The sequence below is a fragment of the Ornithodoros turicata genome, unplaced genomic scaffold, assembly GCF_037126465.1.
Source record: "Ornithodoros turicata isolate Travis unplaced genomic scaffold, ASM3712646v1 ctg00001224.1, whole genome shotgun sequence".
In the NCBI taxonomy this organism is placed as follows: domain Eukaryota; kingdom Metazoa; phylum Arthropoda; class Arachnida; order Ixodida; family Argasidae; genus Ornithodoros; species Ornithodoros turicata.
The window spans coordinates 1-108,999 of NW_026999510.1; the positions used below are offsets into that span (position 1 = coordinate 1).

General features: G+C 47.3%; 1 long non-coding RNA gene across 2 annotated transcripts; it reads left to right on the plus strand.

Annotated features, from left to right (window-relative positions):
* The first annotated feature begins 12,552 nt into the window (after window positions 1-12,552).
* Window positions 12,553-69,587, plus strand: LOC135376695 (uncharacterized). Of its 2 annotated transcripts, XR_010417809.1 has the most exons (6): window positions 12,553-12,597; window positions 20,147-20,197; window positions 60,346-60,379; window positions 60,737-60,766; window positions 68,115-68,150; window positions 69,552-69,587. It is a non-coding gene; the product is annotated as an uncharacterized LOC135376695 (long non-coding RNA). The 2 variants fall into 2 exon arrangements; XR_010417808.1 differs by lacking the exons at window positions 12,553-12,597; window positions 20,147-20,197 and having other exon boundaries at window positions 60,315-60,379.
* The last annotated feature ends 39,412 nt before the right edge of the window (window positions 69,588-108,999 follow it).

The window sequence follows — 108,999 nt, forward strand, 5'->3', positions numbered from 1 at the left end:
GTCGCCACCGGTATATCAGTATTTGTTGCTCTGTAAATGTCTATCTCGCGATACATCGTGATTCACACTTGATGACTGCGCAGAGCGATCTTGCTCCTTGAAAATTTTTCTTTAGTTTTTAACTCCATATTTTCTTTTTTGTTACATGGGGAGTAATGTGCACGAGCTTTTCTTTCTACTTCACAACCATATGCGTTTGCGTGTGTTTGTAGTCGTGTGTGTGTGCATGTCAAAAACTTCTTGCCTCCAAAGGTGATTTTTCTAGTTGCCTCCTCTAAGAATGTTCATGCATAGGTGTGATTTAATACCATGATGGTACTCTTGCAGACTCTCACAGGGGTATAGAACTGTACCCCTAAAGGTATGGCATATAGCCCTTAGTAGCCTTTATAGCCCTGTAAGCGGGGTATAAAATAATACCTAAGGGCTAAGTTATTGAGCAGGCGATCTATACCTCTAAAGGTATAGATTTTTCTCTGTGTGGCAGTGAACTAGAATCACTTAGTGGTGCAAATCGTTGAAGCAGTTTGCTTCTTCCAATATAATTTTCCCATCTCTTTCAATTCCTTGCGGAGCAGGCCTTTCTATATAGCTGACAATTACATTGCCCCGCCCCTGCCGTAACACATCCGGCTTATTCATGCAAGTCTCGTTGAAAATCATGTCATAGCATGCTTCCTTGGAGCGCGTCAGTTCTGCGGTCAACTGGTTACGAAATCATCTGAATACTTTTAGAGGATCTTCGTCCCTACATTTAAGGAATTTTAGTATAAAAGGTTCTTTTTTCGAATCACCTTGTATTAATCTGAGTAAGCCATTGCTTCCGTGCTCTCTTAGGAATGCATACGGAACGACAAGGAAAATATTCACGATACGTTTGTTTAATTAAGGTGATACTCGTACATGCCTCATATGCTGACTCAGGGCGTTGTGACAGTATACCTGTTAGAGCGCTTCGTGTTACTCGGCAACAAGACACACACTTAAGACACACACTAGCGCCCGTGCGTGTCTTATGTTTCCTCCTGTGGTTGTTGTTTTCGCGCTGTGTGTTTTCCTGTCTAGCAGTTTTACTCGAGTTTAAGTAATGTGTAAGCACTTAAGTGATAACCTATATATCAAATGCTATCGTGCCGTTGATAATGGGCAAGCAGCCAGTTTGTAATCAACGCCTGGGTGTGTTGCAGGGGAGGCAGTTATACAGGGTGTCCCAGAAAACGTGTCATTGAATTATAATAAAAAAAATACGCCACCTAGAATCATGCGGGCAACGGCATTTGTTTCTACTAGGTTTTTGCCACCTACTGATGTGAAGGTCGTGTTACGTAAGTTTAATTATGTAAATTTTCGCGAACAGAAGTCCGAAATTTGCCAAGTAAAGGTCACTTTTTTACCCCACCAATGTGAAGAGCGTGTCTAATGTATTCAAACTAATGATAATTGACAGGGATATTCAGGGGTTATCCCATGATAAAAAATAGCCGAACATCATGCTCTACGAAGCAAGCGCGCCACAAATTTTTCAGCGCAATCCTTGTCAGTTCGACGAAAGGAGGTTGGAAACCCCGCCCGCACCTGCAACGCAGAAAGAGATAGCACAGGTTATCGCATCCGACTTTCGCTGGGATCGCACTTACCCTCTCCCAATTTCAGGAACTGTCACTTTTTCTACTATCGCTCTGTGGGCTGGGTTTGGAACCTCCTTTCGTCGGACAGCAAGCGATTGCGCTCAAAAAGTCGTCGCGCGTTATGGTTCTGTGCTACGAAAAGCGTGATGTTCGGCTATTTTTTCCGATGGCATAGCTCGCGAATATCACTGTCAATTATCATGAACTTGAGTGAATTCGACACGCTCTTCATATTGGTGGGGTAAAAAAGTGACCTTTACTTGGCAAATTTCAGAGTTCAGTTCGCAAATATTTACAAAATTAAACTTACGATACATGACATTCACATGAGGAGTTGGCAAAAACCTAGTAAGAACAAATGCCGTTGACCGCATGATTCTAGGTGGCGTAGTTTTTTTATTATAATTCGATGACACGTTTTCTGGGACACCCTGTACACGCGTAATATTAGAAATACAATTCTGGAATCCCTAACAAAAAACTGTGTTGCTTAATAGACGTGCATCACTTGATTCTTCTAAAAGATTAACGTTGAAATCACCACTCATGATCGTAACATGATTATTTTCAGATACATAGGCGAAAACCTTCTCGAATTACATGACTAGAAGAGATAGGTGTCAATTTTGCGGACGGTACGACATTCTAAAAACATATTTGCCACTTTGCTTCTAATCTCATCAGCACTTTGAAGGGACACGCCCCTTCTCTTAACTGATTGGGACAGACAGAAGTGCCGACAACGAGGAAGTACAAAATTTTACAAGATTCTTTGTGACACGTTCAGTGACCATTATTGAGGTGAATGAGAAATTCAATTCATCGAAAAAAAGAATGCAATTCATCAAGTTTATTTAATACTGATTGAACGGTCAAATGAACTGCGCCAAGACCACTTTTAAAGGACCGTGCTGTAACTAAGCCAAAATCAGAAGGCAAGATGGATTCCTCATTAGTTCGAAACAGGTGGAGCGGATGTTTGTGGTGTAAGTTCACATTAGCCAAACTTTGGAGGATCGTCTCGCAATTCAGTTACTACGACAGGACAGCCACCGGTTTGCCGAGCACACACCACCGTTTGCGACACTCAGATATACTTCCACCCGACCTTCTTTTTCCGATCACTAGTAGCGCCGAACAATCTATTTAGCGGCAAAAGGGCAAAAGGCGAGCTTGGGAACTCTTTAAGCTCCGACATTGAAAAGGTCAGCGTATCATATTTTGATGTTCATTTAACTGACACAGACAACGACGATGTTAAGCATAAACATTTATGTTGAACCTCAGTTTTATAGTACCGTTTTTCGAGGTCAGCAGGAGCAAGAAGCTGGTGACTGCGCTGCGAAGCCTTCGTCGCAAGTACGCCACCGATTTTTTTTTTTAATTCAACAAAAAGTACTACTTCTAAAGTACTAATCACCAAAGTTCTAAAAGGTTCTAATTATTCTCCCCACATATATGTGATGCTCTCTACAGTTCCATCCGAAGCAAGTCTTTCTGTCCTCGTATCGCTTTTGAAAATTCGCACTGGAATATGCACGTGACAAGGGATCTATATCACTAGGAAAAGGGCTCACAAATGTATATTAGAAGTCAGTCCTGATTGGCTTTACACTTTGAAAACTTGGTTCTAGACGCTGTAGTTATTTTGTGTTTTTGAAATTTGAGTGCTTCGCAGAATTCCCCAAGCCGTGTTCAGTAGACCGAGTAGACCATGCGTTTTGTTCAGTAGGTCGCAATGTTCCTTCTAGAAAGCGTCCTTAAATTTTCAGCTTGCTGCTCCGGTAAACACCACTCCCGAAGCGCTTCCGTAGAGGGTACGGTTTTCATGGGCTCGGAACACGCCGGTGTTTGAGGTTAATATTTGGAATTTCTTACATCATCTCGATGGTTGCCATTTTGTAGTTACGATTTTACCATTTACGATTACCATGTCTATGATTTTGGATTATGTTAATAGGAAACAATTTCTGCGCGTGCGGTATTTCAGCCGTGCATCAGCTCTACATCAGTTGGGCTCTACTGCCCTTCAATACATTCGTAATTCCCAATTTCTGTTTCGCGGACGCATGGCTTTCTAATACGCTATGAATATGGGTGATCTTTTCGCGCTATCTCTCAGCTCTTCTCTTTCCCTTCGTGCTAGTAGAAGAGCCTTACACTCGTCAGGAACACGTTGCTTCATCTTTTTCACTATAGCGTCGTGGGCCGTCTGCGAGTATCCCTTATTGCTGCTTTCTCATTGGACAAACGCACGTGCATTCTGCAACATTTTCTTTCTCTCATGCGCGGAGACGTACCGTCGCAGTGTATTTACGTCCGAACTTTTGGGACGCTGCGTTACGAGGAACAGCTTCCAGCCAAATACGCGAAGTGAAGTGAAGTAAAAGAAGACCAAGAAGAAAAAGAGCCCAGACGCACGGTTACAGGGGCAACGACCAGCATTTCTCGCGTCGCTCCGTCCAAAAATTGAACCCTGCGAACCAATGCGTCCTTTCGAAGGGGCCAGCGTCGGTTCGCAGACGGACGCACAGAAGTGAATAGCGCGGACCAGGCTTAAGAGACGAACTTGTAAATAACGGTCTTCGGACATAGCAATCCCTTGCTATAAAACAATTGCAGTAACAGAGCATACGTAAATGTAAATCATATGTGAAACACAACAAATAAGGGCCCATCCGTTCAACGACATTCTGGACGTAGACTTACCTTTGCCTTGGCCAGAGCATAGTGTCGCTGGATCATGGTCTGTGGACGTTTCTGTAACCTCCGTGGGAGCGCTCTCGTAGAATATGCGGGAGCGCTCGCACAAATTGAGTCGCCGATGGCTACGGAATATGTAAAGTATATTTAACAACTTCTCCAGCTAACACGACAGATTCTGAGTGTCAAAATAGTACTGGTGGGGTACCAAAATTCCAATTCCCAGTATCCTGCTTTCCACAATAGAGTTGACTCTATCGTATCGGGACCACTCGTTTTTAAAAATTAGTCAAAGGGTTAGGAAGGTAAATATTGCATAGAAGAGGAAAAAGGTCATACTGCATCTCCAAATATAAGAATTCTGTGGACTAGAAGTTTTTTTATACGCATTTCAACAACCCCATCTGATTCACTTTTAGCGCAGGAGAAACACGGGAATGCTAAGCCTAACGGATTGGAAACTTGGCATCTTACAAGAGGTAGGGTCGTAGAAGTGGGCTAAATCACCTCACCTTAGCGAGGTTAGTCTGGGTTAGGTTCTACAGATTGGGGGGCAGGGAGTCCCCCCAGGCACGCACTGGGCGGTGCGGGCGTCGAGACTGGTGGCTCTTAAAAGTTGGTGAGTGTGTTTAAAAGTGACATAAAGCATGGAAGTGAGAGGAGACCATATACCGATTCTAAAAATATAAGTATTATAAAATGATGTGGTCTGAAACCTTTTTCATATGCATTTCATTAACACCATCTGAAGCACAGAAACACACGGCCACGCTAAGCATAACGGCTTCGGATAGGTAATGTTGCGAAAGGTATGAGCCTTGGGTTAGGTCAGGCTAGGTTACACAGATTGGGGGTCTGGGGGGCGCCCCGCCCCCAGGCACGCACTAGGGGGTGCGGGCATCAGACTGTGCCTGACTAAAGATGGCGGAAATCAGTCTCATTGCTATAGTACAGGGTGTATGCTATAAAAGGTCAGTCACGTTTTCGCGCGTGGCGCGATACCTACTTGACAGACAGACTTCCGCTGCCGCAGAGTGAAGAAGTTACGGCAGGAAACCCTACAAAAAATCGTCGATATCAGGCACTGCGTAACAAAATAGATACGGCCACGCAAACTTTCGTCTTCATGCATTTCCTATGCGCGATACCGACGTAAACACGCCAGTCTGTCGATAGTTGTTTGTAGCTTCCGCATAAAGCTTCCGTCTTAAAACCGTGGAGCAGGGTCGTACTGGACCAATATGGGTGCCTCGGACATCAATTTCTTGATTTTCTGGGACGCTAACGAACAAGACTCATCCCACTTCCATCGCACATCCTTACGAAGCAAACTGTCGCCAGAATCGGGTTGGTGATAGGGGAGCCAAGTTCGTAGATGATAAAACCTTCGGCGTTAGTGACATTTAGTATCCGCATGGATCCTCCCTTGTTTCCGTAGTATCGCCTGCTTTTATCGCTACGACATGCTCGCTGAATGTGTCCCTTCTTGTGGCAGGTAGCATTCGCATGCCTACAATTGCGGCTGGTGAGACTCGCTGACCCGCAGCGTGAGCATGTTGTGACGCTGTTGGACTTTCGGCTTGAACTTGTCAAGTGAACTGCCGTCGGTTCCTTTCCTGTACATGTTTCTGACAGCCATTACAGCTCCTTTCGGGTTGTCCGAGTATCTGCGTATGTCTTTTGGATTACGAAATGCCACTCAGATATTCCAGCGCTTCATAGCCGAAGTTGTACGAGGTCTCCCATTTTTCTTTGCATACTTGGACGCCCTGTTGATAGCCAGAGCGAGTATAGAGGGGCACAAGGCACCAGAGCACTGCACGGGCCCGGGCCCCCGACCCGGCCCGGGCCCGACCCGGCCCGCGGGCCGGGCTGGGCTTGTTATTGGCTGTGTGCACCCGGCCGGGCCGAGCCCGGGCCAACAAAATACGCCAGCACCACGGGCCGGGCCAGGCCCGGGCCGTTAAAATACGCCACCACCGCGGGCCGGGCCGGGCCCGGGCCGACAAATATGTTCCCGAGAGTCAGGCCCGGCCGTGACACGCAGCTAATTCCACACATTGGAGATGCATTAGTTCATATCATCATGCGCTTGCGTCATTCCTGTGCATATTTTGCAAAGACAAGCAAAGGGTACTGCATTATGCATATGATTCGACCCTCTAGAACATTCTCAAGCCACTTTACATTGCTCCTCACTCCTCACATATTTCACAATCACTTTGGCAAAGCTTGGTGAGAGGGATAGGGACTGGGAGAAGCAGTTTGTCGACAGCATGCTCTATCTCCGCAAAATCTTGACAGTGTAACGATAACGCCCCGTGCGTTCTGGATTTAATTTGGTCTCGTGCGGTTACGGTGTTAAACCGCCATCACTTGTATGTTTGTCTTCTCTCCTTATAAATTTACTTATAAATTTGTTTGATAATCGCCAGAAACGCGTACGTCGCGGCTGGAAATACTAGGCCGGGATCTACTCGCCGGGTCACCGGGCCGGGCCGGGCCGGGCCGGGCTCTATTTGCTTAGACGCCGGGCCGGGCCGGGCTCTAGTCACTGGGTCACCGGGCCGGGCCGGGCCGCATAAAAATATGAAGGTCCGGGCTCGGGTCGGGCCGGGCCATTTTTCGATGCGCCCGGGCCGGGTCGGGCCCGGAAAAGTCGGCCCGTGCAGTGCTCTACAAGGCACATCTACGTGAGCTGTTCCAACGACCCGACCACTTCGGTATTCTACTCAACCCAGCCAAGTGTTAGTCTGGTGTTCCCGAACTCAATTTTCTTGGACATCGCGTAACACCTGAAGGCATTCGAACCCTAGACACGAAGGTGGACGTTATCCGCAAATTTCCTCAGCCCGCTACGAAACGAAAGCTCCGTGAGTTTCTCGGACTGATCAACTTCTACAGGGGATTCCTTCCGCACTGTGAATCCATCATTCACAGTTTGGAAGCTCTGCTCTCCTGTTCTACACCGTGTATTGCTCTCCACTGGATCCCTTCAGCATCCAAAGCTTTCGCAGACATCAAGGACGCCTATAGGCTCACACTTCGCTCCTCGTGCACCCCGTTCCTGACGACTCCACGTGCTTGATGGTGGGCACATATCACATGGGTGCTGTCCTACAGCAACAACCGAACTGCGTCAGGCAGCCCATTTTCTTCTTTTCTCAAAAACTGAAACCTGTACAAACACGGTACAGTACTTTCGAAAGAGAGCCTTTCGCCATCTAAGCGTTGTGCGACATTTCCAGCACTTTTTGGAGTACCGGAATTTTTTTCATATGCACGGACAACAAGCCACTAACTTTCGCCACTGCTTCCAGCTCTGCCAATCATTTACCACTTGAAATACGCCATTTGTCATTCTTTCTCGGAGTTTACGTCCGCCATGCGTCATGCCAGCGCTAAAGATGAGCCTGCTGCAGACGCGCGCTCTCGCATTTGCATCGAAGCCCTCACGCTCTCGAACCCTGCCATCCCAATCTTGGACGACATAGCATCAGCACAAGGTCATGACGAAGACTTATTGGCACTAAGGTCGTCATCTTCCACTTCTTTTCGTTTCGAAGATGCTTGGCTTCCGGAAGCTTATCACTGCGAGGTGCGTCTGGCCGCGTCCCAGAGGGAGCAATGCTCGCCTACGGATGTCCCGTGGAAAACCTTTTTTTTTTTTCAATTCAATTCAATTTCAATTTTATTTCCTTGCGGTTGGGAGCAGCAAAAAGCAACCTGAGGTGGAGATCCGGACGTCCACAGGATATGACCATTTTGGGGAGTTGACGTGTATAGGATGTCCTCTGGAGCTCCGCGTGGTCGCAGTTTTGGTATGCTGTGGAAGTCCTGCTATGATCCTCAGAGGTCATAGCAGGGACATGTATGGGACTGTTAGAGCACAAGCACCCAGAGCTGTTTTAGCAGGATTATCAACCTTAACAAAGACGTATTAAAGCTTTTATCGCAATTTAATGTAACAGCATGCAGCATATGGAAAAACACCGTAGGAACTAAGAACAACGTATTTTTAAACGCTACAAATGCGGATACGCATGCAGTGAAATGCAGTGTTCATTTTCAACGTTTTTCCAGGCTCACAAATTCTTCAAAGTACAAAAGTCGCTACTTACTTTATACAATATTAAATATCTGCACAGCATACTTGTGCAATTAAAAGGCGAATCCCCGCAAAAAAATACAGGCACTCGTCATGTATGACAGTCAAGATCAGTGCACATTTGTGCATTACAAAATAAATAAAAGCTCACTATATCACAGTCAAGATAGTGAACCGCACACTTTGCAGCTTCTGGAGTTTTGAGCAAAATTCTTAACAATACAAAAACGGCCACTCATAACATCACAGTCAAGATATGTGCAGGGCATTTGTGCACTGAAAAAAACGAAAACAAAAAGTACAACTTATGAGTTTAGGACTTCCAAAAATGTTTCGCAGTACAAAACCATGTGCACATTATATCACAGTCAAGAGGTATGCACGTCATTCTCGTGCCATTAAAAAAGTAAAATGACAGTACAGTCTAAACACTTGGCAGTTCTAAATTTCTTTGCACTACAAGAGTCACAGAAAGTTAAGCAAAAGGTATAAGTAATAGGCACAGAAATGAGTATCACAAATATAGCCATATTTATACAAAACTTAAAACTTTTACATGTGTTACCTGCTATAAAAGTGAGATCTAATGACCACGTAGCCCGTTGCTACTGCAAACAATTTATATTTGGCTAACGTGTTCATTTAGCAAAGTTAAACTGCTCTTACAAGCAGACTATTAACGTAGACAGGAAAAACGCATATTCACCCTTTTTAGAGAAAGACACACGAACGGTTTGTCTTTTAAAAATAAGCATTCAAGCTACACAGGCACTATGGATGTCGGTTTTGTACTTGATATACAGGGCAGTCCTCAACCGTGATAAATATTCACAATAAAAATAAAGGCAATGAAAAGATATGCGGTCAAAAGTATTTTTCTCCCAAGAACTCTTCCTATGTGTTGAAAGATGGTGAAATATGCACATGAAATAGGCACTTGAGGCTTTGAGGCTTGTTCCAGCCTCCGAACATCAATTGTCTCATCTTCCCATGTGCTTGTAAGTTTGATTTAATTTTAATGAATGCAAATTGAATTTCTTAAACTGAACTTCAAAATTTACCAAGCCAAATTATCTTTCTTTTTATATGGAAATAGAGTTGACTCTGAATTCTGTCCCGTAATGCAACAGCAATAGCTGAAATAAATTCGCCTGAAACTGGTAGAAATAAGCCTTCAGCACCACCCACTTTTTAGCATGACGAAGTCAAGACTTGACAACCTTTTCGATGTTTGCTAGGTGTGGTAGTTCATTTCACCTTAGTTTAAGTACATCACATGGGCTCGGTAAGCCGTAACGCGCGGTCGTCATCACACCTTTGCAAGTTGTCAACAGTACGAGGCTTTACGTGTAAAACTGCGCTTTTGCCTGCGAGATTCTCGGATACAAATAATTACCGTGATCGAAAAACATCCAAAACGTCGTCCAGAAACAACAACCGCATTGTTTACAAACGGTTTGACCGCCGGTCACCGGTTGCTGCCATCTTTAGGGTCACGTGTGCCTTGACACCGAAAAAACACGGATTGCTCTCGATCCAGAGTACCGGTCGCCCCGGAAAGCACGCAAATCTCTCACTTGAAATGCACAGCTACTGCACAGATTCGCATGCCTGCTGGGGCCACGAGTGCTCGAATTGAGTGGCTGTCCAGACACACACTACGATTACATGTTGCAGATATATGAGTATTTACTCCAGCCTTTTTAACTTTCCAGAAACGTTAATTATCGTGTGCTATTAGGAACATCTCAAATACTCTGCTGGTCACACGATTCCAGACGTCCACAAGGCAATCAAACAAGCGACCAACCAAACAGCAGGTGTGATGCATTTTATGTAACATTGTAATTCCTCAGCTGCGATCATTTAGTTCCGTTATATTGTTGCTCAACATGTACATCAGAATATGTGTAATATTTGACTACAAACGAAGTGCACTTTTGTGGTGCATTTTTGACTTGGACCTGCCTTTGTTGGGAACAGCGATCCTGCATAGAGCCACCGGTTACATGCCAGTTGGGCTGGTATCAGCTATGCTGTGTTATCGTACAGAGACCACTTCAACCGGTTCCTACTCAGCAGTCAGGTTTGCAGCTGGTCCCAGTTTCAACTGGTACCACTTGTGACTGGGACTGGTTACAGAACCAGTTGGGCCAACTTGTACGACTTGATGGAACTTGTCCCTGTTCGATAACCGTTCAACTAGTGCCAGTTGGAAAAAAAAAGTTCGCCTGGGATACAAGGCACCGTATGGGATGAGTGATGCTAGCGAAAGTGGACATCCAATTAAACGCAAAGGGGTGCTGATATACGGAATTGTCCTCGTGAGGCCGGATCCCTTGTAATACAGGCTTCCACCACTAGGTGAGAGTTTTATGAACTGTTTTGCATCAGTGCACAAGATGGCGTTGTTGTGCAACGCTGCGTTCGGCTTCAGTGAATTCTATTGTTAGGCCCCTTCAATACGTTTGCCTATTTCGCGATGGCTGATTTGCACAAACAACGTGCGGCAGTGAAATTTTGTTTCCTGTTGGGCAAAAACGCATCAGAAACGGCAGTTATGCGACAGACGGTTTACAAGGAGGCTGCTTTGAGCAAAACACAAGTGTAGGAATTGATTTCTCGATTTAAACGAAGCGAAATGTCGATTGACGATCAACCTCGTTCCAGACGGACTTCGACCAGCCACACTGAATTAAATGTCGACAGAATTCGTCGAGCCCTCTTGCAAGACCGCAGTCGGACCATTGATGAGCTTGTGGAGTTGGCAGGGATGTTGTAGAGCTCATGTCAGCGAATTTTATCGAACGATTTGCACGTGAAACGAGCTGCAGCGAAATTTGGCCTCGACTGCTCACGTCCGAACAGAGAGAGCTGAACATGGTTGCGTGCCGTGCGTTAAAGGACCAGTTGGAGACGGACTACGACTTTCTTTCTAAAATTATAACAGGAGACGAATCTTGGTGCTACAGTTACGAACCCGAAACGAAACAGCATTCTAGTCAATGAAAAACAGCCAGTTCACCACGTCCCAAGAATGCACGACCAGTGAAGTCGCACGTCAGGACAATGGCAATCTGTTTCTTTGATGTGAGGGGCTTCTGGGTCTTCTTGGAATTTGTTCCGCCGAGTGAAACAGTCAACCAAAGCTCTTATTTGGAAGTTTTAAGAAGGTTGCGCCAAGATCTACGGAAGAAGCATCCCCAGCTGTGGCATTCAGGTGACTGGTTCTTTCACCCTGACAACGCACCTGCCCACACCACGCTGAGTGTTCAGCAGTTTTTTACCAAAAATGGAATGACCCCTGTGCACGACCCTGCCTACTCATCTGATCTCGCCCCCTGTGACCTTTTTCAGTTCCTCTGGATGAAGAAAGTCTTCAAAGGGAAACATTTTGCCGATGTCGAAGAAGTAAAACAGAAAACGGCACAAGCACTAAAAAGCATCAACGTCGACGAGTTCCAAAACTGTTTTGAGCAGTGGAAAAAACGTCTGGACAGGTGCATTGCATCAAAGGGTGGCATCAATCACTTTGAAGGTGTTTGAAGTTAGAGCATGCAACAATAAAAACACAATTTTTTAGGAAATAATTCCGGTTTCTTTTGGGTCCCCCCTCGTACATGTGCCTGGAGGCACAGTAGGCCAAAATGAGAGCAGATGAGCAAAAAGTGTTCGGTTGCTTCATTCTGGCCGCAGTGGGAGAAAACAGGTGATAAAAAGCGTTCAGCGCGGTGAAGATAAAAATTTACGGGCAGCGCCAGCTATCAGGCGCTACCCGTGGCATGGAGCTCGCGTCACCTAGACTTATTCCCGGTGCAGTTCTCAAAATTCGACGGAATGGTACTTTTTCCCCTTCTTGCTGTTCTTTTTTTTTTTTTTTTTCATAATGTTACCAAGAGAAGGCATTGTTTACTATGGCAATTTACAATTTCACACACAAAAGGGCGTAGACCTCTCATTGTTGAATGCAGAAAGTATGAGGCATTATGCATGAAGAATTATTCAGAATTACATATACGGTGTAATTACGGACCGTGAATGGTGGCCGTGAACCGTTGGGGGAGACACCGGCACACCGTTGAAATTGACAAGGAAGAAAAAAAGGCTCGTTCCCTTCTTTTGCTGCGGACTCTTGGCTGCGACACACCAAGCATTACTGTGAGTACTCTTCTGTGAATTTCGTAGTTTGCAAGAGCGAACCGTCACTCCGAACGATGTCAATTTCGTACGAGATTTGTTTTGATGCCTTACCAATGTGGATATTATGTAAGCGTTCAAACGTGAGGAGATTAGAACGAATGGTCTCGTGTGCAGATTGATTCTGAGCGTGTTAAGATGTTCTCCTCTTCCAACGTATCGTAGTCACGATACGATACCGTACGGTTGCTTGCAAGCACTTTATACGGGCTTAAACTTTTTAATCGGTGATGCTGTGGAATAAATCGGGACAGCAGGTTTCAATGCCAGTCGTGCGTATCTTTGTCACTTTAGTGTTCATTGGTACAAGAACCTGTGGGCTAAGCCCCGGATATCGGGTCAACTTGTGTGTTCCGCTCGTTTGCGGTTCGTTAAGCGGCAAAATCGCAACGCAGCCTTTGGAATCTGCAGACTGTGGCGTTTCACGACGTTCAGAACGCGCCAACGATAACAATTTATACGTGGTAGCTCAGCCCTATTTTTCTGGGGCTTGCTCTATTTCCTTCTGTTTGGAGCACAGCCGTTCTTTGCCATTACTTGTTGTAAAGGAGAAGTGTACCTGGTCTTGTGGCACTTGTATGGTCACGTTAATTGTCACAAAAACGCTTATGCCCAGGGCGTTCCATAGATTAGTGGCATGTTTCAATGCAATGGGGAACGTCCTGCGCAATGGTTGTTATTCAGCGTTATGCATTTTTAGCGTATTTTTGTTTTCGATTATGTTGTTGGCAACATAACTGCATAGCTGCCACACGCACGGGAATGCGCCCAGTTTCCAGCTGTTACATGCTCACATGTGTCATGCTGTGTCATGTTGCGGAATCTCAGTAACAAGAATTGGCTCACTCTTAGCAACGGACTTCGCCACATGACACGCCCTTACGTAAGCGCCGTCTCAACTGGCATCACTCTTCACCTTATTTGCTGAAAACGGGAGATGTACGTCATATTTGTAGCATTATGCAGTTCATAATTCCCACAAAAATGGCGTACGATCCCCTATTCATCAAATCAAGGGACAGAACGTTCTCATTCGGGATGACGGTTGGCTAAGAGCGTGCTATGTGGTGAAGTTTATTTTGGTGGTGGTGTAATTCCCCATCCATGATCATAAAATACAGTTCTTGTTGCTGTTGTTGAACCAGAGGGGTAACTGTGCGCTACCTGAGCAGGAGTTTACCTCATAGCAAATTCTCATCACCACTGAACTCACCGCACCATCCACCTCACAGTACTGTAGGGTTACTGCTTCCGATTCGAAGAGCGAAGTGGGCGTACGCCTTTTGTAGCAATGTGAATATACCCTGATTGCTAGAAGGCATACGCCCTTCTCTCCCTTCAAATCAGAAGCGATCACCCTATCATTCGTGGTAGTGATCGGCGCACACCGTGCAATGAGGTGAAGCTCAGTTTTGGAAGTGTAGGAATGATTGACTCTGAGCATGCATTGCGGTTCTGTTTTATACCTGGTTCGCACTTTCAATACGCCATGAAGTAGGTCAGTAGGTAGCCTTTTGCGCGCCCTCGCAGCTTTTCCCCTGTGAATGTTGAATGGTCTCATTGGACTGTTCTCAAATAAACATACAAATCGTAATAGAAAGGCTAGAAAAAAAAGCTGAGAGAGAGGGAGAAAAGGAGTTGTACGGACGCAAGACCCTCTCTCAACGTCCAAGTCCGGGAGACGCCATGGTCGATATTCTGCCGGATTCGGCCACAGCCTTTCCCACGACCTCCTAAATTGTAACGACCATGTCATATGTACCCCTTCCCAGCGCCGCATTTGGAAGCTAGCGGTGGCGGTACTCCTCGAGTCGGCCTCAATTTCAGCAATGCTTCGCACTTCTAGCGGTAGGTGTCCCATGGAAGAGCCTATTTCAGAAGTTGATTATCATCGTTCATTCTAGGTGTTTTCATAGGAGACTATCGTCTGCTGCGCTTGCTGCACGTTCAAAATTCAAATTCCCATTGTGCAATCATGATGTAGATCTCGCGGGCCGACAAGTAGAGCCCCTAGCGGATCGTGCGGACGGGCTTCTCATAGGGGTTGCCGATTATGGCACGGTCGTTATAAAATCCAGTAGGTCGTGGTCTTTCCACGTGTGAAGGCAAGTGGCGGTAGGCTCAATGATATTCAAATCAAAGGAACTCTCTGCGGCTTCCACTGGGCTCCGTGCGTCATGCCGTGTGCGAAGTGTGTTTGTTTTGTCTGCCAACATCTGTGCGCTTGGATTCTGTAGGAAACGGGTATCGTAGGGGTTTAAATCTTATGCTGCGGCATGAAAAAACGGCGCACGGAACTCATAGGAGACACTGTTCGTAACACGCTAGGCCTGCCATGAAGAGTTTATCTATTCTTTCTGCCTCGATAATCTCACGAGCGGTCTTGTTGACAGATCTTGCTAGCACTTTGCTTCCTCGCAGTGCAGCGGATGGAAAGGAGCTTCGGTACCTTCCGAAGAGAATTTCTCACTCTAATTTGTTTTCCTTTTTTTTTCTTTTTGCTGTTGTTGATCTTTTATATTTTTCCTCTTCCTTTTTATTGAGCCCTGTTCATTGTCCGTTGGGGAAAAACGAACCGCTAGACATCATAGCGGCAGCTTATCAAGACAAATGGACAGTAATCAGTGAAACAGAATGTACCGTATTTTCACGCGTATTAGCCGCACCGCAGATAAGCCGCGGGTAATACGACGCGACTGCTTTGTGCGCTAAACCAGTGATGCACATATAAAATCAATAGAGACGCTCAACGTTCGTCGACGCCGTACTCCCTGCCAGCCGCCATGTTCCCGTACTGGTCCGCGAAGTCGACGACTTTTAGTTTGAAGCCGCTGTCGTAGCTGTGCCTTCGCGTTAGAGCCATGCCGCACCTCTAACTGCCGTGCCCACGAATGCTGCTGCTCTGGTCAAATGATAACTGATGCTTAGCTGACCACGTTTTATCCCGATGTCAGGTGTATTGAACCCTTCCCGTGGGTCTGCCGACAGAGGCGACCGTAGGGAAGGCCATAAACCCTGTCCACATTCCGGTGTCGGCATGATGTATAACATTTGAGGTCAGTTCTATAGTGTTCTACTAAGATCGGATTGTGCCCTTGTTGCGTGTTTTTCGTCGATTGACGGGTTAGTGGTGTTCCAGGAGACATGAATCACTGTCAACCCTTCTGTTAAAGCTGCGTGGGGGATTGTATTCGGAAGGTCAGTCCACTCGAATGTGGACCCGCCGCTGTTCGGTATTGTTCGTGCACTGGCAGGGCGGTCCTGTTCCGAAAAACATGAGGCACTGTCGGCCCTTTCGTTTAATCCGGGGTATGGGGAAAGAACCAGGGAAAACTAGTCACCAGATAAGCCGCACCCGCGGATAAGCCGCAGAGCGTCCGTGACAAAAAAATCGCTAATAAGCCGCGGGTAATACGCGTGAAAATACGGTACTCGTCTCTGACAAAAACAAATGGGGTACAGTAAAAAGGAATCTAGAGGTTGTCGCTTATGTGCTATCACACTGTTCTAAAATTGTCCTTAAAGATGGCCTGTGGACATTCTGATTATACTATGGGGACGCGGTATAGTGCTAAACTGACACATTGAGGACAATTTGAGAATCAGATTTGACCCTCCTGAGCCCAAGGATGACAATGTGTTCTTGGGGTGGTAGCGATAAAATATACCGACGAACCCGTGCCCAGGCGTTCTTAGTCAAGGTTAAGGACTGGATGCCGATCGCTCGCGTTAGAAATAAAAAATGGCTCCATATGTGTCTCATTTCCTGCGTGATCTAGGGTGCCTACATCAGCGTGTTCCGTCTTAGGGTGGTGTCAATCTTTGACACACCACATGATGCCGCCGGCCACCTTGGTCCTCATTCCCTAGACGGCGTGGTATTGCGAGCATACTCTCTTACTCTTAGAAACCAACTAACTTCACCGTATACCACGCTCTCAGTCAACCACAATCTCGTTATCTGCCCTGATTTGTTAAAACGAGAGGTGTACGCCTTTTTTTGGTGACACTTATGCCGCACATAATCAAAAACAAAACGACATACACGCTTCCCATTTTCGACAAATAGGAGGAGGCAATGATGGTTGGCTAGCAGCGTGCCATGCGGTGAATTTCATCTCGGCAATACCCTTGACGATTCTGACAAAGCAGGGGACGAACATGGCGGCCGCCTGAGGGACATCGGCTGGAGGTATCACCGCGCTGAAGTCGGATGTATGTAGGCTCCCTTGCCGTTATCGCGTTGTTATCACCGTTCCTCCAAATTCCGTTTGGTGCGTTCTCTAGGATCACATTCTACACTCTTAAAAATGAACTCCACTGCATAGCACATTCCTAGCCAACTATCATCCTGATTTGTTGAGAACGGGAGGCGTGCGCATTTTCGTGACACTTATTCAGAATTGTCCAAAACTGCGTACGCCCCGAGCTTTCCACGGATCAAAAATGATGAGGTATCGGTCTGTACAACAGTGGGCCTTAAAGGAACTATGAAATTTCCCGAACCCTCATGGTTTTTTTTTTCTTTTTTGCTGGAAACTATTCTTGCAGTCGAGAAACTAATATGCCAGAATTTTTCCGGGTGAAATCGCTCCATTCTGTGAGAAGCGCGCGCTTGAAGTGTCTCTTCTGCGTTCCTCCTCTCCCGCGCTAATTCTCCTGCTGATCGAATAGTTGTACAGACTCTTTTTTTGGCCCCCGTTACGTCACCGGCATCGCGTAATGCCAAGTTAGCGGCGTTGCGTTGGCGCCTGCTCGTCCCCAAGAACACACGCGGTCCTCAGGATGTCTCCAACATGTCATCGTGTCTTCGGCCTTCGCGGTTATCCAACGTCCTGAGGATAACACTCTCGGACTGTCCGTGAAGAGTCATTCAGGTACGTCCTGTACCCGTCCCTGTGGGTAGCCTGCCAAGTTAGCGGCGTTGCGTTGGCGCCTGCTCGTCCCCAAGAACACACGCGGTCCTCAGGATGTCTCCACAGTGTCATCGTGTCTTCGTCCTTCGCGGTTATCCCCATAACGTCCTGAGGATAACACTCTCGGACTGTCCGTGAAGAGTCATTCAGGTACGTCATGTGCCCGTCCCTGTGGGTAGCCTGCGGGACGAGAAATATTACTTTTAGTTTAACTGCTCAGACTCCATAAACACATTTGTTTTTTGGGCCGATCCTGGGACCTGACTGACTTCTTTCTGAAATAAAGGGTGGTCCACCGTAAAATTCTCTGCCTCCAAAAAGGATGACTGTCTATGATACCTGGAGCATTTCTCGTGGAATGGAGGAGCCGCGATTCTGTCGCACAGCTCTTGATTTTCTGGGAGGACCAGTTGATGACTTCCTGAGGATGTCATTCAGTCATTCAGGATGTCAGTCTCGGGGTTTTACATTATGCATCATATTCACCAGCTCGCTTGCTTCCTAGCCATTTTTTCATTATCTTAACTTATTCAGGTATAAACAAGAAAATGGCCCCGTCAATATATGATAGGATAACCTGATATGATTGTGCATATGATAAGGTAAACTGAAATCAAATCACAAAATTAAAGAGACTTGTGAACAGCCCGAATGTGAGGCAAGATAATGCTTTCCATTCCGGCGATCCGATTGCTTCCTGGCATCAAAAGCTGTCCGTCTCGTCACTGAGAAACATATGACACTAGATGCTCCGCGGATATTGACGTGAATTAGGGCAACCAACCATCCAACATTGTCTCGGTATGTCGGCGAAACCCACAGGATGCTACTGCGACAGACTGCGACCACCGCGCGGAAGCTGGCGTCATGGACCAGATGACCGCAACGCATATGCATGATCCTACGGCGCATGCTCCTGGCGGGACCACGACACGTCACGATGACGTGTCGCGCGCCCGATCGTAGTTCGCGTCAAGTTAGGGCCGGGTCCCATAGCTTTATGCGAGCAGCAGCAGCAAAGCAGCAGCGGTGCGGCAGCAGCAACACGGCAACATGGCAGCAGAGCAGCTTTCTGCTGCCGCTGCTCTGCTGCTGGAGGCGTCCCATAGCTTCGTTTTGAATTAGCGGCAGCAGCGGCTTAGGAAACACAAAGCGTGTTGGCAACTGTGGCATTGTTTACATTTCGCACATTCCGAAGGCGTACGCAGCGGCTAAGCCTTTTAGTGCACACACCTAGGAACGCAATCCTAGGTGAAAGGCGTTTGTGTGAGAGATATATTGTGGATTTGGAGCTCATAAGTGAACTTCGAGATGAGTGTGGTGGTGGTCTGAGCCTCGTATTACCTGATTGACTCTTCGTTGATGTGTAGTCAGTTTCATGACATTCAACGTAGGTTCGTCCTCCTGCTGTGCAGAACCGTCCTTGCTGTGTTGTGTGGAGATTCTTCTACGGGATTTTGTCGTATAAATATTGCCTCGTTACTATAGTATTCGATATTTTGACTTACGGTGACTGTCAAATGCGTACGTTGCTATTAGTGAAATAAAATTGTCTAACGAAAACAAAGGCCCCTTCTGCTAGTATTCGCTGCTTTCTGCCTGTTTTCACAAGGAATGGGTTCATTATCTATCTCTGTCGAACCTTTTTTTGTTGTCTGAACGTTGTCTATCTCCATCTAACCCTTTCCAAGGGTCAGTTTCATTTACAACCACCTAGCAAGGTCTTAGAATACCGACCACAAGAAATTTGTTCGGTTTGGTTTTCACACGGCATGGACGTGAAAGTAATTTGCTTGTACGTTATCAGGTCACGAGCTTTGAAGTACTTTCCAGAAAACAAGCGAACATGTAGCTACAACTGGTATACAACATATGTATCACGTAGGTTCGGTCGAACACTTTATTGAACTTATGAACTGAATTATGTCCTGAATGCGCACTTCACGCAGTCCCGATGATTGAACACTCGCTCCAAACTACTGGCAATCACAAGCGTATCCAGATCTTCAGAATCAAATTACGGAACAAAAGGAAACAAACCTTCTGCCGTCACTCACCGCCCTGCTAACCCTAAACACCGTCGAACGAAAACAATACCAACCAGCCTCCTGATTGGCTTTCGAGACCGGCTGCTCAGGCTGCAGAGCAACAGGGCAGCACAGCAACCAAAAATTCGGATACGAGAGCAGCAGGGAATTTCTGCTGCTCTCGCCCAGTGCTATGGGACCCCTCGTGTCGCTGCAGCTCTGCTGCTCCGCTGCTGTTGCTCTGCTGCTGCTCAAATCGAGGCTATGGGACCCCGCCTTTACTCACGGCGCACGGTGTCTTCGCGCGGCAGCTCGACACGGCGTGGCGCCAGCTGTACTCCCTTCGCGGCTCCGTTTAAATTCGCTCCCGAGAAAACTCCTCGCATGACGAAGGTAAAAGTTTGGTTCTAGACTCGGAAAAGTGTTTTCTTTCTGATGAAAACGAGAAAAATATCATTTTATAATCGTGCTGTGTGGTTTGGTTTTGTGTTCGTTGATCCGGGTGTCAAATGCACCTCCGGATTGTGCCACATCGGATCAAATGATAAGGTTACTTGTATTTTACAGACGCTCGTGACAACTCCACGTTCTTGAATCATGACCGCAAATCCCGACCAGGTGAGTTGCCTCACAACAATATTGCCGACGGAAGACTTATACGAGTAGTTCCACGATACTGTTGTGAAGTATCGATTTATCCAAAATCGCAAGCATCGGACGGTTCCAAGGTCTTTTATGTACCACATGTATCCAAAGCTGTCGTAGGTTATCCAGGTGGGAAAGGGAGACGTGTACACGCGCGCTTTGGAGAAAATCAACCCTACAGTGCCAACAAGATGGGGTGTCGAAGCACCCTGCTGTTGGGCAAAGTTTGATGGTCTGGTATCGTCTAGGGGTTCCTATCACATCATTGCAATCTTCTTTCGACATTATCCCCACTCCACTCACCAACTACAGGTGTTAGATGAGGCGATAAGATATAATTAGAGTTGTGCTTCCGAGTGTAGTCCTACGCGGGTCAGAATTATCTAACCTGCGCTTTGCCAATTCTACCTTTTCCTGAAGGAAAGCACTCGAAAATTCGCAGTGTAACCACATTGGTAAAGTAGTGCCGACGAAATTCTCACATTTTATTTTTATTTTCTGCGATGACAGTGCCACTCCTTTTCTATTGATGCGAAATTCAGTGTTGCGCGTGAAAAGAAGGCGAGTTCCGCAACACTTGAAGTCACAGGAAATATTACTTAATGATTTCTTTAAACTGTGTAACATTCCACTGCGTAACAGAAACAAAAAAGACGAATGAAAAAAAAAAACGAAACACTGAACACAGAGGCTGAGTGCTTGTCACATTGTACAATGTGCATTGTGCATTGTGCAATGGTACACACGACCTGAGAAAGCACAGAGCATCGAGGGTAGTGTCATTCACTTCGGAGTGAACTTTTGTGAAAGTACTGGCTGCCAAACTGAAGGTCCGTTCAGCTTCTGCGCTAGACGAAATGACACTCAGATATATCTGTACCTATCACGTAGGCGGCAGTCCTCTGCCTCCGCCAGTCATAAAAAGTGCTATTTCCTTACTAAGTGGTGAGTCTCTGCCTGATGGCCTGCAGGTGTTTTACTTTTCAGTCATATTCGCTGTCACGAAAATCCCGGGATTTTCCGGAAGAAATGTCGGGACGTAAAAAATTGTCCGGGATTCAGGGATATCCCGATTGGCAACCCTAGATATAATGCGACAGTGACATCAGGTAGAGAATTCAAGGAACCCGTAAAAGAATGTTTTGGATGATGGGTGATTCAGGACTAGAGTGGTTGATATTCCATCAGCGTGCTCTTCTGGGCTTCGTACCTATACAGGAGCAGGCCAGTTCGTCAACGAGTCATCCAACTTGTCATTACATACAACGATGGTATGACGAAAACGACACAGCCCGCATGCATCGGATTGTGCGCCCTTGACGAGAAGCCCCAGTTGGACAAACATACCGACAAAGCAGTAAGAAGAAACGAAGAGTTTCGTAAAGATCTTTATCCACTGGGAACATAGTAGCTTTTGTTTCAGGTTCCCGCCAGTCCCCCAGGCAGTATGAAACGTAAAATGTGCACATGCATGTGACATGGATGAGACTCCTGCAGATGATGGCTGCCACCATTGGATTAGCATCATCCGATAGCTTTACATGGTCTTTGACATGATGTAAAGTGGCTGGGTTCAAGCGCATATTTTGTCCGCCTAGTATCGCAAAACCACGAGTGGTACGCGAAAGTTTTGCACGTTCTTAATTATTTCTTAAACTGGGAGAGATCTGAATTATGCCCGTACTTTGCACTGGCTGGTAAGGTACCTGTAACGTTGCGAGCGCTACCGTGTAACGACGGACCCTCAAGCAAGACGCTCACACTTGGTGTTCGTTTCCAGGAAGGATGTGTAGAGTCCCCTTAACCTCCCCTTCTTCCGTTTATTTTTTCCCATGACACATCGTCTTCGTCACAATACGTTTTATTGAGACGCAGGGCTACCTTTCCGTGGAGCGATTTTTCCACACAAAGGCGCTCCTGGTATGTTTACGAGCGCGTTTTGCTTTGCGTAGTCTTTGCTTGGTAATTTATTGCCCAAATGTTGCATTGTGTACTTATTTTGCACTTATGGCACGTATGTTTATTTTTTCCTTTGGAGATGCAGGGCATGACTTTCGTGGGCGCCTTGAACTTGCTATTACGCACTTTCATGCAGAAAGTTACAATACCTGAGAATACAAATTTGTTACCGCGTGGTTGCAGCAGTCTCTTAGATTGGGCGCATTAAGTGATAGTTCCGAAGCTGTGCACGCTATCTTTAATGAGTTTTATGCCCCGTAGCGTTATTTTTGAACCACGAGGAGTACTACAAAGCCCGTAAGACCGCTGTGATGACAGTATGTTGCTGCTCCCAAGTATCCAGACAAAACGGTGATATCCAGTGGACATCCAGTGGATATCAATGGCATGCACTCCTAGAGTATTGTTGAAGAGCAGGCGTTCAGGAGTCTTTTGAACTGCGTTGTTCCCGAATATGTTGTGCCGGCACGTACGATCCATTGTGCCTGAAATGTTTGAGAAAGCTAAACAGAGCGTTGAGTGCGAACTGCGTTCTATCTTTGAAGAATCTCCATGCAGCTATGCCACTGGCTGGATAGATGGCTGGACCTCAAGAGCAGGAGACAGTTTCCCTAACGCTTCATGTACTACGAGAAGACATCACGCTACGGAATTTCGTGATAGCGTGCCGACACATGAAGGCTGAGCACTCGGCAAAGAACTTTACTCGAAACCGTCATCGAAGAATGGCACATTCCCGCGTCTCTTCCTGGCTACGTTGTCACGGACAAAGCGCGCAATTCCGTTGCCGCTGTCACCTGTACGAGGTGGACGAGCGTAGCACACTTTGCGCACATGTTACAATTTTGTGTGCATGATGCGAAGAACAGCACACCTGGGTTTCGGGACATTTGCTCAAAGGCAAGGGCAATTGTTGGGTACTATAAGTTCCTAAGTTCCCATCCATACTTCCTGCACTCTTTCACAGCTGCTGCAAGTGGATTTTCCGTTTCATTTCTGGGTACATCCGGGAATGCATATTTGAGGTGCATGCTCTGTTTAAGATTCCCAAAATATCCATTCGGGCCATACAACCCAAAATATGAAGTCGGTGCAAGAAAGGATTGCCTACATTTCTGCCATTTTGGTTTTTTGAGAAAAGTAATAATTAAACAGTGCAAATTACAAACAAATTATGCAAACTACACTCATGCAAATTTCATGGAAAAGTTCTCTATCAGGCCGTACCACCCATCTGCGAAAACCATGTGCATGATTCTCTGACACTAAGAAAGTAACAATACAATACAAAGTAAAAAGCAACGCCCAAGTCAAATTAACTGTGATTACACTGAGGATGGGTGGGAAAACTTTGTATTACAATTAAGATGAACAAGGCTTTTGTGAAGAGCCTACACTTCATCAGGTTAAAGAGTAGCCGTACAACAGGACGTATAAATATATACCAGTAGAAAGGGAGGGAGAAAGGGAAATAGCAAAGCAAAAACACAATCGAAGACACTTATCTAGCTGAGGGAGTTGAAAAAAACAATAAGTAAAATAAGTAAAAAGCGAAGCAGACTGGACAAGACCAAAAACCACATGGGTTAAACATATACGCTGACCCGTTACAGTTGTTCAACTTTTCATTAAGCTTCAAGTGGGTCGTCCTTCCGTTATCCAGGAAGTGTGGATGTTAGGGGTGGATGTGTTTGCAGACCGGGGGGGGTTGGCAGCGCGGCCGGCTGGGGACTGCGGAGCGACCTTGAGTCCTCCCCGAAACTCCCGGTTACAGGGAGCATCGGAAGGGTCGCCTTGCGTTTTGGGGCTGTCCGCGCTGTGAACTTTCCCCCTGTTGTGTGCCTGTGACACATGACCCTGGCTGTAGTTTTTGGTCTTGTCCGGTCTGCTTCGCTTTTTACCTATTTTACTTATTGTTTTTTCAACTCCCTCAGCTAGATAAGTGTCTTCGATTGTGTTTTTGCTTTGCTATTTCCCTTTCTCCCTCCCTTTCTACTGGTATATATACGTCCTGTTGTACGGTTACTCTTTAACCTGATGAAGTGCAGGCTCTGCACGAAAGCCTTGGTCATGTTAATTGTAATAAAGTGTTCCTATATGGGCTTCTATCTCACTGTCGGTGTCGTTCTTGAGGAGCCGACTTGACCTGATGCAACCTGAGAAGTAAATGTAGAAAAGAGTAAGCAATGCAGCAGTTACGAGAAATAAAAGAGATTACTCTTATGCCTAGCTCTCTCTCACACGGTTATGCCCAATGCAACGTCATGTTGCAAATACCTCGAGCAGCATTGAGGCAGGGTTGCCGCACATTATCTCTCACTCTTTTTTTACGTTCACAAAAAGAAGCGTAGATATACATGCCATTATTTGGAAAGAGACAAGGGTTAGATTGTATGAGTCAACATTATTCAGTAAGATTCACACTGACGACAAGGACAGCACAATTACATGCTCTTTCTAACAGTATGCTGTTAAAGATTGTGAATCATAAAGCTAAGGCGGTATGAGGGAGCAAACCGGGATCACCCTCGAGAAATTCACCGACTTCACGGATCGATTTCTCGAAAACCCCACACTTTATTTTCTCGATATACGTATACGTATATGCATACGCATTGCCATGCCATTACAGTAGGATCGGCAGCTGGACAAGCGTGGAGAAAGATGTTTAACCGAGTCAGAGGATTGCACACTTTTGTGAAACAAAGAACCAAATATGGTAATGAAGCTAATAGATCCCATGAATAGATAACAAGAATAAGGCCTAGACACACAACAAATGAGCGAACTGCCCACCACAGCAACAATCACGAAGAGCACAGTGGGACCCAAGCTAACCAGAGTTGCAATGAACCTGCAAATACCCGCAATGGACCCTGAAGCATGCATGGGGGCGATGCATTTTGTTACCGTTTGTTATCGTTGTTACCGTTTTGTTAAGATGTGCGTTTTTTGGGGATTGTCACGAACGCCAATCCCCAAAAAACGCACATCTTGGCCACACGAGTAACGTCTCTGCAAGTTCCTCACGTTTCACCTGAGTGATCAAGCTGGAATGATACTGCATGAGTGTTTTGAGATATTGCAGGGAAGCATGCATGCAGCCCAGAGAACGCGTATCCCCTCCTCCCACTGCCCACCAACTGCTGCGGCTCAGAATGGCAAAGAGCACTCAAACTACTGCTTTCCAATATCAGTGCAACATATTTATTTCCTGAACACAAATAGCCTTGTACACACCACGTACTACAAACGAGAGTACATAAACACTGTGGAAAAACTTGTGAAACACAGTTGAGGTGCAAGTTTCTACTAATTCTCATTTCACAACCTTCTATCATCTCTCTCGGAATATAAAATAGTAAAAGGGTGTGCTGAACACAAAGCAGAGAAATGTTTATATACAGGGTGTCACAGCTAATGTCGACGGCAGTTTTAAAACCGGCAAAGTGGTCTATGCGACCAGCAGCTGTTGAACCTTTTCAACAGCATGATCTGCCTACCCATTTTCCCTTGAATGCTGCTAATAGGCTAGGGATGAGAAAACAAACTTTCCCTAATTATAGGGTCGATGTGTCAACGAGAAGGCTTAGACTGCATTGAGAAACACTTGCCCCATGTCTTAGCCAAAGTACACATTTTCTTTTTCTTTCTTGAAGAAAAGTGCACCCCGTTACAACCTAGAAACCCACAGAAAAGGTGGACATCTTTTCAAACTACGCGTGAACACTATTCTATCCAAATGCACAAAGCTCAATTACATTACAATGCACAATTACATTAAATGTTAGTGTTTAATGTTTAATGTTAGTGTGAATCTTTAGTGGTTAATGGACGAATGTTACATACCATGATTTCTGTGCTGCAACGCTCCTCCAACTTCTTCACTGTAGCGTTCATGTGTAACTGTACAGCAATGTTCATATTTATCATTCACATATTTTTACTGTAAAAAATAAGGAATACCTTTTGGCATACTTAAATAGTTGCCGTAAATACTTTGTAACTTAAGCGTATCAATACAAACACAGTATTCAAGTACTCAGATACATTTTAAAATTAATGAATTAATATGAATGAATTAATGAATGAATTAATATACTGGACCAAAACCACACAAATAATCATTTTACTCTTACACACATACTTCAAAATTTTAGCAATAATGAAAAAGTCCTAAAGTGACCAGCATGAGCTTTTGCTAAACCAACATTTTTTGTCATGATTCGTGAGACTATTTGACAGAGCTGAGAAATTAGTTGTCAAAACTAGGGCACAATATAGAGGTTCCAGGTACCCGTATGGTACTGTAAACTTATTTTTATTCGCGATGTATTAATTTTCGCGAATGCATTATTCGCGAGTACTTAATTTAGCGATTTCAGGGCTGTTTTCTTTCGTGGGATAAACGTCAAGCTTTGTTCGCGAGTACAATTTTTCGCGAAAATTAATACATTGCGAATAAAAATACGTTTACAGTATCTCCCGCACTCTTGCTCTGTAGACATTTGCGCAGTAATCACTTGAAACAATGCCTCAAGCATATTTTGTTTCCAAGCGTTTAAGTATGACTGAACCAACTACGCCTGGCAAATGTTTTGTGTTCTACATTGTGTCCAGTGTGACCTTATAATAATTACAGTTCCTAACAGTCTTGCCACGTACACTTGACTGCTGTCTTTATTGTATTTACCAGCTTTTACATAGTATTTAGAAAAATGAACTCTATTTAAACATAGTTATAAATACAATTTCTCAAATATCTTATTTAAATACAGAAATAAAGTCAGGTATTTATAGTTTAAACAGCATTTTAAATGAATTATGTTTTGTTGTAGTTTAAATGCAATGTAGTTGAATATGCTCATCCCTGCACCAGACGTATGCCGGCTGATTCACCTGTTCTCATTTATTGATTCATTGATTTATATGCATTCACCTATTCATATATCTCATTTGTGAGATTGTCAAACAAGCACTGCTGAACTCAAATTCCACTTGATTGCAGCAACTGATTCCACTGAGATCTACTGGCAACAGAGATCCGTCGACATATCAGAAGGCACTCATGAATAAACTCCAGCCACACTCCAGATACTTAACCTCTTAAACATAAGCACATTTGCACCCACCGAGCTTTGCAAATAGAATGCTTCTAGTGTGCGACATGCTCAATCATTCAAAGAACGAATCTAGTTTCAGTAAGGTTATGGTTGGTATCTTTTCTTACTATTTGTAAGCATTATGTTATGTATATCCCCTCACGAAGGAGACTTTCTGTAGTGACAACAGAATGCATGATGATGCTGAGGGATTAAAAGTGCTTTGTTCAGCTCTGTGGCAGGTGCAAGTTTTCCAGCATGCTTTGAGTAAGCACATAATGTGCTAGCCAACATTTATCTTCCTCTCTTACCATAAGAAGCTGCATTAACACTAGGTAGGCACCGTGCGCTGTGTCCCTTGTTCTGCGTATGCCTTGCGAAGTTACCAATCACTTCAACAAACTAAACATTTTAACTCCTTAGACCACTATTTTGGCAGTATCGAAATTGACATAGACAATGGAACTCTGTAATACTGCAACGCCACACACAATGCAGAAAACATCATGAAATGCTGTACGTACATACAGCACAACACTGACATAATCTGAGAGATGTGAAAACATAGGTAAAAAATTTTTAACAACTTAATACGAAACCTGGTGGTGGTGGTAGCACTGTTTTATCGACCCTGTCAGAGTCACTGCTGCTAATTAGCCTACAAGGTTTCTTCCGGAGACGTCGTGAGTCTGCATCAGATTGCAGGTCTGATGTTTGTTCAGCAGTAGGCAGTTTTCTTCGTGCTTCGTTATCTGAACCTAACAGAAACAGAATGCGGCTATCACACAGAAACTTCTTTAGAAAGTGACAAAATGCGATATGCTACAGCTAAATGGCAACAAAGATTGGAACAGCTGCAGAATTTACAATAAAAGTTCATGTGGCTGCTGCCGGAGATGTTGTCTCACGTTCCATGAAATGAAATCCGTATAAGCTGGTGAACATGTGGTTGCAGTGAAAACTGCTTATTTCTAAGAAAAAGCCACACTCCAGCACAAAACGAACATTTTTGCCTGTGACGTAGTATATCCTTTGAGTATTTTTCCGGAGGAGGGAGAATTTAATCAATACTGCAGCTTCCATAAAAAGAGGCATACTGTATTGACATCCTATAGAGCATCAGAGCTCACACACGAGCCGCAGGACGATATGCTCTGACGAATTTTCCGATTTCACCATCCGCATGTCCTAAGCTTATTCCGTCGAAGCTCAGTGCATGCACGAAGTCGTGGACGATACCCTCCGCTTGCTTCTCCCGTTCTCTTTGACGAACGAGCGTGTCCATCATGGTGGGCTGCAGACGCTGCTCGCGTTCCGCTGTTTTTAGCTTGATGTGCCGTTTCGATGCAACATGTTCCCAAAAGCGATCATACGGCTTTTTGTCTGGGTCTGGCGACAACTCAACTGCGGAGTACTTGCAGCACAGTAGCGTTGCTGACTCCTGTGCAGACGAAGTTGGAGTTGCGTCGGTGACACCGTCGCCTTTCTGTCGCTTTATGACTTCAAAGTCCGGGTACTCCTTTGACAAATCTTTGGCGCTTTTTTTGCGGCGCCCCAAAAGGTTAGCTTTAACTAGTTTTAGGTTACCCGCAAAAACTAATGCACACCGAAAAGTTAAACCTTCGATTCCCGGCAGCCTCTAGTCCCAACAACATTCGTATTGCTCGCTGCTCACGAATGCGCATCGCGTGACATTCCAAGGGCGCAAGCAAGCTGATCCAATTGGCAGAGCTTTCGTTTTTCTTTTTTTCGTTTTATAACATTTGAAACACCAGCGTCATCTATTGACATTCCGTCGAAATATCTGCGCTGGAATGGGAGACACATTGAAGACCTCGTCTTCACCTTGTCGAAGTACGGTTTTCCAGGTATTTATCGGGTTTAACCCAAACTGCCCAAACTTCCATTCGGGGTGCAAATTCGGGGAAATATCGGGTCAAACCCGAAAACATCAGGCTCTATCTATAAGGCAAGGAGGTACTTACAGAAACCTTCTATTACAATGCATGGTACTTTCCTCCAGCTTTCCAGAGGTGCTTGACCCCTCACAATCATGGTGTGTAGCTTGTTGCAATTTTTCTCTGGCGGCCACCAACACAAGCCACGGCCACGTAATTTTCTTCATCCGGAAATTTAACAATGAGGAAGGCTTCTTCATCTGCATAAAATGTTTGCGTATAAACACAACAAAGATTTGACGCACACAAAACAAACCTTAAAAATGCCCAATGTTTATACAAACTTAGGCACAGACATCTTTCTCCATCAACGGTAGTAATGACGACGAGCTAAAGCTTACTGGCACATGAGTGACGACGGCCATCATGCGCCATCAATGGCACAGCGCATGTAGAAGTGGGAAGACTGCCCACTCTCCTTCAAATAGCAGCAACATGCATTTTGACTACGCGACCACCAGTGACCAGACACAAATGTCCGAGGGCTCTGATGCCAGGAATATTTTTAATGAAGATGAAGGACAGGGAAACGAGTACATGTCTCGCATCCGCAGGAACTTTCTTCCGATGATGCAGGGCTTCTTTGTTGTGAAAAAAAAAGCAATATTGTGTACTACGACCACCGTGCCATCTAGCAACGTGCAGCAGTTGTCATCGCAGCTAGTCCTCAAGATGCACTTTTCGCCTAGAGCAACCGTTTTGTATTCAGGTCCTCCACACCCCAGTGGCAAAGTTCCGGCAGTATGTTGAAGACTCGATGTTGTTTTGTCTCTTTCTGCTTTCACATGTGGGACGGGTGGTCTTTCTCTCTTTCAAAACACGCGTGAATAACTGTTCAAGCGGCCGCTCTGGCTCTCTGATACACTGCTTCACCTTCTGCATTAAATTTTCGAATGGGAAAGCGCTCCAACTGTCTACAGGGCCATGAGTGTCAACATCATCCGCTAATCAAAATGTAATGTTTTTTTTTTTAATTCCGTGTTAGCGCCTGTGTTAGCAACTGTGGCTATGAGCGGCATACAGCCGTGGACAGATGGAGAGAGGACAGCAGGAAGGAGTGGGGGACAGAGGGGTTAGTATGCGTCCTGGGCCGACTTCAGAGGGAACTGTGCCGACATTCGTCTGGAAAGTCTTCGGAAAACCCAGGGAAAACCTCAGACAGCACAGCCCCACTGACAGGATTCGAACCCGTATCATTCCCCAGTCTCGGCGTGGAAAGCCATCATCCTAACCACTATGCCACAGGAGCTGGTGATGATGAAAATGTAGACACAAAGTATCGCAGCAGTTCCTTGGCATGTCCCAAGTGCTCCTGTAATGTGTAGCACTTGCGAGTATCGTGAGTGCACAATATAGCACCGTGAAATTTTTTTGCGCTTGACGCTTGGAATCGACGAGTAGAGCACTACTGGTCCAGTATAAAGTAGCGCCATTCTAAATTCAGTCGCTTTCCACGCGTCGAGCTCCATAAAGCTCGTCGGCATCCTCGCAAATTCAGCACCAATATGTTGCCGAAGGGACACATGGTTTTTGGACACCTCCATGCATGTTTTTGAGCTTTGCCTACATGCTATTCTTGGACCAGTAAACCAGAGTTGGAGCAGCTTCCGTACAACGCCTAGGCAAACAAGATACATAAAATCAAGAGGAACTGCACTGATAATATCGATGGGAGGTTGAGTCAAAATAGTTTCTCCAGTGTGATGTTCTTTGCCTGTATTAGTCCTTCCATCAGATAGCACAACAGGGTAACAAACTCTTCCGTCCTTGTAGTCCCCTTTCACAGTACACTTAGTACAGCTGTAGAAGCGGCCGTGACTTTTAACGGACCAGATAAATGCTCTTGCTGGGGCATCAGACACAGTTGCTCAGACTTTAACCTGAACTAGCTTGTGCTGTATTTCGATGCCGGTTGTGAGAACATCTTTCCGTTCTGTTACAAACTGCTCAAGAAAAACATTTGCAGATTGTGGTTTTGACTTTCCACAAAATAATCCAACATGGATGGGTTCTCCAACACTACAGTTGACTACTCTGCAAAGTAGGGGCCAGAATTGGTCCCTTGTGCTTTTCGCAATTGGAAGGCCGTCAATATTGAAGTGAAGCACGAGAGTATCTGGAAGGCACGACACACCCTGCAGCGAATGTTGCAAGCCCGATGCGAGTCCAAGATGGCAGTACTTTCCGCAGCCCAGTTCGACAACTTTTGCACTGTTCCTAGGCGCCCGTAGTAGTGTTCTTGCAGAGCCCGGCAGGGATTCATGACAAGGGTGTGTTCGCAGAATTTTTAACAAATATGTTAAAACATCATGTGGAATGCGATGTGTGACACTCCACTTCCGCAGCCTGTTGCAGAAGCTCTGTGTGTCCCCTTGCTCGGCGTCTTCTGAAAGATGGTGAGGAACAGCTGTTGGAATACTCTGCGATGTTGCTTGCACTGTATGGATGTTTCTGCTGTCTGAAATAGGAGAGGCTTGTGCACACGTCTCAATCTGCTCATCTGTCAGGTACTCTTGCGTGCTGGTCTCTGCACACTCGTTCTTGATTAAATGCTGAGCTGAACCCTGTGAGGTCGAGGGCTGGTCCTCTATACTTGACCTGACGAAGCATGTTGGGGGTGCTCATATTTTCTGAATGCTTCTCGACACCTCTCCACGTGCCGAAGAAATGTCTTCCGTGTATCCTTCGGCATATTACCAGAAACAAAATTGCACCTTCCCATTCACTATGCCAAACCAAACTTTCCTAATTTGGTACTAATCCAGCCCAAAATGTATAATTACAACGTCAGCTCTGCTATAGATATGCAGAATATAATGCAAATGTATAAAAACTGGCAAGTTTCACGAAGAGGAATGAACCAGCAAAGGAGCAGTAAAAGTGATGTGAGTGCAGAATGCAGTGCTGAACACGCTTCCTTCACAAACACAGGTATTGTATTGGTCTATACTTGCCCATTCCCGATGTCACGACTCCAGGATATCAAACAAGTGACCACAACAACGCAGTGCACGAGGAAGATCATGTCCCCCAATTCCCCCATCACTCGAAAATGAATAACCGCTTGAGAACTAGACGTCCAGCTCGAGGCAAATCTTACAGTAAACCGGTTACCTTTTCAGCAAATATTTTGTGGCACCTTTCCTAAATTCCAAGTCACGGCGCAATGACAGTTGTCACCACCGATGTACCGTGCCGTGCATACCGCGAGGCAATCCCCCGTGCAAACTGGAAAACGAAACAAATGGCAACACAAACGAACCTCCACATCCGCATGACAACGAAAGCGAGAGAAGCGAATGCGAATAGCGTGTCATTGGTAACATGATCGGCAGCGAACATACGATTTGAGGCCCGCGCTTTGTTACAAAACATACGTAGACACTGTCACAGAAGCACCAAATGTTCACAAAAAACTTACACGAGAATAGGGTGTACAGCTTGGGACAAAAGTTTACGGAACACGCGACACCCTAGCGGCTGCCGGAATCGGGTGAGTCCACTGTTTCGAAGGGGTGGGCGGATGCGCTGTTAGCGACACACAGTGTCGCTTATGCGTGCCTGGGAAGTACAAGTTACCGCTGTGTGTCGCTAACAGCGCACCCTTCCACCCCTCCGAAACAGTGAACTCACTCGCTTCCGGCAGCCGCTAGGGTGTCGCACCGGAGAACGAGTACGTCGCTCGCGTGTTCCGTAAACTTTTGTCCCAATCTGTACATTGACTGAAACACAACGAGCACAACGCATTGAAAAACATCCAGAGGTCAGATAAATTCACATTCCGCAAAAAATGCACAACAACGCTCCTTGTACATACTAGGAAGGGAGTTGCCTCAGGACAGAAGCCGCCGATATTTCGAACAGGGACTGTTCTTCTTCTGAACGGAACAGAACAGTCTGTGTTCGAAATATCGGCGGCTTCTGTCCTGAGGCAACTCCCTTCCTACATCTCTACGGGTTCGCTGGACTTCTACCCATCCTTGTATACATACCAGTACGTAGTACCTACGTACACGCGCTATTTAGGCTTAGGGTTAGCTACTCCCAGTTTTCATTCAAGTTTTTTTCTCGCTCACCCATCACGGCACAAATGTCCGTAGACTCGTTGCACAACTCACAGGCTTCGCCTGCGCGTATGTTAATCCAATGTTTAAAGGACATCACGCGACACGACAAACAAAGCAGCAGCAAAGAGAACAGCGTGGACATTGTCGGATTGGATTGCCTTGGCTTCGAGATAAAATCCACCAGATGGAAGGGCACCCTGGTGGGCTTCTTGGGAACGAGAATCAAGCTTAAAATGTGTGGTAGACGAGAGCGAGTGGGTTCTGGTGAGGCATTTTCGTACGGCGCCCCCAAATTCAACAACAACACAGACCGCACTGATGGTGAACGCAAATTCGCCTGTTCGCCGTGTTTCACAAAGAAAACGAGAAAACCTACATCCGTGGCAGTCAAGGCTGTATTTCTCGTGTGTGTGTCTTTTTTTTTTCCTTATTATGGGGGAGTTGGGGGTATCCCGTTATCCAGCAGGGTCATTCCACGCCAAATGATCCAAAGGTCCTGCTCGACCCCCCCGCACTTCTGGACCAAAAAATTATCGTAGATACCCTATGGTATTAATAGACATTTCCCAAAGTTTTACCTGGGAATATTGAGCCCCTGTGATTTTACGCGGGGTCAAAGTTTTCGGTAATCACGGAAACCATAGTATCCGTGAAATAATCGGGCGGGTGCATCGCTCGCGTTACACGCATAATTATGGTGCTGAAACAGACGTCTGAGTTCGGAAAATTTGCTGAAGCAGAAATTTTTGGGAAATTTCAACTTTTAGTGCCCTAAAACTCCCCGGCTACCGGCGCTTTTTCTTGCGACTTTGCGTTTTTTTTTAAAATATACTTTACATGACAGCTGGAATTCTTGAAAACTTTGTGGTCGTTCACGAGGACCCATTCTACAAGCCTGCTGGTTTTCAAAGCCGTCACTGCAGTAGTTTTTGCCACAGTACACCTTAAACCTCGCAATTTTCGCAAAGTTTGACGTATTTACGGCCAATTTTGAAAATGAAGCGGTCGTCATAGAACAGTCATTTGGTATACATTTGGTAGAGGAAACCCTCAGGCAAAATATCTAAAAAAAACTAAGGAGGTACTTTTTGATAAGCGCTAGAATTTTTTTTTTTTAACTGAACGTTCTACGCAGAGGCGCACGCACTCTTTCCCTTCTCTTTTTTCTTACTTTGCATTAAACATATCCCCCCCCCCCCCCCGCACGCACTCTCCGGTGGAGGGAGAGCGTTGGTGAGCATCGCGGGCCAGGCGCGCTGCAACGCGACAGCTCAGATACGCCACTGCTTGTCGCACAATGCCAAAAACAATAATTTTGACTTGTGGGCACCGGTCTAGTGCATGCACAACCTACTGCCAATGTCGCGACAGGTAAGAAGCTGCCTCCACCAGTATAGCAACGCGAGTGGATACTTTGCATTACAAACCCGACCGAAACGTATAGCCACGTAAAAGCAGTTTTACTTACACCCTTCTTCTTATCGTTCTCATACGAGTTGTACAAAAACAAAACGTCTAACACAAAGAATCGTTGTGCTCAGCACACTAGCACAGTGAAGGAGCTCAAGATTATGTCCAGTAGTTGATGCAGTAGAAGGCGGCTCCGCGCTTCTAGCAGGTTTTTGAACACCCGGAATACCCGATGCTGTTGGGAATGGATGTTGTCTTCATGGTGATTTCAGTGCGGCTAACGGGTTCGAAGCAGAGATGCCTCCTTGTTTCAGGCACGGCCCTTGCGCTGTCGTAGCGGTTCTTCAACGCCCCTTGCTGCCGCATTACCTGCTCCTCCAGCACCCAGATCGATGTAATTGCGTCGAGATTTGCCTTTGCCCAGCTGTACAGATCCACGGATCTCAGTATGTGACCTTCAAAGGGCCTCTGAATGCTGGCTTTAGCAGCAAGCCTCTTCAGAGTCCCAGCTCCATCGCACGGCCCTTTCCCGCGTGAGGTCGCATAGAAGTGCCATGATGCACTTATGCTGAAATCCCAGTAGTGGTGACAGAAGTTGATGATACATTTTTTTGTTTTTGTATTGCGAACCTGCGCCGTCCGTGAAGTAGTGAAGTTTATTGACATGGGACACGAGACATGGGACATTAGACCACGGCATTATCGTACCGTCGTATCGGACCCGTATGCAATCTGATATCACAACGAATGTACGATGACGCAAGTTCATATCACCAGGGAACCGGTTGTAAAATACAGTCGAATGAATGGTGGCCTGTCCTTGATCCCAATAGAAAGATTGCGGAGTGTACTGTACGATAAAGCAGTAGTTTTCGGCAAAATCTATTAGGATGACACCTTCTCCAGGAGGGAGCGAATCTAGATTCCGAAGGAACTCTTGATTGTTGCTTTGCCGCGCAGTGATGGTATTTCAGTGACTTCAATTTATGCGTCTAGTGATCGACAAAGTCGTCCCCACAGGGACATTTCTGTCAGCCACAGAGCATTAAAGCGTATTACACGTATATGTTCACGTGTCGTTGGGATTTGCATCCCAAAGAGGAGATCTGTATCTCCTCTAGAACCTCTATCTCCAAAAGGCTCCCATCTCACTATATCTTTGCCTTTTACAAGCGCAATAAACTGGCGGCATATGCAAAGCTGACTAACGTGTACTGCCTGTGCCATGCTGCCACTTCCACCGCAGGCTACTGTCTCCAAAACCAGGCAACTGTCAGTGGAGGACCAGGATAACAACCCTTTTTCACTGATAAATTTTTAACTTTGTAGACTACGTATATGATGCGCGCAACTCTGGGACGTCATCTTGCGTTCCTTGCGCATACTGGAGTACTGAGCAGGACCATTTATTTTTGTTGCGGACGTTTTGCTCTTGTACAACACGTATGAAAATGATAAGAGGAAGGTGTAAGTAAAAGTGCTTTCATGAGGCGATATGTTTCGGCCGGGTTTGTAATGCAAAGTATCGACTCGCGTTGCTATACTGGTGAAGGCAGTTTCCTTACCTGTCGCACATTGGCAGTAGGTTTTGCATGCACTAGACCGGTGCCCACAAGTCAAAATTATCGTTTTGGGCATCGTGCGACAAGCAGCCGCGTATCTGAGCTGTCGCGTTGCAGCGCGCCAGGCCCGCCATGCTCACCAACGCTCTCCCTCCACCGGAGAGTGCGTGCGCCTCCGCGTAGTATGTTCAGGGAAAATAATATTTTCTCGCGCCTATCAAAAAGTACCTGTTTAGTTTTTTTACATGTTTTGGCTGAGGGTTTCCTTTACGTAATGCATACCAAATGACTGTTCTATGACGACCGCTTCCTTTTCAAAATTGGCCGTAAAAACGTCAAACTTTGCGAAAATCGCCAGGTTTAAGGTGTGCCATGGCAAAAACTACTGTATTGACGGCTTTGAAAACCAGCTGGCATGTAGAATGGGTCCTCGTGAACGGCCACAAGGTTTTCAAGGATTCCAGCTGTTACGTAAAGTATATTTAAAAACTCGCAAATTCGCAAGAAAAAGCGCCGATAGCCGGGGCGTTTTTATGGCACTCAGAGTTGATATTTCCCAAAAATTTCTCCTTCAACACATTTTTCGAACCCAGTCGTCTGTTTCAGCACCATAATTATGCGCATAATGCGAGCGATGCTCCCGCCCGATTATTTCAAGCATACTATGGTTTTCGTGCTTACCGAAAACTTTGACCCCGCGTAAAATGACAGGGACTCAATATTCACCAGAAAACTTGGGGAAATGTCTGTTAATAGCTTGGGGTATCCACGGTAATTTTTTGGTCGAGAAGTGCGGGGGTCGAGCAGGACCTTTGGATCATTTGGCGTGGAATGACCCAGCAGTGGCGTAGGCAGAAAATTAAATATTTCGCGGAGAAGGGGAGAGGGGGGGGGGGGTTCCGTGGGTGTTCACATGTTTGAGGAGGGTTTCTGAATCGTTTCCTTCTCCCGCACTCTGGTGGCACGACTTTGGAGACGCTTGAGCTCACCAAACTACTCCCTGGCTGTGCTAATATACCCTGAAAAAGAAACAAAAATTTGGTTAACGCGCTTGGAGCACGGTCGCCGACCTTAAGAGTACTTGCAGCTCAATTTTATTTCGGTAAGATATGTATCCAATACATCGTAATCTGCGGAGATTTCAAACTTGATGCAATCAAACCTTTAGGCGAAAGAAAACTTCTTTCCCAGAAACTGTACCGCAAGCGATACTGCCCCGACGACATTGTTATCGGCGGCGCCGTTCAAACCTTATTTTGAATATTTTGAAATCCAAATTCCATACTGAAGCACTGTAATCGAGGTGGCGAAATATGTATACCATTATTTTATTGTTATTTCTTTTTCATTTCTTTTATCATTTGTATAGAAAAGTTGCAGATGGGGTTTTCCAAAGAGAAACCCAATTTTGCAACACATTTACCCTACCACAAGCTAGCTACATGCATAATACGGCTCCGCTGGTTTGGCTGGGCACCAACCTGTTCAGATATTTCATGCCAGACAGTTTCTGTTCACAGGAGGTATATAGTCACAGTGGATCCCTTCTACTGCTGGACTGGATGCGGAAAGCTTGGATGTTATATTTAGTTTTCGACAGGATGTTACCTCACGAAGTAACTGTACATGATCTATAAAACGACTTTGTGACGTCACAGGGTGGATACACGTATTTCCGATACACACGTTTCCGCCAGGAATCAGGCACAGTGACAAATTTCCCATCTAAATCCTAAACGGGACATGCACTGGACGTTCTGAATGTCGTCCCTCTGAGATATCCATGGGACATCCTCACAAAGTTTCACCGGGATATTTCCTTCTCCCGGATGTTATGGGATCGTGGGGATATCCGGAGGATTTTGTGTGTTGTCTGGGACGTTCGCCCTCCATGAGCTGTGTCAGTGCCACCGTGGGAATCAAAATTTCCGACAGAACAACGCACAACTAAAATCTCTCGTTTCCGGTAGCCGTAGGTACCTCAAACCCTCGGAGTGGTCCTCAGTAATCCTTTTGGCATCCATGCGCTTCAACCCAGTCAGTTTATATCATGTGAAAGGTCATGTCTAAAGCTATCGGATGATGCTAATCCAATGGTGGCATCCATCACCTGCAGGGGTCTCGCAATGGGCACATTTTACGTTTTTCGAAACTTCCATAACGTTCTTTTACCAATGAAAAGGATATGATTTTCACGCTGCCTGGGGGACTGGCGGCAACCTGAAACAAAGGCGACGATGGTACCAGTGCCTAAAGATCTTTACGAAGCGCTTCGTTTCTTCTCACTGATTTGTCGGTATGTTCGTCGGACTGGGCTCTTCGTCAAGGGCGCACAGGCAACTCATGTATTCTCCCACGGTTTCAATGAGCCTGGCGGAAATGGGAGACCATTGGGTAAACGTAAAGTGATGCTCTGGGGACACTGTGGGTTCGAGTCCTACAGCTGGCTAACCTTTTCAGTGACTTTCATCATACATCGTTAACTACAACAAGCTCGCGCAGTGTGGTCATTGATTTCCCAGTCAGCGGGAGACCTGTAGCAAAGAAGAGGTTGAAGGTCGCGTGCTTGTGGATGGGGCGCGCAAGGCCACAGCCGCGTGGACCCTGCCTGACAAAAAAAAAAACAAAAAAAAATCGCTGCGCGTCTCTTAGGTAAAAATAAGATTGTCTCACTTCGCGTCCAAAGTAGGGACATCACGCCACCTTTTCAAAAATAATCAAGGAAATCGAAAATGGCATTTTTGAGAAAATTGAGATGCAACATTGGCAATTTTCGCCTACCATGTGCGATTCTGAAGCTAATAACACAAACCACTGGGCTGAGAAAAATAAACTCTCTACAGTACGAAAGTTCTTTCAAGGTCCTATCGAATGGCACTAAGCTCGATGTTCTCAGATGTTCTGTCATGACGCAAATTGGTAACAAAGTTTGGCCTTTTTGAACGTTCACGACAATTTTGGCATTTTTTAACCGAAAATCTGTGGCCCTCAGAGTTCTGTGGGTGGCTGTCGACAGTGTCTGTAGAGCAGCCTATAATCATAAAATTCCTCCAGTTCCTAGGCATAAAATCAGCGGTGGTAGACCCCGTCAAAGTCGGTTCAGAAGAACGCGCGCTCAAGCATCCTCAGAATTTCCTCCTCTCCCACGTGGAAACTACTCCACGCACGAGCGTCGCAAGTTGTGCGATTTGCTTCGTTTGAGCTATTTTTTCTGGCCGAATTAAAAAATACGACTTTCACCCGTTGTTCGATTTAAAATGAAACTACCCCCTCCCCATTATGGGTGACGTCGCCAGGTACTTACTTCGCCGGGAGCTGGTTATTGCGGGCCTCTCGAAGTTCAGCGACCGTTCGGAAGACTATAGGTCGTGGAAATCGGCATTTCGTAACACTACTAAAACCTTGGAATATCAGCCACAGAAGATGGATCTCCTGGTGAAGTGGCTGTGAAGCGAATCGTCCATGTACGCTAGAAGCTGTGCACATCGGAAACCCGGTCATGGGACTTCAGGCGATCTGGGAACGGTTAGAAGGGTAAACGGCAACCCAGAGGCAATCGAAAACGCGGTAATGGACAGGCTTGAAAGGTTTCCGAGGATACTAGGCAGTGGCCGAGAGAAACTGAGGGAGCTGGGAGCTTTACTCCAAAAACTCGAATCAGCAAAGGCAGATCCACGCTTGCCTGGGTTCTCTACCTAGACACGTCACGTGGGGTCAACCCTATTGCAGCGAAACTTCCTCTACATTTGCAAGAAAAATGGATCGCTCTAGGATCGAAATACAAGCGGGAACACCGTGCGTCTTTCCCACCGTTCTGTCTTCTCAGACTTCGTCCGAACCGCAGCGAAGACAAAGAATGATCCAAGTTTCATAATCGGGCCCTCAAGGGATAACACAGGCAAGAAGAAGACGTCCTCGTCGACAACGCCTCTAAGAAATCGTCTGTAACGGTGCACAGGATCACGATTACCGCTCAGGAAGACAGCTCAACAAGTCAAGTAGAAAGAACTCTGAAGAACCCGGAAGGAATGTGCCCCTTGCATAAGAAGCCACATAAGCTTAGCCGGTGTAGGGCGCTATGTCAGAAACCTCACGCCGAGCGAAAGCGCTTGCTGTCAGAGTTCGGTGCATGCTTTAAATGCTGTGCGATGACGCACAACGCGAAGAGCTGCGACTCAACGATACATTGCACAGAGTGCAACAGCGGCCACCACATTACGGCACTTCATCCTGAGAGCGTTACCTCGCAAGCTCGACGCAGCGCCGGAACCACATCGGCAGAGGAAGAGGGTTTCAACAGGGCATCCGCAGAGGTTACATCAAGCAGCACGGAAGTGTGTGGAGAAGCCAATTCGAGAGTATCCTGCTATTTTTAGCAGGACGACATATTTTAGGCGAGACATATTTATGAGCAGGATACTCAAAAATATGTCTCGTCAAAGTGTATCCAGAAGAGTACAGCCAGAACAAGCAGTTCGGATATATGCAGTCATTGACGACGAGAGCAATAAGTCATTGGCCAGGCCCGAATTCTTCGAATGCTTCAACATTCACGGGTGTGAGTATCCATACACGCTCAGGACGTGCGCTGGAGTGGTTGGGACGACGAGCTACCGGTTATGTTGTTGAGGGTATCGACAGCGGCACACCTCTGCGGCACACGTTACCAACCGTTACCACCACACGTTACCGCATGACCGTTTCGTGCCTTTACCAACGTTGACGGAGTGCGACCAAATTCCTAATGACAGGAATGAGATCCCAACACCGGACTTTGCTCGCAGACATCCACATGCCAAGGCAGTGGCAAATGTCATTCCGCCACTCGAACCCAATGCACAAATCCTACACTGCTCCTAGGAAGGGATCTCGTTCAAGAGCACAAAGTGCGTCAGCAGCGTAACAACCCTAACCACGCTCCTTTCGCCCAGAAGCTGGACTTCGGGTGTGTCATAGTAGGGGACGTCTGTATCGAACGATTACGCAATTCACAGGTCAGTAGCTTCGCCACAAGCGTGTTGCAAAACGGTCGTCCTTCCTCCAGTACACTGCAATCTCTCTCTCCGGCGCTCGTCGACGGGAAATCTGCGTCTTCTGCGATGCCTCAGAACAGACAATCGCCGCTGTGGCTTACATCAGAGTCACAGATGCTGATGGAATGCAACACGTGGGTTTTGTGTTCGGAAAAGCAAAGCTAGCACCACGCCCCTAACAGACCATTCCAAGACTTGAGCTATGTGCCGCACTGCTCGCCGTCGATACCGCCGAGTTTGTCGTCAGCGAAATCGATGCTCACATTACATTCTACACGGACAGCAAAGTTGTGCTCGGATACATCTTCAATCAATCGAGGCGTTTCTACGTCTGTGTCAGGCAGCCTTGTGAACCGCATACGAGGATCTACAGAGCCCGAACAATGGCATTTCGTTCCCACCGATCAGAACCCTGCAGATCACGCCCCTAGAGCTGTCGCTGCAGATGCTTTGGCTAGCACGACTTTGCTGACAGGACCGAAATTTCTTCGGCAAAGTACGGACGCGTAGAGGAAGGGCACAGCCTTCCTGCTTTTTGAACCAGACCAGCACAAGGAAATCCGTCCTCAAGTGGCTGTCTCGGCAACTCGCGTAGGAAATCAACAACTGGGGGTTCATCGCTTCGAGCGCTTTCCGACATGGGCATCTTTGCTGCTGGCCGTGGCATACCTGGTGCATACCGCTCGTTCCTTTCATAACCCTTTGGCTGATTGTCACGGGTGGCATTAGTGCAGGAAACCTCGAAGCGCGGATGAGCTGAACGAGGCGAAGGAAGTCATCCTTCGCTGCGTCCAACACGAACAATTTTCAGAAGCCGTCACAAGTCCCCGTGCGGACGCAGCTCAACAAAGTCTCATTTCGTCCAGCAACCCTTTGTGCGAACTCGACCCGTTCGTCCACAATCAGGGCCTGTTGAGAGTTCGTGGACGCCTACGAAACTCCGACCTCGACAATTCGGATCACTCGGATCAATCGGATCACACCCGGAGATCACTAAAGGGTAGTACACGCATGTCGGAATCGAACTCGTGCCAGAAGCACAATGAAGCAATGTAATCCGGAGTACTCTTTCCTACTCTGGTGCCACTGGTATCATCCGCATACTGCAGATTACTAAAGGGTAGCACACACTTCTAGGAATCGAACTCGTGCCAGAAGCACAACGGAGCAATGTAATCCGTATTACTCTGTCCTGCTTTGGTGCCACTGGTATCATCCGCGTACCGCAGATCAGTAAAGGGTAGTACACGCTTCTAGGAATCGAACTCGTGCCAGAAGCACAATGGAGCAATGTAATCCGTATTACTCTGTCCTGCTTTGGTGCCACTGGTACCATCCGCGTACCGCAGATCACTAAAGGGTAGTAGACGCTTCTAGGAATCGAACTCGTGCCAGAAGCACAATGAAGCAATGTAATCCGTATTACTCTGTCCTGCTTTGGTGCCACTGGTATCATTCGCGTACCGCAGACCACTAAGGGGTAGTACACGCTTCTAGGAATCGAACTCGTGCCAGAAAGACAATGGAGCAATGTAATCCGTATTACTCTGTCCTGCTTTGGTGCCACTGGTATCATCCGCGTACCGCAGATCACTAAAGGGTAGTACACGCTTCTAGGAATCGAACTCGTGCCAGAAGCACAATGGAGCAATGTAATCTGGATTACTCTTTCCTGCTTTGGTGCCAGTGGTATCATCCGCGTACCGCAGATCACTAAAGGGTAGTACACGCTTCTAGGAATCGAACTCGTGCCAGATGCACAATGAAGCAATGTAATCCGTATTACTCTGTCCTGCTTTGGTGCCACTGGTATCATCCGCGTACCGCAGATCACTAAAGGGTAGTACACGCTTCTAGGAATCGAACTCGTGCCAGAAGCACAATGGAGCAATGTAATCCGTATTACTCTGTCCTGCTTTGGTGCCACTGGTATCATCCGCGTACCGCAGATTACTAAAGGGTAGTACACTCTTCTAGGAATCGAACTCGTGCCAGAAGCACAATGGAGCAATGTAATCCGTATTACTCTGTCCTGCTTTGGTGCCACTGGTATCATCCGCGTACCGCAGATCACTAAAGGGTAGTACACTCTTTTAGGAATCGAACTCGTGCCAGAAGCACAATGGAGCAATGTAATCCGTATTACTCTGTCCTGCTTTGGCGCCACTGGTATCATCCGCGTACCGCAGATCACTAAAGGGCAGTACACTCTTCTAGGAATCGAACTCGTGCCAGAAGCACAATGGAGCAATGTAATCCGTATTACTCTGTCCTGCTTTGGCGCCACTGGTATCATCCGCGTACCGCAGATCACTAAAGGGTAGTACACTCTTCTAGGAATCGAACTCGTGCCAGAAGCACAATGGAGCAATGTAATCCGTATTACTCTGTCCTGCTTTGGTGCCACTGGTATCATCCGCGTACCGCAGATCACTAAAGGGTAGTACACGCTTCTAGGAATCGAACACGTGCCAGAAGCACAATGGAGCAATGTAATCCGTATTACTCTGTCCTGCTTTGGTGCCACTGGTATCATCCGCATACTGCAGATCACTAAAGGGTAGTATACACATGTTGGAATCGAACTCGTGCCAGAAGCACAATGAAGCAATGTAATCCGGACTACTCTTTCCTGCTTTGGTGCCACTGGTATCATCCGCGTACCGCAGATCACTAAAGGGTAGTACACGCTTCTAGGAATCGAACTCGTGTCAGAAGCACAATGGAGCAATGTAATCCGCATTACTCTGTCCTGCTTTGGTGCCACTGGTATGATCCGCATACTGCAGATCACTAAAGGGTAGTATACGCATGTTGGAATCGAACTCGTGCCAGAAGCACAATGAAGCAATGTAATCCGGGCTACTCTTTCCTGCTTTGGTGCCACTGGTATCATCCGCGTACCGCAGATCACTAAAGGGTAGTACACGCTTCTAGGAATCGAACACGTGCCAGAAGCACAATGGAGCAATGTAATCCGTATTACTCTGTCCTGCTTTGGTGCCACTGGTATCATCCGCATACTGCAGATCACTAAAGGGTAGTATACGCATGTTGGAATCGAACTCGTGCCAGAAGCACAATGAAGCAATGTAATCCGGACTACTCTTTCCTGCTCTGGTGCCACTGGTATCATCCGCGTACCGCAGATCACTAAAGGGTAGTACACGCTTCTAGGAATCGAACTCGTGCCAGAAGCACAATGGAGCAATGTAATCCGTATTACTCTGTCCTGCTTTGGTGCCACTGGTATCATCCGCATACTGCAGATCACTAAAGGGTAGTACACGCTTCTAGGAATCGAACTCGTGCCAGAAGCACAACGGAGCAATGTAATCCGTATTACTCTGTCCTGCTTTGGTGCCACTGGTATCATCCGCGTACCGCAGATCACTAAAGGGTAGTACACGCGTCTAGGAATCGAACTCGTGCCAGAAGCACAATGGAGCAATGTAATCCGTATTACTCTGTCCTGCTTTGGTGCCACTGGTATCATCCGCGTACCGCAGATCACTAAAGGGTAGCACACGCTTCTAGGAATCGAACTCGTGCCAGAAGCACAATGGAGCAATGTAATCCGTATTACTCTGTCCTGCTTTGGTGCCACTGGTATCATCCGCATACTGCAGATCACTAAAGGGTAGTACACGCTTCTAGGAATCGAACTCATGCCAGAAGCACAATGGAGCAATGTAATCCGGACTACTCTTTCCTGCTTTGGTGCCACTGGTATCATCCGCATACCGCAGATCACTAAAGGGTAGTACACGCTTCTAGGAATCGAACTCGTGCCAGAAGCACAATGGAGCAATGTAATCCGTATTACTCTGTCCTGCTTTGGTGCCACTGGTATCATCCGCATACTGCAGATCACTAAAGGGTAGTACACGCTTCTAGGAATCGAACTCGTGCCAGAAGCACAACGGAGCAATGTAATCCGTATTACTCTGTCCTGCTTTGGTGCCACTGGTATCATTCGCGTACCGCAGACCACTAAGGGGTAGTACACGCTTCTAGGAATCGAACTCGTGCCAGAAGCACAATGGAGCAATGTAATCCGTATTACTCCGTCCTGCTTTGGTGCCACTGGTATCATCCGCGTACCGCAGATCACTAAAGGGTAGTACACGCTTCTAGGAATCGAACTCGTGCCAGAAGCACAATGGAGCAATGTAATCCGTATTACTCTGTCCTGCTTTGGTGCCACTGGTATCATCCGCATACTGCAGATCACTAAAGGGTAGTACACTCTTCTAGGAATCGAACTCGTGCCAGAAGCACAATGGAGCAATGTAATCCGGACTACTCTTTCCTGCTTTGGTGCCACTGGTATCATCCGCATACTGCAGATCACTAAAGGGTAGTACACTCTTCTAGGAATCGAACTCGTGCCAGAAGCACAATGGAGCAATGTAATCCGGACTACTCTTTCCTGCTTTGGTGCCACTGGTATCATCCGCGTACCGCAGATCACTAAAGGGTAGTACACGCTTCTAGGAATCGAACTCGTGCCAGAAGCACAATGGAGCAATGTAATCCGTATTACTCTGTCCTGCTTTGTTGCCACTGGTATCATCCGCATACTGCAGATCACTAAAGGGTAGTACACGCTTCTAGGAATCGAACTCGTGCCAGAAGCACAACGGAGCAATGTAATCCGTATTACTCTGTCCTGCTTTGGTGCCACTGGTATCATCCGCATACTGCAGATCACTAAAGGGTAGTATACACATGTTGGAATCGAACTCATGCCAGAAGCACAATGAAGCAATGTAATCCGGACTACTCTTTCCTGCTTTGGTGCCACTGGTATCATCCGCGTACCGCAGATCACTAAAGGGTAGTACACGCTTCTAGGAATCGAACTCGTGCCAGAAGCACAATGGAGCAATGTAATCCGCATTACTCTGTCCTGCTTTGGTGCCACTGGTATCATCCGCATACTGCAGATCACTAAAGGGTAGTATACGCATGTTGGAATCGAACTCGTGCCAGAAGCACAATGAAGCAATGTAATCCGGGCTACTCTTTCCTGCTTTGGTGCCACTGGTATCATCCGCGTACCGCAGATCACTAAAGGGTAGTACACGCTTCTAGGAATCGAACTCGTGCCAGAAGCACAACGGAGCAATGTAATCCGTATTACTCTGTCCTGCTTTGGTGCCACTGGTATCATCCGCGTACCGCAGATCACTAAAGGGTAGTACACGCGTCTAGGAATCGAACTCGTGCCAGAAGCACAATGGAGCAATGTAATCCGTATTACTCTGTCCTGCTTTGGTGCCACTGGTATCATCCGCGTACCGCAGATCACTAAAGGGTAGCACACGCTTCTAGGAATCGAACTCGTGCCAGAAGCACAATGGAGCAATGTAATCCGCATTACTCTTTCCTGCTTTGGTGCCACTGGTATCATCCGCGTACCGCAGATCACTAAAGGGTAGTACACGCTTCTAGGAATCGAACTCGTGCCAGAAGCACAATGGAGCAATGTAATCCGTATTACTCTGTCCTGCTTTGGTGCCACTGGTATCATCCGCATACTGCAGATCACTAAAGGGTAGTACACGCTTCTAGGAATCGAACTCGTGCCAGAAGCACAACGGAGCAATGTAATCCGTATTACTCTGTCCTGCTTTGGTGCCACTGGTATCATCCGCGTACCGCAGATCACTAAAGGGTAGTACACGCGTCTAGGAATCGAACTCGTGCCAGAAGCACAATGGAGCAATGTAATCCGTATTACTCTGTCCTGCTTTGGTGCCACTGGTATCATCCGCGTACCGCAGATCACTAAAGGGTAGCACACGCTTCTAGGAATCGAACTCGTGCCAGAAGCACAATGGAGCAATGTAATCCGTATTACTCTTTCCTGCTTTGGTGCCACTGGTATCATCCGCGTACCGCAGATCACTAAAGGGTAGTACACGCTTCTAGGAATCGAACTCGTGCCAGAAGCACAATGGAGCAATGTAATCCGTATTACTCTGTCCTGCTTTGGTGCCACTGGTATCATCCGCATACTGCAGATCACTAAAGGGTAGTACACGCTTCCAGGAATCGAACTCGTGCCAGAAGCACAACGGAGCAATGTAATCCGTATTACTCTGTCCTGCTTTGGTGCCACTGGTGTCATCCGCGTACCGCAGATCACTAAAGGGTAGTACACGCGTCTAGGAATCGAACTCGTGCCAGAAGCACAATGGAGCAATGTAATCCGTATTACTCTGTCCTGCTTTGGTGCCACTGGTATCATCCGCGTACCGCAGATCACTAAAGGGTAGCACACGCTTCTAGGAATCGAACTCGTGCCAGAAGCACAATGGAGCAATGTAATCCGTATTACTCTGTCCTGCTTTGGTGCCACTGGTATCATCCGCATACCGCAGATCACTAAAGGGTAGTACACGCTTCTAGGAATCGAACTCGTGCCAGAAGCACAATGGAGCAATGTAATCCGTATTACTCTGTCCTGCTTTGGTGCCACTGGTATCATCCGCATACCGCAGATCACTAAAGGGTAGTACACGCTTCTAGGAATCGAACTCGTGCCAGAAGCACAATGGAGCAATGTAATCCGGACTACTCTTTCCTGCTTTGGTGCCACTGGTATCATCCGCATACTGCAGATCACTAAAGGGTAGTACACTCTTCTAGGAATCGAACTCGTGCCAGAAGCACAATGGAGCAATGTAATCCGGACTACTCTTTCCTGCTTTGGTGCCACTGGTATCATCCGCGTACCGCAGATCACTAAAGGGTAGTACACGCTTCTAGGAATCGAACTCGTGCCAGAAGCACAATGGAGCAATGTAATCCGTATTACTCTGTCCTGCTTTGTTGCCACTGGTATCATCCGCATACTGCAGATCACTAAAGGGCAGTACACGCTTCTAGGAATCGAACTCGTGCCAGAAGCACAACGGAGCAATGTAATCCGTATTACTCTGTCCTGCTTTGGTGCCACTGGTATCATCCGCATACTGCAGATCACTAAAGGGTAGTATACACATGTTGGAATCGAACTCATGCCAGAAGCACAATGAAGCAATGTAATCCGGACTACTCTTTCCTGCTTTGGTGCCACTGGTATCATCCGCGTACCGCAGATCACTAAAGGGTAGTACACGCTTCTAGGAATCGAACTCGTGCCAGAAGCACAATGGAGCAATGTAATCCGCATTACTCTGTCCTGCTTTGGTGCCACTGGTATCATCCGCATACTGCAGATCACTAAAGGGTAGTATACGCATGTTGGAATCGAACTCGTGCCAGAAGCACAATGAAGCAATGTAATCCGGGCTACTCTTTCCTGCTTTGGTGCCACTGGTATCATCCGCGTACCGCAGATCACTAAAGGGTAGTACACGCTTCTAGGAATCGAACTCGTGCCAGAAGCACAACGGAGCAATGTAATCCGTATTACTCTGTCCTGCTTTGGTGCCACTGGTATCATCCGCGTACCGCAGATCACTAAAGGGTAGTACACGCGTCTAGGAATCGAACTCGTGCCAGAAGCACAATGGAGCAATGTAATCCGTATTACTCTGTCCTGCTTTGGTGCCACTGGTATCATCCGCGTACCGCAGATCACTAAAGGGTAGCACACGCTTCTAGGAATCGAACTCGTGCCAGAAGCACAATGGAGCAATGTAATCCGCATTACTCTTTCCTGCTTTGGTGCCACTGGTATCATCCGCGTACCGCAGATCACTAAAGGGTAGTACACGCTTCTAGGAATCGAACTCGTGCCAGAAGCACAATGGAGCAATGTAATCCGTATTACTCTGTCCTGCTTTGGTGCCACTGGTATCATCCGCATACTGCAGATCACTAAAGGGTAGTACACGCTTCTAGGAATCGAACTCGTGCCAGAAGCACAACGGAGCAATGTAATCCGTATTACTCTGTCCTGCTTTGATGCCACTGGTATCATCCGCGTACCGCTGATCACTAAAGGGTAGTACACGCGTCTAGGAATCGAACTCGTGCCAGAAGCACAATGGAGCAATGTAATCCGTATTACTCTGTCCTGCTTTGGTGCCACTGGTATCATCCGCGTACCGCAGATCACTAAAGCGTAGCACACGCTTCTAGGAATCGAACTCGTGCCAGAAGCACAATGGAGCAATGTAATCCGTATTACTCTTTCCTGCTTTGGTGCCACTGGTATCATCCGCGTACCGCAGATCACTAAAGGGTAGTACACGCTTCTAGGAATCGAACTCGTGCCAGAAGCACAATGGAGCAATGTAATCCGTATTACTCTGTCCTGCTTTGGTGCCACTGGTATCATCCGCGTACCGCAGATCACTAAAGGGTAGTACACGCTTCCAGGAATCGAACTCGTGCCAGAAGCACAACGGAGCAATGTAATCCGTATTACTCTGTCCTGCTTTGGTGCCACTGGTATCATCCGCGTACCGCAGATCACTAAAGGGTAGTACACGCGTCTAGGAATCGAACTCGTGCCAGAAGCGCAATGGAGCAATGTAATCCGTATTACTCTGTCCTGCTTTGGTGCCACTGGTATCATCCGCATACTGCAGATCACTAAAGGGTAGTACACTCTTCTAGGAATCGAACTCGTGCCAGAAGCACAATGGAGCAATGTAATCCGCATTACTCTTTCCTGCTTTGGTGCCACTGGTATCATCCGCGTACCGCAGATCACTAAAGGGTAGTACACGCTTCTAGGAATCGAACTCGTGCCAGAAGCACAATGGAGCAATGTAATCCGTATTACTCTGTCCTGCTTTGGTGCCACTGGTATCATCCGCATACTGCAGATCACTAAAGGGTAGTACACGCTTCTAGGAATCGAACTCGTGCCAGAAGCACAACGGAGCAATGTAATCCGTATTACTCTGTCCTGCTTTGGTGCCACTGGTATCATCCGCGTACCGCAGATCACTAAAGGGTAGTACACGCGTCTAGGAATCGAACTCGTGCCAGAAGCACAATGGAGCAATGTAATCCGTATTACTCTGTCCTGCTTTGGTGCCACTGGTATCATCCGCGTACCGCAGATCACTAAAGGGTAGCACACGCTTCTAGGAATCGAACTCGTGCCAGAAGCACAATGGAGCAATGTAATCCGGACTACTCTGTCCTGCTTTGGTGCCACTGGTATCATCCGCATACTGCAGATCACTAAAGGGTAGTACACTCTTCTAGGAATCGAACTCATGCCAGAAGCACAATGGAGCAATGTAATCCGGACTACTCTTTCCTGCTTTGGTGCCACTGGTATCATCCGCATACCGCAGATCACTAAAGGGTAGTACACGCTTCTAGGAATCGAACTCGTGCCAGAAGCACAATGGAGCAATGTAATCCGTATTACTCTGTCCTGCTTTGGTGCCACTGGTATCATCCGCATACTGCAGATCACTAAAGGGTAGTACACGCTTCTAGGAATCGAACTCGTGCCAGAAGCACAACGGAGCAATGTAATCCGTATTACTCTGTCCTGCTTTGGTGCCACTGGTATCATTCGCGTACCGCAGACCACTAAGGGGTAGTACACGCTTCTAGGAATCGAACTCGTGCCAGAAGCACAATGGAGCAATGTAATCCGTATTACTCCGTCCTGCTTTGGTGCCACTGGTATCATCCGCGTACCGCAGATCACTAAAGGGTAGTACACGCTTCTAGGAATCGAACTCGTGCCAGAAGCACAATGGAGCAATGTAATCCGTATTACTCTGTCCTGCTTTGGTGCCACTGGTATCATCCGCATACTGCAGATCACTAAAGGGTAGTACACTCTTCTAGGAATCGAACTCGTGCCAGAAGCACAATGGAGCAATGTAATCCGGACTACTCTTTCCTGCTTTGGTGCCACTGGTATCATCCGCATACTGCAGATCACTAAAGGGTAGTACACTCTTCTAGGAATCGAACTCGTGCCAGAAGCACAATGGAGCAATGTAATCCGGACTACTCTTTCCTGCTTTGGTGCCACTGGTATCATCCGCATACTGCAGATCACTAAAGGGTAGTACACGCTTCTAGGAATCGAACTCGTGCCAGAAGCACAACGGAGCAATGTAATCCGTATTACTCTGTCCTGCTTTGGTGCCACTGGTATCATCCGCATACTGCAGATCACTAAAGGGTAGTATACACATGTTGGAATCGAACTCATGCCAGAAGCACAATGAAGCAATGTAATCCGGACTACTCTTTCCTGCTTTGGTGCCACTGGTATCATCCGCGTACCGCAGATCACTAAAGGGTAGTACACGCTTCTAGGAATCGAACTCGTGCCAGAAGCACAATGGAGCAATGTAATCCGCATTACTCTGTCCTGCTTTGGTGCCACTGGTATCATCCGCATACTGCAGATCACTAAAGGGTAGTATACGCATGTTGGAATCGAACTCGTGCCAGAAGCACAATGAAGCAATGTAATCCGGGCTACTCTTTCCTGCTTTGGTGCCACTGGTATCATCCGCGTACCGCAGATCACTAAAGGGTAGTACACGCTTCTAGGAATCGAACTCGTGCCAGAAGCACAACGGAGCAATGTAATCCGTATTACTCTGTCCTGCTTTGGTGCCACTGGTATCATCCGCGTACCGCAGATCACTAAAGGGTAGTACACGCGTCTAGGAATCGAACTCGTGCCAGAAGCACAATGGAGCAATGTAATCCGTATTACTCTGTCCTGCTTTGGTGCCACTGGTATCATCCGCGTACCGCAGATCACTAAAGGGTAGCACACGCTTCTAGGAATCGAACTCGTGCCAGAAGCACAATGGAGCAATGTAATCCGCATTACTTTTTCCTGCTTTGGTGCCACTGGTATCATCCGCGTACCGCAGATCACTAAAGGGTAGTACACGCTTCTAGGAATCGAACTCGTGCCAGAAGCACAATGGAGCAATGTAATCCGTATTACTCTGTCCTGCTTTGGTGCCACTGGTATCATCCGCATACTGCAGATCACTAAAGGGTAGTACACGCTTCTAGGAATCGAACTCGTGCCAGAAGCACAACGGAGCAATGTAATCCGTATTACTCTGTCCTGCTTTGGTGCCACTGGTATCATCCGCGTACCGCAGATCACTAAAGGGTAGTACACGCGTCTAGGAATCGAACTCGTGCCAGAAGCACAATGGAGCAATGTAATCCGTATTACTCTGTCCTGCTTTGGTGCCACTGGTATCATCCGCGTACCGCAGATCACTAAAGGGTAGCACACGCTTCTAGGAATCGAACTCGTGCCAGAAGCACAATGGAGCAATGTAATCCGTATTACTCTTTCCTGCTTTGGTGCCACTGGTATCATCCGCGTACCGCAGATCACTAAAGGGTAGTACACGCTTCTAGGAATCGAACTCGTGCCAGAAGCACAATGGAGCAATGTAATCCGTATTACTCTGTCCTGCTTTGGTGCCACTGGTATCATCCGCATACTGCAGATCACTAAAGGGTAGTACACGCTTCCAGGAATCGAACTCGTGCCAGAAGCACAACGGAGCAATGTAATCCGTATTACTCTGTCCTGCTTTGGTGCCACTGGTATCATCCGCGTACCGCAGATCACTAAAGGGTAGTACACGCGTCTAGGAATCGAACTCGTGCCAGAAGCACAATGGAGCAATGTAATCCGTATTACTCTGTCCTGCTTTGGTGCCACTGGTATCATCCGCGTACCGCAGATCACTAAAGGGTAGCACACGCTTCTAGGAATCGAACTCGTGCCAGAAGCACAATGGAGCAATGTAATCCGTATTACTCTGTCCTGCTTTGGTGCCACTGGTATCATCCGCATACCGCAGATCACTAAAGGGTAGTACACGCTTCTAGGAATCGAACTCGTGCCAGAAGCACAATGGAGCAATGTAATCCGTATTACTCTGTCCTGCTTTGGTGCCACTGGTATCATCCGCATACCGCAGATCACTAAAGGGTAGTACACGCTTCTAGGAATCGAACTCGTGCCAGAAGCACAATGGAGCAATGTAATCCGGACTACTCTTTCCTGCTTTGGTGCCACTGGTATCATCCGCATACTGCAGATCACTAAAGGGTAGTACACTCTTCTAGGAATCGAACTCGTGCCAGAAGCACAATGGAGCAATGTAATCCGGACTACTCTTTCCTGCTTTGGTGCCACTGGTATCATCCGCGTACCGCAGATCACTAAAGGGTAGTACACGCTTCTAGGAATCGAACTCGTGCCAGAAGCACAATGGAGCAATGTAATCCGTATTACTCTGTCCTGCTTTGTTGCCACTGGTATCATCCGCATACTGCAGATCACTAAAGGGCAGTACACGCTTCTAGGAATCGAACTCGTGCCAGAAGCACAACGGAGCAATGTAATCCGTATTACTCTGTCCTGCTTTGGTGCCACTGGTATCATCCGCATACTGCAGATCACTAAAGGGTAGTATACACATGTTGGAATCGAACTCATGCCAGAAGCACAATGAAGCAATGTAATCCGGACTACTCTTTCCTGCTTTGGTGCCACTGGTATCATCCGCGTACCGCAGATCACTAAAGGGTAGTACACGCTTCTAGGAATCGAACTCGTGCCAGAAGCACAATGGAGCAATGTAATCCGCATTACTCTGTCCTGCTTTGGTGCCACTGGTATCATCCGCATACTGCAGATCACTAAAGGGTAGTATACGCATGTTGGAATCGAACTCGTGCCAGAAGCACAATGAAGCAATGTAATCCGGGCTACTCTTTCCTGCTTTGGTGCCACTGGTATCATCCGCGTACCGCAGATCACTAAAGGGTAGTACACGCTTCTAGGAATCGAACTCGTGCCAGAAGCACAACGGAGCAATGTAATCCGTATTACTCTGTCCTGCTTTGGTGCCACTGGTATCATCCGCGTACCGCAGATCACTAAAGGGTAGTACACGCGTCTAGGAATCGAACTCGTGCCAGAAGCACAATGGAGCAATGTAATCCGTATTACTCTGTCCTGCTTTGGTGCCACTGGTATCATCCGCGTACCGCAGATCACTAAAGGGTAGCACACGCTTCTAGGAATCGAACTCGTGCCAGAAGCACAATGGAGCAATGTAATCCGCATTACTCTTTCCTGCTTTGGTGCCACTGGTATCATCCGCGTACCGCAGATCACTAAAGGGTAGTACACGCTTCTAGGAATCGAACTCGTGCCAGAAGCACAATGGAGCAATGTAATCCGTATTACTCTGTCCTGCTTTGGTGCCACTGGTATCATCCGCATACTGCAGATCACTAAAGGGTAGTACACGCTTCTAGGAATCGAACTCGTGCCAGAAGCACAACGGAGCAATGTAATCCGTATTACTCTGTCCTGCTTTGATGCCACTGGTATCATCCGCGTACCGCTGATCACTAAAGGGTAGTACACGCGTCTAGGAATCGAACTCGTGCCAGAAGCACAATGGAGCAATGTAATCCGTATTACTCTGTCCTGCTTTGGTGCCACTGGTATCATCCGCGTACCGCAGATCACTAAAGCGTAGCACACGCTTCTAGGAATCGAACTCGTGCCAGAAGCACAATGGAGCAATGTAATCCGTATTACTCTTTCCTGCTTTGGTGCCACTGGTATCATCCGCGTACCGCAGATCACTAAGGGTAGTACACGCTTCTAGGAATCGAACTCGTGCCAGAAGCACAATGGAGCAATGTAATCCGTATTACTCTGTCCTGCTTTGGTGCCACTGGTATCATCCGCGTACCGCAGATCACTAAAGGGTAGTACACGCTTCCAGGAATCGAACTCGTGCCAGAAGCACAACGGAGCAATGTAATCCGTATTACTCTGTCCTGCTTTGGTGCCACTGGTATCATCCGCGTACCGCAGATCACTAAAGGGTAGTACACGCGTCTAGGAATCGAACTCGTGCCAGAAGCACAATGGAGCAATGTAATCCGTATTACTCTGTCCTGCTTTGGTGCCACTGGTATCATCCGCGTACCGCAGATCACTAAAGGGTAGCACACGCTTCTAGGAATCGAACTCGTGCCAGAAGCACAATGGAGCAATGTAATCCGTATTACTCTGTCCTGCTTTGGTGCCACTGGTATCATCCGCATACCGCAGATCACTAAAGGGTAGTACACGCTTCTAGGAATCGAACTCGTGCCAGAAGCACAATGGAGCAATGTAATCCGTATTACTCTGTCCTGCTTTGGTGCCACTGGTATCATCCGCATACCGCAGATCACTAAAGGGTAGTACACGCTTCTAGGAATCGAACTCGTGCCAGAAGCACAATGGAGCAATGTAATCCGTATTACTCTGTCCTGCTTTGGTGCCACTGGTATCATCCGCGTACCGCAGATCACTAAAGGGTAGCACACGCTTCTAGGAATCGAACTCGTGCCAGAAGCACAATGGAGCAATGTAATCCGTATTACTCTTTCCTGCTTTGGTGCCACTGGTATCATCCGCGTACCGCAGATCACTAAAGGGTAGTACACGCTTCTAGGAATCGAACTCGTGCCAGAAGCACAATGGAGCAATGTAATCCGTATTACTCTGTCCTGCTTTGGTGCCACTGGTATCATCCGCGTACCGCAGATCACTAAAGGGTAGTACACGCGTCTAGGAATCGAACTCGTGCCAGAAGCACAATGGAGCAATGTAATCCGTATTACTCTGTCCTGCTTTGGTGCCACTGGTATCATCCGCGTACCGCAGATCACTAAAGGGTAGCACACGCTTCTAGGAATCGAACTCGTGCCAGAAGCACAATGGAGCAATGTAATCCGTATTACTCTGTCCTGCTTTGGTGCCACTGGTATCATCCGCATACCGCAGATCACTAAAGGGTAGTACACGCTTCTAGGAATCGAACTCGTGCCAGAAGCACAATGGAGCAATGTAATCCGTATTACTCTGTCCTGCTTTGGTGCCACTGGTATCATCCGCATACTGCAGATCACTAAAGGGTAGTACACGCTTCTAGGAATCGAACTCGTGCCAGAAGCACAACGGAGCAATGTAATCCGTATTACTCTGTCCTGCTTTGGTGCCACTGGTATCATCCGCGTACCGCAGATCACTAAAGGGTAGTACACGCTTCTAGGAATCAAACTCGTGCCAGAAGCACAATGGAGCAATGTAATCCATATTACTCCGTCCTGCTTTGGTGCCACTGGTATCATCCGCGTACCGCAGATCACTAAAGGGTAGTACACGCTTCTAGGAATCGAACTCGTGCCAGAAGCACAATGGAGCAATGTAATCCGTATTACTCTTTCCTGCTTTGGTGCCACTGGTATCATCCGCGTACCGCAGATCACTAAAGGGTAGTACACGCTTCTAGGAATCGAACTCGTGCCAGAAGCACAATGGAGCAATGTAATCCGTATTCCTCTGTCCTGCTTTGGTGCCACTGGTATCATCCGCATACTGCAGATCACTAAAGGGTAGTACACGCTTCTAGGAATCGAACTCATGCCAGAAGCACAACGGAGCAATGTAATCCGTATTACTCTGTCCTGCTTTGGTGCCACTGGTATCATCCGCGTACCGCAGATCACTAAAGGGTAGTACACGCGTGTAGGAATCGAACTCGTGCCAGAAGCACAATGGAGCAATGTAATCCGTATGGCTCTGTCCTGCTTTGGTGCCACTGGTATCATCCGCGTACCGCAGATCACTAAAGGGTAGCACACGCTTCTAGGAATCGAACTCGTGCCAGAAGCACAATGGAGCAATGTAATCCGTATTACTCTTTCCTGCTTTGGTGCCACTGGTATCATCCGCGTACCGCAGATCACTAAAGGGTAGTACACGCTTCTAGGAATCGAACACGTGCCAGAAGCACAATGGAGCAATGTAATCCGTATTACTCTGTCCTGCTTTGGTGCCACTGGTATCATCCGCGTACCGCAGATCACTAAAGGGTAGTACACTCTTCTAGGAATCGAACTCGTGCCAGAAGCACAATGGAGCAATGTAATCCGTATTACTCTGTCCTGCGTTGGTGCCACTGGTATCATCCGCATACTGCAGATCACTAAAGGGTAGTACACGCTTCTAGGAAGCGAACTCTTGCCAGAAGCACAATGGAGCAATGTAATCCGGACTACTCTTTCCTGCTTTGGTGCCACTGGTATCACCGCATGCCGCAGAACACTAAAGGGTAGCACACGCTTCTAGGAATCGAACTCGTGCCAGAAGCACAATGGAGCAATGTAATCCGTATTACTCTGTCCTGCGTTGGTGCCACTGGTATCATCCGCATACTGCAGATCACTAAAGGGTAGTACACGCTTCTAGGAAGCGAACTCTTGCCAGAAGCACAATGGAGCAATGTAATCCGGACTACTCTTTCCTGCTTTGGTGCCACTGGTATCACCGCATGCCGCAGAACACTAAAGGGTAGCACACGCTTCTAGGAATCGAACTCGTGCCAGAAGCACAATGGAGCAATGTAATCCGTATTACTCTGTCCTGCGTTGGTGCCACTGGTATCATCCGCATACTGCAGATCACTAAAGGGTAGCACACGCTTCTAGGAATCGAACTCGTGCCAGAAGCACAATGGAGCAATGTAATCCGTATTACTCTGTCCTGCGTTGGTGCCACTGGTATCATCCGCATACTGCAGATCACTAAAGGGTAGTACACGCTTCTAGGAAGCGAACTCTTGCCAGAAGCACAATGGAGCAATGTAATCCGGACTACTCTTTCCTGCTTTGGTGCCACTGGTATCACCGCATGCCGCAGAACACTAAAGGGTAGCACACGCTTCTAGGAATCGAACTCGTGCCAGAAGCACAATGGAGCAATGTAATCCGTATTACTCTGTCCTGCGTTGGTGCCACTGGTATCATCCGCATACTGCAGATCACTAAAGGGTAGTACACGCTTCTAGGAAGCGAACTCTTGCCAGAAGCACAATGGAGCAATGTAATCCGGACTACTCTTTCCTGCTTTGGTGCCACTGGTATCACCGCATGCCGCAGAACACTAAAGGGTAGCACACGCTTCTAGGAATCGAACTCGTGCCAGAAGCACAACGGAGCAATGTAATCCGTATTACTCTGTCCTGCTTTGGTGCCACTGGTATCATCCGCGTACCGCAGATCAGTAAAGGGTAGTACACGCTTCTAGGAATCGAACTCGTGCCAGAAGCACAATGGAGCAATGTAATCCGTATTACTCTGTCCTGCTTTGGTGCCACTGGTACCATCCGCGTACCGCAGATCACTAAAGGGTAGTAGACGCTTCTAGGAATCGAACTCGTGCCAGAAGCACAATGAAGCAATGTAATCCGTATTACTCTGTCCTGCTTTGGTGCCACTGGTATCATTCGCGTACCGCAGATCACTAAAGGGTAGTACACGCACCTAGGAATCGAACTCGTGCCAGAAGCACAATGGAGCAATGTAATCCGGACTACTCTTTCCTGCTTTGGTGCCACTGGTATCATCCGCATACCGCAGAACACTAATGGGTAGTACACGCTTCTAGGAATCGAAATCGTGCCAGAGGCACAATGTAGCAATATAATCCGGATTACTCTTTCCTGCTTTGGTGCCATTGGAACGACCAGCATATTGCAGATACGACAGGATTTCACGAATTCCGGACTATTCACACGATTTCAGGAATGCAATTAAATTTCTCCCAGAAGCACAATAGAGCAATTTAATATGGATTACTGTTTACTGATTTGGTGGCAGTGGTATCACCGGAATATATCCGATCAAAGGGGCGGTGCACACGCTTTTATGGTTGGTTCGGTTAAAGTTCTGGTTCGAGGTTGCTGGTTAGGTTCATGTTCGTATTCAGCGCAACCAAAATAACGGTTTGAACTCGTATTAATCGGATCGAACCGGATTACGTGTGCTATGCTAATCAGTGTACCATATGAAAGGTAACGCAAGGTTGTCCCTCGTTCTCTTACACGCTAGCCTCTACACTTCATAGGTACAAAGAATGATGCAGTTCATAGGAGATCATCCTTTACTGAACCGAAAAGTGCTGGGAAGTGGCGTACAGGATACAATTGAACTCCACTGCAAAAAGCTATCGCCAATTTCTAAAGAAAAAAAGAGAGAGAGAGAGAGCTCCCCTCTTCTGGTTCGGCGGTTGACGTTGAGCTGGTGTCAGAGCTCGACGTTCTGCTCCATGCTCTGGACCGCACGCCAACCTAGGGATTCGGTGTAGAAGACGGATTGTGCGTTGAACGGTTAGGATGAGGCTGCGCAAGGGGGTGAACACATCACCGCCATCTTCTGCCACGGAGTGCCTAACCTCTCGTTCCGCAAATATAACCCGGACGTCTTTCAGGTAGAGCAAGAGATTGTCAATCGAGTATTCTTACAGCATCAATCTTGCCCATATTTCTGGTGCACGATTGATGTATTGATGGTGAGATAGGGATTCCACCTAAACACTTAGCTGACCAAGGTTGCTGGCTGCCGCTTCCAACTAGACGGGGACGAAGAGATGACTATCTCGGTGAAAACCGGGTGGTGCATAACTTAACTTGAATGCGGACCGCGTATAGTTCCTCAACACTGCCCGCGAGCACGAATGAGATTGGCACCCCTGGCGTGTAGCCAACGTAAATACGTGCTACCTATATCTACATGGTAAAGTCGTCTCTTTTACGTTGACAATCGACCATTGACCAGGTACAGTTTCCACATTGATTAAGAGCTAGAATGCTGTATACGACGTTGTTCAACATCAGACAACATTCTCTGTTGACGGTAAGGGTAAGGGTAAGTTCACGGTATGGGTTCAGAAAGTAGTTTTGTAAGAGAATTCTCCATGTAACCTTGCACCTTAAAGAAATTAACGCAACCGGGGAAGCTTCGTGAAAAATCGGGTATGTCTGCTTCGCCTGAGGTGTCTAACAACGTCTTTAAGCTGTAAGCCTTATTGTTTGTGCAGGCAAGCCTGAACAAAAAGACACTTGTGCTGCGACTGCGAATGACGGTCACATGTGCTTGACACTAGATGAGGATGCTGGATGACCTGGGCAACCTCTTCAAGGGGACATGCCCACGGTTCTCTCTAATCATTGTGCTTCCGTTTCAGGTTATTCTGGTTTTAGTGGAAGATATACGTCTGGGTTAGTGCTTTATACAATATCTCATCCAGATGCGAAAGGCGTTCTTGCGTGGGAAATGCTATCCCGTTCCCCAATGTCCTGCGACTGGACTTGCTTCGTGCCTCAAGACACATTGGAAGTGCCAGGCAGTCATTATTACTGCGCGAATTGTACAACAGAAGATATCCCTGAAAGAAAACTAGTGAAGAAACGTGGCTACGCTTGCGATGTCCTCTGCCTTTTCTTCAAATGCGTCCTTCAAAAAAAAAACAAATCGCGCAATAACAGACGTTGGATTTGCATTATGCGCCACGGCTCTCGCATCACTATAGAACATAGCGCTAGAATCAGTTAGTTTACTTCTGTTTTTCATTCTAGCCACTCGGTCGACGTCTACATCGGCCCTACGTAAGTGACTGAGCTTGCACACAAAAAACCATGACTTATTTCATTACTCTGCATCTTTAACCCGGAATCTTGCATGAGAAAACCTCCATCAAGGCAGAATCACATGAAACGCTCCGTGAGAACGGCGCGCAGGATATGCGAAGCTTCAATACGCAGGGCGAACAGGGTTGCCAGATGCCAAGCTGGTCTCCTGACAAAACTGCTTCAGAAAATAGCCCAAATATAGCCAACTCACGCCAATGCATAAAGGAAAAAAAAAAGAAAGAAAAGCCAAAATATCCAAAAGTTAACAAACCGGGAGAATATACACCATAAGATTGGGGGAAGCATGCAACTTCTCCTGAATTATGGATACATAAGTTCGCTTTTAAACATGTTCAGGTAGGGTTCGGATGGCATAAAGTCTTTTCAGCAACGTCCCATGCCGCGGACTAACAGCGTCTATGTGCAATATATGTATTGAATCAGATATGATGCACCACGTATAGCTTATAACTTCATTGCTTATGTAAATAAAGGTCACTTTCAAAGACTCCAAGCCCGAGGCACCATGATATCAAGTACAGGTCCCATATACAAGCGGCAGCTTTGCGCAAAGGTGCTCCCATGCTCGCCACATTGTGGGTTGCTAACGTGAAGCTGGGAACCTGTCCTTGAAGTTAGCAACTCGCGTTGCCGCGGACCCAGCAAATTTTAAGTTGGAGCAACCGTTTATATGCGCGCCGTAGTTACTAAACTATGTTAGTAAACAGACCTGTACATGGTCAGTCTTTAATATTCCAGCAGCATTAGTTTTGGGGCGTTTAATAATCGAACATCAGCGGGCCCAAGGCACTACGTACTCTCTCCAGTTCGCACAACTTATTAAAGTCAGCAAGTTCAGAAGAAGAATAAAGTCGCACGGGAATTGGTTCCTTTGAACTTGGAAATTCTGATTGTACAGGAACAAAAGCTGCGTTGCAGTATCACCACCTGTGTCCGTCACAGAATTACCGAATTCTGAAAAAAGGATTCCGACTTGTGTGTCTTCGTATCTGCTCATATCTATTCTGTTGCCCATTAACGCGTCCGACCTGGAAGCGCAAAGGATCATTACTTTATTCAGTCTTGACAGACGGCAGTGCATTAATGTGTGCCGGGACACAATGCAGAAACGAGGGGTGACAGTCGTCGCGTGCTGTCATCCGAGCGCATGGCGTGAAACGCTGGTATAGCCCAAAAAAATAGCCAAATAGCCAACATGAAAAACACCCCGCCAACTGTCACAAAAAGTAACCCAACTTGGCGGTTTATAGCCCAATCTGGGAACCCTGAGAGCGAACCACATGGCGCTTCGGGTCGGTTTCGTACAGCCGGAGTGATTCCAAAATTTAGCCAAATTTATCTTCACGAGTACTGTACACGTATACAACCGTACGAGCTTTATTCTGAATAATCACCCCCCGCCTGCAGTTCCGCTGTTGTGTTGTTGTGTCTCCACCCTCTCTTTGGCTGCAAGTTTTTACTCATGAATAATCAAGTCGTTTTGTAGGAATTTGTCGAAACGTTCCGTAATGGCGGACGGCGAAACCTGCGCTTCGAATCTCATCCAATGTCACGCACGACTTCGGCCTGCGGGCATGGCAAAAGGACCGTGCGCTAAGCCATCTCCTTTGCTCTAGAAATAGGCCCACTCAGACATTTCCGCCGGCGGTAAATGTAGCTGCATTGACGATAATGTGGCGCATAATCCAACACGTGGAAGCTAAGTCACGTGTTTTCTTTCCGCGCGTATTTAAGGCGGTTTTTAAATTACGTCATCAGCGACTCCCAAGGAAGCATCCTGTTGTCCAAGGAGTCTCCTAAGCAGTGTTATATGTATCGTCGTTGCAAGTAACACCGTTACAGTAATCGATACTTTTTCTATATCGGAGTGCGTATCGCGATATTTTTTAAACCGGTATCGTAAAAGTATTTCCGTTACAAATTATGGTAACGCGATTGCTGTATCGTTACGATACGATACTTTCTAATGCCCCACTCCATAGGGCTGACCACATTTCTTATTCATTGTCAATAGTCCGTCTAGCCTTGGACAAGAAACCTGTGGATACGCCTGCGTACGCCGCAACTGGAATTATGGAATTGTACCAAACATATGTTCACTCTTTTCCTTTGTAACTGAAGGAAATAACCACGGCGTGTTCAACAAGAGTGTTGAGGTCAACGAACATAGGTCAGGTTTTTGACAGGGCGCTCTGGATTCCACTCCTAATCTGCAGTGTCGCACTGAGTCACGCTCACATATACTGTGGTATTGTTAAGGGAGCGCAACCCCCTCCTGCTCAATGGCATTCCTCAAGCATTTTTCAAACCACATAACTCCGCAAGGAATTGCTCAATTTGCATAAAATAGGTCTTGAATTGGAGATCTCAATGGGTTCTAGTACTTAATGGCGCCAGAAATTCATCTTTTGTGTTGGAAAGTTTCTCGCAGACGTCGGAAATTGCGTTTCGCGCTTCCTTCAAATTTGTTGGCTGGTCACAAAATAAATAGACCTAAGGTGAGAATTTTAATCCCATTAAGTACTAGAAAAATATCGCTAAAACCAATAAATACCGAAAGAATTTGTTTATGTCGAAGCATTGAGTTGCCTACACGGATTCTTGTGAGCAGTGGTCAGCGAATGCTGACTCGCTGGAATTTTGGCTGTGCGCGGTGGTGCCATCTATCTGCATGCTACAGTAGTCTGCACAAGTTCGAAAAACCGGATGAATTGTCACAATCTGCCTTTTCGCATGTGATAATAGATGGAGCAGCTGTCGCTCGTTATCTCGGAATCCTTCGTTCCGTGGTTGTGCTGTGCCTGCCAGTCACGGTTTCACGCATAGCAGGAACCTGTCTGCGGGAAAACGGAAGAGACGCAAAGAACAAGCCCTGAAAGTCCAGTAGTAGTACCAGACTCTCACGAAATCAAGCAATCTTTCATCCAGAGCTAGCAGAAGCGACAGAACGCAAGATGTGTCTGCAGGAACGTCAGGAAACGGACTCTGTGTTGTTGGAAGGCAAAGCATGTGGACAATATGCACTTGTTCAACTAATTTCAACCTCTGAGAATCCACAGCCCATTCAACTGCACACTTGTTGTCATGAAGATAACGTCAGGATAAACGTCAGGAACAGAAATGGATTGCGGAGCAAAATTAGACTGCAATGCAAATGTGCTTGCTGAAGGCCGTTACAGCTACTGAGGGCCAACCAGATAGCATGTCAGATCGTATGGACGTGAACAGAGTATAGCTGTATCCAATGTGCTATCTACTGGGCTGGGTATACTTTGAGCGGCTTTATAATGCTTAGCTCCAATCCAGAGCTTGTTGACCCACGCATACCACGCAGTATTTGCCGATCAGGGACCTGACCACAAGGAAGAAATACAACACGCAGGAAAGGTCTTCGTAGTGCAAACCATTTCAGACAGATTGTGCATAGTTCATACTGTTGTGCATGGTATATGCACTACAATTCCTTTCCGTCACAGCGCTCTGCATTGCTGTGCTTGCAGTTGACCCCAATGTGGCCTTCATCATGTAAACCAAGTTTTCGGACCCAGTGCGAAGCCTCTGCTCCGCCTGCGGTGTCATGACGAACATGAGCACATTCCCGTGGAGCGTGGACAGCGTCACACCTGGGGAAGACTGTACCCTAGCTGACTTATCATTATCACAGGAAACTTAATTCATGTATGTTTGTGTGTCCGTGGTGCTCCTGGTGTCAATGGGTACTGTTTATTTTGGAAGCTTATCTCTTGTATTCATCTTTAGACTGCCACCCGAACCCTTGTGCGAACAAACTCAGTTGAGCCACAGGTGTCTCGATTCTCATAATCAATCTTCGTTCGTTTTTTTATCTACACATATTTGAGCTCGGTATGCCGCTTTAACTGAAATATGCGCATCTGCACAAGCTGTAGTTGGTCAGCTTATTGCCCAATCCCCATTTGTGCGCGTCAGTCGCATCTGTTATAGACAAACACTCAAACGTTACATTGTCTTGAACTGTCCTTGTGGATTAGGACGTGCTGATTAGGATACGTGAGTTTCAGTGAAATAACAGAGCGTTCACATGCCTGCTTAGAAGCATGTGAACGCTGTGTTTAAACGCGTGTGTTGAACGTCTGTTGAAACGTTGTGTGTTGAAAAGAAAATTCTAGTTTTCTTATCATAGGGTAAAATACTACAGGGAACGGTTTACACTAATGTGCACAGGTGACAGTTCGGTACAACAGGTACAATTTCGATGTTCTGCATTCAGTGTACTAAAACATCTGGCAGCGAACAGTTTGGCTGACAGTTTAAAACATTGGTGTAGAACGTAGCCTAGAACTTGGTATAGAACTTCGTGTACGTCAGATCGCCCTTCTCAGGTGAGGGAACGGAGGGACTTGTTGCAAGCACGATGGCCGATGGTCAGCGTCCGCGTCTCATTGGTCACAATTTGTGCACTGAGCTCACCTTAGAATTCCAGTGCACAACTGTTAATTGCATGCTAACCTCGTTACAAAAGCATCTGGCTATCAAGTTATCGGTTGTTACAAGCTTACCCTTGATGCCACCAATGGCGACCAGCAACCTGTCCGACGCCACCGCACGCTGTACAATCCACCACAAGCACTGTACCGCTGGCACTGTGCTCGTGAAGATAACTGCCGCGCTGTCATATGCAGCTTCATTCCCTTCTTTTTAGGACTTTGTGTACATATGAGTGTCGAACTTGTTGCGTCGGTGTAAATGATTCGACAACGAGCACTGTCAACTTACTCAGACACCCAACACTGTTCAGGGATTAGATGCGTCGAAACTGAGAATGTAAGACCGCACTGCCGGACTACACAACTTGGCTCGTCTTACCTATCGCACTGAACCCAAAATACAGCATTATATGTGCCAGTGTCAAAGCACCCCCGTGATATCGCAGAACAGTCCACAATAATTTTTTAGGAACAGTGCCCTGATAATCTGGGGCTGACGTAGTGCAGTAATTTTGCTGTTTTGCTGACGATTCTATACATAGAAGCACATGTGAGCTTGCCCTTGAATTTACTTTTTTAGCAACTTTAGCAGTACTCCGTTACTTAAAAAAGAAGTGTCGATACCGGTATTTCGATAATTGTCACTAAAGCAACGAGTATCGGTATATCGCGGTACCATATTTCGCTAACGGGTACAACACAGCCCCCAAGGAAGTATTCAGAGTCTGACACACTTTCAGATGGTGATGGCCGGCCTACAATCGATTTGAAACATGATCACTGTGCAACGGGGAGTATAATGGAAGCCCGCGTAATATATTTTTCGTAATTTTTCGAAGCTGTAATGCGACCGCGCGCGTCGATGGCCAGTGACTGCACATTTACGATAGGGTTGGTGTGTTCTGCTAGTTTCAACTTGTCCCTGAGCATTAACATAGTTGTTCTAAACCACCTTGTGGGGCACCTCTTAGGCGTTTTGCTTGAGAACTGATAGAAAATATACGAGAGTGCGGCCCGTGGACCCCACTCACTCTGAAGGTCGTCTGCTCCCGCAGGTGCACTAGCTTGCGCAAAAGCAGACGATTCCTGTATGTTATCACGGACTTCCCCGCAGGGCGACGTTTGCCGATCTTATTGTTGCCAACACAAATCGCGTCATGCTTGTGCCAATCATTATCAATTTAATTCGGTTATTTAATAACCTTGACATGCTTTTGTCGGGCAAATTTGCAGTATTTCCTTTTTCAACAATGAGCAGTCGAATGGTACACTTCTTAAAAGGGGCAGGGGTACTAGACCGTCCCCTTTCACGGGACAATGTTCCCGCTGCAATGCGCGGTAATTGAACGAGCTTAGAACCGGCTGCTGCTTATGCGTCACTCTTTGACGGGCTGTGAAATTTCAGAACGGGTGTTTGACTTGCGTCTTGCCGTATTTGGTGTGGGCAAAACAGACACGTTGTCTTTCTACGTACTCTCCATGCCCATATTGTTCTGTATCATCAAGATGAAATTCAGAACCCTTTGACGGTCACTTCCACGTACAGAAGGACCGGTTCTGAGCGCGCAGTGTTGCTGATGTTTGTGTGTCTGTGTTCTCTTCCGTCCTGTTACATTATCCACAAGTCCGCTACATTAGGCAGCGGCGATTGCTAGGCTAACACAACCGTCCCCGGGGCTCTCTCGGAAGCAAATTAGTCGCCGCATCAGGACGCGTGGTCATGTCCGAAAGGTTGCAGGATATGCCTGTCATTCTCCAGCAATAACCAGAGCTACCTCTTCTCCGTAAATCGACTGGCTCACTGATATGGTGTCTGACGAAATTCGGATTCAGAGAGAGCGCCATCAGATCACTCGTATCATCGAGAGAAATTCCCGAGCTTTCGCAAGTGGCCGTACGGGCAACGGTAGCGGCAAATTTGGTTCTGTTAATGTCGCGCAGAGCAGAATAAATGTTCCCTCAAGCACGCTTGAATACCGTGTAAAGGTATAATATAATTTTTTAAAAAAGGTAAGAAAACCCATGAAAGTAGACGCAATCACTTTTCGAATTACTTTGTAATAAGACATCATTCGTGTTGCTATACATGAAAGTAGTTTTCGATTCCGCAACTGTCGTGTTATGAAGCAAGGGACGCCTGCACGAAACGTACACGGCAGATCACAATTTCATTTTTTATTGTCCTCATGGTAGCTATACCGGCTGTTAAATCCACGGGCTAAATAATTTCGCGGACGGATGCACCAATCTGACGAACTCTCTTCCTCACAATATCTTCCCATTCTGCGCACCGTTGTGAATAAGTAAGAGGAGCTCATTAGTTAAATAAAATACAAATCCACCCCCCTCAAAAAAAAAAAAGAAAAAAAAGAAAGAAACTAGCTTATAAAGCAGGGCCTTGTCGGCATTAAATAGGTGCTACGCCTTTCGGGACATTCAGTGCCGCTGAAGCAGGTCATGCTGTTTGCAGTAATTAATTTGTTTCGGTTCACATATTATTGTCGCGGAAGGTCGCAGTGAAGCGCAAAAGGAGGCTCTTCCACTTCGTACACCAATGAATTAGTCCTTATGAGCTTCACCGCGACGAGACGCGACAAAATAATGCGTCCGAGAACGTAACCGTAACAACCGAAACGTAAAGCGAAACAAATTAATTAGAGCAACAAATGACCTGCTTCGGTGGCCAGATTTTTTCTCTAAAAGTTGTGGGTGCCCCCTACTCATTCAGTACGGCGCACAGCCACGTAAAAAAATGTTTCGCGAAATATTTATCCCGGGATTTATCCCGGGGTTTTGTTACAATACCCTGAACAAACATTTCCGTCCTTGTCTTCTAGACCCGACGCGCGACGCGTCCTGTGAGACGATACAGGGTACGTATGCTCGTTTGGGTACTTCATGTCTACCACCAAACCATGGAACTATGTGTGACAAACTGTTCGAGATAATCTGCTTCAAAACATACGACACGGAAGAACCGCCGTTCTCCATGCTCGTTCTCCCGTGCATCTTTGCGTACTGCATGGAGGTCGCTGCTACTGGACCGCTCAAATTCTCGCTCTCGTTTGTCTCTGTTTCCTAGCTAATGCAGACTTGAGAAATAACTCGCGCTTTTCTGCACAGAGGGCACCCCTTCCACTTGCGCTCCAACATGCTCTTTCACTCTTAAAAATGAACTTCAATGGACCTAAAAGTAAGGAGAAATGGGCTACCATGTTGGGGAAGAAGCCCCGCATAATTTACGCTGGCGAAATACGTCCATCTCTTGGCGTTATGACGACGGAAATATGTCGGCAAGCGGCAAAACGACATGTAAACAAAGTCACATGACCTCAAAGTGACGTTTCTACGACGTGCGACCAGGACAAGAATGCAGTTTTCCCAAAAGCGCCCGCTTGAGGGTAGTTACAACAATGGCGGGTTTGCGTCAAACCCTGTGGTTACGCCCATTGGCCGTGTTGCACCTAGACGCAATTGGGCCTCGTTCATGCCCACACTACTTCGTTTGTCGATCTCTTCCGCAAACTGACTACGCCAAAGACTATGTCAATAAGCCGTTCCGCAAATTATTGTGATTTTGCTACCATCTTTGTCGTAATACAAACACGGCGACATGCAGTATCTCGGCGGCCGCGCTTTACGAAATAGCCGCACAGTGGCTTCCTTTGTTCTACATTGATTCAACCGTATTGGCAATTACTTCGGTATACCGCGAAGATAAACTAGAAGACACAATTACAGTGACCTCCTCTAAGGCCGTAACATGTTGAACATGAGAGAACTGATGTTCTGAGGCTGGAACAAACATAGAAAGGACAAATCCATCGTTACATGTTGTGCGTCTGAACTCAAGAAAAAAATAAAATAATAACCTCACTCCTTGTGATTGTCTGTTGAGGCTGGATAACCCGTGTTTCCTTTATGGCTTCAGTTACTGGTCCCTGAATTCTGTTTCAGTTTTTTGTAATAACAAATGCAGATCCTGGGAAGCCGCAAGAACAAATTTCCAAAAATTGTGATATTCTATTTGACCGATATAAAACTGTATCCCACGCTTGTATGACGACAACGATCGAGGAGAATATCGTGCGAGTATGGAAGGCCAACAAAACCAGAGAGCGGCTCATTCATGGCGGACGGTGTGACACTGATGTTGTTCTACTTACGACGCATGCTCTGTTTTTCATGAGCTTACAACTGCACATTTGTGTGCCGGTTTTGTGCGGTGCCACATACCGCTTCAATGTACACTGACCGCAACACTTTTCTTTCAGCGAAGCACGTGGATGCTGCTACCACGACAAATGAGGGTAAGTACGCTAGATTGCTTCTCCTCGCAAAACGGTGTGAGCATACGATGAAAGAGCACTATTTTTTTTGTTCAGGTCTGTCGCCAGAGACAGGAAGTAAAAAGCGTGGTAAGCAGGACTTCATTCCACTGGGGTCAGGAGCTGAGCTTTGCCGTATAACACACCCTTAGGTGTCTCATAAGCAGGGTTGTTAAAGTTACGTTTTCAAAGTAACTAAGTTACAGTTACAGATACTCAGCTTCAAAAGTAATTAAGTTTACAGACAGGAAAAAATACGGAGGATACAGTTATAAATACTTTGGAAAAGTATCCGACTACGGGTGGAGTTACTTTTTGCAATTCCTGTACGCAGACCATATCTTTCGCCTTTGTCTCATGATAGGTGTCACTCTAGAGCCACAGAGACAAACTCTTCTTGGTAATCGTACATAATTGCAGGCAAAACATTGAAAGGAACGTCTAAACTGGGGGTAACCGAGACAGGGACAGGTGAGACGCTCAGAAACTTCGTCTTCGGCTCACAGCGGAGACACTTCCAGCTCAAGATTCCCGTTCTCATTCGTTCTGATGACTTTAAAGTGCTCTCGATATTGTGGCCACGGCACCTCTGACAGAACGGAGGCACCTTTGCTCGGGCTACTCGCAGTTACAGCCTCACAGACGGCGTCCGCGCCCGAGGTGGCGTCGGCGCCCTTCAAACTCGGCCATTCTCTTCACTACCGCTCAGAATCTCACTTGCGAGTGCGAGGGCGTGAGCACGTGCCAGGAAGGGCGAGGAGGATTGGAGCTCGTGCCTGGTGTCGCTTGGGAGCCTCGACGAGTTTCTGCTGCTTCTCATGCGCATGGAGGATCCCTAGTGTCGGCGCACCCTTTGCGCCACCTCCTTCTCGGCGACGGTGTTGCGTCGTTTTTACTCAAAAAATACTCAAAAAGACAGATACAAGTTACTGAAAAAGTAATGAAGTTACAGTTAGAAGTGCGTGTTTGAAAATGTATCTAATATTTCCTCAAGATACATAAAAAGTATCTAAGTACGCGCACTCAGATACTTTTACTCAGTTACTTAACAACCCTGCTTACAAGTGTCACAAAAAGGCGTGCGTCTCCCATTTTCAACAAGTCAGCGGAGAGAAGGATGTCACTCGGATTTGTAGTTGGCTAGGAGTGTGTTATTTGGTGGTGTTCATTTTTATGAGTGAAGGGTAAGGTGGTGCAAGGCGAGACAAATTTGCGATCGAACGCGAAATTTTAATTTTCCTAACTAGACATGGACACGTTCTGAGTGGTCTAGAACTTCTGACCTGCAAAAGCAGAACAGACGAAGCGGTCTAAAATACGCACACAACAAGAAATTCAATGTAAATAAACAATACAATGTCAATATCAATACACTGTCAATACAATACAATACAATGCCATTGTCATTGCCATTGTGTCATCTCCCCCAAACCTCGGGGGAAGATGAGACACGCCCTGGTAACCCAAGCAGTTAAGCGCCGTGGGCCCCTACACAAACCCTCCCTGATGAACAACCTCACGTGATGTGCAATAAAAGCATACAGTACCCGGTGCTATTTTGCACCGACGTCCTTTGCAAACAAGACACTGCCAGTCTGTGTCCGCTGGTCGGTCGCTTCTGTGTGGCACTCCCTGCTTTGCGCAAGATGTATTTGAAAACAGGAAAATCTCTCTGGAAAATGCCGAGTCAATACGATAAAAAAAGAAATCGTTTAGGAACAAGCAAAAAGCCACCTAATAGTTGACTTAAACCGTCTCTGAATTGTATTAAATTTAATTTGCATTCAATTAAAATAACGCTAAATATGGTCCCGTGTTGCCTGTTGCATATTATCGGATGCCAAATTTTTCTGTTCAACACAGAATAACCCTTATTCTGCATATATCTAGATAAATGTAAATGTACTACTTCGTGTAAGTGGCCGGGCCCATCCGAGTAAATGACGTCACGCGGACCTGCTCTGGCCTTGGCGGTATAACTTTTGCCCACTTTACTTCCGAAAATCTTACTCTGTACGTTCTGTTCTGTTCTTTCAGGATCTGGCTTTTGATACTGCTTTTAATCGGCGCAGGAGTTATGTGAGTATTTACTAGAGGCCCAGTAAGAATCTGTCCACTTACACTCGGTTTTTGATTTCTTGAGAGGAACTTGCTGTGCGTCTCATATACTTTGTGCGACTACTAGCTATGCGGCCACTACTAGTTGTACAAGCTATGCGGCGCATTGTCGGTAGAAAAAAGGCCCGTTGTCGACCATTTTGAAGAGGTGTCCCCACTATATCCCGTGTAATCACACGGTGTCGGTGGTGTGTCTACACGGGGTGATGTGAAACCAGTGTCGGTTTCGCCAAGACGGGCTAAAAAAGTGCAGTCTTGCAAATTCCTGGCGTTCGGCGTGCCACCTGAACATGCGACCACTGCCTACGCCAATCGAACACTATCTCCTCTGGATCTGGCAAAACAAGTGGCCACGCATTTTCAACCACCCGTAGTGCCCATATATCAGTGTATTACCATACAGGGTGTTCATTTTAAATCCCTGGTCTGATATAATCCGCGAACGGTGTGACAGTTCAACTCTGTACCGCCTACAGGCTGCGTACTGTCGAAATGAGTGCCATGAGTGCTCGTGAAACTCGTGAAAAAACAGGCTTCCATTTTGCACTGAAATTGGTATTACACGTTTACGTATTTTCATTTCTTCGTTTGCTTTTCACGAAACTCATTATTATTAAACGAGCGCCACTCGCTCATTCCCACACTTGACTCAGCTTGCAGGCAGTCTGGAAGAGGTACTTGTTAAAGAAAGGTTATTCGATTGTTGCACCCGTTCGCGAATTAAAGGAACGGTAAATGACTTTTCGAGGGCAATTGCTGACAGACACACGAAAGGAGGTTCCAAAGCCAGCCCACAGAGTGATAGTAGAAAAAGAAGCAGTTCCTAAAATAGGGAAAGCACTATCCCAGCGAAAGTCACACTCGATAAGCCATGCCCCTGGTCTTCCTTTCTCCGATGCTGCGGTGGGTTGGGTTTCGAACCTCCTTTCGTCGGACCGACAAAGATTGCGCTGAAAAATTCACTTTGCGCTGTCCTGTGGGAGCTCCGTAGAGCATGATGTTCGGGTATATTTTTTCCGGATGGCTAGCTCCTGAATATCACTGTCAATTATCATTAATCTGTGTATTAATCTGTAAATGAGACACACTCTTCACATTGGTGGGGTAAAAAGTGGCAAATTTCAGACTTGAGCTCGCAAAAATTTACATAATTAAATTTACGTTATACGACACTCACATCAGGAGGTGGCAAAAACCCAGTAAAAACAAATATTGTTGGCTGCATGACTCTGTGTTGCAGTTTTTTTTAAATTATAATTCAATGATACGTTTTCTCTCTGCCGACACCCTCTATATTGACGGGCACAGATATAGCACCTAAATTCGCAAAGTTCACACTGTTTATTTTTCTTCCTGCATATTGCTGATGTGATGTTTCTAGCAAGACGACCGATGTTCAAGCAAGGATGCCACTGGCTTTAAGTTCCCATAAGCCTTGCGTGCCACAGGTGGCGCTTGCGATCCCAATGAAGCTTCTGAGGGATCTCAGGCGGTTGCTATTTTGTGGTCTATTTTTGAAGCTTGATGTGGGCAATCTAACGCTTGTCCCATCCTACAGTTGGCGATACAAGACGACCTTGTTGACAGGACAACACGGACAGTTTGCTGCTGGACTGCCAACTTGAACATCATTATGGCTCCCGATACCAGCTACACATATCTACGCAGTTGGTTGTGCTGTGGACATACAATACAACCGCAACCTTATAATCAACATGCTAGCTTGGACACTGCTGGCAGCGAAACATGAAACACACTGGTGTAACATAAGCAAAAATAAGGCAGACCGCTGTTCCATCTTGTACATTTCCACATCTTGTATATTCAACGTGCTGAACATGTTAGCATGCAAAAGCTGACAATGAACCAAGATATGAGCCAGTATAGGATCATGAACACACCGGTGTGATCCATGCAAAAATAAGGTAGGCGAACAAGTTGCAAACCACCTGCCACAAGAGCACAAGCTCACACACACAGGCTCTTACGCATTTGTCAAAGTTACATCTTTTATACTAACATGTGGACATGTTCGTGTCTTCCCAATTCGCCTATTCCCATTTCTGCTAATGCGTTTTAGCGGATTATCTCGCAATCCCATAAGAGGTTCACCAACTTCCAACTAAGGGTGTCCCATTTGGCCCATTTGGCATTATGCTGAGTCACTTGCACATCGCCCACTGATCAGTGTCACGTGATGAAAGGTGGTGGTCCACTGGAGTGATGCCAAAAGCCACTTTCGCATCTTCACATAACTTTACAACCTCACTGGCTCTATCCAAGCATAGTATTGCGTGTAATACATTTTTTGCACTTCCTGAAAAGTAAATGCAAGAAATTTTGTCGGAAAGTCAAACTTGATTACGCATCCGCAACTTGCCGCCCTTTGCTGGTGTTATTCAAGTGTGCTGTCAAAAGACACTTTACCTGTTTCAGGTAAACCTCTTGCAGGTTTGCCTGTTATAGTTTGTTTCTGCGTGCTTAATTCATGCGGTCTGCTACAGGTCACGTGCACAGGGACCACGCCACGACCATTTGGTTGGTCACGGTGTATCGTTGGCCATGCCCGTCGTATTCCCTCCTCTCAAGTTTTCTTTATTTTTCTGAAGTTACCAAAAACCCAAAAACCTGAGAGAACTGACGTTCTGAGGCTGGAACAACATAGAAGGGAGAAATACATACAAAACCTCAAATTGCTTAAGAAATTAACGATGAAAGATGAAAGTCACTGAAAAGGTTAGCCACCTGTAGGACTTGAACCTACAGGGCTAACCTTTACAGTGACTTTCATATTTCACCCAAAAACCTGTCTCTTTTCTTCATTCCAAGTCCAATTCCTTGAGTCCTCACGAGACCCAGTGTCCCTGCTAGTGATTCTCCAAAGTGGTAGCAGGACCCTTTCCGTGTCCAGTCTATATGGAAACTTATCCCTTTTTTAAGTTGAATCTATTATATATATTATATTCTCGATATTATTTATTTGGTTTTATTAGTGGTATTGCAGACGCTTTCGTTTGCAAATGTAAAGGGACCTTGTTTCGTACAAGGTAAGGTCGTCGTCGGACGACCCCATTCATTTCTTGCACACGTCACTGTAGGAGCGGGGCATGTAAATAGCGGCCACTTGTCGATAGTACCGTTTCGCCTTATGAAAGTGCACCCGCAGCCCTCTTTTTGCCTAACGCACTCATCCCTCCCGCATCCTTAGTCCGATAATACGGATTAGGAAATGGAAATAGGCGAAATGGCATGTAACCGACATGTTACCACTCAACCCCTGACACCGAATTCAAATGTGAGCTAGTATGGGCTCATCACTGACGTGACATGAGCGGTTCCTGTCTTACGTTGAGAAACGTTCAAGAAACGTAACTTGAGGAATGCACATAAATAAATACATCAATGATGATAAGGCCTTATTCTACGCAGAGGCATGATCTTTGATGCGTACTTATGGGATGGCATTGAAAGGGACTTTTTCAACGTAGATCAGCCTGTCCTTGATTTTCACATTTGCTGCAGGTGCAATGACATGGAAGGAATGCCTTCGCTTATCACTTTGACAACCTCCTGCCACTTGTTCGAATGGATACTGAGAGTAGCTGCCTTCAGAAGGGTATCCTAGTCGCGATGCTTACGACCAAGTGCCCAAGCCCTGAAATTTTGCATGGTGTACCATTGCACACACATGTTTGCATGCAAACAAAAAACTGTGCAACAAAGGTACACCTTTACAGCCTGTGTACGTGACGGTAGGGCGAATTGTGCAGACAACACATCGCCTATTCCCTTAGACAAAGATATCCCCATCTATAGACAATAGTGTAAGTAGAGAATCTCATATGCCGGTTATCGTTCGATCCAGCCGCTGTATCAAAGAAACGAAGCGCCGCAGACACTGTTCCCGACGTGCGCAAAAATCGGGGGAAGAGGCGCATGTTTTGTGATGCTAGCGTCATACCGCGTCGTCACTGTCTACAGCCATAGAGTATATGTGCTCGTAAGCCTCTGCGGCGAAGCGGTGGCTACAGACACACCTGCAACGTTTGTACAATTAGAATTCAGAAGCGGTGTCACGATCAGGATCAGGAAACGCATAAAAGAGCGCATTGTCGATGGTTAATCATTCATTTCCACTGGCTGGCCATCGTTGTTGCGGCCATCGTTAAGGTCATCGACGTCTCCTAATTCAATCGGCCTGATCTTCACCGCTCAGTGATAAGGGACCTGTCACTACCGCCAAATTCGCTGTCAGACATTGCGACGTGGCGCATGGCAACTTCCAATCGCAAACAACACTTTCGTTATTCGGTCGCCCCAACCTTCCACTGTGGTCACCGTATAACGATGTCAATCCCGTCGTTGCATGAGAGGGAGTTAATCGAGCTGCAGCTTCCAGCGTCTGCTATTACGGCATATTTCTGTACATTTTTCGAAAAACCACGTCGTGTTTTGGATGCAACTTTCGCGACTATGTTCCTGTAGCACCCGTGAGATAGCTTCCGCTAAGTTTCCGGAATCAGTCGATCTGTGCGAGACCATCCCTCAACTGGAACATCCCTCTTATAGCACGCTGTAGCCAGTCATCCGGGTGCGGGGGGTTGTAGCCATTTTCGTGGCTTCTTTGTGCAGGGAAACCCCTGTTGCACGGTCCAGCAAGCTCAACGCAGCCTATAGTGTGGAATGCGTTGTATTGATTCCACGAATTATTTTTTTCACTCTTTCAGTCTGGATCATTGTTCGGGGATGAAGCGTGCACCGATCAACAGTAAGTATTATTTACTACAGGGACCCGATAACGCTCGGAATGTTCGCAGAAGAACACGTAGTGAATCACGAGCCGAAGTGATGCGCAGTTAACGCGCGTTATGGAATAACATGTTGAAGATGAGGCCCCAGGGCGTTCGTTTCTTTCTTCCTCCCTTAAAGCTGTGAAGGGTACACGGAGGGAGTGTTCGGCGGCATCAGAGGGATCGAGATCCTTTCGAAGAGAGCGTAAAACTACAACATTGCAATTCGCCTTCACTTTCAAAATCTGGGAGAAAAGCGCAGATTGCCTCCTGTTCCGCTTGCGCCCCTATTCAAACAATTTTTTTTAGGTATTTCGTCGTAGAGTAGTGACATATTCTCTCCGTAAGGATGTCCTCCTGACAGCAAGTAATACGTGAAAACGAGCACACTGTAGCTTTGCCTCTATGCGTAAGCTAATGTCTTACTAGAGGTTACTAATGACCTTCTCATCGACTTCTCTGAGCTGCCAAAGATTTGCAGCCGAGTGCAACTGCCAAAACCGGGGTGCTGGTAACATTCCGAACTTGTTGCTTGCACTGTTTGCAAGTAATTCGTAGCGATCTATATTTATTGCTCTGCTTTTGGGATGACTTTATTTGGGCACTTTTGCATTAATGCATTATGCCTTAATTAATTGATTAATACTTAAGGGGTGTACATCATACACCTGTTTTCAACCAGCCCTCACGATGTCATTCTATTACTGGCCAGTGTTCCCGTATTGTCAATCTACATCGACGAATTCTTCACGAGACTGGTTGCGAATGATGTCAGACAACCAATGAAAAACGAACGCTTTGTGGGCGAGACTTCTCTTAGTATAGATGCATGATGATGAGGTGATGAAGATATCGGTGCTCTGCTCGCGGAAAGACACTATAACTGCTTTGGGGAGTTTGTTGGACGTGTGCGCAGTATTTCGCGTTCAGCGCGTTTGCTGTGAAACCGGGTGTTATTTTGTCACCAAACCAGAAGCGGTGAAAACTGCATGTTTACAATTCAGAGAGCAACACTGAAGCTTCAGTTGAATAGCATGCCACTGAGTCTCGCATTAGGCCCTTTCTCTAACACATCTAATATGTCTGCAATCATTTTACAAGTCGTTGTCGTTCATCCACCTGCTTGAGCTCCTCTAGCCCCAGTGACTTTTGAATAAGTGCAGAATAGTAGAACCTAAATAGCGTGTTGTCGAATGAGTGAACTGCTATCCCCGCCTCCTATATGTGTAGTGTCATGTGTGCGTATGTCACACATATTGAAGTAGTGTATGGCAATTTCATATTACTGCGTATTACAACCTGAAGTCTTCGAGGTAAGAATAGGGTAAATATTAAACATGTGCTATAAATTCCGGAAGACCTTCCTGTCTGCTAAATTCGGAAGCAGGTTCATTTACTCGAACTAGCTATGTACCGATTTAGCACAAACAGTGATGCAACTGCATTTCCTGCCAAACAGGTTAGTGTGCACCCTACAAACGTCTCAGCGAGGTCAATTTCACCCAAAAGAGGCATCCCTCAATTCGGGTTGCCAATTCGAGGAAGAATCCGTTCAGCCGTTAAACATTAGGATCAATGCAAACCGCAAAGTTCTACTGCTGATGTAACGCCTTGTTAGTCGACAGCAGGCAAACGCACGAACCGTATGTGAAACAAGGGGAAAGGGTGTGTAGGGTTCTCCATGAACCTTATGTATTTCCTGGCTGTTGCTCTTCTTCGATGCATTTGTGCATCTTTTTTACGTGTGATAATTCCTAAAATGTATTCGTTCTTTCTTTAGCCCCGGCAAGTACAGGCAAGTACACCTGATGTCAATCTCGTTGTATTCAGGGGCGTCAGATGTGGTCTGCTTTATAGCATTTATATGAAGGCTACATGCCGCGTTTGGAGTCAGTGCCGTGTTAGTGACTTATACGATCGCGTGTTGACGTAAACTCCCGATAGCACCTTGGGGCACTATCGCGAAGACGTCGCGAAAAGTCTTCTGAAATGGGTTTCTTTAGTGCGCTTCATTGCGAGCTTAGCAAGTAAGTGCACTGGCCATCGTTGCAACAAGCCTTAAACAATGTTCATCTCTACCTTTCGCGACTTGGAATGGACCTTTCGCCCGAAAAGTGCGTAGAGTTCCCTTTCCCTATCCATAATTTCACTCTTTGGGTGGGTGCAAAAAAATTCGAGCCTGTGCGTTCCCATCACTTCCTTGGTGTAGCACTGGACTCGAACCTGCGCTGGGCTCGCCACATTAAGCACCTTGAAACGAAAGTGCAGCGATGGCTTCGTGGAATACAAGATCTTTCTGGCTTGGGCTGGAACTGTGATCAACGCTCACTTCTAGCCGTTCACGCGGCTTTGGTGAGGGCGACTGTGCTTTACAGCCTCCCTCTCTTGCACAGAGTGTCTACAACATCATTAAATATCCTTCGGACCCTATTCGCCCGAAGCCTTCGTCGCTGCCTTTGAGTTCCAAGAATGGCTGAAACAAGCAAGCCCTACCTGAAGCTGGTGAACTCCCGGTGGAGGTCCTCCATGAGCGGGAAACGGCTCGACAATTCCTACGTTTGCGTGCGCACATACCCCGTCACCCACTCTTCAGGAAAATTTGATACCGTCCTGAAAGTGATTTCCATCGCGTCGCGCAGAGGACACGCTAGGCTCTCAGTGATTTCATATCTAAGGACGTCACATCGTCGACCGCACACTGGTCCCTGCCTGTGCCACCCACCTTAGCACGTCTTCCGGACCTCCGGGACCGCAGAGACAAGGTTCCCCCTCAAGTCCTTCGAGCCCAGCTATATACTGTCGCATAGACGCAAAGCTTTCTACCTCTGCCGCCGCATACACCGATGGCGCATCTAAAATGGCAAGTCCGCGTCGGCGTTCGTCGCCCCATCCGAAGCCGTAGTTGACGGTTGTCGCCTTTCGCATGAACCCTCATCCACAGCTGTGGAACTTTATGCCACACTCTTCTTTCTGCAGCACATCGTTCAATTTACCGCACGGAATTGGGTGGTATTCACTGACTCAACATCTGCCCTGCAAGCAATTGAAAATTCTGGCATCCGAGGTTCCTCCGCACCGTTGGTTATGGATGTGTTAATGGCTTACAAACTCGTCTACGAGGCAGGGCACAGGCTCGTTCTCCATGGGTTCCAGTTCATTGCAGTGTCGAAGGCAATGAACAGGCTGACAGTACCGCTGAAGCAGCTCTCTCGTCTCGGACACAGACGCGGACTGCTGAGGAGATCGCCGGTCCGTGCTTCGTCGCCTCGTGACTCCTCTGGCTACTCCCCAGCGGACCGCTGACATCCCCCCCCCCCCATGCTGAGCAGAGTTGATCCAGCGCTCGCTTTCCGCATGTCTGCACATATCCCTCGTCAAGATGACACATTAGTTCATGAAATGTTGAACATGAGAGTGGCTTTCATCTTTGATCATCGAATGTGCCTCGATGTGGCCTTCACAGCACCGCTTGAGACAAGTTGCCTCTTCCCACGGCAAGCACTGCGCTGCTGTTGAAGATCTAGAGCACATTTTTCTCCATTCCCCACTCTACCAACCTTCCCGAACCTACCATAACGAGCTCGACTCCTGCCCCCTCTCTCTCACGAAATTGCTTGGTCCTGGCCACATCCAGCGCTCTAACGCTCTGCCCTCAAGGCTCTTCCCTAAGAAACATTGTCATGCCTGAGATATCGGACGGTTATCACACCGGGACTGGCAGGACGTCCACGGGAGGGCGAAATCGGTCCTCTGGGTACCCCCCCCCCCAATTGGTTAAAATGGGACTCTCACATGTCCGTACGATAAATTTTTGGTTGTTCCTAGGAGGTCATCAAGGACCGATGTAGGAGAGTGTGATGACACAGCAGAGACATAGTCTAGCATCGTTTTATTTTACCTCATTTCCTTTCATCAGAAACCATAACGTGGTGCGTTGCTACCTATACGGCAATGCTTTTCCCGCGAGATATGTAGCCGGAAGAATAGTAACAGTCGTCGTAATGTGGCTCGATTCTATCGTTAAAAGGTTTCCAGTGCAGTAGTAGAGAACATAACGCTTCTAGCAGCTTCAAAAGTTTTGCGAACGTCTGTCTTATGTCCATCCCCAGACGAGGAACAGGGAACCGTTAGAGAACCATATGTGATTATCATGTGGCATCATACGTATTGTTCACACAACAGCCTCTCGAGTCGCTCAAGGAATAGAATGGACACGCGATTACCCAGTAATGGTCGTGCATTGCGAGGAATTAGCTGCGTAATGCGGTCTGGGTGGGCGGGCTTACGGTGACATGTTGTTGTGAATATGGGTTTAGGAGCCAAGTCAAGAGCTGCTTGCGGGCCCGACTCCAAGGAAGCAAAGTTGTTAGTGTAGTGTATTGTCAATTGCTAGTTGCCCGCAACTTTCGACCGAAGGTTAAGTTCATAATTTTGAAAAGTTGCAGCAAACTGCTAGATATACTTGCCCGTGCACATTTGAGGCCGATGCGATCGGTTTGTTTGTCATCAACGCAACTTAAAGACAATCACAATTTCGACCAGATAAAATCACCGGCGATCCTGCAAAGGCAGCTAAGCGGCCATCATGTGCAGGGGTGGATCTAGGATTTTCCCGTGGGTGGGTCCGCTATGGACAAGTGCCACGTGCGTACTGGGATTTGCCCATTGAACAGCATCTTCAAGTCTGGGATTTGGAGGGTGTAGACCCCTAGACACCCCTAGATCCCCGCCTGGTCATATGATTGGGAGACATAAGCCAAATGGATCCTTCAGGTGGACTGAAATCGATTGATTGTTCTTCCGCAGGAACGAGTACTACCACAGAAGACGACTACCTGACTAAGTCGCACGGTAAGTGCTTCAGGCATTGTTCCTGGACGTACCGACCTGCAGAGGGGATGGGGGTACGCAGTGGCATCGGAACTATTTTTCTACTAAGGGAGCGGGAAAAAAAAGTTGCAGTAAACTGCTAGATATACTTGGCAGTGGACATTTGAGGGCGATGTGGTCGGTTTGTTTGTAATCAAAGCAATACTTAAACGAAACTTAAAGACAATCACAATCACGACCAGATAAAATCACCGGCGATCCTTGCAAAGGCAGCTAAGCGGCCATCATGTGCAGGGGCGGATCTAGGATTTTCCCATGGGTGGGTCCGCTATGGACAAGTGCCACGTGCGTACTGGGATTTGCCCATTGAACCGCATCTTCAAGTCTGGGATTTGGAGGGTGTAGACCCCTAGACACCCCTAGATCCGCGGCTGGTCATATGATCGGGAGACATAAGCCAAATGGATCCTTCAGGTGGACTGAAATCGATTGATTGTTCTTCCGCAGAGCTCAGCAGCGACGAAGGAACACCAACGACGACCTCAAGCATGCAAACAACGACGAAAAGCACTCCAACAGCTACAACGCAGGGTAAGTGGTTCAGGCATTGATCCTGGGCGTACCGACCTGCAAAGGGGATGGGGGGTACCGGTACGAGCATTTGTAGAAATTTCAGAGATAGGGGCGTTACTGCGGTGCGCTGCTACCTATACGGCAATGATTTCGCGCGAGATGTGTAGCCGGAATAGTAACAGTCGTGGTAACGTGGCTCGATCGTTGGGTTCGCAGTGCAGTGTTAGAGAACATAATGCTTAGAGCAGTTTCCAAAAGTTCCTGCGAGCGTCCATCCCCAAAATCAGGAGCGAGGATACCTTGGAGGCCGTCCGATAGGGACCTTTATTCGATTGTTGTGCGGCATGATGTGTATTGTCTACAGAATAGCCTCAGAGCGGCAATACCCTGAGGAGCAAATATTATGCTTTCAGGTACGTATGAAGATAATATACCTTGAATTCTACCATAAGCATCATCATCGTCATTTATTTTCCTTGAGCCCTCATGCATGCAATACAGGGGTGGTAGTACACAAATTGAAAAGGTGTTCCAGGCAAATTACGACATGTGCATAATTGTACAGCACACCTGAACTAACATTGCAGAAGTAATGTGTATGAATATGTCAGTGAGCAGATACTATAAACATAATTTACGTATCTTTTGTAGATATTTCACAAACAAGGAAATAGATCAACGAACGCTATTAGCCGCGAGAACGCGGGCTTTTTCTGTGGGCTTTTTCCAGTCAAGGATATTTCTGTCCGGGTTGCCGATGCGGACTCAACAATGGAAGACTCAGCAGAAGGAGCATGAAATGTATGTCTACGCGGTAGCCGCGGCACATCACGACCGCAGGACGTGAAATCAAACGAAAATCTGGAACTATATTCCCCGGGGCTGGAAGCGGACATCGTCTGATCCTCAATCCTTTTGCCTCTTGCAATTAAACCTAGCTTTCCTGACGCGGTCTGGGGCTCAGCAAGAGCCTATCGTAGTAAGCTAGCACTGCAACGAGGACTGACAGGGGAGAATAAAAACAAAAACAAATACTGTGCTAGACTTCCAACAACATATTTTATTGACTCCGAAACATGTTCCTTTTATGAATGCCTCCATTGTAATCATCCACGTGTCACATTCCAGTCTACACATCAAATCCCTTTGTCCCACTTCTCCAGGAACATTACCTCTTTATCAAATAACGTCACGGATGCCTGGCTGACGCATAGTGACCCCGTGACGTTAGTCGTTGTTGGAAGTCTAGCGCAGTGTTTGTCTTCTCCCCTGTTAGTCCTCGTTGCAGTGCTAGCTTACTACGATGGATCCATACCAAATAGCAAAATATAGCAAATTCTAAAAACACTCTACGCTCAAGAAACTTAAAATAAAACTCGTCACTCAGGCTTCTCCACAAGATGCACAAAAATGATCTCTGCTCCTTAAAATCACAATCGCCAGCTACCCAACAAGTTGTACAAATCCTTAAACTCAAAATTGCTACGCAGGCAACCTAACTGAACCATTTTTACGTCAGTCTCGTCAACTTCACTTAGCTGCAGGGGTGGGGAAGTCCGAATATTCTTCGAAGAGGCCTGAGACGTCTTCTTGTCGGCTGGGTATCTTCTGGAATTTTTCTCGACGTCACAGCGTGGCACACAACACGTGCACACGTCCCAAAAAATAATCTAACTGCACTGTACTGTAACCTGCACTTGACACTTCAGGCCGATTGTGGTGCCAACACCGCTGCTATTGCCGCCTCCACTATTCCCAAACTTCCCCGGCGGACAGACCGCTGCTATCCCCCTCGCGTTTACATTCTGCCGTCTTCTAGACCAACCACGGGGCGAGTCTCTCAAGTTCATCCAACAATCCTTTATAAAACCCTGTTGAACGCAGGGGCGGATCCAGGGGGGGGGGGGGGTTTACACTTGCTTCCGCTGGCGCGCGCCACTGCACGCAGTTCCGGCACCGTCCTAGCGTAAGGCCACGACCATCTGCTCGCTGGGACATTCCATCATCACCGGTTAGGACTCGTGTGAAGGAAAACCATCGTCCTCTACAGTACTGACAGCGACACTTCCCGACGACAGAGCAAACACGAGCACACACACACACACCAGGACACATGACTATAAGAGTTCAACAGGAAGGAACACGCTGTCAACAACCACCTCGTCCACATGCGTCAGGCACACGCCAACGTTATGGTTTTCACGCACGCAGCTTTCGCTCGGGACGGCATCCACCCAAACCACGCAGGCGTACGAGCTATGGCACACAACTTCACTAATGGTCCATAGATTCCGCCCTGCACTGACAAACGCTCTGACACAACATCCTCAACCAGCTCACACTTTAATTGCCAGCACCGCAAACCCCAGAACAACACGATGGCATCAAAGGGACCACAACGACCACTGCACCCACGCATATACACACAGCAAACGACAACACTCCAACAACCCGCACAAACTGACACGGAAGACGACAAGCACGCTAACACAGACAAATTACATCGAGGAACACAGCGAGTCTCCACAGCCACCGACCCCACACTCTTAGCTTCGTACCCTTATAGTAAAGGCAAGAAATTTGCCAAGGAATTATCTCTAACTGTTAAACTGTTCCCTTTCGTTTCCTTTGAATAAAAGCTACGGTGCACCTCTTAAAATATCACGGTACTTTGGTACTACATATACTTAGAACCATTTTTCGGTACAAAATTTCAAAACAATCTTTGGAGCGGCACCGCACACACAGAAGGCTCAAGTGACACTCAAGTCACTCAAGTGACAGAATAACCATCCGAATAAATTTGAAAGCGTCCTCAGAGCGAAATAAATTTTGAAGGGGATGCTCAACTTTAAAGGCTGTTTTACTTTCCTAACTAACTTAAAAGAAAAATTCGTAGTTCGGGATTCTATCACACGCAATGAATCTCGCTTTCGCTATAGTGGCCCGAAGAGATGGAAATCGCTGGGGGCGAGGTCTGGACTGTAAGGGGGATGCGGCAGCAACTCCCAGCCAAGTTCCGTGTCGTGAGATGCGCAGTATGCGGACGTGCATTGTCCTGTAGGAGGAGGACTCCTTTGGTGTGAAGCCCGGCCGCTTATGCTTCAGCGCATTATGCACATCCCTGAGAACCTGGCAGTAATATGCACTATTGATGGTGGTACCACTGGGCAGAAAATCAACATGAACAACGCCAGCCCCGAAAACCGTGTTTGTCCCAGAAAACCGTGGCCATGACCTTACCCGCAGACGGGGTGCTTCGAAACTTCTCGAGAGCTGGCGAGCCGGGTGCTTCCACTGTTTTGATGTGCGTTGAGACTCAGGAGTGAAAGGGTGCACCCACGTTTCATCGCACGTGATGATCCGATCAAGGAACAGCTGTCCTTCAGTGTCGAAACGGTGCCTTAGCTCTTGGGAGATTTCCAGTCTTCTCTGCCGGTCAAACACGGCAAGCTGCCTCGGAACCCAATGGGCACTAACTTTCGTAAGCTGGAGGTGTTCATGAATGAGAGTTCAACGTTCCCACAAAAAGGTCCGTCTTTCGAGCCAGTTCGAGACATGTTATCCGTCGGTCCTTGAGGATCAGGCGCTCCATAAGTTTTCTCCACAAGTGATGTTCTCATGAACTCAGACACTGGACTCTGAGCCGCCCCGGCTGGGATCGTCCTGCACTGTTGTACGGCCGTCTCGGAACCGTTTGCACCACTCAAATGCTTTGCTGCGGCTAAGTGTATCCTGGCCATACTGAGTCTGAAGCCTTCTGTGAATTTCAGATGCCTTTGTGCCTTCATACACGACAAACTTCATAACAATTCGCTGTTCGATGTACGCGCTCACCTCGTTGTTGCCGTCTTGTCCAGCACGTGTCTTCTGTTTTGTGCAAACTTTGGACCACCACATGGTGAACGCGTTGGCCTGTCGCGTGTGGAAATGACGAAAAAGAAGTAACGCGAACCATTTGTACACTCAGGAGACAAAGTCCCGGTTTGACTTGAACAGCCCTCGTAGGACGACAATGAATTTCACTGAAACTCACCTGAAGCAATTTTCAAGCTGATACATTGTATCCAATTATGTATTTCCAATGTACGATATTAAAGCATATTCTAAAAAGCATTTCTACTAAAGCATATTCGTAAAGGAAAAATACTTAACCACAATGGATTTCTATCCTATTTCATGGCACAGCATCAGATCAAGGTTATTCAAATAATGTTAAAGAAGTAACCGTGCAAATTATCAGTCAAACGGTGAAGCTGGCTGCAGTACACTACAATGTGTCACATGTAACAATATTAGTATACCTCAGTGTTTCCAAAACTGCCACATGAACCTTAGGGAGGCCGCAACGTCCGAGCGGGGGTTACACCACTAGGGGAAAAGAGAAAGCAGATGAAGTGAACGCAATATGCGACAAAACTAAGGAAACTATCTCACTGCTACTGCAATGTATTGAAATTGTTTTACAAAACTGCAAGTTCAGTTCAGCGCACAAACACGCGGGAACCGAGCAAAGGTACAGCAACGCTTTCCATCGAGTCCGTCGCATTATTTCTGTCTCACGACGAGACCCCCGAACCTACAGCATACGTCACTTGCGCACAGTCGTATGCGATTTATGTTATTGTATATGTGTCAGAGCAGAGCTCAAGCTTCCCAAACAAGCGCACGTGCACACGCGCACACACACACACACACACACAGGCACAGAGAAGAACTGTGAACAGTTTGGTGTAAACTCCAGAAAACGACAACAGCTGACTGCTGATTTCATGGGCGCGGTCATGCGAACCGCGTTGGGGCAGTTCAATGTTCAAGAGAGGAGCAATTTTAGGTGAACGCGAAGGTGGCGCTAGTGTTGGGCGCAACAATTTGCACTTCAAACGACGTGGATGCTTGCTTGCTCATCTGTCATTACTTGGGCTTGTAATTCACATCAGGGCTCAGCAAAGGCTGCTAAATGCCGATGGCCGGCACAAGAAAAACGTGTTTGCAATGGTTTTCCTCCCGTTGCGGTTCCAGAGAATATACCTTTTTCGCCGCTCCCTTCGTTCCTTCCTTTGCTGTTTCCTTTTGTTTTTCTTTGTCGTTTTTTACTGTTGGAGCCCTGGATTGGAAAGCTTCTCCCGTTTAGTTTAGGGATCGTCGTAAGTTTGGATAATCAGGGGCGTCGGAACGTGGGGGCAGGGGGACAGTCCACCCCCTCCTAGAGTTTTCACCGTGGCTGTGACCCCCCCCCCCCCCCACTCTCCGAACTTTCGCTCAAGGATCCCGCCACGCCATGTTTTGTCCGCAAGTCTCATCAGAGACAGTTTTCCTCTCATTCTTTTACCGCAGAATGAAAATGAACACCGGTTTAAAAAGTAGTACGTAATAGACGATGAAAAAAACGAAATTCACCCAAACGGGTACTGTATTCCAATTATTCTACGTGATAATGTATGTGCATACCTACTACGCGGACAAGGTTGCCGGGATACAATATATACACTTTGGACGGTGTTCCAAGGTCTGATTCTGCTGCAGGTAAACGTCGAGATACGCTGGCGCCAAAAATAATATTCTCAGGCTGAGAGCTCAGCTGCTTTCACATCGTTCTACCTGTATCAGCACGGTGAATGATACAGGTAGAACGATGTGAAAGCAGCGGAGCTCTCAGCCTGAGAATATTATTTTTGCGCCAGCGTATCTCGACGTTTACGTGCAGCAGAATCAGACCTGAACTCGAACAGAATCAGAACTCGACTGCTCCGCTGCTGCCTCCAGACTAGCCACTGCCTCCCTCGCTTCCTTGGTCTTAAATGCGCACTGCCTGCTTCGGGTGACCTGATAACGCAGGTGCCGGTGCCGCCACGCCCCCATGAATCACGACACTTGCGTGACTTGCGATAAGCGTTCCGACAGGGTGATGGCGTCCCACATCTCCCCCTCCTCAAAACTCCGCCAGGTCGGCGATGTCCAGAAAAATGTCTTCGGCGTTGCGTACTTCGACATTTGGCGCTAGCAGCTGGGGGCGTACCGGTGAATGCAGAGGACAGCCGCGGCCAAGTTTTGTGGTGCCGGCAGCCCCCCACAGCTCTCGCAAAATCTGTATCAAAATCCGTGTTACTGCGCACGGAGCAATCCGTGCCTCTCTATTCGTCGGGCGCCACAAGCGTGTCCGGATTGGTTGCCGGAATTTGAAAACTGCACTTCCCGCTTCCTCGCCTGCGTGCTGCGTACTCCCTCGGCGGTTTCATTTGAAATTTGAACGGCGGACGCCGGGTCGGCGGTGTCTTTCGTTGGGAGCCAAGCGCGTTCGCCGTCTTATCCGTGTATTATGGTGTCTTCGATCGTGTTGTACTGCCCCTCGATACAAGCATCGGTCTACGACCAGCCAATCGGATTTCAAAGTGAAGTGTTGTCGTGAATTCTGGCTCGATGAACATGTTCGAGCAAGAAAATAGGATTCATGAAGCACCAGCATTTATGTTTGACGTGTAGCAGGCAAGGACATCATGATCAAGAGATTGTGCGCAAGTATGTGACAGTTGTTCGTTGCTGGGAATAAGCTGTGTCGATATGCGTGTTTTGCAAGTTTGAACTCTAGGAAGTGCTACGCAATGGATTCTACGCTCAGTGCATGTAAGTGCGTCAACCTGCCGACTGTGTCAGTATAATGACTTAAATAAATTTCTGTTAATTACGACACTTTTCACAGTTGTTTGGGGATCATGGAATAACTTTACGGCGTGCATGAAAGCTAGTAGACTTAGAGGTCAGGGGTAGCCGGTACAGGCCAGTATGGAAAGCAGAAGTCAGCAACAGCCAGAACCGGTCGGGCTGCGAGCCGGACGGAAAGACTTCTGATTGGAGGATTGAGGGAGCAACCGCTGCATTCTCATTGCCCATGTGCCCAGTGTTGTGTGAATTTACCTATACTATGGGCTCTCTGGGGAGTTGGTGAGAGCTGGTGCCGGCGAGTCCTCGGCTGGAGGGGTACCGTGAAGTGTCCCCGACGGAGGATACTGCTGCTGTAGACGCTGGGAATGGAGAACGCCGGAGCAGTGGGTTGACGGGTGGATGAGTGCATGGTACTCCGCACACGGAGCACAGGTGCTGCAGTTGCCGAGAAGTTTTCCTTGACGAAGACGCTGACTAGCCGTCCGTGGTCCTACGGCTACGAGGGGCCGCAGGACGGCGGGTAGAGAAATGCCGCATCTCCATAAAAAAAACAAAGAAAACATCGCCTTGGAGGTTTACGGGGGCGAAGTTTATAACGAGGGAACCCCGGTAATCCGCCGAGGGATGTCCTATCTTCAGCGGGTTGAGACTCCGTGTCGATGGGATGTTGAAAAGGTTGGGATCGCGACGAACTTGTGCCGGAGTCATCTTGCCGTTCGTCCTGCTCCAAGATGCGATCGATGAATTCCTTGAGGTCTGTGATGTGAACTGGGCCGGACACTTCGCTTGTACTGCAACGTTCAAGTCTATAAGTAACGGGAGTAAGTTGCGCACTCACCCGGTAAGGCCCGTCCCATCGGTCCGCGAGAGAAGCCCTTCGCTGCGTCGCTAAGTGGATGCGTCCACCTCAGGACTAAGTCTCCTACACTGTATGTTACCTGGCGTCGACCCTTGTTGTACTGGGATGATTGGTCCAGTCGTGCACCACAAGATTCTCACGTGCACAACGAACTGCAGTTGAAAGACGGTTGCGAATGTCTTCCGCATATCGTGCATACGGGCGACGGGGTTGTTCCCTCAGTGTTCGTACGTGTTTTCGAGTGGAAATACTATTTCCCGTCCAAAATTGAACCCAGTAGACCTATTTTCTGTCGTACGAGTGGCGAAGCCAATCTCTGTTAGACGCGCGTCCCAATCCTTATGCCTGGTGGTAAGCGTTACCTTCATCATTTTGATATTCCTATTGAACCGCTCAGTTATGTTTGCCTGAGGGTGATAGGGGGACGTCTTCTTATGTCGAATACTCAATGCCGAGCATGTGTCGACGAACACCTTACTTGTAAAGTACGAGGCGTTATCCGTCATAAGCTGGTCCGGGAATCCGAACCGCGAAAAGACATCAGCAGTCGATCCCAGATCCAAGCTGACACCAACTTCCGCAGGGGATAGAGCTCAACCCACTTCGTGAAGTGATCTGTAATGAATAACAGGTATTGGTTACCACGGGGACTTCTGGGGTATGGCCCCATTACGTCACATGCGACTATCTGCCAAGGCTCCTGACTGACAATCGGTTGCAGCAATCCTGGCGGCTGTCCGCCCCTAGGTTTCGACTTCTGACACACTGGACAGCTGCGAGTAAACAGCAAAACATCCTGTCTCATGACTGGCTACGTTGCGATACGACATAATTTAGAATAAGTCTTGCTGCCGCTACCGTGACCTGCCAAAGCAGAGTCATGGAAATATCTGAGGAATAACTTACGTACCTTTCGTGGTACTACGATCCTGAAAGGGTTGCCACCGATCGATCTCCTCGTCGTCCGCCTGGAGGATGTACCTCACCAGAAGACCATCCTCGCTCAGCTGATAGGAGTCGAACCTCTCTTCAGCGTCTCCGGCGTCCGCTGGCCCCATAGGCTCCAGCCACCTTACTACACGCTGACAGAGTCTGTCCATCCTCTGGGCTTCCACGATGTCCTTCCGGCTGACGATGTGTCGCCACGCAGCTCTCTGTCCGTTACGGCTTGTCCAACCGCGGCTACGAGCTCCTGCGTGGTAACGACGTCCTCCAGGTGCAGAGGTGCTCGGGACAGCGCATCTGCCACTTTGTTAGAGGTCCCTCTCCGATATTCGATCGAAGTCGTACCGTTGCAACGTCAGACTCCAACGTGCAAGTCTTCCGGCGGTACTTTTCAATCTACTCAGCCAGGCGAGTGCCTGATGGTCAGTCTGGATTGCAAATTTCGCACCATCCAGATACATGTCAAACTTATTCAGTGCGAACATGATAGCTAGGCACTCTTCTTCGTCGCGGTATAATTTCGTTCAGGTGATGTCAGCGTGCGGCTTGCAAATGCCACAGGCCGAAGTTCACCATCGTGCTGTTGTAACAACACTGCGCAGTCTATAATCGCTCGCGTCTGTCTGCATTACAAATGGGCGATTAAGATCTGGGAGATAGACAGGTGATCTGCGCTATTGCTTCCGTTCGGCGGAGAATGCATTCTCCTGTGCTTCTCCCCACGACCAGCGCGCACCTTTCCGCAATAGCCAGGTTAATTGCTGCGTCATGTCTGAACACCGCGGTATGTATTGTCTATAAAATCCAATCATACCAAGGAAGCGCTGCAAGCTCTTTACATCCTGCGGGCGAGGGTAGTCTAGGATAGCCTTCAGCTTGTCCTCGTTCGGCCTGACCGTGCCGGACTCCACTGTCAACCCGAGCAGGTCGATGCGGTTAGTCGCCAACTGCATCTTTCGAGGACTGACTGTCAACCCAGCAGCTTGCATACGTCCCAACGTACACTTTCAGGTGTGAAGGGTGTTCCTGGAATGAACGTGAAAAATTATTACGTCATCCATATAACCCATGCCGAAGTTGTACTTCGCATCGCCAACCACCTCGTCCATCATTCGCTGAAAACTAGCCAGGGAATTGGAGAGTCCGAAGGGAAGCCAACTCAAACAGTCCCCTATGACAGGTAAATTCTGTCTTTTCAACATCATTAGGTGCTATCGGTATCTGCAGGAATCCTCGACTGCAGTCCAAGATACACTCGTACACCTCGTACACTCCAGCGTGTACGAGGGAGTCTATAGAGTGAAACGGATAGGAATCTCTCAACGTCCGTTCAACCGGCGATAGTCCACGCATAATCGTGGGTTCCATCTTCTTCGGAGCGAGTACCACCGCTAGTACCACGGGCTGCGCGAGGGTCTCACAGCACCCGTCTAGATCATTTCGTTCAGCGCAGCATCGAGCAACTTGCGCTTGTGGACGCTGAGCGGCCGCGGGTTGCATCTCCAAGGCCTCGCGTCGCCGGTGTCTATGCCGTGTTCCAAGACGTCGATCAAACCTGGTTTTTCCGTAAACATCCGAGAAAAGGGTAGCAATGCTTGCTCCAGCATTTCTCTCGTTGCTCTCAGGTTCCTGGACATCCTCGAAGACCCTCATCGAAGGCAGCAGTTGCACCTACAGGCGTTCGGTATTCTGTTCTGTGATGATTCTGTGTTCCAACGGGCAGTAATGGTCCAGCACCGCGAAGTACTCGAGCGGCTTGCTGCTTAGGTTCATCGCTGTTGCCAGTCGGTTCCCTGTTTCGTTTGAGCAGTCGTCCTGGGTTCCCTCACCAGTCCGACGTTGGTCCGCGACGCAAGCCCAGGGCAGGTCCCATCTGGATAATGAAGGCACGTCCCAGGATCATTGCTCCTGCCAGTCCAGGAAGGTAAACGAAGCGTTGTCTGACCCGATGTCCATCGACAGTCAAGGTAAGGCGTACCGCGCCACCGGCAGGTACAACCGCATCAGAGGCGAGCCTTAGACGAGTCCTGATCGTCCGTACAGAGATGATTCGCTCCCGGCACCATCGTGGATGGTGTCGCCGATTGCTGCTCCGGTGTCCATCAAACCTGCAACGTCTTTGCCAGGAACGCGCACCACGATGAACGGTCCAATGTTGCAGATGTCTTGCAATCGGCACACAAGTGGGACCGAGGCCACTGTATTATCAGAAAAGATAGCACGGTTAGAAGTAACTTGCCTCTCATCAATGTTCGCTCCGGCCGACGACGGGGTTGCGTAATCTGCGGTTACCGCCGTCGGCGTTCCGAGTTTCCCTGGGGGGTTCTTTCGGGGTGGCCGATGTACAATGCGGGCAGTCCCGACGGATGTGTCCGTGTTCCCCGCAACCGTAACAACGCGGTCTCCCAACGTTTAGTCCATTAAAGCGCGGTGGGGTTGATCCCTCAGTCCTGTCGTTGCGCCGGTATCCTGACGTTCGGCGACGTTCGCTATCGCTCTGTCCTGCGCTCGAAGTCTTCTCAACAAGCCTCGCTCGGTTCCTTTGCTCGTGCGCAAAAGGATCGAGTGAGCGGTGTGAAGGACCTGCCGACGGTCCGCTATTCGGTCCAGCAGGCCAACGGGGATGCAGCTCCGTTGCCTGTACCGGTCCGCCCCATGCACAACTAGACTCCAGAGTCTCCTCCGGTCTAGGGGGTGGGCGGTAACGCAGTTCGGCTAGCAAGTCGGCCTGAATGCTGCGCGCTTCTGTAGCTAACTCCGACAGGGAAGTAAACCTTCGACCCCGTAAATATGGCTTGAACCGAGGGTGGCACAGTCGGATAACGCGTGCCACCTTCTCTTTTTCGTCTACGAGAGGGTACGCTCTTCAGTACAGTTCCTGAATCGTCCAAATGTATTCCAAAAGGCTCCCATCACTATGCCGCGTTCGTGCTGCAAGCTGCGAGGAGGATCTCGTCCCGAAACTGCTCCTTGAATACGCTCATCAAGCGGGTTTACATGAAGGCGACATAAGTCGACTGGGCGAGATAGGTCGATCGATCTCCCCTCTCCATGTAAACCCGCCTACATCGACCTAAAGGGTACGTCAACGCAGCAGAAATAAGTCGCTACGTTGGCGTGGTGTCGTCTGTCGTCTGCGTCTACGACTGGTGTCTCGCCTTTGCCATGTAAACCGGGCAAGTCGACTGTGCCGACGGTTTCCGCTATGTCACAACCGCATCTGCCGCCGTGCTCCGCCCGCAACATAAATATGGCGACGGATGGATGGTGCGATGGTGCTTGTGGGGGTGAGTATAGGGCTGTTGCCAGACTGGCATGCAATGCAGCCAAAACAAGACTCGTTCCAGGTGTAGATTTATTGACTGGGCCGTTGGTAGAAGGCTTTAATGTTTATAGGTGCAGTAAAGGAAGTAACACACTGATCAAACAGTATGCAATTGCAAAGTGACCACTTTAGTGCCTTGGTGGCGCTGTCATCGACTGAGTCGACTGAATTGCCCGGCTGACTAAGGCGCATCGCTTCCTGCCATGTAAACTGTCCCAAGTCGATCTTTGCGATCAGTCGACTGTTGCTTTCACTCAACGTATGCGCCCTTGTAAACGCGACTATAGCGAGAAATGGGGGCTGGGGCTGAAAATTTCAATTTTCAACAATGGACATTCGAATGGTACACTTCTTAAAAGGGGCAGGGGTACTAGATCGTCCCTTTCAACGGGACGACGTTCCCCTCAATGCGCGTAATAAACGAGCTGTAGAACCGGCAGCTGCTTATGCGTCACTCTTTTACGGGCTGTGAAATTCAGAACAGGTGTTTGACTTGCGTCTTGCCGTATATGGTGGGGCAAAACACAGACACGTTGTCTTTCTCGTACTCTCCATGCACATATTGTTCTGCATCATCACGATGAAATTGAGAAACCCTTTGACGGTCACTTCCACGTACAGAAGACCGGTTCTGAGCGCGCAATGTTGCTGATGTTGTGTGTCTGCGTTCTCTTCCGTCCTGTTAAGCCCGCTATATTAGGCAGCGGCGATTGCTAAGGCTTACACACCAGTCCCCGGGGCTCTCTCGGAAGCAATTAGTCGCCGCATTCAGGACGCGGTGGTCATGTCCGAAAGGTTACAGGATATGCCTGTCATTCTCCTGCAATTAACCACAGGACGAACAGCTCCTCAGACTGGGTGACTTACTGACTTCGTGAAATATCGCCAGATCAAAACTAAAGTTGCACGATAACTTAAGAAAAAGACCGGAAGCATCGGTGTTCACCGTTCAACCAGGCAACAAGCTTTGTTGTTGAAGCTTTCTTGTTTTATTTTCTTTCTTTTTTTCGTGAGAAGAAATGTATGCACCATTTCTTCTGCACGTAGTGTCGCGCAGCCAACATTGGTTCCTGGCAGTCGGTCATTGGAAAGTGCTGGTTTCACAAGTTTCCACAATGCCTGTGTAAAGGCACATGCCACGTAATACTCAAGGAGTCTTTCAACCCTTATGCCCCTTTGGGAAGGCCGGCTCAGCATTTTCAAGCGATGAGCGCTGCCTGAGCAAACAGAAAAACCAAGAAACTTTGTGCACGATCTCCCCTCCGATATATTGGAGAGATTATTTGGCTCCTTTTGGACTCTACGTGCAGTCCAATGAGACGAAGACCAGAAGTATGCTGGCAGGCTGGCAACCTGCAACAAGATTGAGTGGGTGTGAATGCCTCCGTCCGAAGGTGCTATACGGCAGTTGAGGTGGCCATACATGGCTAGTGTGGCTGAGGCTTTTTGTCAAACAGTGTCTGCAGCTTCATCAGCAGCTGTGGGTAATGTAGGTCAACATACATGGAGAGCTTCATGTACATGTACAGAAACTGGCCACCGTCACCAGCCACATGTCGAGCAATACCGAATATGGACCATCTATTGGTATCCTACTTCAGTAGTCAATAGGTGCTCATAGAGGAATACAGCATACTTCGAGGGGATTCTGACATCAAGACATACCGAAAACCTGGACGCCTCAGACGCCGAACCAGGGAAAAAACACTGCGCAGTGTCAGGCAGTTGGTTTGCTCAGGAAGCAAACCTGGTGCTGAAACTGAAGGGTGCTGATGTAACTGCACCACTCGTCGAGCCACAAGATTGAATCACTGATCACCTGTGAGATCATGCAAGCAGAAGAGGATTTCATACACAAATCCCTTCCGTACGCAAACACGTTTCGGTGCACAGTAAACTTTTTACTTTGTTCGTGTAAACAGCTTGTCCCATGGCGCACGCCTTTTTGGTGTTGCTTTTATACTCAAATGATGGGTGTTTTCTAATGCACCCTTTAGTTAAGTGTATTCCTAATAAAACACTGTTATAATGGGCGTTTGAAAACAAAAACACCCTTAAAAGTGGAGTATTCTATTGAAAACACATTTAATGATGGAATTGTTTGCTGGCAAATATCCCTCGCAAATAGCTAGTGTAATACAAGCTTCCGCGGGAGCATGCCGAGACCAGTGGCCGAGACATACAGTTCGACGTTCTTGCTTCTATGGCAAGCACCACCCTGAACACGGCAGACTACCAGCCGTGGTTCCATCGCAGAACCTAAACCGGAGCGCAATGCGTCGCAGGCACGCCTCGTTAGCTTGGTAACACTGTGGGACCAACGTGAGTGCCGAGCCTTGAAGAGACTTCGGGCACCCTCAGTAGCCTATATTCCCAATTCAAATGGGGTGTATAAAAGGTGTATTAGACGGTAAACACCTGTTTCAACGCCCCACTTTACACCCTTGATGATCGACATTGAATCAAACGTGGTGTATGTCGATATTACGCCTTTAGTAATGCTCTTCTTGCACCGTTTGCGGAATAGAAAATGGTGTTTTTATAAGAATACACCTTTTTTGAGCAAATAAAGGTGTAAAATGATCTACTGTGTGGTTTACTACAGGCAACCTAGCACGAAAGGAGCAAGGTATGCCCGACCCGAAAGTGTAGACACTCGGAACAGCTTGACCATCTACCGGGTAACAGGCTTGTTGCTTGAGACTGGTGTAACTTGTTGGTCATATTTTGTTGCAATGTGTCGTTGCCAGGGGACAGCACTTGCCGTTTTAGTTTTTGTGCTCGCGGATCTCGAGACATGCCATCTCGTTTTTCTATTTCGGCTCACTTTCGTTCTTGGCCTGTCTCATTAAACAAGCCTGATCCCCTCGACTCCGAGTCTGCGTCCCTGTTTGCTTCTACCGTCTTCCGGCTCCTGCACAACATAACTTGCTACTAGGCTTGTAGATGCACATTCCTAGTACGTGAAAAACAGATAGTAATAGTTAGTTTGTAAAGCTCCCCTTTCCTCCATTTTCGTCTATTACGACTAGAATTCGTACCATTCTCCGTTTTCTTCCGCATTATGTAATAATCATATATAAAATTCCTGAAACTGACGTTACTGAGGCTACTGTGCAGCGACGTTATCCCTCAAAGAAGAGATCTTGTGCAGTCTTATCGCCGTTCAACGATAACACCTAAAGTCCGGCACTAATTAGTGTAATGTCCCTGCATTTTGTTGCAATGCACGGTACGTTTTCGGATGCGATAGGTTAAGCTGCGATTCACTCTGTATATCTTCTAGTATTTAAAACCGGCGGCCCGCTACCGGGAAGAAGTGGTGCGGTTCTTCGTCACTTTAATGGAAGGTGTGGAGGAGGAATAAGGGTCAACCATTCTGCAGTTTTCAGTAGAAGCTTCGGAAAGGGCAGGTTCATGGCCTTCCCGCATCATTTGAGCACGTTTCCTTCAAACAATGCCGTTGCCGTTATTCCGATACCGTAACAACCACGGTGCACGAATAACAGGCGGACGCTGTGGGATCCCACTTGCTCTCCTGGAAAGTGGGTTGCTTGGGTGTTTGCAGGGCATAATTCATCAGGAACAGTTACTCAGAGGGGAGGGCAAGCGCAGATAAAAACGGTGCTCTCATTGTAACGGCACAATAGCAAAAAGCAGCACATGCAGCGAAACAGGTGTGCGAATCTCAGTGGCGAAGTTAATTCAGCGCTTCATAGCATCTGTCTTTCTGTACGCCTCCACCAGCGCGCTCACTACCGGTAATAGGAATATGTCGCTGGGCTACTTTGCTTTTAAATACTGCTTTGCTTTCATACCAGCTGTGAAGAACCAGATGCGACTGCTTAACCGCGTCCCAACCGTGTCCCAAATGGACGTAAACAGCCCAGGCGTTACACAAACGTTATGATTTCGGGGGCGCCGTACAGTCAGTACAGTTTAGAGTGTCTAATGTAACACCGTCGATCGCTTCTCGGTCGCTTCTGGGAAAGTGGGAAAATGAGCACGGAGTGAACACAGATGCTCGTCTTCTCCCGATTAGTGGTTGCTCTGTCTTGGGAGTCCTTTAGTGGACGCTCCCTTGAACCGTGGCTTCCTTCCTTCTGCCGTTTCGGCGTGACGCTTGTTTTTTTCTTCGGAGGCTGTAAATGTCTCTTCCCTTGGATTCTTATCGAGACAAAACCGAAGAGGCAGTTACAGCCCGACCACGACCAGAATTTATAATTTTCCCGACTTCGCGAAATCTCGTTTTCTGTACTCCACTGATGTTCCGCGTGTTCCGTGTACCCGTAATCGCTTTCATGTTCGTTTAATGACGTACAACTTTTATTGTTCATTAACATCTGTCTCCCACTTTGAACAAATCACGGGATCGAATGATAGCACTTGGTAGCAAGGATCCGTTTCTTCGGCTATCCAGAGCGACGCTCCCGTATTTAGCTGGCTAACCTTTTCAGTGACTTTCATCGTTAATTTCTTAGGCAACTTGAGGCCTTGTATGTGATTGATGTTCTGAGGCTGGAACAACATAGAAAGGACAGTTATCCCACTATTTCCGCCCACACGCCCAAATTTTGCGGCACCATTTTCTCCCACGAGGCCCGGTAGCCCGTCTCTGTGGCTATGACAGCTGAAAGCACGTTTGCGATTGGCTAAGGCCGTTGGGAACACTATCGATGAGCAAGCAGCGCGAGCAAGCGAGCCGCAACAAGGGTGAGCCGATAGTGCACTTTTCCTGCAAGAAGCTGTCCCATATACTGCTCTCCCAAGAGGGGCGCAAAGACCGGACCGCAGGAATACGGAGTGGGGAGAGGCCTGCTTATCTTCCCCAGGGGCGACACAACGTTTGTTTCAATGCAGCGCACACTTCCAACTTCGAATATTTCCACAGTCATTAACGAATGAGGAATAAGTGCAATCGCAATGAAACTGCAAATGCACTTGACGAATCCAGGAATAAAAAGAACTGATCTCGAAAAAAAAAAGAAAATGCTCTGCCGGGAATCCCGAATAACGCTCACCTTCAGAAGTTCATGCCCACGAGCATGCTCTGCGCGGTGGCGTTACGTAATGGATGATGTAGGGGTGCAGTCAGTCTACGTACCGTAACGTTGCAGCTGAAATGCGGATCTATAACACAATGTTGAGCTGAACCACTGCAGTGTCGGCAGCGCCGGTATTATATACCTATCGTACATCGTATATACCTATCGCAAGCACATCGTTACGATTTCCAAAGACATCTATATATATATTCTTTCTTTTCTTTTTCCCGAAGAAGGCAGAGCTTCCGCCGTAACGTAGACTTCCTCCCTAACTTTTATAATTTTTAAGTTTTAATAAACCCCTTTTCTGTTACTTCCCCTACTTTCGTCTTCTGTCTCCCATTTATTTCAACTATAATTACGTAGCCGTCCGATCCAACTCCAACTTTTCAAGATTATATATATATATATATATATAAAGAGGGGGAAGCCATTAAAAAAATAAGTAAATGATGCTAGACCTGTTTGAAATTCAAACTTACAGATTAAAATGGCTTCTATGGCTGCACGTAGAGAAACAGATACTCATTGAACGATGCGACAGCACCAGAGGACACGTGTTTCGCCGTGTTTGCGGCTCGTCGGCCCTGGGTAGCTGCGCATCGTTCGGGATTGGCAAACCAGGGGTCACTCAGCGAGCGATATACACCTGGGAGGGTGACTGAGCACTCCTCAATGCCACAGTGCAAGCCAGTGAATTATAAAGAGGGGGAAAAGCCATTAAAGAAATAAGTACATGATGATCTTCCCGACGCGTTTTTCCCGCTTCTTGCCCAACACAGCAAAATATAGCTCGAACCGGCCTTCTCGTGATGTCACTGAATGAACTGAATGTCGTCTATGCTGTAATACACACACTATGTTCACTCATCGCACACATCTTGTTATAACTTGCTCAGAGACTGGCCGTTATTGAAAACTGAAAACCAAAATGAAAAATTTGGGGGTTGCTGGATGACGAAGATCGCGTACAAGGCGGTGCTGGAGGTGGTGGTGACAGAAAGAAACCTAAAGTAGCTAAAAAGGCCTAACACAACTGAATGTTCGAAATAACACCGAGGAGGAAATACCTCGCGCACTTGGGTGGCTGTTTTCCTTTCTTCAGTTTCGGTTTCGTATTTGTTTGAGAACGCGGCTCAATCCGCTGTGAAAATCTCACTTCCGATCCCTCACAGTTCGCATTAGGTGTGAATCGTTTAGCGAGCCGGTAACCGCTTAAATTTATTTCGATTCAGTTTCAGTTCGGTTCCGGTTGAGTGGTATTGTGTTCGGGTTCAGTTTTGGTTGCAATCCCTGATAACAACGGAGTACGGGAAACATATTGTAGTGGTTGTGACAATTTTGTATGTGTGCGTTTTGCTATCTAGTACAATGCTATCGCCACGACCTACTCTATACTAGAGACCTGGACAGCTAGCGATCCCCTATGGGAGAGACGGGTCACGGCTTAGTTACGTTAGTGACCGCTGCAAGTGCCACATAGCATTATTGGGGAGAGGGAATCACCCTTGCCACCGCCTTTAGTCTGCTACGCAGGGATACACAGGCTGTTGCTAAGCACGCGCTATTATCTCTCTTTATACTCTCTTATACTGCTTCGTCGTTGTCAACACAGCCTACCATACATCGCCGCGGTTTCGACAAGTCGCGGTTTTGATTGCCAGAACTACTACCCCGGTGCTGGGAGCATTGCGGATGTCCAGGTCTCTAGTATAGTAGTAGGTCATGGCTATCGCATTTCATATGTGCCAACTGCCAAAGTGCATTTTGAATCCAGTTTTTACGCTTACGTTTTGTGTTTTACAGCTGAACCCGACCTGAGTGAGACGTCACAGACATCGAGCACGTCCAGCACGACGTCGACCAGCACGACGTCGACGTCGTCCAGCACGACATCGGCGAAGCCGCCACCACCAACAAGTGCCCGTAAGTATCAGGCTTGCAATGTACTGTTGCGAGGATACAGACAAAGTACGCAACTGCTCAGGAGGAGGACCAGAGCTCGCGAGATTTCGATTTGTCCTGCACTGTAAACTGAAAAACACCCTTATGGGTGTAAATGGCTTGTCCCATAACCCACACCACTTTTTACACCGTATGGTTTGGAACGCCCTTTTTAGAGGGTGTATTCTGTGTAAAACACCCTTTGAAAGGGTGCTTTTCCTTGAAAATGACTTCTTTTGCACCCTTTTAGGATGGTGTAAGATTGTTAAACACCCTCCTAAAAGGGTGTATAAAGGGTGCAAAAGACGGCATTTTGGAGGAAAAGCACCATTTCAAAGGGTGTTTTACACAGAATACACCCTCTAAAAAGGGCGTTCCAGACCATGCGGTGTAAAAAGTGGTGTGAGTTATGGGACAAGCCATTTACACCCATAAGGGTGTTTTTCAGTTTACAGTGTGCACGCGCGCTTCGGTGCTAGTGGCCCTGACGATATTGCCGCCACAGTGCTCCCCTCTAGAGAGTGACTGGTGGACGAGTGATATCTCAATAGGGTGGAGAACCAGGCGATGTGACGGGTTATAGACGTTGGAGGAGGCGGATAAGAAGTGGGGAGGGAAACAGCGAGGACAGACATCGAGTGGATGAGTTGGCTATCGATGTAGGCTGTTTTCAGGCGCTCGGTTCCCACGATGTCCTCGTGACCATAATGCAGCACTGGGTCGATGTGGACTGGGTCGTCGAAGGACTTTGTAAGGGCTGGTGTGGGTGGCTTCCGTGTTGCGTCAGTCCGGACTAAGACAACTCCAGGTCCGGGTGTTGGTCGGTCTTGGAATAGTGTGAGGGTCGAGTAGAAGCTGGTCGGAGGGCGTTCATTGTACTGCGAAGACGAGAAACCTAGTCCGAAGTAGCGAAGGGTGGTTTGTTAGCTCGGGAAGACACAAGCTCAGCGGGAAGTCAGGCGGTAGAAAACTCGAAGGGACCAGGCGTGTATGTCGCTGGGTCTTGTCGCTTGTCGTGTATGTCTGCGTCATTAGAATATTAGCGTCGTCACTGGCGGCGGCATGTCGAACGTCGCAACCCCACCCCAACCTGGTACAGTGAATTAGAAGAGTACAGGTCGTTCGGTTTCGGAGTAGGGTTGCCACACTCTTAGAAATGAACTTCACCGCATAGCACGTTCCTAGCCAACCATAATCTCGAATGATACCGTTATCTGCCGTGATTTGTTGAAAACGGGAGGCGTACGCCCTTTTTGTGACAAGTGTCACAAAAAAGGCGTACGCCTCCCGTTTTCAGCAAATATACGATATCATTCGAGTTGATGGTTGGCTAGGACCGTGCTATGCGGCGAAGTTCATTTTTAAGAGTGCACTTTATCCGTCGGCCGTGGGGTGTTAGCGCAACGCAGTGGGCTGGCGGATATAGACCTATGAATCGATACAATGTATGGTATTTTTTTAACCGGACGTTGCTTCAGTTATCTCACGCGACAAATGACCGGGCGTCAGGCAGAAAACGAGTAGAAGTCTGTGACAGCCGGGTCCCGCTGAAAGGCGAGATAAGGGGGAAGGCCCCTAATTGGACGACTGGAATGCATAACGTTGCATTGCTAGTGGTCCTATCACTTTGATTGGCATTGTACCCTATGCCGTGCGAGCTCCCTCAAAGTAGGCGTTCTATGGGGAGCTGTTACTGCCACAGAGACCCCCATGTTTTGCCCTGCGCTGGATTGGACGAAGTGGGTTGTGAACGACCGTACACTATTAAAAATGAATTTCACCGCATAGCACGCTCCTAGCCAACCACCATCTCGAATGATATCGTTATCTGTTCTGATTTGTTGAAAACGGGAGGCGTACGCTTTTCTGTGACAATTATGAACAGCATAAGTGTCACAAAAAAGGCGTACGCCTGCCGTTTTCAACAAATCAGGGCACATAACGATATCATTCGAGATGGTGGTTGGCCGGGAGCATGCTATGCGGTGAAGTTCATTTTTAAGATTGTACGAAAGCGCGAGTCGTCAGGATTGTACCTTCACCCAGAACCCCCCACGTAAACCTTGAATTCCGGACTGTTGAAATCCGAGCAACCGCACTCCAGAGAGGTCGACCGAGCATTTGGCAGAATGAGGCCAGGGGGCGCTGTAAGTGGGGGGCGCTGCTGACATGGGAGGGCGGGATAACGTTCGTTTCCCCGTTGCACCATTAGCTTTTTTCTTCCTTCTACAAATTTTGTCATCTCCATATTTGTTTGCTATTTCTGCTGTGCGCTCGTGTTTTGAAAGCAACCTCGGTGATAAACTGCTAGGAACGCGGTTGTGGGCAGATCGCCTTCAACTCTCGGATGAAACCCAGATCAGTAACCCAAGAAAACCAAGATAGATCGGTATAGGGATCGCCATACCGCGATTTAATTACTGCTAATCGGCATGTGTTTCAAATTGATATTCGTTTATGCGGAAATAAAACCATCACCATTTAGTACGAAGTAGACCTGACGAGGGAAGTGAATTCTATTTCGTTCGGACAGAGGCCGAGTCACGTGATGAGGAGTACTAAGTGAGCCGTAGTGGTACTTTTATTCGGCATTTTCCTATCATGTACTACCAAACTGGTTCACGACAGAAAAATAGGAAAATACGGAAAGGCAATTTGTCTCGAACGAGCATTCTTTTAGGAGCCGAGCCATTGTGAACAAGCTTCAAGTGTTTGCGGGTTATTATCAGAACTAGGGATGGGCTAACCGAATCCGCGAATCCTTCACAGGGATTCGAGATTCGGGAATCCGTATCCCGGTGCCCAGAACGCTGAATCGAATCCACCAGCCGGTACGTTGCTCTTGGCTCTCATTTAAGTCACATATAACATGGTAAACAACACATGTAAACAATAACAACAACACGTTAAATTCCATTTAGGAAGAAATATACGGGTATGTTTGCTCTTGAAAGTGAACTATTATTTAATTTGTTTCTCGTTAAACAAAGATATCAAATTCTGCTTCAAAGCACTAGAAGTGTTTTTCCCTTGGCTTTCTAACTACTTTTTTTCAAGGAGCCGAAAGATCCGAGATTCGTAAGATTCATAGATTCGCAGAACCTTCATTGGGTTCGGATACGGATTGGATTGAATCCACCCCATCTCTAATCAGAACCAATACATTCAGGTTGTTCTAGGTGTCTCCCGGTGCCACTAGACACACAACACAGCTAATTGCTTGCATTACATGTAAATGGGAATTATGCATCTGATTCAGTTCATATTCACGAGTAAGTAGTTAACTGGCAGGGGTTCATCGCGCTTGCAAGAAAGCCCTCCAGTCATACCAAACATGACCTACCGAATAGTGTGATGCAAACTAAATTGGTGCAATGTGGCATTCTGTACTGTATTGAAAGGGACAGTCTCGTTCAGCCGGGCTAATGCGCACGAGGACTATCAACGAACTCGTATTCACGGAATTTCTCTAAACGTTGCGTAATATCAGACGACGAAACCTTCACTCTCAAGCAACGTCACGCATGACATTGGTCTCCGGGTAAGTCGCTCATTGGCTGAGCGAAGAATAAAATGGCTGTTTGCAGTTACCGCAGCTGTCATGGCAGTTGCAGCTCGCAGAAGTATTGTGGGTTGTCATCCTCATGAGCTCCCATTTGCTCGCGAAGTGGGGACAGCTCAGATGTAACAAGAGCTGCAACCACAGACATCAGACAGATCTCCACAACGAGCCGTTGATGCTGACCGTGCACTAACTGTGGGGTTGACTGAAAATGCGGCGCGTAATCGGCTACGCGTCTCTTTCACACGTTTTCTTTCCGCGAGCACATAATGCGGATTTTTAATAAACACGCGCTCCTTCTCCACGTACGTCGACGTAGTTTTTGGTTGGTCTCGGCTGCATGCGGCCGTCAATTACGACGACTTGTGGGTGGGGTTGGCCTACAGCTACCACCAATTAGGCTGCGAGTTCACACGTCCCCGCAGTCATTTTTGAAAGTCGTCCACTCATCCAATCACCCGCAGGGTGATGAAGCCATTTTGTTATTGTTGCGGTATGCTGTGCAATCTTTATCAGTATGTGTATTTTCAACTCTACGAGAGACATTTTAAACGGTTTGAACCAGTTTTCGTGTGCTGTGCCCATCAGTGTACCACATGTGAGAGGTAATGTCAGGTTCCGCCGATGGCTTGCTCCTCCTTCCTTCCTCTCGCTCCGTAGCGTTTACACTTCATAGCTACAAGGAACAATGCAGCTCATTCTTTACTGTACGAAAAAAAGTGCTGGGAAAATGCGTACAACATACAAAAGGCTTCTGGCCGTACTGCTTGCGGATGTCACGATTACAATTTCCGTCGCCTTCACACTGGGACGCTGAATGAAGCAGCAAAGGCATCACTGCAAAGAGTAGCTAGCTGTAGGGTAGCACATCTTTTTTGTTTGTTCGTTTGTTTGTTTGCTTACCCCTCGGGTCGGGTACGGGATGTCGTGAACTTTTTGGAGGTGAGGACGCAGGAACTCAGCACTTTTTGGTTTATCAATTCTACGAGGCGCACCATACTCGTCAATGAAATCCTCCAGAAACCTGATGACATATTGCTCGGCTAGGCACTGCTTACTTCCACCCTCGGGTAGGCATGTAACCGGTTAAACTTCGTGATGTTGTCGACAAGAACAAACAGCACATTGCTCTTCAATGAAATTCTCACAAATGGACCTAAGTGGTCCATATGGAAGATCACTATCGGCTTCTGCCGTGCCAGAATACAATTGAGAAGTCCTTGAGCTTTGCCGCATGGAGCCTTAAGGAAGAGACATTCCAGCTATTGCCGCGTATGTTACCTGACGGACGAAACCATTTTAGAGAACCAGAATTCCTGTCGGATACGCGCGACAGTCTTGCCCGTAGCAAAATGCCCCCAATGCAGCGATTCTTTACCACAATGAACTTTCGGATTCTTTTTTTTTCATTCCATCCTCGCGTTGCCATCCTCGTGCTGATAGTGGAGAATGTAATTGTTTAAGCTTGAAGGCTCTCACATCCTACCGTTCAATCGATGGTCGTTAGTCTTTTGCAGTATTTATTCTCATCTTGCACTAAAATGCAAAAATAACTTGCTCTCAAATGAAATTCATGTTTCAGTTAGTATAATATAAGCAAAATTGCAGAGGTACCGTTTAGGAGAAAAACGCAGTGAAGATTGGCAATCTTAGGCGGCAACGAATGAGATCCACAGAGGAAGCAACGATTGGCGGCATCCAATGAGACAGCAATGAGGCCGCAGGACAAGCGCATGCTTATCTGTGGCCGTGAGGATTTGGAACGGGTCCGATAGTAGCGTTCCGTATGGGCGCGGCATGATGCGCACAGCTCGATGATGCCTGTGCATAGCAAGCACAATCCACATTCCGCGCAGGGTTACGCCGTTGACCGGGAGCGCGAATAAAGACCAAAAACGTGACCTCAATTCTGTGCACCAGTGATACGAAGAAGGGACCCTCGATCTTCGTGAAGGAATACGGCTTTCGGAAACAGCGGTGTTCCTCGTCAGCGCTGTTTCGGCATCTACCGACGTCGTGATTGTCAGCATAATTGTCGTCTATTGAAATCTGCCTGAGCCTTCAGAAACTTGTGGAGAGGCGCGCCAATCGTAGCGTAGTGCTGCACAAATATCCTAAAAAGGTTGTCAATACGAGGAACCTCCACAGCTTAGTCACGTGCGTAGGCAGTGGTGGTTCCCTAAGTGCTGCCTGCTTTCGCTTTCCCGGCCCTTTATTTGTGAGTACAAAACCTAGACACTCCACCTCAGTTTTCGGAAACTTGCGACGGTCGTGCATCCAATCTCTACTTGGATTGGTGATGGCTGCTTGTTGTGAACTGACTGACTCACCAAGATCCTGAATGTCGATCAAGTTTACGCGGTTTATGGTGATGTCGCAAGTCTTAGCATTCATGATACGAAGGCTTGTCACAGGTAATCCACCTCATCTTCTCCGGGTAAAAGAAGGTTATTTTGTTCCGAAAAATCTGAAAGAAGTAGACCCATTGGACAGCCCATTGGATTGCCCTCGAGCTTCGCCGTCTCGTTGGTGGACAGCCACCCGCAGTGTTTTGACTGAGGGAAATCTCGCTCATTCAACAACACGGTTGTGCCTTTATTCCGCTGTACCATGACGTGTGGTGAATCCATGACGTTCGTTCCCACGATGACCTCAGCGCCAGAGAAAGCGTCGCCTGGAACCACATGCATGTGCAGCCCTCTGATGGTGTTCAAAATAAGCCTCAATCTTTCCGAGTGTTACGCAAGTTCCTCCCGCAAGTTTCTTTCCGGTGGAGCCTGCCACTTTACCCACCTGCGTTGCAGATTTTGATTTGATGAGGGCTGATCTGAGCACCAGTGTCCAAGAGAACAGTTGTCGGCTCGCCATTCCAACACATTCACCATCTTTACCGCTTACGACGATTCAGACTTCATGTTGGTTTCCGCTTGTGACTCCTAGGGATGAAGCAAGCATGCGGAAGGCCCATTTAGTACTCCAGATGGACATTTTGAGGCGACATGCATGTTCTTCGGAAGTATTTTCTCTTCGTTCAGGACAAGCCTTTCTCCGATCCTTGCTTTTCACAGCGTGTGCACGTCTTCTTTCGTCGTGAATTTGACATCGCGATTTCGACGTAGTGTTTGTGTGACATTTTGAAGATTTTCAGTGCATAGATGCATGCGTATTTTTGGAGTTTTTAGTGCTTATTTATCCGCACTCGTGGTCGAACTTACTTGGAGGTGTCATCGTCCGTTCGTGGCGACGCCTGAGCTGTTTTTGAAAATTGCGTAGGCTCTCTTCCTTGTCATTCGCGCCATTCTTCACACATTTGTGAAACATGAGTGAAACGTGAGTATCGTTAGATGACACTAGCATGTCGCTGAGACAAAATGGCTTCTCCAATCGCTGGCTCCTCGCTGTGCGTGTAACTTTGCCTGTGGGGACGATCCTCGACGGCGGAGATATACAGTGTAATGCTGTTATGTGTACCAAAAGACGCGCATAGTCGTTGTGGGGTTCAGTGCGCAAACAGTTTCACTCCTGCCTGTGCTCAAGTTTGCCAGTGCAGAAAATAACCAGGAGACTCAAATGCATGTGCGATTAACGTATCCGTGGCGTCATTGCGGCTCATTGCCAACTCCTGGTGAAAGCATGTTGAAGAAAATGTGCACCGCGTAACACTAGTAATGGTATTTGCGGCACTTGCAGCTTGCCACCACACAATTGGCACTACACACACCTTGTAAGTGGAAGTGTACTCCAATTCTCTATGAAGCCCACGAATGAACACTTCCAACAGAACAAACGATTATTGTCCTTAACTTCCGAGTTGATCGAGGCCAATTGACATGCTAGGACAAGCGAACCAAATGTAGAATATACGAGTGTAGAATATATGAGTTGTGAACCGAACCTGAACCATTACTTTTGACGGAACCGAAACCGAACAGAAATTTTCATGGGACTGTTGAACGCGAACCGGAGTAGAAGCGGAACAAAAAATAATAGCGGTAACCGATTTGCAACGAAACTATTCGGAAAGAAGTGTCTGGTCTCCACTCTCCATATCACGGATTTCGTAAATTTTCATCGAGCAGTCAAACGAGTACGTACAGTAAGTTTGCTTTCAGCGTCTTTTTAACACGTTGAAGCGCAGTTGTCCTTGTAAGCGTCGCGGTTTGCGCCTGACGAACGTGCTGCTGAGTCAGCTGTTCAGAAAGGGGCGCGCACGCTTGTCAAATGTCGGGTTCCCAAGCAAACAACGTGGCTGTCCTTTGCCACCAATTGCTGTAGTTTCTGAAGGTGAGTGGCCATCGTCCACCGAATGAAGCAGGAATGGAGTAGGCCAGTTGTGTAGCTCGATAAGACGAATATGTGGTTATGCAGAAATTGAGAAGGAGCATACCCAGAGCGGTGTCTGTATGATTGGTGATGGTTGGGAAAAATGCTTACTGCCTTTACAGCCACATTGTGTTTTGGATTAACTGGTACACTGCTGTTAGGTCGGACACAGCGAGGTTGGTAGACTTATCTTCGACATACTTCAGTACGGTTTAGTACCGTCGTTATGTAAAATGCTGGCTATCTTACTTTGGTCGCACTGTGCGTGTGAGAAATACGATTTTGGGAATAGACAGTAGCTATCTGCATATCCATTTCTTCTTTCTCCCAATGCAGGCACAGTACGCATTCCCTAAAACGAACACGTTGAAGCGGTTCGCGAACCAGTTCGGGGCTGCAAACTGGTTCGATTTTTGG